This window comes from Corylus avellana, chromosome ca1 (genome assembly GCF_901000735.1).
Source record: "Corylus avellana chromosome ca1, CavTom2PMs-1.0".
Classification (NCBI taxonomy): Eukaryota; Viridiplantae; Streptophyta; class Magnoliopsida; order Fagales; family Betulaceae; genus Corylus; species Corylus avellana.
Genome location: NC_081541.1, coordinates 7869156 through 8009252, shown reverse-complemented (window position 1 = coordinate 8009252; position 140097 = coordinate 7869156). Strand labels below are relative to the sequence as shown.

The 140097-nt window shown below is 35.9% G+C and overlaps 13 protein-coding genes across 20 annotated transcripts; 6 read left to right on the top strand and 7 right to left on the bottom strand.

The window, feature by feature from the left end:
- The first annotated feature begins 4119 nt into the window (after positions 1-4119).
- LOC132168678 (uncharacterized) lies at positions 4120-15871 on the top strand. The gene is made up of 11 exons (XM_059579693.1): positions 4120-4554; positions 5313-5407; positions 6159-6216; positions 8582-8776; positions 8970-9046; positions 11054-11136; positions 12817-12868; positions 13494-13562; positions 14136-14222; positions 14309-14370; positions 15360-15871. Exons 1-11 carry the CDS (start codon positions 4437-4439, stop codon positions 15592-15594), a joined length of 1131 nt encoding a protein of 376 aa, XP_059435676.1. The 5' UTR covers positions 4120-4436; the 3' UTR covers positions 15595-15871.
- Positions 15872-19754: 3883 nt separating this feature from the next.
- Positions 19755-37217, bottom strand: LOC132167526 (uncharacterized protein At3g49140). Of its 2 annotated transcripts, XM_059578530.1 has the most exons (12): positions 37015-37217; positions 36207-36300; positions 34821-35046; positions 34456-34558; positions 34290-34354; positions 33513-33617; positions 33307-33405; positions 26194-26347; positions 24112-24221; positions 23715-23864; positions 22768-22863; positions 19755-20895 (listed from the first exon to the last, which is right to left on the bottom strand). In XM_059578530.1, the coding sequence occupies exons 1-12, from the start codon at positions 37046-37048 to the stop codon at positions 20782-20784; spliced, it is 1350 nt and encodes a 449-aa protein (XP_059434513.1). In that variant the 5' UTR covers positions 37049-37217; the 3' UTR covers positions 19755-20781. The 2 variants fall into 2 exon arrangements, 1 of the variants encoding a protein (XP_059434513.1); XR_009438688.1 differs by lacking the exon at positions 19755-20895 and having other exon boundaries at positions 22774-22863; positions 24080-24221.
- A 1136-nt stretch (positions 37218-38353) lies between these two features.
- Positions 38354-40470, top strand: LOC132167527 (protein WHAT'S THIS FACTOR 9, mitochondrial). Its single transcript, XM_059578531.1, has one exon. The coding sequence runs from the start codon at positions 39084-39086 to the stop codon at positions 40368-40370; it is 1287 nt and encodes a 428-aa protein (XP_059434514.1). The 5' UTR covers positions 38354-39083; the 3' UTR covers positions 40371-40470.
- Positions 40471-41125: 655 nt separating this feature from the next.
- Positions 41126-53706, top strand: LOC132167525 (uncharacterized). 5 transcript variants are annotated; one of them, XM_059578529.1, is made up of 10 exons: positions 41126-41521; positions 43308-43519; positions 44425-44706; positions 45788-45910; positions 47091-47241; positions 47972-48069; positions 49963-49999; positions 50097-50245; positions 52771-53010; positions 53406-53706. In XM_059578529.1, exons 1-8 carry the CDS (start codon positions 41176-41178, stop codon positions 50213-50215), a joined length of 1368 nt encoding a protein of 455 aa, XP_059434512.1. In that variant the 5' UTR covers positions 41126-41175; the 3' UTR covers positions 50216-50245; positions 52771-53010; positions 53406-53706. The 5 variants fall into 5 exon arrangements, with proteins under 5 accessions (XP_059434512.1, XP_059434510.1, XP_059434507.1 ...); XM_059578527.1 differs by having other exon boundaries at positions 47849-48069; positions 52771-52880; XM_059578524.1 differs by having other exon boundaries at positions 47849-48069.
- Positions 53707-54286: 580 nt separating this feature from the next.
- Positions 54287-62904, bottom strand: LOC132177374 (clathrin interactor EPSIN 2-like). Its single transcript, XM_059589662.1, has 14 exons — positions 62719-62904; positions 61767-61898; positions 61493-61544; positions 61108-61187; positions 60906-60984; positions 60586-60669; positions 60301-60446; positions 59227-59571; positions 58689-58730; positions 58475-58570; positions 58234-58388; positions 56743-56918; positions 55349-56255; positions 54287-55192 (listed from the first exon to the last, which is right to left on the bottom strand). The coding sequence occupies exons 2-14, from the start codon at positions 61799-61801 to the stop codon at positions 54768-54770; spliced, it is 2622 nt and encodes an 873-aa protein (XP_059445645.1). The 5' UTR covers positions 61802-61898; positions 62719-62904; the 3' UTR covers positions 54287-54767.
- A 2417-nt stretch (positions 62905-65321) lies between these two features.
- Positions 65322-72109, bottom strand: LOC132167609 (mitochondrial import inner membrane translocase subunit PAM16 like 2). The gene is made up of 4 exons (XM_059578619.1): positions 71943-72109; positions 70758-70845; positions 65797-65930; positions 65322-65694 (listed from the first exon to the last, which is right to left on the bottom strand). The coding sequence occupies exons 1-4, from the start codon at positions 71943-71945 to the stop codon at positions 65572-65574; spliced, it is 348 nt and encodes a 115-aa protein (XP_059434602.1). The 5' UTR covers positions 71946-72109; the 3' UTR covers positions 65322-65571.
- A 2449-nt stretch (positions 72110-74558) lies between these two features.
- LOC132188860 (extensin-3-like) lies at positions 74559-78104 on the bottom strand. The gene is made up of 3 exons (XM_059603426.1): positions 76579-78104; positions 75100-76123; positions 74559-75011 (listed from the first exon to the last, which is right to left on the bottom strand). Exons 1-2 carry the CDS (start codon positions 77960-77962, stop codon positions 75135-75137), a joined length of 2373 nt encoding a protein of 790 aa, XP_059459409.1. The 5' UTR covers positions 77963-78104; the 3' UTR covers positions 74559-75011; positions 75100-75134.
- Positions 78105-94345: 16241 nt separating this feature from the next.
- LOC132191763 (vesicle transport protein GOT1) lies at positions 94346-98868 on the top strand. Its single transcript, XM_059606857.1, has 7 exons — positions 94346-94510; positions 96178-96263; positions 97047-97138; positions 97227-97307; positions 97494-97591; positions 97680-97755; positions 98526-98868. Exons 2-7 carry the CDS (start codon positions 96236-96238, stop codon positions 98547-98549), a joined length of 399 nt encoding a protein of 132 aa, XP_059462840.1. The 5' UTR covers positions 94346-94510; positions 96178-96235; the 3' UTR covers positions 98550-98868.
- Positions 98869-100419: 1551 nt separating this feature from the next.
- Positions 100420-110071, bottom strand: LOC132183582 (vacuolar-sorting protein BRO1). The gene is made up of 8 exons (XM_059596914.1): positions 109320-110071; positions 108013-108963; positions 107023-107112; positions 103873-103941; positions 102634-102774; positions 102410-102458; positions 101459-101562; positions 100420-101194 (listed from the first exon to the last, which is right to left on the bottom strand). The coding sequence occupies exons 1-8, from the start codon at positions 109995-109997 to the stop codon at positions 100670-100672; spliced, it is 2607 nt and encodes an 868-aa protein (XP_059452897.1). The 5' UTR covers positions 109998-110071; the 3' UTR covers positions 100420-100669.
- Positions 110072-112184: 2113 nt separating this feature from the next.
- Positions 112185-114225, top strand: LOC132166537 (protein EIN6 ENHANCER). 2 transcript variants are annotated; one of them, XM_059577379.1, is made up of 4 exons: positions 112185-112260; positions 112533-112719; positions 113087-113154; positions 113883-114225. In XM_059577379.1, the coding sequence occupies exons 2-4, from the start codon at positions 112545-112547 to the stop codon at positions 114012-114014; spliced, it is 375 nt and encodes a 124-aa protein (XP_059433362.1). In that variant the 5' UTR covers positions 112185-112260; positions 112533-112544; the 3' UTR covers positions 114015-114225. The 2 variants fall into 2 exon arrangements, with proteins under 2 accessions (XP_059433362.1, XP_059433353.1); XM_059577370.1 differs by lacking the exon at positions 112185-112260 and adding an exon at positions 112267-112408.
- Positions 114226-116951: 2726 nt separating this feature from the next.
- LOC132167642 (uncharacterized) lies at positions 116952-120108 on the top strand. 2 transcript variants are annotated; one of them, XM_059578652.1, is made up of 3 exons: positions 116952-117066; positions 117584-117670; positions 118647-120108. In XM_059578652.1, exon 3 carries the CDS (start codon positions 118672-118674, stop codon positions 119737-119739), a length of 1068 nt encoding a protein of 355 aa, XP_059434635.1. In that variant the 5' UTR covers positions 116952-117066; positions 117584-117670; positions 118647-118671; the 3' UTR covers positions 119740-120108. The 2 variants fall into 2 exon arrangements, with proteins under 2 accessions (XP_059434635.1, XP_059434634.1); XM_059578651.1 differs by having other exon boundaries at positions 118613-120108.
- A 1464-nt stretch (positions 120109-121572) lies between these two features.
- On the bottom strand, positions 121573-129127 carry LOC132168228 (fruit protein pKIWI502). The gene is made up of 6 exons (XM_059579351.1): positions 128166-129127; positions 125919-126018; positions 125723-125818; positions 125555-125635; positions 121873-121943; positions 121573-121698 (listed from the first exon to the last, which is right to left on the bottom strand). Exons 1-5 carry the CDS (start codon positions 128729-128731, stop codon positions 121881-121883), a joined length of 906 nt encoding a protein of 301 aa, XP_059435334.1. The 5' UTR covers positions 128732-129127; the 3' UTR covers positions 121573-121698; positions 121873-121880.
- A 676-nt stretch (positions 129128-129803) lies between these two features.
- Positions 129804-133683, bottom strand: LOC132190986 (ATP synthase subunit beta, mitochondrial). Its single transcript, XM_059606011.1, has 9 exons — positions 133138-133683; positions 132238-132313; positions 132038-132126; positions 131793-131910; positions 131603-131706; positions 131332-131490; positions 131001-131225; positions 130593-130904; positions 129804-130216 (listed from the first exon to the last, which is right to left on the bottom strand). The coding sequence occupies exons 1-9, from the start codon at positions 133618-133620 to the stop codon at positions 130103-130105; spliced, it is 1680 nt and encodes a 559-aa protein (XP_059461994.1). The 5' UTR covers positions 133621-133683; the 3' UTR covers positions 129804-130102.
- Between the last annotated feature and the right edge of the window lie 6414 nt (positions 133684-140097).

The following is a 140097-nucleotide window of genomic DNA, read 5'->3' as shown; positions in this document are numbered from 1 at the left end:
TGGACATGTCAAAAAAAGAAAAAAAAAAAAAAAAAGAGTTTAAGTTGTAATTGTATCACACTTTGAATAAAAATAAGAGAATACATTAACTCAACTAAAATAGACTATAAGCACCTTAGAGTCCCGAAAAAAATTCAAAAAAATAAAAATCACTTGAAAATGCAATTTTTGACAATCGCAATATATATATATATATATATAAAACGAGAATAGGGTAGGTTGAGATGTGACATAAGTCTTCGATGACCAAAAACGATGAACTTATTATATACTACTATGTCCAAAAGTTATGATTTGATATTTCACAGTTTCACTGCCTCTAAAAGTTGGCCACTCGGAAAAGATTAAATCATAACTTTTGGACATAGTAGTATATAATAAGAAGTGGCTTCTTTGTTTGCTTTTATCGAATCATTATGTTCCCAACAATTCTTTATTAGTTAAATTTGAAAATAAATCTGAGTGAACAAGAATGGTCTATTTTCCATGTAACATAGTGTTACATCATTTATAATTTTAAACAACATTGTAACATATATAACATTAAATATCTATAAAATTCCATTTCAAGTTTCAACTGATCTTCATATCATATGCAATGCACCCTATCGAGTTTTTGTGACATTATGTGATTTTAAATTTAGGATAGGGTTTTTGGTGTAATCAAATACAAACAAAAGTTATTTTCACAATCTCAACCAAACGAATAAAATAATTTTTTTTAAAAGAATATATATATATAAGGAAATCTCATTCATTCATTAATTCTTAAAAATTAGAGATTACAGATTATCAGAACACAACGACACGCAAAAAATAAGTATACTCCTCTATCCAAATTTTCTCATTAGATGTGTATAGCGTTGCCTTTGTCAAACTATGTGCCGCCATATTTGCTTCTCTTATTGTGTGCTCCACCCTCAAAGTCGAGAAACTATGCAAGACAATCTTTGCATTCTCAGTCAAATTACCATATTTTTGCCACAGTAAATCAACCATATGAATGACTTTCCTATATCTCTGCCAAATAGCGCAGCCTTTTATGCCGCATAAACTTTCGCCATGGTCGAGTCAATGATATACCAAACACAGTTACTATAAAAAGAAATAAAATGAGTTCTTATTTTTTTTTATTTTTATTTTTTATATATATATATTTTTTTATTATTTTATAAAGAAAAAGGCTGATAAACGACGTTTGTGGATGTCGTAGAAGGTATAATAATTTCAAATATAAATGGTACAAGAAAGAGAAATATGCTTCTGACTCCAATACATCTTTTCATTCTAAATTGGCATCTTTGGAAAAAATATATACCAGTTCTACGTTTCATGATAGCTGCTTAGACTTTGCAAGTTCCCCTCTTGTGGACTTTCCCCCACCATATCATAAGTAATAAGATAAGGCAATATAACTTTTTAGGTTTAACTTCACTTTAAATCTTTAAATTATTATGCGATTTGATAAGCCTTTCAAATTTTAAAAATTTTCAATTTGAAAACCCATTAACTTTCAATTATATTCAATTTAAACATGTTACAGTGCTGTTATGGAAAATACTGTAATATAGGCTAAGTAAGAGAAGAATGAAAGAATATTGAAAGAGAATAAATTGAAAGATGAGAAGAAGTGAGAATCTTTATTGAACAAATGAGTAACTTTGAGGGTTACTCAACTTTCTAAGCATATGCTAAACTTTAAGTTCACAATGAACAATTGTCTATCAAGATACCGATTACATTCTCATTCAGGCTATTTATACAGGGCCAGCTCAATGGCTAGGCCATTGAGGCGGTCGCCTAGGGCTCCCAGTTAATAAGGCCCAAAATTTTTTTTAATAAGGCTCAAAAAAAATTTTAATAAGGCGTAAAAATTTTTAAAATTTTATTTTAACTTAAGGCCCAATTTTTTTATTATTATTTTTTTTTTTTAAATAAGAGCCAAAATTTTTTTCCCATAAAAATTTAAGGCCTCTAAAATATGACCCCAATATAATAAAGCCCATTTTAAAATATGACCAATTAACCCAAAAAAATAAATATGCCACATCAATTTTTTTGGGCAACTAGTTAAAAGTTAAACTTAAAAGTTATGAAACCACAATGAGAATGAAAATAATAATAATATTATTATAATAAATATTTAAATATTAAAAAAAAATAAGGTCCAACTTCAAAATTTCGCCTAAGGCTCCCAAATACATTGAGCCGGCCCTGTATTTATACATCCTCCCCCAATTAACACTTTAACTAACTCTCAACTAACTAAACTGTATTATAACCTTCTAAACTAACTAAACTGTATTATAATCTTTTAAACTAACTAAACTGTATTATAATCTTCTCAACTAACTAAACTATATTATAACAGTACCTATTACAGATTCCCTACATCAGATTTAGCCATTAACTTCTAACGGCAATACCTAAATCAAAATATCTCTGATTTTTGTTTTTTGTTTTTAAATCAAAAAAGAAAAGGAAAAAAATGATAAATTTTTAATTTTATAAAAAAGTCAGGGGTATAAACATTATTGTCTCACTTTTAATGTTTAAAATCTGATAGAAGAGTTCAAATTGACTACAATTGAAAGTTTATATTTTATTTTAAATTTTGGCAAAACTTAAATATCATATTCTTAAAATTTAAAACCCAAATGACTAAATTCAAATTAGATAAAAATTTAATGACTAAATATATTTTTTTCCTTTTTTTTTAAATTTTTTTATTCTATTGCTGGGTAAGTGGTAAAGTGGTGGCTGGTCATTGTGGTCAATCCTCAACAACCAACTCAGCACACAAAAGAAGCTTTCTGTCCTTTTTTCCCTTTTCTTGGAATTTGTAGTACGTAGCTTTTGCCTTATCTTCTATGCCCACTAAAATACCAAGGCAAAGACAAAGCGAATCAAGGGTATAAAATAATTAATTTAACAAGCTTTTGCTCCAGTCAAGTGTGCTTGTCTTCCTGTCTATGAACATAGCACACACACACATATATATATATATATATATATATATATATATATATATATATATATTAACTTTTCATGAATAATTTTAGCAATAATAAATGCAGAGTTGGAACCAGAAATCATGGTGTGGAGGGCAAAACTAAAAACACCCTTTAAGAGGGTACAAAACCAATATTAAAAGGTTCATATAATAAAAAGTATAAAATTTAGAAGCAATTTTTAAAATTTGGAAGGGCTATAAACCCGGAGGGTGTGAGTAGTTCCGCCCCTGAATAAATGGCATATTCAAAGAATGTCAAATATCATGCCAGGAAAGAGTGTTATTTAGGCATTATAACTTTTAATATAATTTCTCATTTTTATAAATTGAAGTAATAGTATCACGTTAACCATTTAACAATAAATTTGTTGAGTGATTGACCAAATAGTCTACCATGTTAATTTATAAGCTGATGTGACACTTATTATGTTGACGAACACCATTAACACGTTAATTTATAAAAAAAATATAATAAAAGTTGTAATACTCAAATATATTTTATTTTTTTTTAAAAAGAAAGAAAATAATAAATGATAAAAGACCAAAACAAAAAAAAAATTCACCGGAATATAGGTTCCCATATAAGATCTAGATCCACTGAAATTCTTAGAGAAATTTTAGATCTAAGCCGTCAATTTTTTATCCAAGGGTTATTATTCTGCCACGTCTCCCACTACTAATAAAATAATAAATATATTGGATGAAAAATGGACTGCCTGAATCAAAAATTTTAAAAACAAATATTCTTAGAGAATTTAAGTAAATCATGATCCTCCTTCCCATATGGGGCATTTTTTTTTTTTTTTACAAATAAAAGATCAATCATTAAATTTACGAACCCACAACCTCACACAAATTCAATAATTGATTATGCTATTCATTAAAAAAATAATTATATCATTTGTCGTTCCTATATACTCATATAAGATGACGTGGTTCAATTTTATTGGGCCCCTCCAAAAGAACTATTTATTGGCTCAATTTTCCGGCACAAAAATATTAATTATATATTCTGATTGTTTTCGTTTTCATTTATTTTATTTTATTGGGATGAATAGTTGTCATTGTTTATGTCATCCCAGAAAGTGAAAGAAGCCAAAAAGAAAATGTTTTGCGTAATTTTTGCCGTCACTCTCCAAATTTCAACAAACGCAAACACTCACATGTAGAATTTGGGAAACTCGTTGAGCCGTGTGTATTTCACAATGCTTGTTTCAGACTCAAACGCTAGCAGAGCTCAAAACTCAAAAGTGGGTGTCTGATATTTAAGCATTTAAGGCCTTCTGAAGCCCCGTAGACACTCTGAAATGGAGCGTCTGCTAATGGGTTCCTGAATTTTTTTGTTATTCTAAATTGGGTGTTTGACAAATATTTCTTCTTGGGCTGCTTTGGAATTATGCTTTGTGTGGAGGAGTAGAAGAAAATGTTGAGCTTCAAGGAGTTTTGGACCAAGAAGACGTTGATAGGTCTTGGCTTGGGACAGTTCCTCTCACTTTTGATCACTTCTACTGGCTTCACATCTTCCGAACTCGCCAAAAGAGGTATGGTTGCCTTCATGTATGTTGCATCTTAACTGGAAATTATATATACATATTTTTGATTGCACTGGATGATTGTGCCATAATGATTGGCCCTGCAAAGAGTAATCTCATCAATAATTTATTTGAATTTAAGTCTATTTCTCGATTAATTTTGTAATCGTTTCCAAACATTTTGCATATGCATTTGTTCTTAGATGTTTCAATTATGGTAAATGTTACTGCTTCTTTGATATATCCGATGGGGAATGAAGATTTTTGTTGAACTTGTCGACTTTTTCCAGATTTTAATCAAGGGAAGCCAATATTCCTGTCTCTGTGTTTATGTATTGTGTTATATTCACATGTAACGATATTTTTCTCAGCCAAATTTATGGAGTTTTAAGAATTTGTTTATCATCAATCAGCTCTTGCTTGGTTGGTTTGAGTGTGGTAAGGTTGAGTTCAAGGTGTTCTGTTTAAGTTTCTTATGTACATGCCTTTTCTTTTCACCCCACCAATAAAAGAAAAGAACAGATAAAAAGAAAGGAAGATTTTTTTTTTTTTTTTTTTTTTTTTTTTTAATTTAATTTAATTTTTTTTTTTTTTTTATGGGTCATGTTTCTGATGTATAAGGTCGGATAAAATATTGTTTACTTTGATTTTGTTTATGGAATTTATTCGTAGTCATTCATAGTTTTGGCTGTTTGACACTTCATTTCTTCTTTTTTTTTTTTTTGACACTTCATTTCTTCTTAATAATAATTTGTCATGTTCTGTAGGAATTAATGCTTCAACTTCACAGTCTTTTCTAAACTATGTGCTCCTGGCGATTGTCTATGGAAGCATTGTGCTTTACCGGAAGAAAGCACTTAAGGTTATCCTCTATGTTTTTATTTTTTATTTGCTTTCATTTTTATTGAGTATCTTCTGAAACACCTATATTCAAATGGTTTTTTTAATTATTATATATGAAGTTTACTCAGTAGACTGATGGGTAATAAGGAAGCACTATTCTCATAGGATGAGTGCAGCCATGAAGAGATGCCAAGATCGCTTAGTAAACAGAGCAAGATGTTAACCATTGGAAATGGTTACATCTTTAAGTCTTGAAGCTGCTCCTAAGGGATAGTATGTAACCTCGAATTTTTTGATGGTTTGGACGTGAACCAGAGATCAGTGGCTCCGACGGCTCAAAAGAACATTTACTCATCAGAGATTAAAGTTTTTTGCATGTGTAGCGAGCCAAGCTGTGGCCTTGGCCTTAGAGAGCATATTTTTGTTGATAAGCAGATAAAACCCCTCTTGGTGATGATTTCCTAGATGAATGTGAAAACTACGCATATCAAGCGTTTTCAAGCACTAAGGAAATACAGAGTCATGATTAGTTTTAATAATTTTTATGGTGGATGAGTAGAAGGAATCCTGCTTAACTGTCCTTGGAGGTGATGAGGGGATGAAATGGATTAAGAAGAGCAGTATCAGTACCCATGAGATGTGTAAGGTGAAGATGAGGAGAAAGGGCCCAATACTTCAATAGTTACTGCTTTCATGGTTGTCATTACTTTTTTTTCTTATGTCAAATATTTAAAGGCTAGCTACTTTATCTTCTTTTAAACTTCGTGCAGGCAAAATGGTATTACTACATACCTCTTGGATTGGTAGATGTGGAAGGCAATTTTCTTGGTGAGAATATCTATCTTGTTCTCTATGTCATGTGTGTTTAGTTTGACGCTCTGTATGCATGTTTCATTTGTTTATTACTGTTTATTTTTTATGTGTAGACTTAAAATTATGATATTTTTCCATCTGGAGGATTGTATCTGTAACACTGAGCAACTGTTTTTATCTGACTAACATCAATAAATATAATGGCATCAATTCTCTAAAGCTCGTTATGTTCTTTTTGGTTGATATTTTGAATAGCAAGAGGACTCATTCTTTCTTTAAATTCAAACTTACTGCACATTTCTCTAAGTTATAGAGTGGAATATGATTTAGAAACTTGTGTCAGAAAGTGCATAATAGTTTGACTAGAAGCACGCACTCAAAGAGATAGCTGCACACTGATTTCTGTATTAAGAATCTCCACCCTGGTGCAAACACTACAATGCAATCCAAGCATCTTGTGGACAAACACTTGCATGCACGCACACTTGCATGGACATCAGTCTTTGCCTGGGAGGCTTGGTTACCAAGTTCTTCATGTTTTTCTTTTTCTTGGCTTCCTGCCTTTATTACCATGCTTGTATACATCTATCATAAGTGTGTTTCTTTGTTTTTTAAGGCTAAGGTGAGTAATTATATAAACAAAAACCAACTGTACCAGAGTACTGGGGCACTCTATAAAAAATTATATAAATAATACAGGCTGAATTGAAACATACTCATGGCAAAAGTAGTTAGCCTAGAAATCATTCTAATGATTCTGTTGCAATCTTGATGATTCATCTGTATTTGCATTCCTTTTACACTTTATAAGTCAATCCAGAGTAAGATCTCTACCAAGAGACAATTTTCTCACAAATGGACTTATTTGTGTTATGTCTAGTGAACATGTTCATACTTTTTAGCTTGTACCTGTGGGGTGCAGTCCAAGATCCAATGACTCCGAAAGCAGAACCTTAATTTAAAATTTACATTTGGAAGTACTTACGATAATGTTTGATTGAGGTGAACAAGAATGCTGACAGCCGATGAGAATTCAAACTATAGGCAGACTTTTATATGAAGATGACAATCCAACTGGAATGGAGTGATGCTCAAAAAGTTTTTGGTGTGCACTAAAGGCGCACTGTCAGGAACAGTGGTGGAGCTAGGATTTAAATTTGGGAGGAAAGAAAGAGTGGGGTTGAAACAGAATGTAAAAAAGAAAATTAAAATAAGATATATCAAGGCATCGACAAACCACAAAACTAGTTCAATTTGATTTTGAATCAATTTTGATAAGTAAATTAACTTAATTTTTAGTGGTTTTAAAAATACATGCAATTTATCATATACATAGTTTTTAACACACATGTACATATAAGAATACAAATACAAATGAATAAGCAAAAATGTGTATGAGACTATGTTATATTTCGGGTTCAATTTTGATACACAAAGTGGAGATTGACTTAAGATTGGCTGCCATTAATATGGTAGAATAAAGAATGGATTTTCATGTAATGTAAAAAGTGATGCAAAGAAGAAAATCCTACTTTTTTTGTTCAATCTCTGATGTTGGTTTTGGTGGTTACTAGTAGCAGTGAAAGGACTTTGGAGGAGATGAAGTCCCTTTTCTTTTTTTCCAAAAATTTGTATCTTTGGAGCTTCCTTTGTCAACTAGTTATAGTGATTTCCTTGTCCTTTTTGCTGATTCTAGCTAGGTGCTTCCTCTTGTATACTTCCTGTGTTTTAAAAGCGTATTTACGCTTTCAATGATAATTATCGATTACTTAAAAAGAAGAAGAAAGAATTGGTGAATAGAGACAAAGAGAGAACAATTACAATAATGAAAGTCTTATGATAGGAGAATTAAATTACTAAAAAATTGCAAGGGAGAAAATGAAAATTCAAAACCTAGCTCTTTTTTGAGAGTATATACACTTGAATTTTGAATGAAAAATTATCTATTAGTGTTTTTATGGTTTGGGAGAATTTTGACATATACTATGGTATATTTAACGTAAAATCAAGTTTAGAAAAGATTTTTGAGAATGAAAACTTTAAGATGAGATATGGTGTACTCGGTTTTACTATTAAAAAACTGTTTATGCTCAGTGTATGAGTATATCATGTATATGTTAATTTTCTTTTTCTTTTTTCTAAATATAGACCACATTATCTAATGTAATAGAACTTGCAAAATACTTGGGTCTTTAGACGGGATATAATTTCTTTTTCCACAGGTTCTTTTTAATTTGGTACTTTTTAATAGTTATCAATCCCTTTATCATTTTTTAAGTCCATTTAAGCTTTTTGTAGGGTCACTTTGAAGATGAAATTATGTTTCTTGAAATGATTTCATTTTTAAGTGCAACTGATCTACTCTCCATTTGATGTGCAGTGGTGAAGGCCTATCAATACACATCTTTGACAAGTATCATGCTTCTAGATTGTTGGTCAATCCCGTCTGTCATGTTTCTTACTTGGATTTTCTTGAAAACGAAATATAGATTCAGAAGGATAGTTGGTGTAGTTGTTTGTGTCGCTGGCCTTATCATTGTTGTTTTTTCAGATGTTCATGCTGGTGACCGAGCAGGTAACCAACTTCTGTATCATCTATTTTATCTTAGCTTTGGCCTCTATTTTTTTTTTTTTTTTATCTCGTTATGTTTAAGTCATAATTATACATGTAGACTACCAGTTTAAGTTAATGTTAATATATTTTACATCTGTCTGATACTCTGATCAAGTAGTTGGTCTGATGTCATATGCACTGTTGTGGCTTGTAGGAGGGAGCAACCCCCGTAAAGGAGATGCACTCGTTGTTGCTGGTGCTACGCTATATGCTATCAGTAATGTCAGCGAGGTAAGCTAATGAGGACCTTTTTATGGATTCAGGTATTCTTAAACAGATGCGTTTTGTTATGAAGATAATGGCGTAGCTTGTTATTTCATTTCCATAATTATATGTGAAATCTGGTGGAAATTGATAAACGTGAGAAAGTCTTTCATTTGTCCAAAGTGGTAGACAGATGTAGACTTATCACCTTCTTTTATTGAATTCCTGTGGTTTCACTCTTCTTTGTCCGTCATTTCCTCCTCTCCCATCACCATATTTATACCCTCATCATCATTAATATTAGTACTGTATCAAAACTATTTATATTATTATTATTAGTATTACTATTATTACATCATCATTATTAGTTTTATTATGATTATGATTGTTATCATTTCTTTGGTCCTAGTGCTCTACTGACTGCTTCTTTTTTTTTTTTTTTGGGAAAAATTCATTTAACTCCCTTGAACTTTCATCGCTTTTGCAATTACTCTCCTAAAGTTCAAAAACTCTCAATTTAGGCCTCGTTTTGTTCGTATAATGGGATTTATTTAGGAAAATGAATAGTTATTATTGGGAGTAAAGGAAGGTGGAATGGAATAATTACTCATATTCCTTAGTTTGGTGGCAACACATATGTTCTAATTAGAATTGAACCATAATTACTAAAAAACCCACAATTGTTTTTTCAAAACTCAAAATTTAAAACTGAAAATTGAATGTGAATATTGTCGGTGGCCGACCACCTACAGCAAAGTCAAGGGGTGGCCGCGACCACCCCCAGGAGGCTCTGAGGCTAGCCTTGGGCACCCCCAAATGCACCAGGGGTGGTGTGGCCAGCCTCGGCTTTTGCCATGGATTATCGAGCAAGATCCCACCTCCTAAGATTATCGATCTTAAGGACTTTTCCCAAAGTTGTTGCCCAAGTAAAGAAAGCAACGCGAGGTGAAGCCTACACCTTCCAAACGCTCTCCCATGGGAACAAACAAGACTCTTCATACTGTAAAAAGTTATAGTAACTCTTCACTTCAAAGTTGTGATTGCATGCTGGAGTCCACAACATGCAATCACAATCCTAGATTGCCCTAAAGAAACTCAGATTTCAATGGATATATGTGCTGGACAGGTCCAAGTATATGACACTAAGGGCTCTTTGTCACAAACTATAGAATAGAGTTATGGGAATAAGCCTTGAGAGCCGCTTCTCCGCGCCATACATCTTGTCAAAAGCAAATGCACGACCACCTCCCCAACTCTGTAAAAGACCAAGTTGGAGAAATTCCCTCAGCCATTGCTAATATTCCTCCAAAGGCCCACCTCGTATGGCTCTCGAGTTTGCTATGAACACCAGCTCCCTCTTTGGATCCCATACTTCTTGACAATCATCTGTCTCCGTAGGCCTCTTGTGTGAATCTCCAAAGCCATTTACCTAGTAAAGCTCTGTTAAACAACATGAGGTTTTACACACCCAACCTCCTCTAGGAGCTAGGGAGCAAATAATCGTCCAGTTCACTAGCTGAAACGTAGGCTCACCAATACCATCTTTAAAGAAAGTCCCTTTGAAGAGCCTCCAAAAATTGACTATTATTATTATTATTTATGGGTTTGACCTTAGCGGCCTGAACTGTTTTTTTTTTCTTCCCATTTGGAATTGCTTGAGCATGAGTGTGAAATACGAAAAGAGGAGTAAATTCCATTGTCTCATTAATGATCATCTTTTTGTGCACTATTCAAATCTCTCCCTCTCTCTCTCTCTTTCTATCTCACACACACACACACACACAGCCAACCGGCCACCCATCCCCACACAACTTATCTTTGAATCCAGTGGGAGTTTGGTTTTTTTTTTTTTTTTTTTACTGAAGATTTTATTTTATGTTTAATATGAAAAAAAAAATCATTTTGTCATTCCTAGCCAGTTTGGCTCTGCCACCTGGTTGAGACTCAAGGAGTACTATATTATAGGTGGATTTATTTTTGTAGTGGTTAATTACGATTTTTCAGAGTCATTCCTTGATTTTATTTTCAATGCAGGAGTTTCTTGTGAAGAATGCTGATAGAGTTGAACTCATGGCAATGCTGGGTCTTTTTGGTGCCATCATCAGTGCTATCCAAATGTATCCTTGATTTTAGAGCGAATATTTGACTATTATATGAGGGTTATGAGTTCTTGCTGTATTGCTGTATCGGTGTGGCTGCACAGCTACCCATCTCCTTCACTGAGGGTGGCCACACGGCCACTCTCTTTTTCTTTCCCCTTATTTTTTTTTTACACGGCCATATATATATATATTATATATATTTTTTTTTTTTTTAATTTATTTTTAATTTTTAATTTTTTTAATTTATTTTTTTAAAGTAAGGAGTTAGCTCTTGTAATACCCCAAAATGATTAGTCAATTTGGAGTCCTTGAATCATTTATAAAGCTTAGTTTCACCTAATAAGTAAGCAATGTGAGACTTAGCATTCATGAGTACTAACTTATCAAAAAAGCATTCATGAGTATCTTTCTATAAACTACTCATTTTATGTACAACTCTTCCTAATATGGGACCAGGGTGTTACAACCCCACCCCACCCCCTTAAGCCTCTGGCGTCCCCATCAGACCCACGTCATGCAACATTACTAGGTGGCTCTGGTACCATTTGTAATGACCTAGGAAAAAGCGTTAGTCATATCTGCGCTATCACCTCAAAAAGTCTAGTCAATTTAGAGCTTCCTTAAAATCTCTTATAAAGATTAGTTTTACTTTATAACTAAACATGTAGGACTTAACACTCATGACTATCTTTATAAATCACCAACTTTTTAAGTGAACTACTCATCTTCCCAATATGGGACCAGGGTGTTACAAACACCCCTTGCCCCTTAAACCCCTGACATTTATGCCAGAACCATGTCATGTAGTGCTCACATTATCACATGGTATTACAACTTGGATCTGATACCATTTGTAACAATCCATTGAAAAACGCTAGCCACATCTGTGCTATTACTCCAAAATGATTAGTCAATTTGGAGCTTTCCTAGAATCACTTATAAAGCCTAGTTTTACCTAGTAAGTAAGCAATGTGAGATTTAGCGTCCATGAGTATCTTTCTATAAACTACCAACTATTTATGGGCTATTCTTGTTTTTCCAATATGGGATTAGGGTGTTACAAACTCTCCTCCTTAAACCCTTGGCATCCTCTTCAGGGCTACGTTATGCAATGCTAACAATATGACGTGGCATTACAACTTGGCTCTAATACCATTTGTAACACCCCAGGAAAAAGCGTTAGCCACATCTGTGCTATCATCCCAAAAGAACTAGTCAATTGGAGTTTCTCTTGAATCACTTATAAAGTTCAGTTTTATGTAGGAAGTAAGCAATATGAGACTTCGCACCCATGAGTGTCTTTCTGTGAACTACTCATTTTATGTACAATTACTCTTTTCAATATGGGATCGGGCTATTACAGCTCTACATTTGTTTGGGTTTTCTTAAAATAAGCAGGATAGAAAACATTTTCTCAAATGTGAACTCCGCCAAAATATACTTCTAAAAGCACTTCTCACCTTCATGTCGCATCAAAACACCTTTTCAAACCAAGAACACAAAACCAAATACATTATCAAACATAACCATATGCTTTAGAAAAGCTTATTTCATCAGGTCAACTGAATGTTATTGCATATTAATTCCAATGCACTTGAGTTTTAGATGTAATGCAAACAAGCTATACAATCTGAAGGTGTATTTATATATATACGATTCTGTTCTACAAGGTGTGGCCCTTAATGATTTATATAGAAGCATTCTTGAGCGCAATGAGCTTAAATCCATTCACTGGTCAGCTGGAGCAGTAAGTCTCTCTCTCTCTTGCATCACATTTTAGTTAGTGAAGTAAATCCATCCTCTTAGAGAGGCATCTAATTGTCTCATATTTACTACTTTGATAAAAGTTTATGAAGAACATTACTTCAGTGGCAAGGTAGCTTTTGGAGACAAAAAGTCACAAGTTGGAATATGATAGGAAATTTTTTTCAATATTATATCTTTAAGCCGATATAAAGTTCTATGTGGCATATAAATATTGCTTCCCTCCTTTTGGTTGCCGAGGAAACTTTGGGAAAGAAGAAAAAAAAATTAATACTGCATCTCACAATTAATGCTGCACTTGGTTTTTGAAAATAAAAAAATAGACTTCGACTCAGCCTCTGATAGCTGTGATTGGTTCAGTTAAGATTGTTTCCTGTAGCATTGGCACCACATAAAAAGATCTAAGACTTGCAGTTTAATTTTGTATTCATTCAAGAGGAGGATACTTAGATTAAAAATAGATAAAAATAGTTGGGTTTTCCCAGCACCTTATGGTTATTTGATAAGGCAATAATTTTTCCTATACTTTGTTTTCAAATATAGATGCTCAATCATTATTTTTTACTATAATTTTATTTGACATGATTCTGTTCATTTTGTGGTGTCAGGCACTTCCTTTTGTTGGATATTCAGTGGCTATGTTTCTCTTTTACTCATTAGTCCCAATTTTGCTTAAGGTATGGGTTGGAAATATCCAAGACTTGTATGTTTGATTCTTTACTTGTTTCCCCTAAATGGGTAAGCATATAGCCTAACAATGTGATGAAGAGTCTAAAAGTGAAGCCTGAGGGACGAAGATTGATGAGAGCAATATAATTTCTATTACTGCCCTTATGTTGGCCTTTGTTCTCAGTTTGAGCTGTTTATCAGTGAAGGCTTTGGTCATAGTTTTGCTTTTTCTAATTTTTTTCTTGATGAATCTTGAACGCATAGAGGACACTAAAATTTTCTCTTTTTGGACAAAGAAACTTTAAAAGTTTCTATTATTTCCTTATATAAATATGTGTGGTGATATTAATATATGAACGGCTCCTGGCCTTGTCTTTAGGGGGGAATGGGGTGTGGATGGGTTTGGGGATTGGGAATATCTTAGATTCAAATTGGTTACCAAAAAGTTAAAAAAAAAAAAAAAAAGAGGAATCTTTGGTTGAAATATTGCATAGCAAAATGCTATGTTAAATATCTTGGGATCTATTATATACCTCAGAACTTTGTCTACTGAAGGGTTTTTGTTTTTTTCTCCCTGGCAGATTAATGGATCCACAATGCTTAACTTGTCTTTGTTGACCTCAGACATGTGGTCTGTCTTGATTCGCATCTTTGCTTACAATGAGAAGGTTTGTAAGCTTAATGATATCGCCAATCTTATAGTAAAAGTTCCAATCACATTTAACTGCCATCTAAAGCCAATAATCCTTTTCAGGTTGACTGGATGTACTTTGTGGCCTTTGCTGCTGTCACTGTTGGGATTGTTATTTATTCAGGGTATGTAATTTTGCGTTCTTTTTGGAATATTTTCCCATTATTGTAGGTAGGTAGGGCTTAAAAGGAAAATCCTGAACACGAATACTTGAATTTGAGTGAACTTTTGTTGACTAATATTGGTGGGTCTTAATCCATACAAAATTTGGATTGAATATAGGCCTGCTAGGCTTGTAAGCATGCTTGAGATCAGGTAACTGTATATGATGTTAACTGGCACGGTGCTAGTTGAGCTTTCTGAGAGGCTTAAGATATAATAACATCTATCCTGTTATGCTTTGACAACCTGATAGCTCACCTGTGCTGTTCTCATCTCAGCTTTACTTTTGTTGGTCTTTTAGTTACAAGTCCACTCTAACTTCAACCTATTTTGTTGTGTTGGATTTGCTGATGCAATAACAGAATCCCCCATTCACATTTTCTGAGGATACTAATTAAAAAGAAATAATCCTTGTCTACATTGCCTACATCCTTATTAAGCATGTGCAATATAGCCTATAATGCACATTATAATCTTGAATGGAGCCATCACCATAATGGATAGAAGCTGGAATTAAAATGACTAATGGTCCCTCATTTTATTTTGGGACGAATAATGTAAACTTGGTTTCCTTGAACATGTAGCACAGATGCTTAGAGGTCTTGATCAGCCTTTTGCTGGCTTTAGATCTTTCTTGCACACCCAATTACCAAAACTATGTTTTGATTATAGGGATCAGTTGAAATTTCAGGGGTGTTTCATAAATTTTGTGAACGGTATGATAGAACATAAATGACCACCTATTTTTCAGAAGATCTTTGATTAATTTCTCTTTGCAAATCTTGAAAATGGCCAATTTCTTGCTCATGGTTACCCCAAAAGAAGGAATAAGCAGTTATTGCCTGTTTGTGTTATGTGGTCTCAATCTGATTCTTGTGTGATAGTTTTCTTTTTCTTTCTGCTGGCAGACTAATATAGGCCTATATGCCCAATGTTCTGATCTTTAATGCAGGGGTCACAAAGAGCAGGATCAACGACATGCTGATGTTGCTGATGAAGATGCTGAACGAGGCAAACGTTTTGACGAGGAAGCCAGTTCAGGAAGTCGCAACCGAGGAATTGTAGCCGGAAGCTCAAAAACAGGGGAAAGCAGCAGCAAGCATGATATTGCTGCCACTAGTGGTGCATACAGGGAAGATGTTGAGAACACAAACATGGGAAAAGATGTACAAGGGAAGAAATCATGATTAAGAATCAGGGATAGTTCTCATCTCTTTCTTATTTGTGGCGGGAGCAGGAGCGGATTAAGCAGTGCTGCTTCAATCAAGGTAGAGTTTATAGATTCTATATTGGCCTTTGGTGGGATTGTCATTTGAATAATTTGAATAATAACCAATTAGGGCATTGGAAAAAAAAAAATGTAAATCAGGTGGTGCTGGTTCTCAATTTTGTTTTCTTTGTTCTTTCCCTTTCCCATCCCCCCTCCAGTTTACATTATAAATGCGTATAGTATTTAGATCATCATCATTATTTGCTTTGGACCTGTGATGGGGTATGTTCTACAACGATTTATGATAAAGATGGGGATGAGTGCTCCATGCATGCCATCTTTCTCATTTATCCGATCACTAAATGAGAAAACAGGTGAAATTTTGAAGGGGAGTGGTTGAAAGAGGAGGAGAATGTCTTTTTCTTTCTTTCTTTATTATCAGTAATGTTATTTATTAAACAATTATACGACTGTCATACAATTGAAATAATGTGGTAGTGAAAATCAGTCATTAATTATTATTTTTTAGAGTAATGCTAGATACTACAATGTTGACGTGGCACTCCAAATTAATTATTGAATCCTTTTTTTTAAAAAAAAAAAAAATTATTTTATTTTATTTAACAATGATTGATCCAAAGATTAGTTGGCAGTGTCACGTCACTCTAGTATCTAGCATTTCTATTCTTTTATAAGTGCCGATCAAATCTTGATTTTTGCAGTAATATCATCTAATTGTATATCACTTATAATAATTTACTAAATAACATTATTCTTATAAAACTAATGTGTACGACAACGTTTCTTAAAAGAAGTTGGAGGTCTCTAAGGGGTAGCTCAATTGGTTGTGGACCACGCCTAATAAAACGTAGGTTACTAGTTTGAATTTTTCATCTCCCTTCCCTTGTGTGGAAGGGTTGGAGCTTCTTCATACTATGGTCCTGGATCGTTATGTGCCCTTCCCAAAAAAAAAAAAAAAAAAAAAAAGAAAGAATCACATTATTATGACATAATGACCAGGTTGTCTTCTTCGTATGCTTCTCAATCCTGTTTCTTCTTTTTCTTCTTCCTCGTATTATTCTTCTAGATCAAATATTTAAGGATGAATTTTCATTTGCAACTCAAATGAAATAGATTCGGGAAAAGTTTGAGTTTGAAATTTTTTAGCTTTTTTAAAAAAAACTTTTTTATTAAATTCAAAGCCTTGCTATTGTTTGACTCTTTTTTTTTAAGAGAAAGGAAAAAAAGTTGAGAAACCTTGTTGCTATATATGCCCAAAGCCTTTTGAGTTGCATCAACGGTGTATAATATGTTCCTAAGAGGTAGCTCAATTGGCTGGGGATCACGCCTTATGAAGCGAAAGTTACTAGTTCGAATCCCCCTTTCCCCTCTTGTATGGACATGTAAATAAAAAAAAAAAGGGGGTGTATAATATGAAAACAAGTTTTCCAACCCTATAAATGTTGAAAGGTTATTTAACTTGTTTAACAAAGCAACTTGCACAAAAAGCAAATCAATAGTTTTCAAATTGCAAGGAAGATACTAGCCCCCCAGAAAACTAGCCAATATTTTTCAAAGCCTTGCTCTCACCAACAAAACAAAAACTTTTTGTAATGTTCAATAACTTTTAAATTACAACAGAATTTGACCCTTAACATGTTGAAGCATTTTTAAGTGTTCAAAGAAGACATATTAGCATTGAGAAAACCAACTAATTATGGTTTTGCCTATTCAATTACTGTTAAGAAATTCATAATCAAATGGGAAAATAAATAAATAAAGACAAAGCATAATAGAGAGAGAGAGAGAGAGAGAGAGACAAGATGATTCGGTTTGTGACCAACGTCTACTAGTTAAAGCCTTCATAGCTACATTTTGTTCTTATTCACTTGATACTTTTACAATACAAAATATTCTTATTTGTAGGAGTACTGGGATAGATAAGTATGGTGTACCATCAAACCTGATTACAATCAATTCAATAAAAGATAAGTATCCTACCATATCAATTGTATAAATCAATTGTTCCTTTCCCGATCAAAACAAACAGACAAGTCTTATCAAAACTTGTAGAAGTGATGCGATATACAATCGGAAAACCTTCATATATGCCCGCCCATTAAATGGGCCAAAATCCCTCTAGCCCTCAAAATTCTGAAAGAAAATATATCCTAATTATCCCTCCAAAATCCTATAAATATAGGTAGTACTTTTGTTCTTGGTTGGCATAAGTAAGAGCACATGGCAAAGACTCCAAAATCTGTTCTTCCTATTTTCATCATCTTCATCATCATTACAAGTGCGGGTGAGTAATTTTATAATTTCAAATATATTTTCTTTATTTTTTGTAAGAAGCAACGTATGTTGCATTATCTAAAACTTTTCATTAATTCTTGAGAAATGTTATAGTGCAATAAAAAGATCATTCTTTTGTTGAGATAGCAACAATACAAATTTATGCAAAAAGACGCAGGCGTTTGAGCAAAACATGGCATAAAAGATGCGCATACGAGCCACACTGTGACAACAAATGCAAAAAACTTGAGCATGCAGATTACCGAAGATGCAGCAGCCCTTCTTGGTTTCCCTTTAGTATAAAATGTTATTGCTTCTTCAAGTGTAGAATATAGGTAATTAGCTAATTCATACAAACCCATCTAATAAAGTTACATGTATTCCTTAACAAGTGAAAAGCACGACGTCACTTTATTCGATTGGTCTGTATGAATTAGCTATGATTTCTGTCCGAAAACTAGACCGGGTTGTTGGGCTGTTAACCAATTGTAATAATCTAGGCCAAAGAACAATGTAAACTTTGGACCTGGAATGGTGTTTGTCATACTGGTGTTTCATTCTTTCATGTGCAGCTACAAGGTTGTGCTTCATGGGGTGTGAGTGTAGTGGATCATCGGCCAAAGGTAACCAATCAACCCATTGTTTAGGTTTTTCTCCCGTTCTCTAGACTAAAGATATATACTGTCTTTTTATTCTTCCAAAGTATATGTGACTTTTAAAATCACCATTGGATCAAAAGATCAAAATTCATTTCAAATCCAATAGTAATTTTACAAGTTACATTATAAAAAGATGATACGTAGCATTACTTTCTTCTTCTTCTTTTTTTTTTTTTTTTTTTTTCACTACTTGTGTTTGTCCATCACTTTAGGGGTAGGATCCCTATCAGAGACAATGGTCTTGGGCATCCTATGCAATTTATAAACATTGGTCATGAATAAAGCTGCAATTTTTGAACCTGTGTAAGGATTCTTTACTGCAATAAAATTGTCCACAATGACTATAATCACACTGAAAAATCATGGAAATATCAGACCAAACCCTAGTAGGAATTGGCAAGGGTTGTAATAGCTCAGCGGGATTAAGGTTCTCTGCTTTGTTCATTTGAACAAATTTCACAATCCCTTATCTATTGTCTTATTTCCTTTTTCATCTTAGGCCAAATAAAATCTGCCCTAGCCCTCTTCAGGGTTTTATGACACCCTAATTGGCCAGCTAATGGGCTACAATGCACATACTGTAGAATTTTTCCTTTCAGCCCAGCATGTGCTCCCACAAATATTCTGCTCCTTTCGAAAAGTACCCTATTTCTGAAACTCAAATTCTTGTTCTCTAGTTTCCATGTTACACCTTCTTGTACTCAATTAAGAAATCATAACCCAATAACTTCAACACTCATTTTTGTTGAGCAGGAGTGCCCAATTTATGCTCCACAAGAAATTTTAAGTTGTTATGGTGACCTAACTAGAAAAGGGTTCCCTCGTAAATTGGGCCTCCACTGTTTCACTGCTAAAACCAATGGGGCTGCAATCTCCCCATACCCTGATAAATTTTCTATAGTAGCCAATTAATCCTAAAAAACCCCCTTAGTGACTTATGGTTCTTAGGAAAAAGCCATTTGAGCATTGAATCAATTTAGATGGATCAGCTTTAACATCCTCAAAAAGATTATGTGTCCTAAATATTCAATTTCAGGACAACCAAATTTACACTTTGATTTCTTTGCATACATTTGATGGTGTTCTAATGACTCCAAAATTGTTTTCAAACTTTAGATGCTCTTTAGGTTATGACTATATATCATCAAAGAATACAATCACAAACCTTATCAAGGCAAACAAAAAAAAAACATCACTAGTAGATGGTGCATTGGTTAAGCCAAAAGGCATAACAAGATATTCATAACGGTCCTTTGTGCATACGAAAGGCCGTTTTAAGGATGTATTCCTCTCTTATTGTCACCTAATTTAGAACCCTATAATCAATGCAAATCCTCCGCGTGCCATCTGCTTTCCTAACAAGCAAACACGGGAGAAGAAAATGGGAATTGACTTGGCCTAGTTACCACATATTCTAACAACTCCCAGACAATCTTTTCTTTTCTTTGTTTTTGATAATATGGATACCTGTAAGGTCTCACTCTTACTGGTTGTGATCCCACTTTCAAATTAATCTGATGATCATGTCTTCTTCCAGAGGGAAGTCCTTTAGCTTCTGCAAACACCCCTTCAAACCCCTTCAGCAGCTCACTGTCTGTTTATCCTCTTTAAAAGAGGAATAGTCCCCCTGACCAAGGAATTGTCAAAAAATACTCCCCCTTTTTTTTCCCATTCTATTGAATTTATGCACTTCCCTTTCATTAATTAATATACTGCCAGTACGGTTTAAACCCTTCAAAATTACTGTTTTCCCATGTAAACAAACTTCATAGTCAACTTTAAAAAGTCCCATAAGATAGGGCCAAAATACCCAAGCCACTGAATCCCTAGGACTTTATCACAACCTCCTAGAGTTAATATGAAAAATTCAAAAACTTTATTGGGACAGTGCCATCAGCTTTCAGCTTATACTGGGACTGTCAAAAAAAAAAAAAAAATTAAAAAATTAAAAAAAAAATCTTGTACAGTGACTCGTTGAATTGATGGAAGGAATTCTTTTTTCTGTTGGGGCCCGGGGGCAGAGGGAACTTAACTGTTCTTCTGTACGTCAGCTAATTAATATACAAAAGCATTAGTACAAGAAACAAAAAGAACTTGTAAGTCTTCAGGGCACATGCAACGGGTAGAAAGGAGAGAGATATGCCCCTTCTAAATAAGTTGAGCCTGAAATTATCCTCAAACTGATCCTCATGATAGTACCAACCAAAGAGTTAAAATGAATCCACATCCCGAACCGCAACCCCATGAGATCTTAATTTTTTGCGGCGAGACCGTGGGAACATGAGTTGCTGAATCTGCTTTTCAGCTGCAACTTCAGACGTTGCCTGCAAATAAAACATGAACACCAAAATTTTCAATAAAATGTACAAGTGTGCGAGAATCTAGACATCATCCATCTTTCAATGAGTTTGGGAGAGTAATATCAAGGAACTGATATCATCAGACATGCTCTGTAGATACTTCAGTGCGAAGAGAAAAACACCCAGCAAGATCAAGGATGATGACAGAGAGCACAAAAATCTTCTAAACTAAAAATATTGAGGAGGGCGTTAACAGAGAACCACTCATTGTGATTTAAGAAAATAAAGTAGTAGCTCCAAATTCGTCTTTTCGCAATCCTTGAAACTTCGGGCATCCCTTTCTCTCAAAATCCACTACATTAAACAATAGATTATATTCTACGGAGATGGAGGCTTAATGGAGATCACTTGTGAATATTCAATGTGGCAGTAAGTTGGGAGGGTGATGTTCTAATGAGTCTTTTGAGGTCAGGGTGTGGAAAAATATCAGGAGGGAATGGGGAAATTCTGTAGATTTGCCAAATTTGATGTGGGTGATGGGTCGAAGATAAGCTTTTGGTGTGGTCTATGGTGCAAAGATCAGAGCTTGAAGGCAGCCTTCCTGAAGTTGTATAGTATTCTTGATTTAAGGAGGCTTTGGTGGCAGATCACTTGCAGCTGTCTAACGACACCTTACGGTGGAACGTCACCTTCATTAGATCAGTGCATGATTGGGAGGTAGAGCTGATTACCTCATTTTTAATCTTTTGTATTCTTCCCGGTTGAGACTGGTCGGTGAGGATAAAATTAGTTGGACCCCTCCAAAAGGAGATGTTTGAGGTCCGGTCCTTTCACAATACGCTTATTTACCCCATTGGCTGTCCCTTTCCTTGGAAGTGCATTTGGAGAAGTAAGGCTCCTTCGAGAGTTATGTTTTTTGTACGGACAATAGCTTTATGGAAGATCTTAACTGTGGATAACTTGAGAAAGAGGCATGTCATTATGGTGGGTTAGTGTTGTATATATAAGAGTGGGGAAATAGTTGACCATCTTTTGCTCTGCTGTGAAGTAGCCAGGGTTTTTGTTTTCCACCTTCTTAGGATTGAGTGGGTCATGCCCTAACGGGTAGTAGTAGTAGTGTTGTTGGTGTTGTTGACTTGTTGGAGATGTCAATTTAGAAGCGTGGAAGTTGATTCCTCTATGCTTAATGTGGTGCGTTTGGAGAGAACGCAATGCTCAAAACTTCAAAGATTGTGAGAGGCCAGTGATAGAGTTAAAAACTATTGTGTTCAAAATTCTTTATGTCTAGATGGCTGTCTATAATTGTTCTCGTTTTTCTAATTTCTTAGAATTTCTTGATTTGTGTTTTTCTTTCGCTTCTTGATTTGTGTTTTTGTTGTATGCATCCCATGTACTTGGGTTGCGCCATTTTACACCTTTTTATGAGATTGAATTATTTAAAAAAAAAAGAAGCGAAAAATCTTCCTTTCCAAAAGGCCAAGAGCTCCACCACTCGTCTGGGCATAACCCACTCAACTCCAAACATATGAAAAACCAAATTCCACAACTCTCTCGTAATATCACATTGAATGAGGTGATTAGGTGTTTTCCCACTCTTTTTACACGTACAACACCAATCCATCACTATAATGTGATTCTTGCGAAGATTATCCAAAGTGAAAACTTTCCCTAAAGATGCCGTCCAAGTGAAGAAAGCCACCAAAAGTTTAGAAATGCCCTTAAAATTCATATTTTCTATAAGGTAAACCCCAAAAATTAATTTTCCTTTTCTAACATTTGTAGAAACTATTCAAAGGTCACAATCTTATTATTCTGATGGAATTCCACAGCAGTAGATTCATAACTAACATAGCTTGAAAGAGAGCGCACTCCCAAGGTGCAATTTAAATAGCTTACCCGGACTTTGAAAGGAAAACGATGTGTTTGTACTTCCGCCCCAGAGAAAACTCTAACATCCATGCCCAAACTGTCGACCCCAATCAAATGAGCTCCCTATACAAGCAGAGTAACTAATCAGTAATGCACAATTTACCTCAAATTGATTAAGAAATGTCAATTGTGGTAACATATATAATATTTAGAAACTATAAGTACATGCACGTAAACATACTATTCAAACTAAAATTGTGTTCATATATGGTGAACCAATGATTTTGCCAAGTCCATAGCTTTCAGATTGAAACCAAAGAGCCTCCACATAAGTGCTACCCTATTACGGGCCTTTTCATATTAGGCTAGCCGTATTTGGTTAATGTATTACGTTTATATTATTTTAGCATAAGGCGGCTACCCTAACTGCATTAGGGTTATGATATTATTTCAATAAGAGTCTCATAATGACTCAGCTCTAGTTTATATTTCAATAAGAGCTGCTGACTCAACCCTAACTCACTTATGTAATATGTAATGAATCATCTATTTAAAGGGGTTATGCTATGAATAAAAATATGAAAAGAATTAATCACAAACCTTATGTTTAAAAGGTCTAGGTTTCCTTGGAACCTAATTTATTTCGTAACATACCCCTACTGAAAAATCATAGCAACAAGACCAACAAGTGATGCTAGAACTAATGACTTGATGGCACGCTGCTCTAATGAAGCAAATAACAACACACTTTTGGTTCTGCACATTTTTAGATCAGCAATTGGCTGTTCTGTAAGTGTCCAAACTTAAGTGAAATATCGGTGTAAAAAAGTGTCCAAGACAAATTTTCAATAGGAAAAGGTGTGCTACAAATATACCAAATAAATTAGCCACATAGAACTTCATGTTTAGTAGATTTGAAAGCCGGAACTAAGAATATAATATCATGAAGCAATAGAGTTGTGAATCATTATTACCTCAACATCAAGGCCCTTCTTTTTGCAGAGAGCCTTGAGAGCAACATTGCAACTAATACCCTTCTCACCAAACCGCTCTACAATTGCTGGGGTAGAATGTGCAAGAACATCAGGCTCAGCATCTTGAAAATCTTGCAAGTTAATTTCAGACTGCAAATATCCGAAGGAAAAAAGAAATATTTTAATAAAAAAAGGTCTGATGGATGCCCCTCTTTCTAAACTACCTGCATGGATAATAAAAAATGCTGCATTTTTTTTTTTTTTTTGCCATCTTTATTTAAACCAGTGTTTACAATTGTCTTCATATTCATTGTTATGGAAACCCTTTTTTTCAGGTATGTCGGGACAATAATAGTCAAACTTACAAATATGACAACGTAAAGTGTAATACACATGCCTGGACACCATACACAGAGAATAGCTCTATTCTCATAACCTCCAACCTGTACAGAGTTGACCCAATGTTGCCTTGATCACTTTCGGAATTCAAGCTCAAGATTTCTCCATCTAAACATAAAACAAAGACAAGTCAACTAAAAAATGCAATAGGCATGTACACCAGTAACTCTCAATTGCAACCAAGAGAAAAATAGAACCATCGCAGTATTCACCTATTAAAGTTTTTAGAGAAATTACACTTTACTGACATGTGATGTGTGTTGAGTTCAAAGCGCCAATATGTAGTTTTAAAAGTTGCACTTTACCCATCTGAGGTCTAATTGTATTTACTATTGGTTCATGAGTTTAATGTATTCAAACTATAATGAGGTAACTATCGTGTTTTTACCATATTTCAAAGCACATGTTACACACGAATTTTAACAATTTGGGGTAAAAAATATAAAGATATAACCTCAGATGGGTAAAGTGCAATTTTTAAACCATAGATTGGCAACAAAACTCGACCCAAACCATAGGTGCATAAAATGTAATTAAACTAAAGTTTTTTGTTTTTGCCCTCTCTTTGCTTTTTTATTAGATTCCAACAGCAGACTAACTAAATTTTGCTTTGAGACACCCTAAATCAATCAAAAAGCTTATTGATTTACTTCATCCTATTTCATCAAGGTGAAAGGGAGGCTGGGAGTCACCTGGGCCTAGGATTTGTTAGTTGGTTGATTCTAGAGGTACCTCCACCCCCACCTAACTGAGTAACCGTGCCACTTTCCTTTCTCCAATCATAAAACCCCTTGTTCTCTTTCTTTGTCCTTCAACCCCAAACAGAATAAGGCCTCATTCTTCCTAATACAGCAAAAATAAATAGGGGGCTGAATTGCAAGACAGTGTGTCACACCATGTAACTAAATCTTCACTTTTCTTTATATATATGTGTGTGTGTGTGCACGGGCGTGTGTGTATAAGTAATCAAAATATCATTGAAAGTGCAAAAGGAGCAACCTAAATACAAAGGGAGTATACGGGAGATATACCTAGCTAGGAGGAGCACACAAGTCAAAGCAAAATCTTCACTTATAATTGAAGTTTCTCCCCAAAATCAATTACAAAAATAGGAGGAGGATGTTAATAAGAAATGAATTGGGAAACAGCTTATCCAATTCAGAATGTCAAAATTCAGATGGATCAAAAGACCTAGACTTGTCAACCCCAATATAGCCGAAAAAAAGCTTTTAGAACTTCTATTGGAGGGTATTGACAGGGCAGTGCAAGAACACCTTTTTTTTGCTTCCTTTAATGAATGACAAACTTTTATTGAAATAGGAACAACCACAGTACATTGGCAGTATACAGGAGAAGTCTCTAAAATGAAGAGCGAACATCTAAATTTTTAAAAGATGTAGAAGTTCAACAAACAAACAAACAAACAAACAAACAAACAAAAAAAAAAAGGAAAAAGAGAGAAAAAAGTGAAACACTTCAAATACACCTAAGAGGGACCAGGGACATGAACTTCATATGATCATATCTAAAAGATAAAATTTGTCTCTATTTCTAAAAAAAAAAAAGAAACCATAACTCCATATTGGAGAACAAACACACATGCATGCATGCATACACACAAATTACAAAGCAAGATATAGTGCACTTATTGATTCCAATAAACATAGAAATGGAGAACTTTTGCTGGTTTTAGATTTGTAATTAACAAATTTTAATGTTTATCCTTCTTAGGGATCCACCCAAATGATCACACACGCACACACAAGATGTCGTTTTACTTATAGATTCTGAATGAGCAAAGAAATCCCAAACTTATTGTGTGGCTTAATATTTATAATCACCAAATCTTTTTGATCGGTAAATTTATAATCACCAAATCTTAATGTTTATCCATCTCAAGGATTCACCCAATGTAATGATCCCATCAGTCTCAGTAACTTGATAGATGAAAAATCCAGGTAGTAGGTCTATTTTGTCAGTTTAACAAGTTAAACATCCCGGCATCTACTGTAATCTCTTATATCCTGCTATTCTCCATGGTAACTCTAATTTATTGGCAAAGGGAAGAAACACAAGATACCTTTCCACTCTGAGTTATATCCATCACTATCAACACAGTGAAACAGCGTTCTTATATATGATTCTTCATCGGCAAAAGCAGGTCTGAGGCAGCCCATAATAGAAACACCGTTTGATGGATAATCCATCATTTTACTGTGTTCCATATTAGCAGCCTACGAGAAAATATACACAAAAATCATTATCGTACGAAGGAATAAAAAAGGACAGAAAAGAAAGGGAAAACAAATGATCCACCTATCAGAATAACTCACTTAAAGTTTCATCAATTTTTAATTTTGAAGAAAGTAAAGGATAAGGATTGACTCCAAAAGGGTTACATAAGTAAATGTGTCATATGATCCTTATATCTTTTGAACTTATATAAAACATCACCCAAAAGAAGATCAATCATACTTATCAAAAATAAAATAAAAAGATCAATCATATACTTGTCATTGCTCACAAGAGTTGCCAAATGAAAGGGGATGACAGTATTCAAGTAACTTTGAGAAAAATTTGGCAATGATTCAGAGTTCAAACTTGTTATCATACATGACTTCCCTAATTTATATGCGATAGCGGCCAAAACCTAAATGGGCATCTAAATATTATCAAACAAGCCATTCCACTCCATTTTCACATAATGTCAGATGACATTACCATGTTTTAGTAACATTTAAAATTTAGCTCATTTAGGCATTGAGAATATACTGCATAAAAAGAATGGGATAAGTTAAAGGTAGAATGAAATCATCCCATTTTTATTCACATTAACTAAGGTCTTAATTCTACAAAATCAATTTGCATGCCCTATGACAAGTTCTTATTAAAGGGTAACTCCCATGCCTTTCGATTGAATGGGGGGAAAAAAAAAATTAAAAAAAAAAAAAAAAAATTGAATAGTTGCATTCCCTATGTGCTACCCTAACTTCCACTGTCACGTGAAGAAATGAGAAGCTGTTGCATAAGAGCTGAAGGGAAAGGCAGCAGGAGCATGACAGTTAATTCTGTTAGGAGGCATTGCAGCAGGTGTATAATAGAAGCTGTTATAGTAGTTGTTGGTAGTTAGTTGCAAAAGTTGTTACAGTTAGTTGTAAACAATTGTAAGCCTAATTGCCTTGACTGCTAAGCTTATATAAGGCTGGTTAAGTGCAAGAAGGGGATTATCTTTTTTGGAGAATTGTAAAAGCATTGTGAGGAGATTTGCCATCTCGAATTGGCCAAGCTTATTCAATAAGAAGAAGTAGTTCCTTTTCTCTCTTTCTCTTCCATTTTCTCTCTTATATTCAGTTTGGCAGTAACCTTTCTGTTACAAGTGGTATCAAAGCCATTTGTTTTCTTTTCATGAAAACTAGATCTATGGGGCAAGATTCTGATTTGGTGCAGTTCAGGAAGGACTTTAAGCAGTTGCAGGATGATTTTTTAGAGAGGAATGCAAGGCAGGATAGATTTGAGAAGAAGCAAGATGATCAGTTTGCTTTCATAAGTGCAAGACAAGATCGTTTTGAGAAAAAGCAAGATGACCAGTTTGCTTTCTTGAGTGAACAGTTGGCACAAGTGATGAGAGGCATTCAGGAATCGCAGAGGGCACCAGAGCAAAGAGATAAAAGTTCCTCTTTTGACACTATGGAGGCCAATTTTGGTTCAACCTCAAAAGGAAGGATTCATGCAACAAATGGTGCAGGGTTTCAGGCAGGAGATGGATTTCACACTAAGTCCATTCGGTTGGAGTTTCCTAAATTTGATGGGGAGGATCCATTGAATTGGTGTTACAAGGCTGAGCAGTTCTTTGATCACTACTCTACACCAGATTGTCAAAGGTTGAAGATTTCTTCTTTTCATATGGAAGGTACAACCTTAATTTGGTTTCAAGAATTGCATAAATCAAATTCTTTTGCTACTTGGGATGATTTTGCTAGAGCATTACAGACTAGATTTGGTATGGGGTCTTATGATGACCCTATGGAAACATTGTCAAAGTTGAAACAAGAAGGATCTTTGCAGGAATATAAGCAACAATTTGAAGTATTAGCTAATAGAGTAGCTGATTTACCTGAAGCACATAAATTGAGTTGCTTTATGGGGGGGTTAAAAGATGAAATTAGATTGGCAGTTAAGATGTTTAAACCTAAGGCTCTAGTTGATGCTTATTCTTTAGCAAAAATTCAGGAGGATTATGTGTGCAATTTCAGAAAAAGCACTAAACCACAATGGAGTCAACTCCCTTATAATAATGCTGCAAGAAGTTTTGGGGGAGAAAGTAAGAGTACTGGGTTTGTGGGAGGAAAAACTACTCTTTTTGGTCAACAGAAGAGTCTTGAGAATGCTGCAAATGGTAATAACCAGAATAAAGCTACTCTTCCTGTTTCTGGTAAAGCAATGTTACCAGTTCAAAAAATTTCTAATGCTGAGATGATGGATAGAAGGAAGAAAGGATTGTGTTATAACTGTGATGCTAAGTGGAGCCGTGGCCATGTTTGTGCTTCACCAAGACTGTTCTTGATTGAGGAGATCGAAGAGAAGGTGAACAGTTTGAAAGAGGTTGAAGAAGAACCAGATCCAGGTGAATTTTTTTTAGAAGAATTTCCTGAAATCTCTTTGCATGCCATTATTGGAAATCCTACTCCTAAGACTATGAGGATTGTAGGTATGATAAACAATCACAAGATAATAATTTTGATTGATTCTGGAAGTACACATAACTTCTTAGATCAGGAAAGGATTAAGGGAGTGGGAATTCAGCCTGTGAATAATGAATCTATCAAAGTTAAAGTAGCTAATGGTGATGAGCTTGTAAGCCCTGGTAAATGTAATAACACAAAGGTGAGGTTGCAAGGTTATACTTTTGTTGTTGACCTTTATATTTTACCTTTGGCTGGTTGTGATATGGTACTTGGCATTCAATGGTTGAGGACTTTAGGGCCTATATTGTGGGATTTTCTTAATCTCACTATGCAGTTTGTGTATGAGGAAAGAACTTGTTTGCTGGAAGGGCTGGTTGCTAATCTGAATCTGTGTGTAGAAGATGATGAATCCTTTAAACTAAGTAGAAGTGAGAACAAGGGTGTCTTGTTGCAGCTTCTTGGTGATGATAGTACCCAGATGCAAGGGGATGAAGATGGAAGGAAGCAAAACAAAGAAGTTGGTCCTATGGCTCAGTTATTGGCAGAATTTGCAGATGTTTTTGCTGATCCTAAGGAGTTGCCTCCTAAAAGATCTCATGATCATGCTATACATTTGCAGGAGGGTGCACAGCCTGTTTCAGTGAGACCATACAGGTACCCTTTTTACCAAAAGGAGGAGATAGAAAAGATTGTGAAGGAGTTGCTGCAGTCTGGAGTAATTAGATGCAGTCAGAGCCCATTCTCTTCTCCAGTTTTACTTGTAAGGAAGGCAGATGGCAGCTGGAGGATGTGCATGGATTATAGAGCCTTGAATCAAGTAACTATCAAGGACAAGTTTCCTATACCAGTTGTGGATGAGCTGTTAGATGAGTTGTGGGGAGCTCAATGGTTTTCTAAACTTGATTTAAGATCTGGTTACCATCAGATTAGGGTGGTAGAGAGGGATATTCATAAGACTGCCTTCCGCACTCATGAGGGCCATTATGAATTTTTAGTGATGCCATTCGGCCTTACTAATGCTCCATCTACCTTTCAAAGCCTTATGAATCAGGTTTTTAAACCTTTTCTTAGAAAGTTCATCTTAGTTTTTTTTGATGATATTCTGGTTTTCAGCAAAGATTTGGATACTCATAAGCAGCATTTAAGGATCACTTTGGATTTATTGAGGAAGAATCAGTTATATGCCAAAATGTCTAAGTGTAAGTTTGGTTGTAAGGAGGTGGAGTATCTTGGACATGTGATTTCTGCTTCTGGTGTTAAGGCTGATCATGAAAAGATTCAAGCTATGGTTGAGTGGCCTTTTCCTAAAACTCTTAAGTCTTTGAGAGGGTTTTTGGGACTCACGGGTTACTACAGAAAATTTATTCAAGGGTATGGATCTATTGCAGCCCCATTGACAGCTATGTTAAAGAAAAATGCTTTTGCTTGGGATGAAGCAGCTGTGGGTGCATTTAACAGTCTCAAGGCTGCCATGACAGCAGCTCCAGTCCTAGCTCTTCCTAACTTTTCCCAGCCATTTGTGATTGAGTGCGATGCTAGTGGTATTGGAATTGGAGCAGTGTTAATGCAAGCTGGTAGGCCAATAGCATTCTTGAGTAAAGCCCTCAAAGGGAAAGCTGTTCATATGTCCACTTATGAGAAGGAGTTGTTTGCCCTAGTAACAGCTATTCAAAAATGGAGACCTTATTTGGTTGGGAGGCCATTTATTGTCAAAACAGACCATCAAAGTCTGAAATTCCTATTAGAGCAGAAGGTGGGTACCCCATTTCAGCAGAAATGGATCACTAAATTGATTGGCTATGACTTTATCGTGGAGTACAAAAAGGGAGTGGATAATAGAGTAGCGGATGCTCTATCAAGAAGGGAGGATTGGGAACCTGAGTTGACCTTGTCTCTTCTATCCATACCTACTATTAGTTGGATAAATGATTTAAGGGCTGAGTATGAAACTGATGTGCAACTAAAGGCTTTAATGGAACAATGGAAGACAGGAGAGTTAGATCCAAACAAATTTTTCCTTAGGGATAAGTTGTTGTTTTATAAGAAGAGGTTATACATTGGGAGTTCTCAGGCCATAAGAGCACAAGTTTTGCATTTTGTGCATAGTGATCCGATTGCAGGCCATTCAGGGTTTGAAAAAACATTGCAAAGAGCCAAGAGGGATTTTTATTGGAAGGGGATGACTACTGATCTCAAGAAGTTTATTAGAGAGTGTGAAGTTTGTCAGCAATCTAAGTATGAGAATATGTCTCCAGCTGGCTTGTTGCAGCCTCTTCCCATTCCTAGCAAAGTGTGGACTGATGTGTCTATGGATTTTGTGGAAGGACTACCAATTTCTCAAGGGAAATCAATGATCTTGGTGGTAGTAGACAGATTGTCTAAGTATGGTCATTTTATTGCTCTTTCTCATCCCTATACAGCTATTAAAGTAGCTCAAGTGTTTGTTCAAGAGGTCATCAGATTACATGGAATGCCTACTTCCATTGTTTCAGATCGAGACCCTATTTTCACTAGTGTCTTTTGGAGAGAATTATTCAAGCTGCAGGGCACTACTTTGAAGTTTAGTACTAGTTATCATCCTCAAACTGATGGCCAAACTGAGATTGTTAATAAGTGTGTGGAGACTTATTTGAGGTGTTTTGTGCAAGAGAGGCCTAAGCAATGGTTGTCTTGGTTGCCATGGGCAGAGTATTGGTATAATACTACTTGGCATGCTTCTACTAAGATGACACCTTTTGAAGCTGTTTATGGCATTCCCTCTCCACGGTTACTCACCTACATTCCGGGGACTACAAAGTTGGATGCTGTAGATGAAGTTCTTCGATCCAGAGAGCAAATTCTGTCTTTGTTAAGGAGTAATCTGCAGCAAGCTCAACAGAGGATGAAAAGGTATGCTGATTTGAGGAGATCAGAGAGAGAATTTGAGGTAGGGCAGATGGTTTATCTAAGGCTGCAGCCCTATAGACAACAATCTGTGGTTACTAGAAGATCTTTGAAGTTATCCCCTAGGTTTTATGGTCCATTTCAGATCATTCGCAGGGTGGGGAAGGTAGCCTATGAGTTAGATCTTCCAGTGGCAGCTCGGATTCATCCAGTTTTTCATGTATCTCAGTTGAAGTTGAAGTTGGGTAACAAGAATTTTCTTATTCCTAAACTACCTCCAGTGGATGTGCATGGGGTCCCTCAGCCAGAACCCTTGAAAATTTTGGCTAGAAGGAGTAAGCAGCAAGGTCGTCGTGCAATTACTGAAATTCTGGTTCAGTGGGTTGGCCAAACTGTTGATGATGCTTCTTGGGAGGACTTGTTTGCTTTACAGCATGCTTATCCGCACCTTGTGGGCAAGGTGCTTTAGAGAGGAAGGCTATGTCACGTGAAGAAATGAGAAGCTGTTGCATAAGAGCTGAAGGGAAAGGCAGCAGGAGCATGACAGTTAATTCTGTTAGGAGGCATTGCAGCAGGTGTATAATAGAAGCTGTTATAGTAGTTGTTGGTAGTTAGTTGCAAAAGTTGTTACAGTTAGTTGTAAACAATTGTAAGCCTAATTGCCTTGACTGCTAAGCTTATATAAGGCTGGTTAAGTGCAAGAAGGGGATTATCTTTTTTGGAGAATTGTAAAAGCATTGTGAGGAGATTTGCCATCTCGAATTGGCCAAGCTTATTCAATAAGAAGAAGTAGTTCCTTTTCTCTCTTTCTCTTCCATTTTCTCTCTTTCTCTTCCATTTTCTCTCTTATATTCAGTTTGGCAGTAACCTTTCTGTTACATCCACCATATATATACGCCACATAATCTTTCTCATCTGCCAACGCATGTCAACAAACCTATTGCACTAATGGAGGACTTAGGAGTTCTATAAGCTGTAATTTGTACCTTATAAGCTCATTAATAAATTTAATTTACAATAACATCATCACCATTTGTCTTTTCATTTGATTATGTTGGTCAGAAATACTTCTGAATGAAAGAAAAAACTACATCTACATATATTGTTATTGGATATTAAAAAAAAATCATTTAACCACATCATAGTACAGAATAGTATCAGAAAAATGTCATGAGATCTCATTGTTAATTCTGTTGCTTCCTATTCGGAGCATCATTATGTATGAAGGTCACTACTTGCAAGCAAAATTAAATGAATTCTGATAGATCTATGCAACTACATTTAAACTTCTGTAACTTAAGAACTATTTATTTAGTAAATAACAAGTCCTAAACAAAATGAGTTATGCTAGTGGATGCAACTGCTCACTATTGAGACTGAGCATTACTTTTCTTTTCTTTTCTTTTTCTTGGCCAAGAGATCAAGATTACTTTATATATATATATTAGAAAGTGCAAAGGGGCGCAACCCTAGTATACAGAAAGTATACAAGAGAAACACCCTATTAGGGTGAAAAGGAAGAACAAAAGCCCAAAATATATGTACGAGCAAGGTGTAGTCATTCAGTAAGAGACGGACATAAAGATAATTTCAACTTAATAGTTATCAACCCAAGCAGTGTTTACCTTTGTCAAGCATTTAGCAAAATAAATAGGGTGAAGCAAGGTAGAAGAATCTGGCATTTCCCAGCCCACTGAAATATCAGACAGTTCAGAATCCAAAACCTATTGAAACCAAAAGTGGCAAACGATATAGTAACTCCAAAGAATCACAAACACATAAAGAAGTTTATCAAATATATTACAGAAACCAAGCATAAGTGATTGCTAACCTCAAAATAATCATCTCCAAAAAGGGTTTCATCGCTAGAAATGTTGTATTCACCAGCTTTCCTTCTGTTCTCATATATTGGGATGTCCATTCCGATCAGCACATTCTGATAAATCATAATTGTAATCATATTAAAATCAACCATGCAACTTGTCCTACATAAGAGATTACAGAAAAAAGATTGATAGCCAGGACCACCATAATGATGTCAGATCTACCATGTGATGTTAAATCTACTATGGATGTCAGCTTATGAGTTTACCATCCATTTCCCTTTTGTACATGGAACCCTGGCCTTGCTATTGCAGAGTTAAACCATGGACATGTCAATACCCACCACCCAATGTATCATAATTTCAGATTGTGACATAAATATCTATTAAGATATGTACATACTTGCATGCATGCATTTTTTATTTATAAATAAATGAAATATCATTAGAAGTGAAAAAGGCGCAACTCAAGTACACAGAGAAACAAATGATCAAAACTTCGAAGACAGAGAAATGACAAGGCGAAGTTAAGGCCTTCTTCTTTAACTCCCTTTTCCATTGGATGGCTGCCTATGATTATTTCCATATTTCTAGTTTCCATGACTTTTTTATCCTTTATCTTTTTTTAGTTAGGTGTTTCTCTTGTATACATCCCTATGTACTTCGATTACTTATTAAAAAAAAAAGTGTTGTTCTCCAACTAAGAGGGCTTTCAAGCTAAAAAAATTTTCATTTCAAAAAGAGAAAATATGTATCCAAAAAGAAAAAGGCAAGAAAATTCTCACCACAGGGTTACTTGCTCCACGGTCTTCTAAGATGTTGGCATCATCACAAAGTTCAAAAAATATATCTAAATAAATAAAGGAAATCAATCAGTTTGAATCAATAATCAAATTAACATAATAATATGAATACTCAAATCAGTCTAAAAAATAAAAAACTAAAACAGACCTCCATAGTCATCGATAACATATTGAAATTCGGCCCATGAAATTTGTTCATGTGGTTCACAATGTACCGTCCCAGGAAATACCAGCAAAGCACAGCTGTTAGCCTAAGACAAAAGGAAAATTTTAACCATGCATCAGAACACCAATTGCACTGATACTACCTAAATTTGTCCACAGGTAGAAATATTAGGATTCATCATTTACATGGCTGGCCAACTTACTTTTCTAGTCATAAAACTTTTTTAAAAAAATGAAAGGCAAAGATCATGTCCCTCAGACAGCCAAAAATGTGGTCACCAATAACAACGAAAAAAAAAAAAATGAGAAAGGCAAAGATCATGTCCTTTAGTGCTTATAGGCACACACCTCGACTGTGGTCCTTGCTATTTCAGCAAAAGTAAGTTTGGTGTCCCGGATTCTTCTGGAAACTTTCACTTCTTCAAGAGGATGATAAGCTTGGTTACTCATGTAACTAGAAGAATCAGACACAGAATCTGGGTAGTCTGCAGCAACTGAAACTTTTGAAAGGCAAAGACCATGTCCCGCCGACAGCCAATGGGAAGGTGTTGATCCAAAAAATGGATTCTTGCATCTAAAACATGATGTACAAAAAGAAGTTTTTGGTAAAAAGAGCAAGGATAGATTAAATTTGAAAAATTCAGAACTAAAGGCAGTACAAAAAGTTCGTAAACAGCAATTGAGATGTATCCACCCAACAGATTCCACATTTTTGTAAATTATTTACATACACAAATATTAGATGAAAAGAATGGAAAGAGAAAAGATGTCACCGAAACATAAAAGAAATTCATGACTGCAAAAGAAAGGCATGAGCAATGAAAATTTATGCTGAGTTATAGTCAGACATTGTGTACATCATAATTTCATCATTTCATGTTCAAAAATTCAGATACACTGATGTCAAGGTGACGTTACGATAGGTATTACTAGTGTATGCTTTATGCCATGTTTGGTTGCTGGAAAACAGAAGAGAAGAAATGAAACCTTTTAAATTCTTTTCTTTTCTCTTGGAATGAATATGCATCAAACAAGATGAAAATCTAAAACTATCCTTGGCTTTTTATATCAAATGGCAAGCATTCAATTAGTCCTTTTATCCAAGGAAGATTTGCATCACTCTTAAGAAAAATAAATTAACAATAAAAAAACACTTATAACATAAAATCGTACATAGACCAAGAAAAAATTAGATGAAGAAAGGGGAAGCACAAAACTCATGGAGAAAGTGAAGAATTTTATGCCAAGTTTAGATCATGCATCCATGCGTTCATGTTAATCATAATTCCTTTCAGTTCAATTTCGAAACTTCAAATTTATATTGTCTACTTTCAAATTAAGATAGCAGTAGGTGGCGTATCTCTTGTGACATTGGATATTTTACAAATATTTGGTTGCTAGAAAAAGAGGAAAGGCGAAGAAACTTTGGAATCTTAATTTATTGTCTTCTTCTTAGAATTTAATGTGCATGAAACAAGATGAAAAGGCTTTCCTCCCTGATAAGAGGTAATAAATAATCCTCCTTAGTCCTAGATTCTAAATACCAAACAATACTTTTTTGAAAGTATGCACCTTATATGAAACATTTTCTAAGCAACCAAACAAAGTGATAATGCTATTACTATTAGAACCATAATCTAATCTGCAAGGAATGCTCCAACTGGTATCATATATAAGAAGATCGTAACGACTAGGTTAGTTCTATTAATTATTCAATTATCAACTAAAATACACCTTATGCCAGCAGGATCAGGAACTCTTCGACCATCAAAAGAAGGTACCACGCAGCTGTTTGTTATCCCATATGATGTTGAGCAACAAACCCCTTCTGTATGACATAAATGACAATGAGAAACACCATAGTCAAACAAAAAGAAGAAGAAAAAGAGTATTATGTAAACAAGAAAAAAAATTATAAAAAATAAATAAAATAAAAAAACCTGAAAAATAAAGAATGCTAAACATGAAGGCAGGTGACATAAGGTAAAAAAGGGAACAAGAAAATATCGATTTGCGTTAAAATAACTGTCTACAGAGAAATTTGAGGGAAATAAAAAAGAAAATGTGAAGTTAAATCTTATAAGTTTGTCTTGTTTTGGCTTCCATGACACGAACTCACCAATCAACTAAGCAACATAGTTTAAGTAGGCTCAGGTGAGGTGAGGATTTGGGGTTCCAAGCGTCCAAAATGATAGACCAAAAACAATCCACAATTTCAATGCATATTCCTTTCCCATCTTTTCTCAGCAACCAAAGAAAAACAACAACAAATAGCCCTTGCAGTCAAACATTTGCACGTTGGGATTTTGTCAACAGCTATCAGAAAGCTAATTAACCATTCAAAATACGCTCTTTCTCGGCATTAGGCATTGAAATATTGCAGAAAAGCAAAACGGGTTTCTTCTAAATCATGCAAATCGAACTGGGTATTCCATAAATTCGCAGTTCAGCTATTATCAATATCATGTCCAAGCATAGCAGCAGTATAATAAGACACACAAAAGAACATAGTAAAGGGCATGCCACATGTGACCGTGATTACCGAGGGGGAATGAAGAAGCCGCTGCGATCGCCATGAGAGAGACACACAAAGGGACAAACAAAGATCAAAGGGAGACTATAGGATGAGTGCTGTCGTTGTTGGTGCGCAGCAATAGCATGCAGTCAACTTCGCTCATCAGGGTCTCTCTCTCTCTCTCTCTATGCGTGTCAGATAAGAGAAGAAGGTGGGCTTCTTCTTTGGTGTCTTGCTGTGCCCAATTGTAAATGGACATAAAAAGGGACCTCAAATGTGAGATTGTAGAGCGCAGAAAGTGTCGTTACAAACCCACAGGAGAGCCTGACAAGTGACATCAATTTTGTTTCTTTCCTTTTCTTTTTTCTGTTTTTTTTTTTTTTCTCCTTTTCTTTGTCTAAAATATTTAGATTAGTTTAAATTTAAATTTCTTATCAATTTAAAATACTGTTAATCTACTTTTTTTTTTTTTGGCTATTTTAATTGTTAAATATCTCGTATTATTTTTAATGTAATTTTTCTTTGTATACCATGATCTTGGAAAAATAAAAATGGACATGTGAGTGAAGTACTACGCGTGAGATGGACAATATCTGACATCCAGTTTTTTATTTTTATTTTTTTTCACGATAAAAATCAGTTACAAAGAGACAGGTGCAATATCACAGATACAACCTGGAGGAGTAGAGTACATCCAGGTTGTATCTATAACATTCCTTGTAGCCAATCTTGCCCGAGTATGGGCTGCACCATTATATATCGGATATCCAGTTATCCACATAGCATCTTCCAGTTTTTTTTGTTTTGTTTTATATATATATATATATATATATAATCCACGTAACCTGTTCCAAAATGGACTTTTGTCGACTTGGGAACTGCTTTTCAATTTTTTTCGGGTTTTATAATCTGAATTTCGCATAAAGACAAAAATCAAATTCCAACTCATATTTTCAAAAGAGAAATGGTTGAATGCAATTCAATGTCTACATTTGGTCTATTTTTAGTAACATGATATGATATGATATGAACAATTGTATGAAAGGGAGGATTGAAATCTCCATTATTAACTATGGGCCAAATATGAGCATCATATTGCACGGTAGCATCTTTTTTCAAAATCTGAAATCTCGTTTTAGATAAAAATACAGAAAAATCATAATGAATCACTACGGGCATTTTTTGTGCGTGTTTGATGGACTTAAAAAGTTTTATTTGAAAAAAATATATTTATTTGATAAAAAAATTAAAAGAACTTTTAAGGTTAAAAAAATTTAAAAATTATTAAAAATACATTCATGACAAAAGCATAAAAATAAAATTTTTTGACCGATGATGCTAAAAGCCTCCGCCGTTCATCCCGAATGCTAATGGCCACCACCTTGGTTGTTAAACGCCATCAAGCTAAAAACACCGAAACTCAACCAGGACCCCCACATCATTCACCACCGCTGCCGCAGCCACCACCTTCACAAAACCCCAGCTCCAATCTCCATGAACCCATCATTCACTAGCCTCATCTATTGCCTCGACCCTCGTCCCTAACCATAGACCCATGATACGAGCACTACCAAACCCATCAAAACTAAACTCAAATTTCCACCACCCATGTAATCTGCTCCAAGAAACACCATAATCCATTACGCCACCCATCAGCCATCATCTACGAAGCACCACCCCCTCCACAGACTAAAGACAGAATTGAATATTCCCAACAGCCCGGGTTGCTGCACAAGTGAAGACCTATTGTGGAGGCGACTTCGGTAACTCTCTCAACTCCTCAAACATTGCCGACATTTCGTTGCCTTTGTTGTACTGTGGCTTCCTTCTGTTCCTCCAAAATCTGATTTTGGTGTTGTCATTGCTGAGAAATCCAAGCTCCAAAGTCACAGCCATCTGGCAATTCTCTGAATGAGCTTTGATTGATTTCGACCGGACACAGATAAATCCCAGGTCCCATTTTGAGCGCTTCATGTGTTTGCAATAATGATTTAACCAAATCAAACTTCTTGTTTATTGGTTTTTTGTAATATTCAAAATCCCCAGTGCATTCTTTAACAATCATCTCGTTATTCACATGTTATCACTAGAAGAGAATGGTCCAGTGGTTGTTTTTCGGTAGGGTCGGAGGGTCGGGTTTTTTCTATGGATGTCAGCGAGGGTTTAATTACCAGCAAAAGTGTGGTTTGGTGAATGTAAAGTTGAAATGGGTGAAAGACAGGGCTCTGGATGCTGCTGTAACTGGTGAGAGGGATCTCAGAGCAGCTTGGATTCTTGTTTCCATTATCTCTTCTGCTTCTCAGCAATGTGTTCCCATATACCACCTCTCTCGCCATCGTGGACAACTTGGTCTCCCCCATGATCTTAAGCTCTCCACCTTTGTTAGGAGATACCCTACTGTTTTTCACGAGTCTCATGTTTTTGACAGCGGAGGCACGCGTGTTCCCTGTTTCAGCTTGAGTACTGAAGCATTGGAACTCCACCAAGAAGAACTCAATGTGGTTGAGCAGAATCAGATGGATCTTGTCAATAGGCTGCGAAAACTGCTCATGCTCACCAGAGCCAGGACCCTTCCTTTACAAACTCTTGACCAGCTGAAATGGGACCTGGGTTTGCCGTATGATTACCATCTTTCCTTGATTCCGCAGCGGCCGGAGTTTTTCTCTTCCGTCCACCTCCCTGACAAGCGTGATGGGTTGAAGCTCGTGTCCTGGGATGATGACCTTGCCGTTTCCCAATTGCAAAAGAATGCTGCTTTACAACAGACCGAAGAAGACGTGAAAAATGGTTGCTTAGCCTTTCCGATCGGATTTACGAGGGGTTTTGGGTTGAAAAGAAAATGCATGGAATGGTTGAGAGAGTGGCAAAAGCTCCCTTACACTTCCCCGTATTCTGATGCCTTACATTTGGACCCCCGCACGGATGTCTCCGAGAAAAGGATTGTTGGAGTCTTTCACGAGCTTCTTCACCTAACCATACAAAAGAGAACTGAGCGCAAGAATGTGAGCAACCTCCGCACGCCACTGGCCCTGCCCCAGAAGTTCACTAAAGTGTTTGAGCGCCATCCCACCATTTTTTACATCTCCAAGAAGAATGACACTCAGACAGTCGTTCTTAGGGAAGCCTATGACCATCAGCAACTCCTGCAGAGACACCCCCTTGTAGAAATCAGGGAAAGATTGGCAAGCATGTTGAGAAAAGGGCTGTTGGATAGGAGCAGGGGGCTATACAGGAAAAGTGCAGGCCCTGGTCTAGAACAAGATCAATCAAATGATGTTTATGGTGATGAAGTGACTGATAATCAGCGTAGTTCTGATGAGGAATCAGACTGTAATCCATTTTCTGAATATGATTCAGATGACTCTATACACGACCGTTGTTGAGTTTTGACAGTGCCAATAATTATATTGAGATCATGTGAAGTTCCACCTTGGGTGAGCAAATATTTGTCTAGTTATTGTTTCAGACTGTTAATACAAAATATGCGAGCTATATGCATATCATCTGCTTCTTCCCTTGGATTGATTGTTTGATGAGGAAATCGTCTATAACTTGAAAGAACCATTGTTTCATAGCCTAGGGGATGGACGGTCGGATTCCTCTTGGGGTGGGGGGTGGCGGAGGTGGTGTTGGATAGGGACGGCAGCTAGGTTCCTCCCTGATTGACCAATATTTTTCTATTTGGACCAAACATTGAAAAAATAATAAAAACCTTTTATATCGAACAAACACTTTTTTATCTCACAATTATTCAATAACGCTAATATAATTGTTTTAACCTAATTTTTGTTTTAACAATGACTGATCTAAAAGTTAGTTAAGACTGTTACAATAGCATTTTTTTTCGAGCATTGTCGTTCTGACAAAAAAAAAAATCTAAATTCCTTTTAATAAATCCAAACAGTGCTAGAAATTATAAGTAAAAGAAGAAGCTAATTTGGCATTTTAAACCAATTTTAAGTGAAATTTAAACACATTTTTTATTTTAGAACTATAGCAAAATGCTGACGTGACACTTGTGACCATCATTAGTTGACAGAAAAAAAGAAAAGGAATTTTTGTTTCCCACGTGGCAGGGCTCCCACGACAATCAATGAGTCAAAAGCCTGAAGTGGGAGTTTTAGGCTGTAAACTCGTCTATCGCTTTTAGCACTGCAGCTGAAACTGAGACACGCACAGAGGGAAAGCATGAAGCCTGCAGCGATAGTTAGCGGGAGAGGTTGCGCGGTCGCTGGTCCCCAACACACCCCTTCCCTCAATATCCGATCACCACCACCACCTCCTGTTTCAAGTTTCACGTTTGGCTCACGCCTCCAAATCTCACTTCCACTCCTCAGCAATCCCATACAAAAGTCTCGCACGCGTTTCGCCATAGCTCGCGCAGCAGATAGAGACCATAGCTTCGCCGAGCCTCCGGCGAAGGCGCTTCGCCGTATTCTCGAATTGCCTGGTGTTCACCAGGGCCCTGCTTGTTTTGATGCTCTCAGTGCAAGGCTTGTGGAGAGGGCTGGATTTCAATACTGCTTCAGCAGTGGTATGTGCTTTTCTCTTTCTGTTAAATTACTTCCGAGAATATAGAAAACAAGGTGATATAATCTGAAGGATTTTCACATTGATACAAGCAGATATGGCAAGAGATCCTCTGGATTCTAACAACATATAGTTGGAGTTTGAGTGTTCTTTTTTTTCTTTTGCTTTGCCCTGTGGAAGATGGGTTTTCATCATAGCCTATTTGGATTGATTATGAATTTTGGTGATTGGTGCTTGTTGTGATATTGTGAGTGTTCTAGGTTACATGCCATTATAATTTGATTCATATTCTTACATTTAGGGAATCATAAAAAAAGGACGATCATCTTCTTCTTCACTGTGAGATTGCTTGTTCTTTATGTTATGCTATATTCAGTCGGTTTGGATTGTCGTGGGTCATGCCTAGCAATGTGGCGGGTTTGTTTGCTTGTTGGTGGTCGGGAGGTCATTCTCGGAGTGATGTTGTGTGAAAAATGGTTCATCTATGCCTCTTGTGGTGTTTATGGTTAGAAAGGAATGCGAGATGCTTCAAGGATTCTGAGAGATCCTTGGAGGAGCTCACGGCCTTCTTTTTTTACACACTTTTCACTTGGACAACAGCTTGGCTCACTCCTTTAGTGATTAGTTATCTTGATTTCCTTGTTCTTTTCTCTTCTTCTAGTTAGGCGGTACTCTTGTATACTCCATGTGTTCTAGGGTTGCGCCCCTCTGCACTTTTGATATATAAAAATTACTTATAAAATAAAAATAAAAATAAAAAAAGGACGATCCTTTTGCATTCAATAATATATGGATTTTGTATGTTTTATTGATGTATTTTTTGTCTATGTTTTATTCATTTCATGCGTATAATGTACAATGACAGATAGGTATTCTGTTTTGACCCAAAAGACTTGGATATTGGTTTGTGAAATATTGTTTGTCATTTTTTAACATCTGGCTTTAATGGTTATCTGAATTGTTTTATTGCTTTTGTTTTAAAAGAATGTGTGATGTTGATCAGGTACCCGTACAACTCCAAGATAATAAGTAATTTACTTCGATCAGAAGTACTGAGGTCATAGGTTGTGGTTGTGGGGGAGTGTTTCCCTCAATTCAATGTTTGGTACGATTATTAGGATCTGCTGCTAAGAATATGCCGAGAGAAATAAGTAATTGCCTTGGACCTAAAATTGTTTTATTGAATTGAATATTATTGTTTCTAATTTTTAAGCATTTTGTCCGTGGTTTCTTTTACTGAGGTTAGGGGTACCTTCGTTCTCAATCACTTTGCATAGTAGAATGAGAGGTTGTTTTTTAGATACCTTGAGTTTCAGTTTGCAAATCCTTGGTAGTTTGGATATTAAGTAAGAACTTCCAGCTGTAATTTAAATGCATCATTTCAACTGAAGTGATATCTTGTTGTTTGTTATGATTAAATCAATATCTGCATTGGTAGAATTTTTTCTGAGCAATGGATTTTGATATGTGTGTAGCAAAATCCATATCAATATTCTTTGTTATGATTAAATCAATATCTGCATTGGTAGAATTATGCCTGGGCAATGGATTTTGATCTGTGTACCAAAATCCATTTCAATATCCCTGAATCTGCCACTTCAGATACCATCCCAACATTGGGGAAGAGTGTCAATTTACAGCATTTGGATGTATCTTCTTCTATTTTCTTTCATGTTGACAATTACATAACTAATTTTTATTAAATTTCATTTTTAGTTAGGAGATTTGAGCATTCTTGATAACATTCACAAAATATATGAAGAGAAATGAGTATTCTGTGCTTCCATTAGGCTTTTCAATATCGGCTGCTAGATTGGGATTGCCAGATACGGGGTTTATATCCTATGGAGAAATGGTAGATCAAGGGCAACAAATTACCCAAGCTGTCTCGATTCCGGTCATAGGGGATGGTGATAATGGATATGGGAATGCAATGAATGTCAAGAGAACTGTTAAGGGATATATTAGAGCAGGTTTCGCTGGGATCATTCTCGAAGATCAGGTTCATATCATCATAGTATTTAACATTCATTATTTGTTGTGTTGTACTCTTTCTTCCGGTCTCTTTCTTTACATTAACTTTTATATTTAATTTCCTGATTACAATATGGATAGATCATTTGCATCTGGGAGATTAATGCAGCATTGTTATGATATTTTTCTAAACTCCTTTTGAGTGTGCCTAGTTTATTTGGGGTTCATGTGTTCGTGGAAGGTGCTGGCATGGGTTTTGAAATTGGGATTATAGAAATCAATGATCCTTCATGTCCTAGGATCTAAAATTTTGGGCTTAAAAGTGTCTGCTGCCAAGTATGGGAATGTGGACTATTTCTACTTATCAAGAAATTAAAGCAGAATTGAAGTGAACAAACTTTATTTCTGGTGCGTGTGAAAGCTCTCATCAAATGAAGTATAAAAATTTTAGCAAGGATTATTGATGTAATGAGAATAATAATTCTTTCTCCACATAGAGGAAAACAATCTTATTGTTTTTGCATGAAAACTATATCTTGTGAGTCATGGGAGTTCTTGAGGATTGTTGAGGGTCTTATACGGAACCCTTATGAGAACTGTGAAGTTTTCTTTTTGAGGCTTGGTGTGGCTGTGAATTTGAAGGTCTGAAAAACACCAATTGATGTTTATTTCTATTGTTTTCACTGTACAATATTCATATGTAAAGGTGAAATCCTTTGGGGTGTTAGTTTTGGCCCTGCCTTTTACGCTCCTGTGGTTTGGCATTGTAAATTTAGAGTCGCATCTGGGACAGTTGCTTGTTGTCCTGTATGTTATAACTTACAGCTTGATTCTTTATGTAGCATTTTCTTTAACTTGCAACTGCTGTAGTCACCGTGCAATCTGCTCTTTTACCCCTTTAAGATATTGTTGCTTATAAACTTTCATTGCAAGGTGTCTCCGAAAGCTTGTGGTCATACACAAGGGAGGAAAGTGGTGTCCAGAGAGGAGGCAGTGATGCGGATAAAGGCAGCTGTTGATGCTCGGAAGGAGAGTGGCTCTGACATTGTTATTGTAGCACGAACTGATTCTCGTCAAGCAGTATCTTTAGATGAATCACTCTGGAGGTGTAGAGCTTTTGCTGATGTTGGAGCAGATGTTCTTTTTATTGATGCGCTAGCTTCAAAAGAAGAGATGAGGGCTTTCTGTGAAATTTCTCCCCTAGTTCCAAAAATGGTACATTATGCTTTCCTTAGCATTGTACTAAGTAATGTGTATTCATTGTTTGCTGAAGGATGTGGCTTTCTCAAATTTTTTTAAGTTATTATACGGAAACATTTAGCAGTGTTGAATCAAAATATGTCTGGGGATATATCTAGCTTCTGCTTGTAGTCTAATCTGGAACAGGGCTTTTGCTCATTGTGTATATAATTATCAGAGTTGCTAGGAATTGAGTATGATAACTTAATTTGTAACTGGTTTAAGCAAAAGGAAATGCTTGTTTTCATGCTTTTTTTTTAGATAAGTAATAACCAGTCTTACTAAAAACGTAAGGCACCCACCCCGAAGTACACCGGGAGTATACAAAAGGAATCACCTAACTAGAGAGTGAAAAACAAACAAGAAAATCATCATAACTAATTGACAATGGGGACACAAACGCTACAGTCCAAAGATACAATGCATGAAAGGGAGGGGGGGGAGGGGGGGAGATTTGTAGGGACATCGTTAATTTGGAGTAGGAACCTTTTGCCTTTTGTTGCTAATGAATTAGGTTCACTTCATGGACTTATACATTATAATGACCTCAATAACCATGGTTTGGTGACAGACTTTTAATTTGGTTAGTCTTGTGGTTGAGTGGTAATGCCAGTTATAGGTATCCCATTTGGTAACTTCTAGTTTCTAAATCTTATGAAGGGGGTGGCAGATGAAAATATGACTGGAGGAGTTGTTCATAGTAACCCCCCCTCCCCTTCCCCTCCTGGTTAAATTTAAAAATTAAATGCTAAACAGAAACATTTTTGTTGAGCCACTGTAAACTTGTTATTTAAGATTTTGCCATATGCTGTGTACACACCAACAGACATTTGAAAAAAAGAAGAAGAAGAGAGTGCATATTTGTTACACCGACGTACAAAGATTATAGTATGCCTACATTATTAAGTGATGTCCTCGTGCTTCCAGTTATTATGAATGACCAAACAAAGCTTAGTCATTAACTACGACTTTGAATTTCCTAGAATTGCAAAGCTTTACATCATCTTATTAGAAAACAATTTGTAGTGACTACTAATGTTCATTGATTCTTGCTTAGGCCAATATGCTTGAAGGAGGGGGCAAAACACCGATACTTAATCCTCTTGAGCTTGAGGATCTTGGATATAAGCTTGTGGCCTATCCACTTTCCTTGATTGGGGCATCCATTCGAGCAATGCAGGTTTATCTATAACTATTTTTTTTTTCTTTTCCTGGTTAATGATCTTGGATTGCCTAAAGTCGTATCAATATGAAATGGTTAAAATTATTTGTAATTTATGTTTCTTCGTGTTTGAGCTGATATTAGACATGATAAATCATGGTTAACTGCTCAAAGGAAAGAAGGCACATTATGTGATTCTTGTGACATTAGTATATCTTTGATGATATCTATTTCACCATAAATGTTGATATTAAAATCTTATATGCTCCCCAAGATGTGTAATCCCAACAACAAATCTGGGTCTAACACACCTAGGGCCTACAAACTCTAAAAAGCCCATCCTCCAACAGAAACAACTACCAGCTCCATGTAACATAACTAAATATACAAATCGAACAGCCCAATACAAATCATTTACAGCTCATCAAAGCAAAGTTAGCTGCTAGCCATAAAACTCAACTTGAGGAGGTGCCAAGCACAAATTGTAAGTTTCATGGTAGGAATTATTTTAGAAAAAATGCTGTGAGTTGCCAAGCAGAAATGTTAAATCTCATTTTCAATGTGATAACATGACACAATGTGATAACATGACATGAGTACTCGAAATGATGCAGCACAGAACTTCTCAAAATAACATATCAGGAGCTATGTAATACACGCCATTATCTATAACAAATATCCAATCTAAATTTAAAACAAGAAATCCATTCCAAAGCCAAACGACAAGATGCCACATAGGCTAATGCACCACATAGATGCTGGCTGTAATCAACAATGTCAAACAAATGCTATCTTCACAAAAAACATATAATAACCAGTGACACATATCTATAATCATCGATCTTAGACAGTTCAGATATCATGAGCACAAGGGTAAAATCACCAAGCAGTCACAGATTTAATATAAGAAAGTTCCATAGTATATTTCTAGGTAGTTTCTTAAAACTTTCCATATCCAAATGGTACTTCCTCCCTTTATTGCAAGGTGGAGGGTAAGGTCGTGAGTTCAAGTCCCTCCGGGTGCATGTGTAATTTACCAATAAAAAAAAGAAGATATTTTGAGAGACCACAGTTACTGTTTGCACTTTCCTTGTTGCTATTGCTGCTTAAATATGGGTGGATTTTACTGGCAAATATCTTAATTCTTTATCTGCCTTTCCGCATTTGGCTGTATCAAACTTTTATGACTCAATTGCAGGATTCACTGATTGCCATTAGAGGAGGGCGTATCCCTCCTCCCGGAAGCATGCCGTCATTTGAAGAAATTAAGGAAATCTTAGGTTTCAACACTTACTATGAAGAAGAGAAGCGCTATGCTACCAGTGTCAATCAGCTGTCATCGCAGAGAGGTGAGAGAGAGATCTCTGAGCCTACTAGGGATGCAATCTAGATATTCTGATTTCACCAATCTCTGAATATAGATTATAATCCTCTAATCTTCATTGTACTATTAACTGGAAATTTGACAGCCCCCCACCCCAACTCTCAACTCTTCTCTTTTTCATATAGAGTTTATTAGTAATTTGTGAATGTGGTCGAGTTAATGCGGGATGTAGAACCAGTTTTATAAAGCCTAAGGGACTCTCCCTCCTAGGCGCTCTCTCTTTATACTTCCCGTGTATGTGGGTTGCGCCCCTCTGCGCTCTTTTTATATATCATCATTACTTATCAAAAAAAAGAGTCATAAAGCTATTTTAGAAAAAGACATGATTTCAGAACTTTAAAGATTATGCTACAACCCCCACCGCCCTGGCTAATAACTCACGCACAAATTATGCTGCGTTCTTCATTGATACCAGATCTAGTTTATAATGATATGAATAATGGTCATGGCATAGACTAGCAAATTTTGTTTTTACCAATGAGCATAAGTAGAGTTTTAACTGAAAGTGATTTAAATATAGATTGTCCATTTCCATCTTCCTAATTCTTATGACTAAAAAAGATATTTAACAGTGAGCAGTAGCAGATACTCTATAGAACAGAGGGCTCAAGATGAAACAGAGCAGAGAGGTCGACGTACTCAGGATCCCATTGTCGAAGTGATAACTCCTGATGTGTACAATAACTATGGTGCAGATAGCTCAAGGGATCCTTTTTCACAGATCTGGTCTCGGACATTGAGAATCAAAATTACTGGAAGAGATGGATTTGAGAGGCTTGATGTTAGGATCCCTGTAAGTCATTTGTCCTCTTTGGACACCGATAACATAATACTGTCTTTCTAATGTTATTTTCGATTCTCCTTCTTTCTTCTTCTTTTTTTTTTTTTTGTTTTTTTTTGTTTTTTGATAAGTATTTTAGAATCTGCCTTCATAGAGCTCTGATGGTAAAATTTCATTTCCATCCATCAGTGGATCTGATTACTTATGGTTGTATGGTGTTCTTTAAATTTGATGGTTTTGATCACTAGGTGATGCAAGGAGTGTGTAGAAAAACTTAAAAATTTGTAGAAGAAAGATAAAAGATCTTGAATCCGTTGATTTGTGCACAAATACCGGAAACACAACCATTCTTTAAACCTGTTCATTCACTCAGAATACCAAATAAAGGCATCAGCAATTAGTTGATTCAAAAGAATACCCAAAAGTTGGAAGAAGAGAAATCTCTCTCCAGAAATTTTATTCTTCAAAAATAAAGCCACAAGTTGCCTTTAGATAGGCTACAAGTCCTAATCCTATTATTACTAGAAATCCGAATGGAATTAGAAAAGGACTCCTAGTCCTTAATGGACAAGGAATCATAATTATTACAAATAAAGACTCATTCCTAATGGACAATGATTCATAAAAATAAAGACTTTAAAACTCCTAATGTAGCACCCCGGCTTTCGAAGTAAGTCGTAAGTGGATTATCTAAATTCTCACGACACTACTACATGTAAGTAGCTTTTACAATGGAATTTTTTCCTTTTTTAATATGATAGTTCAACTAAGTTAGAACTTAAATGGAACCCACTTGGAAGTACCAATTCTTTCACTTGAATTTCATTTCACTCGTAGCCTAGTTCGAACGGTCTAATTCTCAGTTCAAACTGAGAACATAAAATTAGACATCAAATATATTTGATCCAACTTAAGACCAATATTTACACCAAAGTATTCTTAGCCATCCTAAGAAATTCCCGGGGTGTTACATAAAAAGTTCTCTATGAATCTTTTTGATCTGAGCAGCCATTTGGATTGAATTTAAGGGGAGTTGACCATGTATAGCCTTGTGCCTTGTTTTTGTGAATCCAAAAATCATTGCAAACAGCAGAAAGGAGTGAGACTCATCAAGATTTATATCTGTAAATAAGTTTAAGGTTTAGAATGGTCATTATCCAAGTCGAGATGCCAAATTCTGCAAATCGAAGAGCAGCTAGCAGCCTGGGGATTCCCTCCATATAAACCTGTAGAAATGGCATATGAGGAATAGATGCTCGTGGGATTCAATATCTGCTGGAAGAGAGGGTAAGTAAGGTCCTCTTCCTGAATCTGGATATACTTTCCCAAATTTGTATTGACAACCAGAATTCTCCATGTATCCCTTCAAATGACAAGCTTTAACCTATCATGAATTTTTGCCTTCCATTGAACTTTCCAAGCTTTCAATTTGAGGGGGTCATTCTGGTTAATATATTCTGATGAATGAGATGGAGGCCAATTTGACCGAGAAGATTCCTTTTTTATCTGGAATCCACAATAGGGAATCTACTAACCCTTCTTGAGAGAGGTAAAAGAGAATAGTATCTGCAAGTTCTTGATCAAAGAGAAATCAGCTCCACGTTCTTGGTCTGTTTGGTTTGCTTCTGTGGTTGTATTAGGCTGGCACACGATAGGTGTTGAAGAAAGAGTGCCACATATAGTGGGGTGTGGGTTTGGTTATCGGTATATGAATTTATTGGATTTCTTCTCCTACATGTTTAAACTTTTGAGTTGAATTCTCTAAACAAAATTGATGGGGGTGCTGGTTAAGTATAGGGTACATTAATCTTTTGCATCACTAATGATATGCCACATCTTTCGATTTTTCTAGAATTGACACACTTTTTATGTTTCTTTGTTTCTCTCTCTCAAAATGTTACACAGGCGGGATTCTTGGATGGAATCACAAATATAGTTCCAGGTATTGTATGTGTTTTGCAAACTTGTTTTAAACGGTTGTCTGCTCAGACAAGTCCTTGAATGGATAAATGAGAAGATCTGCACATTTTTGTTTACAGCTTTGGGAGGTGTAAATATCAAAGAATTGTTGGATGATGCAGCATACGAAGTAGGAGGGAAGCTGTTATTGGATTTTAACGACACAATGGGTGACAGGATTCAAGTCTTTCTTGAGTAGCTTTTCCACTGTTCTTTCAGAGCTCCCATGGTAAAGTTTTCTTAATCATAAATAAAGCTCCTTTGCAATTCCTGAAAGAGGTTTATATAGTATATCTTGTGGATTGCTGTCTAGAGCCCAGTATCCATTCTGAAAGTTGATCTATTTTGTGTATGAGAAGGCTAGGCTTAGTGTTTAGATTGTTGATGCATGTGGAATTAGAAACATTAACAATTAGAACCAAAAGTGGGAAGACTCAAGTGTAGGGACATTCCAAGGCCACATGGAAAGTTATCCTCGCATTACTAATGTGGAGCATTAAGAGAAAAACAAATCAGCACTTTTTTGAGAATTGCGAGTCCAACATGCTAGGACTAAAATCCTCCTTTTTGATATCTTTTTTAGATGGGGTTGTAGCTTATGTTCCTAACTTTTCTTCCTCTACTCTTGTGGATCTTCTTCACTTTAAGATTTTCGACACCAATAGGGTGGTTGCTTCTCTTGTAAATTTTTAATGTACGAGGGCTTTGTCTCTTCTTCTAATAAATTATCATTCATTAAAAAAAATGTATTAACACCAAAAAAAAAAAAAAAAAAAAGGGACCATATTGTGAAAGATTGAGGTCTGCATTAAGAGAACTGTGGTTGCAATGCATCTATGATCTAATCTATTTTCACAAGAAAATTACTACCGAGTTTAATAATAATTCTTTAGCAGTGATTATAAAATAGGATGCACAGTATAATGAAAAATAACTATGTAATCCTCATTGCATATAGACGACATATCTAGAAAAAAGGGAAAAAAGAGACATGAAATAAGTAGGCAAATTAGTCAAGGTGCTCTTAATCAAGGTAATCCTACCACCTTTAGACAAGTACAATTGCTTACAACCAACCAAATGACGCTCTATCTTTTCAATAATGTTATCCCAATAGATTTGGCCTTAAAAGAAGCTCCCAGCAAATTTAGTTTTACGTGGGTGATGCCGGGTAGGATGAAGGAATGTTTGGGAAGTTGGAGAGGACAAAGGGTTAATCGTATAGTTCTGCAAATTTGGAGAATGGCTCCTTTGTGTGTAATGTGGTACTTATGGAAAGAAAGGAATGCATGGAGTTTTGAGGACCGTGAACTTGGACTCATAGAGTTGAAGAAAAGGGTGCTCCAAACACTTTTCTCTTGGAGAGTATTGTGGCATTCACCGCAAGTTTCAACGCTTACAGAATTTTTAGATTTTTGTGTTTTATTTTCAGCTTAAAAGTTTGTATATGTGGGCTCTATTGCATACTTTATGTATACATGGGTTGCGCCCCTTGCGCTTTTTATAAATTGATATTATCTATAAAAAAAAAAGAAGAAGCTCCCAGCGGTAGACCTAGTTACTTTATTGGCAAATAAGAAGCCATGTATGTAACACTCCAGCTCCACATTGGAAAGATGAATAATCCACATAGAGTGGGTAGATTATTAAGGCACTAATGGGTTGTAAGTCCCATATTGGTTCCTTATTAGGTGAGTTTGGGCTTTAGCTTGCAGTGACTATTTTTATAAACCACCCACTCAATGTGGGACTTAGAACCCATGACTATCTTTATAAATAACTCACTCTATGTGGGCTTCTTCTCATCTTCCCAATATGGGATCGGGGTGTTACAAACTCCCCTTCTTAAATTCCTAATGTCATCGTTAGGGTCACGTCATGCAGTGCTCCAGTACCACATGACCTGACGTTACTAGGTGGCTTTGATACCATTTGTAACGATTCAGGGAAAAGCGCTAGCCACATTTGCGCTATTACTTCAAAAAAATTAGTCAATTTGGAGCTTCCCTATAATTCATTATAAAGCCCAGTTTCACCTAGTAACTAGGCAATGTGAGACTTAGCACCCATGACTATCTTTATAAACCACCCATTCTATGTAGGCTTCTTCTCATCTTGCCAAACCTTCTACATTATCGACATTGCCTATTGGGACCAATTTTGATTTAGCCAAATTAATCTTCAAACTCGGGACAACTTCGAAACATAAAAACAAGCATCATAGATAACGAATCTAATCTGGGTCTGCGCCCCCGACCCCAACCCACCCTTATTCGGCTAGCAGAAAATCAAGGTTTCATAAGCAAATAGAAGATGAGAGATGTTAGATCTACCAACAATCATAGGTCCCACAAAAAAACCTAATAAAAAGACTCATTCACTGCAACAAAGATCATTTGACCTTAAGCCTCCATAACAATGACGAACAACAAAGGAGAGAAAAAGAGCGCTAGGGTTAACATAAAGGGGTGCAACCTAAGTACATTGAAAATATACAAGAGAGACACCAATCAAGAAAAATTAAATAAAAGATCAAGAAAATCATGAACACCGAAAATATAAAAACTATTATAGGCAGCCATCTAGTGGTAGCTAGGGTTTTTTGTAAAGGCTATGATATGATAAGCTGCATCATGATTTATGATGGCTATTTGGGATTTTTCCCTTTTTTTCTTTCTTTTTTTTTTCCTTTTTATGTGGCGGTGATCCTAAGCCATAATTTTTTTTTAATGTTTTCTTGTCATCCTATGGCAGAAAATTGGAGAATCATAATCAGGAGGTTTTAAGTGTAGCCTACGAGCTGTTGGATATGTAAAAGCATGGCCAAGGCCCTCTATGTTCGTTAAAGCTCAAGCCCCGTCCATGTGAATTCCTGATCTTTTGCCACATCAATCGCATTTAGCAGTCACTTGTAATCCTTTCTGGATTTTGGCTTATTTTACAGTAGTATCTGAACACTCATCTACTTACATACATCGAAAAATTAAAGAATGGGTAAGTATTTCACATTATTACATTGGTGGAACCCGTCACTTGTCCCTTTTCTTTTTTTTTTCATTCTTTTCACCTGCTATGACTCTTTTGTCTTTCTTTCCTTTGTAATTTTTGCCAAGTAATTTGAAGGAAGCTAGTAGATGTGATCCATCAAGTATAATCCCATTCTCATCTCAAAAGTAGTCTTAACTTCCAGAATAGTTCAAGTACTTTATGGACCATCATCTTTACTTTCCACGCCCCCCACGCACCATCAACTCGGTATCCCTAATAATGATGATTGTGATTCAGATAGAAGTGCCTCACTAGTTTGAAAATGCTGAAATAGTGTACTATCATGTTATGTGTGTTTTATATGTTTTGGTGACGGATAGGCTTTGTTTGTGTTTTATCAGTTGGTTTGTGTCCAAATGGCATGTAGTGAAGCTTCAAGTGGGCAAAAGGTAGAAAGCAATGGTGATAAGCTTGATGCAATAAAGGCTAAAGCATGCATGATATGCATCTCCGACAAGGTGATGGGCCTTTGGTTTGTCACTTGCACTACATTTTTCTATCTTCCAGATTGGCCTATCGAGCACACCTACCCCGCAGCCGCAGGCCCACCATTGGCTCACTTCAAGTCGACTTCCAACTTTTTGTTGTTCTTTCCTTTTTTATCTCACTTATAAATAAATAAAAGCTTGAGACTAACTTGTGCTTAGCTTAACTTGGAAATAATTTGAAGGTCCAAAGCATTGTTTAAAAAATAATAATAATTACAAAAAAAGAATGAATAACTTCTAATTTAAAAGAAAAAATAAAAAGAAAAGATGATTGATATGGAGGACGTAAGAATAATTAGAAAAAAAGAATTTGAAACTCCTTCATATCAAGGCCAACCAAGCTTCTTGGCTAGCATATTGGCAAACGAAGTTACTAAATATTTTCCCTTGGCTTATTTATTAATCAAACCAAACTAAGCTTTTGTCAAGTCCAATTTCAAGTTGTTTACAATTACTTGATTTGTTTGAAAGTTTCTTTAATTATTATTTTTATTATAAGGAAATTATGTCAGAAAATAAAGCAAACTGAAGATAATTACATCTCCTTAACAAAGACATGTGCGCACACAGATAGAATGTATAAGCCTTAATTTAAAAGTTTTCACATTGCCCTGCAGTAGAATGGATGAAGTAGGTGCAGAATTTATGCATCTACAGTCTACTACATGCAGAAGGTAATAGGCAACCATAATACGTTGATCACCCGAATTGCAAAATCAATTGATTCCAAGAAGAGTCTGAAGAATTGAATATGTAGAAAATTGAATCATTATATTTATTGTTCGGTACATAGCCAAACATGCCTGACAAATGATAATAATAATAATAAAAAAAAAAATTTTAAAAGGAAGAAAAAACAAAAGAAAATAAGAAAATCTAAGGGGCAAAAGAAAGAAAAAGAAGCTATAACCTGAGAAAGGTTATACTCGCTGGTAAAACAATATCACAACAGCTGAAGGCAGCAACCCTACACAACTCTCCTGACCCAAAAGGAATGATAGGATAAGAAAGAGAGAATGAATAAACATACATAACATTCGGCCATTTTCAGAAAATTACAACTAAAAATACAGAACTGTATACCAATATTGGACCAGAGTGCATTGCAGGAGGATTTAATAGCAACACCGGATTTGCTATGTAAATCTTTTTCACCTTATAACAAAACACGTATGAACTACTTTTCTCACTTGAAATGAGGGAGTTCGCTCAATCTCATCGGTAGCCGCCGCCATAAGGCTGCTGAGGCACATACCCACCAGTGCCCAGCATGGGGTTATAACCACCAGATATGTTCGATCCAGGAGCTAATCCAGTTGGAGATTGCATCTGGACTCCTTGCCCCATGCCCATATTCATCCCCATTCCCATACCCATGGGTTGATTCATAACTCCATAACCTGCCATTCCCATGCCTGCACCAGGCCCACCAACCATACCCATACCAGAACCCATCATAGGGTTTAGTGGAGGCCTGAGGGCGCCTGCACCAGCTCGGCCTATCCCAGAACCAGATCCCATAGCTTTACCCATGTTGACAGTAGATGTAACAGGAGTTGTGGCAGGTTTTTCCATCCTCCTTTCCTTCCGATTAATGGCATCAAAATCAATTCCAATATCCGCCAATGGATTTATTTTAGCTGAATATGAAGAAAAAAAAAATTAATGTCAAAACTCTCATATATAGTAAAAAATTCAATTATCAACTCGTAAGCAAAGCTCTATCCAATGCAATAATAATAATGATGGTATTGGTGACGGTGACGATGATAATATTAGGAGCATAAAACACTCACGTCCAGATATATTTAAATTGACTAGCCCTCGGCTTAGTGTATCAGCCCAAACAGTTGACTTGGTCTCAAACTTGTCCTTGGCTGGTTGAGGAACTATTGAAAGTGATCCTGTTGAAAATGGAAGATTTTGCTGCGAAGTCACGGGGGCATTTAATCCTGCTTGAGGAAGTAAATTACCAAGGTGATCATTGTTATGTAAAACAGCAGGTCCAGTGGGAGTTTGATGAGCAATATGTGTAGCTACTGGAGCTGCAGCACCTTGTGCTGGAAGAAAGTTCCCACTGCTAAACTGCATGGCTGGTCCAGTTGGCGCAGATCCTCCCTGTTGTGGAAAAACGTTTCCACCATTAAGCTGTGAAGTTGGTCCAGGTGGAGTGTGTGGAGTCATCTGTGAAGTGGGGAGAGACGTAAATCCTGCCTGTGGGAGTAAGCTCCCACTGTTGAGCTGAGCAGGAGCTCCAGCTTGAATCTGAGGTGCTATAGTTCCTGCCTGTGGGTGGAAAGTGCCATAAATATTAGCAGTTGGCTGTGTGGGTTGGCCAGTTGGGGCTACAAAACCTGGCTGTGATGTAAAAGCAGGTGAAGGTCCAGAAGGTGGGAGAATGTCAGCCAGAATATCAGTATTCTGCTGTGGAGTTGACAGCTCTTGAGGAAAATACTGTGAGTTTGTTGGAGGTTGAATACTGGAGACACTCGGTCCAGAGTAAGTAAGGCCAGAAAATGTGTCCCCAAAGTCGAAGTTTGAGACTGTATCAGCCTTTGGGGCACCCAGTTGGGGCAGTTCGGCAGTCTGGTTCACGTTTGGCTGGAAAGAATTTGTGGAAGCAGAATTCTGCTGTTGGGTCAGGACACTGTCAGCAGAAGGAACAGCTTTAAAAGGAGAATCACCAAATGGATCTTCAAAACCCTGCATCAAGGATAAATGCTTTCAATCCATAATTTTCACATATAACAAAAAATTTTGGAAAAGAAGAAGGGGGGAGAGGTAAACTATTCCGTTCAGAGAACCAATGGGACAACATGTAATCAGTATGCTATTACTCTTTAGTAATATACATTCCACACAATAGGTCTACCTCAGGATGCGGTCGGAATAGCTAGCAAAAGAAAATAGGGACACTTCATCTGCCACTGAAAGGGCTAAACCAGATTAGCACATCATATTTCCATAGCATCATAAATGGGACTCTTAAATACATTAAGGGTGAAGGAGAAAGGCTCCTAAACCATTTTTAACTTCAGCTTGTCAATTAATCAACAAAAAAAAAAAAAAGCATTCCATTTGTAAAATTCATCATGTAGGCTCCTAAACCATTTTTAACTTCAGATTGTCAATTAATCAACAAAAGAAAATTAGCATTCCATTTGTAAAATTCAACACATGATGCTTTTACCTGATTCACAACATTAGCTGCTGACGGTGCTGCCCCAAAAGTGGGTGCTGGAGCAGAGATTGTGTGGCCATCAGCCTCGGAGGTTGTGGTCACAGATGTAGTCGGTACGATGGCTAATGAATCTGATAGTGAACCAAGTAAATCCATCTCAGCATTGTTCGAGGTAGCTTGAGCAGCTGAAAAAAGGAACCAAGTATAATAAGTGTCCAACTATGTTGCTGGTACTGCAAAAGCCACCAAAATAAATTTATGGCTTTAGCTCCTCAGAGACGATGATTATTGAGAATTGTATCAAAATCCAAACCGCCACCTCCCACAGTACAGATCATATAGAGATATGTCATTCTTCTTTCCTTTTCCTTTTTCTTGGGGGTGGGGGGATGTTTAACCCTTTGTTTCACTTAAATGATTGCAGCGCAGACTTCACCATAAACGGTTTAGCTCTCATGAAAGTAGAGAAAGAGTTGTTCTTGGTAAAAACATTATGAATAAAAACATATGATGATTGTACGATTCAGCAAAGAGAAAAGCAACATACCATGAAATCAGTTCTATTCTCATGCATAGTCAACATAAAACAATCCCTATCCCGTCAAAAAAAGAAAACTCAGTAGATTTAAACAATGCTCAAAGCCACGTTGCAACTTGAAGAGCTAAGTTAAGATTGCACCAACTCAACCAATACAACACATGTCAAGGAGGAGCACCCCCAAGTATTTTGTCTCAAGCAATGTAGTCACCTAGCTGTGAAGCAAAAGACTCTAGTTATTGCGAAAGGAGGTGCCACTTAGCCCAAAGGCCATTGGCAATATAGCACATTCTTTTCTTTGCCATAATACTTATGGCATTCTAGCACTAACAGAGACACTGATGAAACCATGTGCATGTCAGTATTTAATTACTTTACAAACCATCACATCAACCAAAATGAATCCACATTGGAACCAAGCACCCATGTCAGCGTTGTTGCATGGCCTGCCAAAAACCACAGGCATTTATTTACCTAAACACTCAGTCCCATTGCAGCTGCAGGAATTGTTTTCCTTCTTTTTTTTTTTCTTTCTATTTTGGTCCATTGGAGAGCCGTTGGGCCTATGTCCTGCAGCAATTCTTTGCAAATTTCAAGTAAACTTCCCTAAGCCCTATGACCCAGCACTGTCAAAACCAAAAACACTCCAAATGCTAAATGTAGGAACAATTAAACTTGATTTAAAACACATGCAAAAGGAAATCATGAGGTGACATTTATAAATCCTCAACCCCAATCACAACAGTCCAACAATATAATTGGACAAATTTGAACCATAATTTAAAAAGAGTATGTGCAACGCAGATTTCAAATATATATTAACATTTCTTCAAGTCTGTCCAACACGTTAGACAAACTCTTCATAGTAACGGGTTTATGGGGTGCATTCAATAACATATCAGTGCGAGAGTACAGGGAGCTGGTTAAAATGAAAATAAAGACATTCATATGGCTCGCTGTACCTGAAAGTGGGCCACGAGGATCAAATTCATCAAAAGCCTCAACTTTCTGGTTTTGGGGAGATGCCAAAGTACCATGAGCAACGGTTGCTTGGCTTGGAATATTGCTTACAGGTGATGAATCTCTAGGAGCAGATGCTGCTGACATTTCTCCATCCCTTTCAAGAAGACATCAGAATACCTCAACTAATGAATTATAGTAAGGAAAAATAAATTGTGCACGATAATGGTGCAAAATCTATACCTTTCACTGTGAACAGGGCTTCGGGAATCACTCACAGCTTCTTCATAACTTGGAGGAGCACCAATATTCTGTTCAGAAAATTTCCGATCAAGCCGCCTGCCAAAGGGTTTTACATTTGTCATGCAATAAATTGTGCTTGGTTGGACTCTTGACAATGTTGACCTTAAAACCCACTAACACAAACAATCTGACCATGCATCCAAAAATAACTTACCTTCCCTCCAGAGACTGGTCATCAGCTTTGGCACCACTGCCTCTGTAGGGTTAAAAATGGCAAAAGTTAAGTAAATTTTTAAGGTCAAGAATCCCATGAAAGCATTATCTGCATGCTTACATTGTAAAAGGAAAACATACTCAAAAATTTGTAAGCAGGCAATGCACTAGAGTAGTTCCATCCAATACAAGCCAATAAATATACTAGATCCAGGATAGTTCCATTCAAATGCATTGAAGTGGGGAAGTTTCACATTGGCTTCATTGGATAGTCCTTTTATTCCAAGTAGGCTTTTATCAGATCACACTTAACTTCTATTGTACTTCATCTGACACAGGGAGACCCCTACTTAAAACAAAATCAAGTAGCATTTTTTTAAGCCAAAATTGCTTCTTAAATACTCAAATGAAAGCTAAACCAACCAAAGAAACAAGTAAATACTGCAAAATGAGAAGGCAACAACAAAATGGAACCATGAAAAGCAACATGGTTCTTTATTACACTAGCAACATAAATAGCCCTACCGATAGACACATACCGTGATGAATATTGACCATCATCATCAAAAGCACGGTCTCTGTCTCTATCAAAGCTCCTACTTCTTGAGCCATCCTGGAAATCATCAACGCTTCGACTTCTTCCACGGTAATCATCATCCTTATAACCATCTCTGCTATAGCGTTCTTCATAACGATCTCCATCACGACTATTTGAGTCCCCATATCTGCCATACCGGTCATCATCCCTGTAGCCTGTTTCTCTCTCTCTCCCATAACCATAACCATTCCTATCCTCATCCCTGCTTCCATAACGATCATCATCATATTTGTCACCATATGAACCAGGCTTATACATTCCACCAGTTGATGAGGCACTACGGAACCTGTTGAGCCATAATTTAACAGTTGGAGAATCATATCAATGATGATCTCCCATTAAGGAAAAAGTTCTATAACATACTGGATTATATATATGCTTTTCCACGAGCTTAAATCTAGAAAGAAAGTCAAGGTAGACTATAGGAAATAGCTATGTCCAGGAGTGGTGAGGGGGGGCGGGGGGGGACTTATGTTTATTCATGAGATGAATACATAAGAAATGTCACAAAAGTTATCACAACTTTTTGCAGTGGAACTTGAAACATAGCCAGTTAACTGTTCAAGAGAAAAATGAGAATCCACTCAAAATTCAAGTGCATAATGATAAATAAAAATAGACAGATCCTCTGATGTGTTACATGACAAAGAAACACCACATAAAATATGGACTCTTTATAAGACAAAAAAAAAAAGAAGGAAAGCTTGAAAAAAGGCACTTCATATAAAGACATTTGAGATATTTACTCGCCTGATAATGAAAAATTAAGGAACTTTACCTTTCTTTTCAGAATGGAGTAATTTCAACATAAAAATGGAAACTAAAGATGTGGGTCAAGAGTCTAAAACGGTAAGAAGTTGAAAGATAATAACAATAATACTAAAAAACATATGTAACTCCAGTCCGTGACATCATGATAGCAGGTGACTACTTTTATGAACTGACAAGGTGAACAGTAAAACAGCCAATATAAGAATAAAGTATTTTAGCCAACTCTTTTTGAGAATAGACTTACTTGTCCCTGTTAGCAGCAGCCTTCTGTCTTACTTCAATTATCCTTTCTTTATCATTCACTAGGACAACAAGACTCTGAGATTTCTTCCTGACATTGCTTCCCTGGTCCCTTCCACCGGAATCAATATATAGGAAATCGGACAATGTCTGCACCATGGGAAAGATAAACTTATCATTAACACAACAATATAGTGCTACTCATTTGAAGATGAAAAAAAAAAAGTTGACTAACAAAAAATCAAAACTATGGATCAGTCAAAAAAAACAATGGGGAGCCAGAAATTACTTGTATTTGATAAGAATGTTCCCTGATATCATCTATGACACGCTCTGACCCATGGGCTACTAGGTATTCCAGAACAGTTAAAGCCTGAAGCTCAACACAATAATCATTTCAGTTATACCATCACAACAGTGTTGAACTGAAAAACAGTAGATGCTGAACATACAGCACAATATATATATATATAAGAATCCAAGGGGCATCATGAAATTCATAAATACATGGGAAAGATATAGACAAGGGACAGTATGCCATGTAAGTTGGAAAAAACCAAATATTTAGCATCTGCAAGTTACTAAAGCAAATCCATAAAAACTGCAAACCTTATAGACGTGGCGCCAGTTCTTGCCAGTATCATTAATCCGCTTCCAAATTACTGACATGATCATCTGGTACTCATGACTGCATGGATATTAAAGCAAATTACTTCACTTTATAAGGAGGGAGAAAGAGAAAGAGAGAGAGACCTACTTTGGAACAAAATAAGCAATGTGAAGCATCCATAAAAGAATGGTTAAAGCTTACTAGTTTCTGGTTGCCTGTGCAATATCTGCAAGAAGTGATCCATGAGGACCCCAGGGCTCATTGCTAGTAGAATCAAGAACCTAAAATGCAGAACAGAAGTTTTATTTCACTGAGCTTGAACGTTAAGTAACATGGTATTGCATTTCACCGACCAGATTATGGGCATTAGCCAAGTACAAAATTATGATGATCACCAGGACAGAACTAAGAACTTTCAATAATACACAACCAACTGAATTAGGACAGAACATAGGGAATTATGGTTCTATCTCAGCACCATTGACCCTAGATGTCGATGGTGGAAGAATCAATCAATTTTTTTGAATGCTCAAATAAGCAAAATACTAATACTAATACTATTAATAATAAAGAACGAAGTATTTACCTTCTGTTCTATTCCAGGAACTTTTAGAACTTTCTTGTTCACCTCTCTCTTACTGTAAGAAAAGCAATAAAGAATAGAACCTTTAAGGAAAATGTGGTGACATAATGATAGAGAAACAATATGGTAACGCATGAATAAAAATGACAAAACTGATTCTGCAGTTCAACAGAAAGCATCTAAAGAATAATTGTTCTCACGAATGTCACCAATAGTTATCAAGAAAACAGAACACTCAAATGCAAATGAGGCTACTATAGTAAGCACCAAGACTTACATGTCCCTAACAGTTTGATCAAAGACCTTCTTCATCGTAGCTGGTGTTCAAAATAAACCGTGCTCTATGGCGGCGGCGGCGCAAGTTGCGCGGTCCACTTCAAATGAAGCCCTTGTCAAATATTCTCCAGCACTGTTTCAAGGAAAGATTAAGTGACTAAATTTGCACGACAATAAAGAGGCTCAACACTTGAAAATACAAACAAGACACTTGCGTATCTTCGAAATCTGTCTCTTCAAAGAACAAACTCACACAGCTCTAAGCAATCACAGTTACTAGCTAAACAAAAAAACAACCGGAATATCTAAGGTCTCCAAAGAAAGATGAATTTATGCAACCAAAAATAAAACAAACGTATTCAAGCCCACCCACATGAAATTGACTTGTAACTAAATATGAAACTCAGGGCAAGAATGGCCGACTTTGACTTCCAATCAAGAATCAGTAATCCAACTAACAATCCGTGGAAATTAAGCCATCATCATTGAACAGCAATAAAAACAAAAACACAAACCAAAGTAGAAATCAACAACGAAAAGACCCAATTGAAAGGTGGTTAGGATTTGAGTATCACCAAGATTTTATGATAAAACAAAGTTAAAATGAGCGTGCTTTCGTGTGCACAATGAAATAAACGCAGAATTGGTGAGTGAACAAGGATCCATCGCAAACCAGTACATGAAAATGAAGCATACGCCACCTACAAAACATCATAAAATCTCCTAGATTCTTTTACTGATCCAAAATTACAAACAAAATCAATACCCAGATTCCAAAACAATCGGTATATGTATAGAAAGAACAAGAAAGTACAGGAAGAAGGACAAGCATGAGCTGAATCCACATTGAAATTTGCATAAATGAAAAGAGAAGGAACAGATCCGAATCGCAAAAATAAAAAGAAAATAAAAGGAACCCAGATCGGAACACGGGGAGACGAGATCGAACGAACCTGATCCTCCAATGGAAGGCAATTGCGGGGCAAAGAAATGGATCTGACAGCCAGAGAGAAAGAGGAGGAGAGGAAAGGAAAGAGGAGCGGAAATTGCGATAGGCTCCTGAAATCTTTGAATTGTATTTTGGGTGTTTGTTGAAATAATAAGACCGCGTTTAGAGAGACAGAGGGGGGGTGAGGAGAAAGACAGCGCAGCTTACACGCAGAGAATTGAGGGGCTGGCTTTTTTTATTTTTTTATTTTTTTATTATTACTATTATAATCTTATTATTTTAATTAATTTAATGACTTTTTCTTTCTGTATAATGCTTTTTCTACTTGTCGGACGGTAGGGGGGGAGCTGGGAATGGTTGGATTTGGTAAAGTATCAACCCCATCACCAAAAGCTACCCACTAAAACACACCATCCTTTTTATTATTATTATTTTTGCACACACAACATTCACTGTAATTTGTAAGCTTACAAAGCATTTTGGGTACGTTTGTTAATGGTTAAAGTTAAAAAAATAATTAAAAAAATATTAAAGTGATTAAAAAAGTTTCTTGTGTTTTGAATTGTATTTTTTATTGATTTTAAGAAAATAAATATTATTTAATATATTGTTATACGACTCAGCTATTGATTTTTTTTCATAAACTTTTCTAGATTCAAATACTGATGTTCATTGCCACATCTTCTTAGTTGGGGCCGTGATTCACAGCACGCCAGGCTAATTTTTCTTTTTTCTTTTATTTTTTAATATTAAAAAAAATTGCCGGCACGTTGTGTTTAGCTTCACCCTCTTAGTTGTATGACAACGTATAGTGTTACTCTTTTTGTTTATGAAAACAGAAAAATGTTTTTTGCTGAGCTGAGAGGACAATTCATTCCTTGGCCTTGTTTCTTTTAATTTATGGGTCTTGATTTTTCATTTGCATGACTTTCTCAATTGTCTTTGGCTTTGTAAAAGGAAATTATCAAAATTTTACTTTCTCAATTGTCTTTTTAGTGGGTTTACAATTGTAAAATGCTTGATATAAATGTCGGCAATACATGAGATGTGAGTCATAAAAGAAAAGGGAGTGTATGTTTCACAAAAAAAAAAAAAAAATTGCCCAATCATAGATACTATAGCGGATTTTTAATTTTATTTTTTGGGTTTCTTCGATTTTGTGAAATATACGTGAAGATAGGGTTTGATTTGATACAATATTTGGGAAGTTTGTCCATCAATTTGTAATATGTTAACCCACGAGGATAATTAAGTTTCATTTGGATGGGAGCTTAATAAGGGTTTTTCTAAACCTTATGTTTCAAAAGTGCTTTTCATTTGTTTTAAAAAATGGCCAAGAATTACGGTAGGACAGTTTATGAATGATCTAAAAAGAGAGTAATCAACCTTAAATTGGAGGGCTTAGAAAAAAAATAAACCTTAAATTGGAGGAACCGAGTGTCAAGTAAAGCAACATATAGCTTAGAGGAAAAAATTGGGCATTTATTTTTAGAACATTTTTATATGAAGATACAAGAAGTTTTCTACAAGTGTTTTATGTTTTGTGTTTGAAGAATATTTTTGAAAATGAAAATTGAAAAGGCATCTGAAAACTATTTATTTTAAGTTTTTAAACAACAGAAAAAAAAAAAAAAAGAACAAAAAAAGAACAAAAAAAAGAAAAGCTAAATCCACTTATCTAATAAGATTGTCACAAGTTTGTGAACAACATACAAAGTCATTAGAGATTTTAAAAAATTAAAAAAAAAAAAAATTGATATTTTGTAAACTATTATACTACTGTCATACAATCAACACTTGTAAAAGATTTTTTTTTTTTAAAAGAAAAAAATATTAATTTTTACTGTCACATCATCATAATTGTATGACAGTTGTATAGTAATCTATTAAATAGTATTACTCTTTAGAAAATAGATGAGATCCACTAGATTTAGAACATAGGAATTTAAAAATGAAAAATAAATTTGGTCTCTCATTCATACCTTCAACCACTTGTGTCCCTCTCGGTTAACTAGAAAACAAAGACATCTCATCTGGACTTGGTCTTGATATATGTTGATGGAGGATAAAAGTTTAATCTATGTCAAGGACTTTGAATATCACTAGTATTTATTCTTTTTAAAAAGAAAAGAGTAAAGGCAACATAGACTAAATCATGGTAAAGGAGTCTACTGTCACTGTGTATCATGATAACAACCTGCATGAGAGCAAGCAATAAATTATACTGTCATGGAGACTTTTGGCAATTGAAAAAGAGTTTCATAATGATGAAAAAGATACTAAAGCAGCTAGGAAAAAAGCCTCCTTGTATTAATCTTTAGTGAAACATAAAAAGCACTCAAAAAAGAAAAGAAAAAGCACAAGCACAGTGGAAAGAGAGAGGATGTGCTCAACTTTGATGATTTTTTTTTTTTTTTTTTTTTTGGTTTACAAGATTTTCTTGGATGATTTTTTTTTTTTTTTTCCTGAGCTAATAAGGCAATTTTCTTTAGAGGAAATTACAAAATTTAAAGCTCAGTCATGCCATCACCTAAAATGAAACCTACAAACTCCAAAGAGAAAAATAGTTTTTTTTTTTTTTTTTTGGTTGGGGTTGGGAAAAGTAGATGAACAAGTCCAATTTTGTCAAATACATTGAGAATGGTCCTTTGGATAGTTCGGGCAAACATCATTATTGGGGCCACGTTGGAACAACCAGGCTGACCTGACGCACAAGCATTTTGAACTATAAGAAGACGAAATAGACAACGTCATGTATACAATTTCTCTCATTCAGGCCCTTCCATAAGACAAAAATATTAATTACACAATAAAGGAGAAAAGATACACTATATGCAAAGAGACAACCACTGAGTTTTCAACTAGGGCCCTGTCCTTTGTCTCGATGGGCAGCCTCTAAACATTCCTTGGCCCTGTGAACTTTCGACTGAACATAAAAGCTCCCATTCTTGGCATTCCTTTCAAACAATGTGTCATATTTCTGGATCATTTAAAAGGATCTTTAAGAATCTATGTCCACAAATGCCCAGAAAAAAAAAAAAAGAAAAAAAGAAAGAAAGATAAATATACAAGAAATACTGACCTTCATAATCTCCTCCCAAGCGGTTTGTTCGGAGACGCCAAGAATCTGCCTGGCTTCTTGCTCTGTCATTCCTTTGCTTGCTCTACGGACAGTGTTTTGTAATGTTTCTTGGGCGACACCAGATTTTGAGGCATCTGTAGAATACCGCATACAACTAATTCAGGGCATGTATAAACATCTTAAATCATTACAATAAATTATTTGGTGGTTGTGCAGGCATCACAAAAGTTGCTCAATCTTTTGAGAACCTTATAGATGGCTAAATCTTATGGATTTTGCTGAAGTTTGAGTCTTGTAAAGAACCAAGCTTCGTTGGGTTCAAAGACCACTCCAGCATAGCTCACATTCAGATGCTTGTCTAAATTCTTCCTGAATATATTGTTCTAATGGAGTCTGATCAAATTCTTCACCATTAGAATGATCAGCACTTTGATAAGAGCACTCTTTGGAAGATTTTTCAAATCTTGCTGCAAAATCTTTGGTCACTAGGATCTTTTCCTGAGTCTCACTTTTGGACATTTACCTTTTTTAAAATAATAATAATAATAATAATAATAACAACTGAACAATGGAGTATATAGGAAAAATCAGCTATATGAAACCTATATCACCCCTTCCACTCTAATTAAGGATTACATCTTCACTAGAACTATAAGCCATCACGTCTCTTTAAATAAATTTGACACTTTTTTTAATTGCTAAAACAATACACAACCTTTATTCATCTTCCCCTTGTCCTTGGGGAATTTTCAATTTTAACTCTTTTTTCACAGCCTCAAAACACAATTGTTTGTTCCCAAAAACAAGAACACGTCCTTCTTCATCTCCCTCTTCTGCAACTGGCACTTTCAACTTGAACCAGATCATCCAAAGGTGCATTTTCAGAGAAGACTGCAATTTAATAATTTTACTAGCAGGTTTTCTAACGCCACGCTGTGACTAATTACAGACAAGAAAAAAAGTGATTGCTGCAATCTGGTGGTTGGTGGAAAGGTAGACCTCCTGAGCTTTGTCATTAGAGGAAGATGAAGAAGTATGCAGTTGACCTTTCTTAATTCTCAAAGATGGCTAGATTTACTCCCCTTGCCTTGGCCCACTCCAGGCGCATGAAATAAATAAAAAACCAGACAAATAGAGGACAAACAAATACTATCTATGAAAATAATTCGTTAAAAACATATATGACTGCCAGATTTAGTCCCCGGAACTAAACTTCTGCAATTCTGAGATCAAGTTGTTCAGAATATATATAACTATGGTATCAGTAAAGATTCCCTTCCACTGCCTCTTGTGCATACCTAGCAGCCTATACCGTAAAGAACCACTATCTTATAATGACAGATAAAAACAGATAGTAAGTGGCAAAACTGTGAAAGCATGCGAAGTATGAAAGACATAAGAAAACCTCAAAGTTTAAAAACAGCTCTCTTTGAATTATTAATCTTATATAACATGAAGTGTTGGTAAAGGAAATGGCTACAACAGATTCTACCCCATAAGCTAACACATTTCACACTTCAAATTTCACCTTTCAGCACGAAGTTAATAAGCATTGACGATAATATGTGATTGATTGAAATTAAATATGACAGTTGATGAAACCCTTTTTTTTGGGCATAGAATAAGGAATAAAAGTTTTATTAGAAAGAGGAAAGACCTTATGCATACAGGATGTGTATATAAAACAGATGACGAAACATACATTGGAAAATCTAATACTAGCCCCTGCTAAGCCATGAAAAGACAGACAGAGAACCAACTAAGGTTCTTCAGAAATATACAGGAAAGAAATAGGAAACTGATGGTGGGAAGAAATAATGAATTGCAATGGAAAGTAGTCATTTTTCATGCGGTAAGAGTATGTGTATAACTGCATATGGTAATCTATTGCACACGCCCCTCATTAGCCATTTACAGGGCATTCTCAAAAGCTATTATTGGAAGTTTTTCTCAAAATAGGCCGCTTTTAGGAATTTTTATGAGGTAAATGTTTTTGTTATCAAAAACACTGACAAACTAACAACTGAAAAAAGTAAAATTCATTCTCATTCCCATTGTGAAAGCAGTTTTTTTAAATTTGTTTCATGAGAAGCAAATCAAAGACACCATAAGATTCAATGAAATGGCCATGTGACATGATTTCTTCTAAGACTCCTATTGGCATAATGGAAAATTATCCCTAATGGGAAGACAATTTAGGTATAAAAATTTATACTGTCCTAATTATCCAAGTATCTCAAATTTCATACTAAAATATTCGTGGAAATAAACCGAGAATTCAAAACAATGGCAGCTTTACTATGCACACAGCTACTTCATGAACATATCAAACGTTTAAATAATAATTATAATCTAATACTTCTTGGATACTCTTAAATTATCAAATACACCTAAAAAATTGGGATATTATCTTTGACTGTAAACAGGAATGTAGTCGTAGATTTGACATAGGAAAGAGATATAACACAATATTACTTCTATAATAGACAAATATAATTCAAGAACCATACGGAATTGGAGCCATGACCATATCCTCCACCCCTTGTTGCAAGGGGGGAGATGCCATTTGGTCCAAAACAACTAACAATTACATTGAGTCTGACAAGGTTGGCGTAATAACTGAAAAATATTTAAAAACTAGTACAAAGTTTACAATATTTTAAACATATATATTTATGACTTTTTTTTTTGCAAGTACATTCCATTATATAAAAAAGAAAATGGGTTACAATGGACCAAAAAAATCTAAGAGGGGTGGGCTTCCCAACAACAAGCCCAAACATAAGAAACAGTGCCAAAACGGTAAACTTAAAACAGGAAATGAGTCCATAAATGATCTCAAAGGGACCATAAACGACCCAGTCCTTTACATCTTGGGCAAAAGCCAAGAAAAGGGCCACATAAAGCGGTATAGCACCAAAACAGAGGACGAATAGGGGCATAACCCTCGCAAGACCCTTTAACCCTACCTAAACCTCTAAAAAGGGGGACATAGGCAGAGGCATGACCTTCGAAAAACCCTTCAACCCTATTCTAATCTCTGTTAGGTAACAACAACAACCATTGGAAGGTGATTGAGGAGGGAAAGGCACTGCTGAAATCAGGGCATAATTTGTCATCAAGGAGTTACAAACTCCGGATGCAAAAGTCTCCACCAACATATAAAACCGAATGATACAGGGAGACAAACCAACAAACAGCAACAATAAATGCAAAAATACAAAATAATAACAGAAATACAAGCTTCACACCAATAATTTATTAATTACTATGTCACAGTCAACCTTTAAAAGAGTTTGTCCTCTCTCACATTATATTTTGGAAATTATATCCTTTTATCATAAAATTATTTTCCTAATTCTTTTTATGGATGACAACTATAATGACCCAAAGAAAACACTAGCCACATCTGCGCTCACTCTAAAAGGACTTTTCAAGTTGTAATTGGAGGCTCCTTAGAATTGTTTATAAAGCTCAATCTCACCAAGTAACGAACCAATATTAGACTTGGCACTCATGAACACCTTTATAATCCACCCACTCAATGTGAGCAATTCATCTTCACAATGGGAAGAATCCCCACGGTTTATGTCACAATCTCCCCCGCTTAAATCCCTGACGTCCTTGTCAAGGCCCATGCCATGCAATGCCTCTTAATAGATTACTTTGATACCATTACAACCCAGAGAAAACGACAATCACATATGCCCTATCACTTAGTCAAGTTGTAATTAGAGCTCCTTAGAATCACTTATAAAGCTCAATATCACATAGTAAAGAATCAATGTAAAACTTAGCATCCATGAACATTTTTATAATCTACCCACTCAATGTAGGCAATTCATCTTCACAATGATGAACTAACTTTCTAGGATGTCACAATAGCTATGAGTAGATTCCTCACGGTTGATAATCTTAGAAGGCAGAGTTTCACTATTGTAAATTGGTGTTGCCTATGTAAAAAGAATGGGAAGACTGTAAATCACCTTCTCATTCATTGTGAGTACACTAAATATCTTTGGCACTTGGTGCTCAGCTTATTCAGAGTTTCGTGGGCTATGCTTAACAATATCTTAGAAATGCTTCATTGTTGGAACATCGAAGGATGGAGACATCCCAAAGAGGCCATCTAAAAAGTTACCCCTGCTTGCTTAATGTGGAGTATTTGGTGAGAAAGAAATCAACATCTATTTAAGGATTGTGAGTCCAATTTGCTTTCTTTAGAATCCTCTTTTTTGAGATCTCTTTTGGATTGGGTTGTAGTCTCTGTTGATTACTTATCAAAAAAAAACTTCTCCTGATCAAATCTTGTAGAGCTAATTAATTTTTTAGATTGTAGAACTATAACATGATGGTCACTGTATACTTTTCGGGTACGAGGGCTTTGGCACCGTTTGGCAAACCCCACACCCCCCTTCCCCTCCCCTTATTTTCACTTCTCATAAAAAAAATCATCTTTTCAAAACTACTTTTTTTCACTTTTCTCTCACATAGGTCAACTTATTTCACTTTTATATCACTTCTTATTACTACTCAAACAAAAAACTCACAATAAAAAGGTTTACCAAACACACACTTTGCCCTTTTCTTTCAATAAAATTATTATTTATAAAAAAATAATTAAAACAAAAAACTAGACCAAGCACAAATAAAATTATAAACGGAGCTTTCACTTTCTCTAAAAATGTTACAAGTGACAATCAATAAATAAAAGAGATTGCACCATCGGGCTGTCTCCATTACCAAATAGTATTATTATTAGACCTTTAAAGTTTAAACCCCCTAATCATGGACAAAATATGATCACATGAGCCACAACTTCAAATATAAGAATTGACTCTAGCAGCAACTTATCACATATAACAATAAAGATAGAAATAATAACAATTAGAAAAAGAAACAAAAAATAAAAAAGGAAACCATGAGATAGATACAATGCTAAGCATTAAGTTCCTACTTACTTGCAAGTGCTTGGCGGTAAGCCTGAACGAAAGCCCTTGCTAACACACCAGAGCCCATCACAATTAAGTTAGCAAGAATCTTTGCAGCCTGTGCAAAATAGATACATAAATAAATTAACAAGTCAATGTAATAGAAAAGTCAATGATCAAGGCTTTGTAAGCAAGAAAAATGATTGTAGATCCTAAACATTAATTTTCTCTCTCTCTCTCTCTCTCTCTCTCTCTCTCACACACACACACACATTTATGCACAAAATGTTTAAGCTTACAAATTTCCCATTCCCTAACTCTTATGATACCTTTGTTAAGAGCCACTTTTTTCGATCCCATAGGTATCATACCAAATCCCATCAATACAATCGCTTTTCCAGAAATACATGAATGATTGATTATGAGACCGTGTAAATGGAACTTATTCTTAAATGAATGAAGAGTAGGTTCCGAACCCAGATGAAGTTCTAACCATCTGTCAAAGAAAAAAGAGGACCGAAACATGCCACTGAAGAGGCTCTACTGAGACAAAGATGGACTGTCAAGAACGTACATGGACCTCGAGCTTGAGGACTAATTTATCCGATAAAAAGACCCACTTGTCATATAACTATTGTATTAAAAGATATATCACTAAACTCTCTGAGGAAGAGGCGAAACATAATCAACTTGAATTCAGGACAGCTATTCGAACTAGATATGACCCCAAAACAACAGGGGTCAACGTCAGCCAATGAGACAATGGGGGATACGCTTCATCGTTGAGAGGGAGTTACCGTATTATTAGTATAGCGTTTATCTTTTTAACCATAGGTATTCTTTCATCTAAGCTAACGATATGAATATAGTAACATTTACAGACATCGCAGCAATAATCAAGGCCTTTAACACACCAAGAGCCAATAGCAAATCTAAAATCTCCGATAGTAACATGTAATGTACTAAGCTACAACGATGTTTGGTTCTTGAGAAATAAAGCCCTAAAACCTAAAGATCCGATTAATTATGATTCCTCGGAAAACAAAGATCCTTAGCTTAGCTTAACGAAACATTCCTTTTTTTTAAATAAATTTTAAAAAAAAATACAACGCTTCCTGCCAGTTTATTCTCCGTTGCTGGGTTTTCTCAGCAACCAAACAGAAAAAAACGGTAAAAGATGGAATCAGAAGAAGAGAGGAGATGAGAGGAACATACCATAGCTGAAACGAATAGAATCGATATCTCCTATGAGCTGCGGTTAGGGTTCCCGAAATGTTCGCGATGAGAGTTTTGGAGGAGGAGAGATTTTCGTAGGGGTTTTAGAGAGGGAAAGAAACGGAAACTCCTTGCTGGAAATGCTAAACAGGTCGAGCTGGGGCTAGAAGGATCCAACGTGATGGTTGGACGCGTGTGTTGTAAGAGCAAAGTAGCAATACGACGGCGCTTCATAGTTCCTTTTAATTGAAATGGGTTTGGGCCTTGAGAAAGCACATAAGGACCATCAGGATTGATAGAACAGAGCCTATGACCCGTCAAATATAATTATGTGAGGCCCAAAGTTGTCCAAGCCATTCAAAAGGTGTCAAAAGTGCAGCTGGACTGGCATCCAACGCAAGCCATTGTTTGTTTTAGAAAACATTGAAGACAACCTAATTTTTGAAAAATACTAGATCTACAATTTATTTATACTTCTTTTATAATTTGCTTGCACATCCCTCTCCCATCTTAATGGGACGATAGAGGGTATCCATCGGTTTTTATTTTTTAATTTTTTTTTTCTCTTTTAATAAAGGTTAATAGGTACTGTCACATCAACTCAGTGAAATTGAAGTTATAAAAGCTACTCATTTTAGCATAACAGCTATAGCTGCTTTAACTCAAACCAGCTATGGTTGCTTAACCATCCCGCCATTCTTGCCTTGAGGAATAGGGTAAGGGATGCCCTAATCTTTTCTCTCCCTTCCCCTCCCTTACACGTAGGTACCTATGTATTAATTGGCGAGCTACTATATCTTAACCCTTGTCTTAACCTTTAGCTCTCCTAATTCGACCAGGTCACCATGAGTAGGACTTTTAAATGTTGATGTGACTTCAATCTCACCATAGCACATAAAAAAATAAATAAAATAAAAAATGTTGTTGACTAGTCATAGGTCTTGATTTTTTTTTTTTTTTTTTTCACTCATCTAATGATCACATCTCACAGTTTAGCACCCTTTATTCGATTCCTAATCTCCAGTGGAAAACAACAAACACAAGTTGCACTAAATAATATGAAATTTATTTGAGAAAAAATGGTTTTCATCGGTGCTAGTCCAATGATTATACATTTATATTCCTTTGGCACCTTCTCTCTTTGTTGCTTTTTCTGTCGTACGTACAAAAGGAACAACATATTATGAAAGTGATAAATATATATATATATATATATAGAATTTCACCAATACATTTATTTATTAATTTCCTCCATTGATGAGTTGAAAAGGTCGGAGCCCCATTTGGACGGCATATGGACCAAAATCCGAATTGATTTTTGAAAATCACATACAAGAAAGAAAATATAGAACAGGACAACGATGTTCTAACTATCTCATAAATTTTAAGGTGCACGTGGAGAGTGGTGGAGTAGTAACAGACCAATTCCACATACAACTGCTATACACATGAAGAATATTTGCACCCGCAGATGCAGATGGGCAGAAGCACCAAGATTTCAACATTGCGGGGCCGTCAACTTTAGACTTTTTCATGACCTTGTAATGCATGGCGATGATGATGATGGCGACTTTCCAGCTGTGGCTCACCTGCTACAGAAGAATTATGGATATATATATAACCCCAGAGCAGGTTCATTCATTTTCCATCCCAAAAGTCTCACTCGTATTAAAATCCGACATGTTTATGGTGATTGTGGGCAACAAGGGCCACCGTGTACGAAACCAATGTGCAAATTTACAATCAACAATTATGAGCATTAACTATTGTCTGAAACTTATTCAATACAATTATCACATGATCAAATTGTTAGTAATATGTCGTTAAGAGGTAGCTTAATCGGTTAGGTCCACACTTAATGAAGTGGAGGTTACTAATTCAAATCTTTCTTTCCTCTCTTGTGCGGACATGTCAAAAAAAAAAAAAAAAATTGTTAGTAATATAGACAATAATATAAGAAATTCACGTGTTTTGATTTGTTATCGGTAAATTAATCTAGAATTAGTTTGCAATAATTTATTATTTGAATGGTTAATAATTTGGAGAGATAAATGTTATATTGATAAGGGAATAGGAAAGCCATCCATCCCACTAGCTAGCCTAGAAGTAGCTGCAACCTACTTTGCCTATGGATAAAGATGAAAGCTAAGAGACCAATTATGAATAAAGCTTCAGCATATTTTTCACACACTTTTTGCGATTATGTTCTTTTATGGATTATATATATTGAATTTCGTACACTTTTACTTTTCTTGCTTTTTCTCATGAGACGTGGAGATACGCTTCAACATCCACTCATTATCCACTCAGCTACAACATTCCAAAGATGTCACCCCAGCAGAATTGTCTTTTCTTTAGGGCACTTACCCTTTCCACAGAAGGCAGTAACCCTTAAGAGGTGGAGTGATTGATTGCTGAATGCTGCCGATATATATATGTGTTGGATGGAAATCGGGAATATATATGTTGGATGGAAATCGGGAAGGAAAAGAACAATTTAAGCACGTATAACAGAGTGAAAGAAGCTGGGTTGGAAGCTTCTGTGAAGACTTAGGAGTCAACAGTAGTGGGAGGGTTGCATGCGTCATTTTAACGTAGGAAGGAAAAAGAAAGAGATAATATTGTAACAGAAATATCTTAATTTATTGAGGATAATCTGATTGCACAAAGCACAAGGAATTCCAACGAACAAATAAGCACAATAAATAGAAACCCAATCATCCCCCCGGCAGTACTCTATACAATTCATAAATGACTAGATGAAACCCCCCTAAGATATTACCGAGTGGAAACTTTTAAAATATAAAATCAAAATCAAACGTGGCAGGCTGCTGGCATATCCAAATCCGAGTCATCATATAATTTAATTTTTCGAACCCCCCTTCCTAATCCGGTTTTCATCGTATAATCCTTTGAGGCCACTCCCATTTGAATAGAATAAGATTGTAATGTGCAACAAGGCCACCAGAGAAGTAGAAGCGATCTTATTGAATGAACTTGGATTGGATGCTTGATTCATGTATCTTTCCCTAATTGAGCCTTCCTTTATTGCATTCTTTAAACTAAAACCTGCATGTGAAAATCAAGAGTATATATGAGATTACTTACAATAAATTGAACTTGTAAACATAAATTTTAGTGGAAATATTGAACTTACATGATTGGTGTTGGAACGTGGTGAGCTTATGGAGCCTAGTAGTGAGTTGGAGGTGGAGGTGATGCGTAAATGTAGACAGGTGGTGGAGGAGATTTCTCGGGTGGAGGTGGGGACTTGTACTCATATGGTGGTGGAGACTTCTCAGGTGGTGGCGGGGACTTGTACTCATATGGTGGTGGAGAAGACTTCTCCGGTGGTGGGGGAGACTTGTACTCATATGGTGGTGGAGGGGAATGCACCGGCGGTGGTGGGGACTTGTACTCATATGAAGGAGATTTCTCCGGTGGTGGTGGAGACTTGTACTCATATGGTGGAGGAGACTTCTCAGGTGGTGGTGGGGACTTGTACTCATATGGTGGTGGAGGGGAGTGCACTGGTGGTGGGGGAGACTTGTAGACGTAAGGTGGTGGGGGAGGAGACTTGTAAATGTAAGGTGGTTCGTGGACAGGTGGTGGTGGAGATTTGTAGATGTAAGGTGGTGGGGGAGGAGACTTGTAAATGTAAGGCGGCTCGTGAACCGGTGGTGGTGGAGACTTGTAAACATAAGGTGGTGGGGGAGGAGACTTGTAAATATAAGGTGGCTCGTGAACCGGTGGTGGTGGAGACTTGTAGACGTAAGGGGGTGGAGGAGGAGACTTGTAAATATATGGTGGTTCATGAACCGGTGGTGGAGGAGACTTGTAAACATAAGGAGGTGGTTTGTATATGGGCTTGGGCTTCTCGCACTCCTTGTAAGGTTTCTTTGGAGCATAGGCAAATGGCTTGGCTGACAGCACAACCTCGTACTTGTCCTCAGACTTGACCTTGAGCTTTGCACCCTTCTTGCCCCAATGCAGGTCAGTGGGGATGTTGCAGGGCGAATCTTTGGGTGGCGCGTGGAGCTTGGCCTTGCAGGCCTTTACTCCTCCGTACTTCTCGTAGGCAAAGCCTTCAACTGTGATGCTAAACTTGCCGTTGATCTTGGTGGTGCCATAGGCCTTGATCTCCTTCTCGCCTGCTTTGCAAGTCACCTCCACTACGGCACCTGCTCCATCAAGTAATAAGACAATTCAACGCCAATCATGTTAGCATCGGTCGCTTTCCAACGTTAACTAAACATATGACATATCCAATCACCTACTACAATAACTAATTATTGTGTTTGCAACAAGGTTTAATAAAAACATGTGGGTTTGGAGCCTTATTTACACAATGTTCAAAAAGACTATATTACCCTCCTTTCACAATGGTTGGAGGTCTACATGCAGTAAGGGCAATCGTGGGATGTAGTACACATCACCAACAATATGAACATATCTTGATCTTTATCTTCGTATTTTCAAAAATTGGTGCTGTCGCATTTGAAAGATCATGCTAATGCCATAGAAAGATTTCACCAAGCTTTTTCTTCTTCTTTAAAAATAAAAAATAAAAAATAAAAAAAATAATAATGAATAATGAATAGGGAGGGCGATGAAAAAAAAGTGACAAGTAGTGTACCTTTGAGATGCTTCTTGTCGTGTGACTTGATAGGATAGTCCCAGTCATAGCATCTGTAGCAATAGACTTTTCCAACGACCTTGACTATCAATGGGTGGTGATGAACAGGTGGAGGTGGAGAGATGTAATGGTAAGGAGGAAGTTCTTTGGGTGGTGGTGGTGGAGATTTGTAGTAGTATGGTGGAGGAGAGTGTACAGGTGGTGGGGGAGATTTGTAGTAGTATGGTGGTGGAGAGTGTACAGGTGGTGGAGGAGATTTGTAGTAGTAAGGTGGTAGAGGGTGTACAGGTGGTGGAGGGGATTTGTAGTAGTATGGTGGAGACTTGGCCGGAGGTGGAGGGGATTTGTACTCATAAGGTGGTGGAGAGTGAACAGGTGGTGGTGGGGACTTGTATTCATATGGTGGTAGGGAATGCACCGGTGGTGGGGGAGACTTGTACTCATATGGTGGTGGAGGAGATTTCTCCGGTGGTGGTGGGGACTTGTACTCATATGGTGGTGGTGGAGAGTGAACTGGTGGTGGGGGAGACTTGTATTCATATGGTGGTAGGGAATGCACCGGTGGTGGGGGAGACTTGTACTCATATGGTGGTGGAGGAGATTTCTCCGGTGGTGGTGGAGATTTGTACTCATATGGTGGTAGAGAATGCACCGGAGGTGGGGGAGACTTGTACTCATATGGTGGTGGAGGAGACTTCTCCGGTGGTGGTGGAGACTTGTACTCATATGGAGGTGGAGGAGATTTCTCCGGTGGTGGTGGGGACTTGTACTCATATGGTGGTGGTGGAGAGTGAACAGGTGGTGGAGGAGACTTGTATTCATATGGTGGTAGGGAATGCACCGGTGGTGGGGGAGACTTGTACTCATATGGTGGTGGAGGAGATTTCTCCGGTGGTGGTGGAGATTTGTACTCATATGGTGGTAGAGAATGCACCGGAGGTGGGGGAGACTTGTACTCATATGGTGGTGGAGGAGACTTCTCCGGTGGTGGTGGAGACTTGTACTCATATGGAGGTGGAGGAGATTTCTCCGGTGGTGGTGGGGACTTGTACTCGTATGGTGGTGGTGGAGAGTGAACCGGTGGTGGGGGAGACTTGTACTCATATGAAGGAGACTTCTCCGGTGGTGGTGGAGACTTGTACTCATATGGAGGTGGATGAGATTTCTCCGGTGGTGGTGGAGACTTGTACTCATATGGTGGTGGGGGAGAGTGAACCGGCGGTGGAGGTGACGTGTACTCATACGGTGGTGGTGGTGGAGAAGAATAAGGGTAAGCATCTCCAGAGACAGAACCTACACTGCTTGCAACAAGAAGCAAGCCCAAAGCAATGAACATTTGAGGCCAAAGACGACCCCCAAAGGGGTCGAGCCCTGCAATCGTCATGGGTTGTCGGAAACCCCCACTGCCCTCCGCCAATGTGTCAGAGCCTCACAGACTTTTTCTCTGGAAAAGTAGTGGAGCGCCTGAGAGATGCTTCTACCCGGGCCCGAGAGGGGGTGTGGGTTTTTTGATGACCAAAGGCATGCAGGAAATTGTATTTATAATAAAAGCGAGTTTGTTGAGGGAGAGCTGTCAGAAGGGACCTATTCAAAAATTATTTCTTTTTATTTTGATTAATTCAACGAATGGAGTTGTCTACTTGTCTTGCTGGCCTTCAATTTTAAACACCATTTTCATTTTTCAACGCTCGAGGCAGCCCCGGTTGGCCGAGGCCCAGTCGCCCCAACTACGTGTCTTTTTTACATATTCAAGTTATATATATATTCCAAAAAAAAATATTGTTACTTCTAAGCATTGTTAAGCTATTTTCTACGGTAACCATAGAAAGTCTTTGAGTTTCTGTACACTACTGGCACCCACTACCTTTCGATCTAATCAACAAGAAGAAACATGCCATAATTTCCAGTCCGAAAGCTTGAAAAGTAAAAGAATGCTGATGATTTCCCAAGGATCTTAACCAGTTGGTGTGTTCTGGATCCTTCTCTTTTTTTCTTTTTTCTTTTTTTGAAATATTATCATGAGCTCTATCTTAATTGGACTTTATGGTTACTTCAAAAAAAATTTAAAAAAAAAAAAAAGACTTTAGGAATTTGGGTACAAGATATTTTCAAGTGAAATTGAGAGGGACTAGAGACCATTTCATAGGAGATGTGTTTGATGTCATCTTTTTTGTCATCTTTTTTAAAAATCTAACATGAAATTTGTGAGACACGTTTTAGGGTTTTACAAATTCAATGATGAATATAATTATATAAGAGATGGACAAAAGATAGGTAAGAGAATAAACTTAAGTGTTTCTCATTTCATTGTTCATATTAAACTTTACGGCATTTAACGATATACATAACACCACATCATTTAAAAATGTTATATAACTTAAGAACAGAGACAACAATGTTAAAAGCTGTAAAATCTAATATATACCATAAAATTGTTTCTGATCCTATTCATTCCCACAAACCAAGGTAAAAACATCTAAGATTCCTTATACATGCAATAATGTATCCACATATCTACATTAATTCTTTTTTTTTTAATTATTAATATTAAAATTGGGCAACACTTGGATCTAGATTTGGCTTCATTTTATCATTTAGTTTGGTAGACTATTTGAAAACTAGGGGCTCGAATAAGCAGTACTCCTGATTGGACTGGCGGCTCTGTATTTGTTCACCAAATTGTTCATAAAAAAAAAGGAGTAGATCAGTAGAGAATACTCTCCTAATCATGGAGCCCTTTTCCCACTATTTTCACAATAAACATGTTTATGGCCCTGAGGATAAACCAAACTCTCTACATATTCTGCTGCAAGTGCATGTGATCTCTCAATTATTAGTCATGTGATCCCAATCAAGTGGCATTGCAGCCTTTGTGGGATTTTGAGCTGCATTCAAGAGCAAGAAAAAAAAAAAAAAAAGAATAAGTATTTTGGGGGTGAATTTGATTTCTTGCAAGAAATAATAAACTCAAGCTTCCTTTTGAACATGCAAATTCAGGTCCACAGGAATCCTAGACTTGAAATTTTCCCTGGACCACCCATCACTCAGAATTGCTCCCCTTTGTCGTAAACAGTGTGGATCATAGCCTATTTCCACAGGATGCTAAAGCTCCCCACCATTTCTTTGTCTTTCTTTCTCTTTTATTTATATTTCAACGTCTATTTGTGTGTGCATGATGTCGTGTCTTTGAAGTGACACGGGTACAAAATTTCCTGGATGTAACAGAAAATCATGTAATCAGATATATACTTCACCAGATGAAATTGTATATTCACATTTAAAATAGTTAAGTAGTTAAAATCAATATTATAATACTATTTGTTACACCAAGAAAAAGCAATTATATATAATTAACTAATCTTTTTAAATAAGACTTGCACATGGGAGAGTAACACCCACTCTTTAATCATTCATTTTCATTTTCATTTTCATTTTCCACCGACATCTCTTCCTAGTTTGTATATAGAGTACAAAACTTCCTGTACTTTTCTTCTTCTTCCTCTTCTTATTTTTTTCTTTGGGCATCAATAAAATAATGAAGAAAAGAGCACCATTTTCTGGCATCCGATGTTGCCTTTTTTACTTTCTAATATTTACCCTAATACATTAAGAAAAATGTTAAAGGCTCAACTATTTTTCCTAATAAATGTTCAGTTTTACTTTTTTTTTGTAATTTATAAAAAAATGACATTATTATGAAAAAAAAATACTATTTTTCATTTTTTTTAAATACCCAAAAAAAGACCAAAAATAAATATTATTGCTTTTTTTTAAAAAAAAAAATTACAAAAGAAAACTAAAATTAAACATTTATTGGACAAAATAATTGAGTTTCTATCGTCTTCTAAAATAATCCATGATAGGGATGAAATCCGGCAGCCTTTGGTCAAAAGAATTTCATTAGGGTAAAAGATGTTTGCCAGCAAGCATAAAGTATTTTCTACCTAAGCCCCTCTCTCTCTCTCTCTCTGTCTCTATCTCAGTCAATGCCGTGTGATGACAAACCTTCAAAGGAAGGCCTAGTTAGAACTTTAAAGAAAGTGTGAGTGGTTGGGGTTGAGGAAATGTACACAGTCTCATCTTTTGATTTGTTTGAATAGTTTATTTTACTATTGTGATCACTGCTCAAGAAGCTAAAGAAGATATGGAATCATACATGCATATGATAGGCAAATGGGGACTAAAAACTATGACATTTTCAGTGGCTACTAAGGGTGAAGTCATCAAAGGGGGGCCAACCTATATATCTATATCTTATTTCTCAAAAAAAATCTAAGTTTAGGTGAAGGTTACCTAAACCTACAACCATTATTTGGCCTTTTGCTTTCCCCCCTTCTTTCCCCAATCTATATATAAACCATGTGATAGGTATTTATAAGGATAACTTACAGGCTTTAATTTTCTTGTCAAACTCCATAATTTCATTACAAAAAATGTTTATATATACATAGTTAACATTGTACTTAAGTTGAGTAGTGATTTTTGACACACCGGCGTGCTTGAACAGTAAGCATGCCGGTGTTAAAATATTATTTTATTTTTATTTTTTTACTGTTTAAATATTATTTTAATAATATTTTATAGTATTTTAACACCGATTCAAGTATGTCGGTGTGCCAAAAATCACTACTTACTTAAATTATACGAGACACTTAAAATCGTAACATACCATCAAATATTGTACTTCAGTTATAGGTCGCCCATTCTATGACTCAACTACAAAGTTGCAACTCATTCGATCCCATACTCGACATGAAAAATGACTCTGATACTAAATGATGCAAATTACATTAATAGAATCCACAATTGAAAACTGATTTATAAGAAAATGACGCCCAAAAGTTTATATATATATATATCTAATTAAGATTACACTTGAGCCATGTAAATCACTTTACTTTGAAACATCTCTTATTCCGTACTTCAACCTTTTGTTTTTTGTCAATTATATATCTTTTTTTATAGATATCTATATGGGACCTAGTTAGGTCAAAATCCTGAAACTACACAAAGAACAGACATATCCAATAATTGTTCTACTAAGAGTACTTTTGTCCATAAATTACGAAATTTATATGAAGTGGCAGAAAGTTTATTGCTAAATTTTCTTTTCTTTTCTTTTTTTCCTTCTTTTAAAATAATTATCATTTTCTATTTACAAATATTTTCCATATTATATCATTTAATATCTAGAAAACTCCATATGCTTTTGTATGAACAGAGGATGCAATTAAGATATTTATTCAAGACTAAATCTTACTTAATTATAGAAATTCAAAAAACAAAAAATACATTATCTTTACATTATCATCTACATTATTTATATATATATGAGGTTCCCGAAATAAATTTATTTTCGTTGATCTTTTCAATTATATATATATATTTGTTTTGAAAAGTTCAACTCCTTTCTCTCTTTAGATAATTTATTTTAGCTAGGATGTTCTCTATATTTTTCATTGTAAAATTCTGATTTGTCCAAACCATATATATATATATATATATTGATATATTCTTCTTTTTATTTATTTTGGATGAATTAATTGATATATTCTCAAATTTTCCAATAATTATTTGCTCAACGACTCACCGACTTCATGATCTAACTGGTCCATCTGTTCTCACATGGATGACAACATTATTCGCAGTTTGCTTAGGGAGGGTTCAGTAATGGGCAGCCTGGGTTGAGATTCTGCATGCATTAATAAACATTTCTTTATGATCCAAACCAAGAGATATTTTTATTAATTAGCTGTATATATTTTTTTTATTATTATTCCTTTTAATAACGGGTTCATATGCTTCATTCCTTGTTTAATTAATTGGAAAAATATGAAGCGTGCAAAGATGCACACAATTTTTATTTATAAACTGTGATTAATTATATATGAGAATACAGTGTTGCTTTGCTCATATAAGTAGTAATTAAATGGCGCCATGAACCGTTCAAGACGTGGACTTTTTTATTTTTCAATTTTAGGGTGATCAGATTGCAGATATTGACCTCACTAACTATTTGGTCCACTAGATCCCACTTGAAAGTAAACTAGAGCAAATGCTTAGACGCGGTCGTTTTAAACTTGATGCACATGCAGTCTCTTTTATATATGAGATCCACGTACAGCTTGAGTATCCTGGGGTATATTAAAAAAAAAAAATCAAACAAAATCATAATATATTAATAATAATGCATGTGCAATGGATACCCAGCCTCGTTTCTCATATGCATTTGGTAAGAGTGACAATTTGTGTTTGTGTATTGGATACGGGTTATGTTGAGGTATATGAGTACAAGTAAATGTGGCAATTCGTGTTCGCGTGTCGGGTTCGAGACATGTCTATAAGATCATATAGGTCAATCACAACCTAACTCATTTAATTAAACGAATCAAACCATCAGCTCAAACTCTCTAATTTTGTATTGGGTTCGTGATCGGGTTTTCGTGTCATGTCAAAAATTATCTATTATTATGTTGCATGTCGGGTACGGATCGTATCGAAGCATGAGCATAAGATTATATAGGTCAACTCTAATCCGACCCATTTAATTAAACGGGTCAGACTCATAAACCCTAATCCTTTAATTTTGAGTTGGGTTTGTGTCGTGTTTGCGGATCGTGTTATAAATCATCAACCCTAGCTAGGTATAAGACTATATAGGTCAACTCTAATCGACTAATTTAATTAAATTGGTCAGATTCCTCAATCATAACTCGTTAATTATGTATCAAGTTTGAATGTCGTGTAAAAAATTGTTAATCCTAATATATAACTGGTAGATGCAATAAAATAAAATATTAACCATAGAATAACTCATCTCCATTTCGAGACGATTCTTGTCGTGTGAAAACCACATACACAATACACCATTAAATTTATAAAATTTGATATCAACTTTGAAAATAGAGAAAATCTTATTTTGATTCACACATTAATGTTGCCACATTTATTGTATAAATTATGTATATTTTACTCCGAAAAACTAATACAAAATAGCCATATACTAGAACTAAAAGTTGCTCGAACGAGCTGGTTTAACAAGAAAGATTATGCCTTTTGGAGATCGCACTAGCCAATGGCTATTTTCTTCTGTTGACTCCATATTAATTGCCCTGCCGACAATATCATACTAATCGATCTAACTCTATTAATTAATTGTTTTGTATGCATGTGGATTAATTCTTCTTCTTCTTTTATTTTTAAATTTAAACAATTAATAAATGAATTAGTGTTTTTTTATTGTGATTATTTATTTGCATGCAGTGTTTTTTAATTTGTGATTAAAAAAAAAAAATGAATAGCTTTTTACTGGTTAGAGTTTGACCTATCAATTTTTTAATAAAAACTACCGTTCAAGTACAAGAGTATTGATTAATTTATGATGGATTGTACTTACGAGGTAATCTACTTAATTATCTTTCCTAATTTTAAATTCTTCTCTCAGGGACTGCGCGCCAACATATTGTTTTACATGCTTCATAGCAGAACACAAACAAAAGCACAAAACACAAGGTAGATGAACAAAAGAAAAAAGAAAAAATATATGATTTAAAAAAGAAACAAATAAATAAAGATAAGATAAAAAAGAAGAAGAACAAGGCATAGCAGGTATGCTTTGATTGAATCAAGAGCCCTCGGAGAAACATAAAGATCCATTAGTCTTATCTCGTGGAGCGAGGTTGACTTTTTTTACGTATCTCAAAATTCCAATTGTTCATGTAATGAATGGCTATAAATATGACACGTCATCAATACCTAAAAGAAAAGGAATGAGTAATTCTACTTTATACTCGTTATCAACAAATACCCGCAAGTACGTTACTTTTTAAATTACCGTTGAATTAAAATTTAATAAAAATTTATCTTGCATTTAAAGATAGTTTTAAAAATTACTTATGAGTATAAAAAAATTGTGTAAAGAAATAAGAGTAAATGTAGCCTTATTCAAAAAGATTTAGACAGTTGGCAACCCCAAATAATTTTTAGGACTTGACTATCCGGGTAATGTTATACGTCACCTACATCCTTCCAACGTCTATTTAGCATAGTGCTCCGAACCAAAAAATTAATTTTCATTCACTAAATATTATGAAAGATCATGCCACATAGGCTTTAAGAGAATTGAGGATGATGTATAGTATTACTCCGACTATCCTCTAAATAGTCAGATGACAATGGTCAATCACCCCATTAGGGGCGGTCAGGCCTTCCCAAAGTAGTCGATAAAATTGTCGGCCATTTCCAAACGGAGGGCTAACCGAGCACCCACAAAATAGCTAATTGGTTAGCTCAACTTCCCTTCCTTACCCCAAAAAAATAAAATAATCTATGGAGATGACCAATCACCCCAAACACGGTTGGTGGTCAACTATTTCCACTAGTTGCTTTGAAGTGGCTAATTAACTCAAAATATGCTTGAAATTGTTCGACCACCTTTAAAATAGCTAGCGATGATGGTTTACCACCCAAAAAACAATAGTTATATTATTATGTAGATATTATTGCAGGCCATGAGAATGCCCTTTCACCTTGCTGACATTGACATGAATGTGAAATTTAAAATCTTATATTTGAATATCAGTAATTATTTAAAAACAAATTGGGTAAATGTCTTAGTAATTGTGGTATAGTTAATATTTATATAGATATTACTGCAGGCCATGAGAATGCCCTTTCAACTTGCCGACAGTAAAAAATAAATAAAAAATAAAAATAAAAATAAAAAATTGCCGACAGTGAAATGAATGTGAAATTTAAAATTTTATATTTGAATATGAGTAATTATTTTTTTAAAAAAAAAGGGTAATTAAACATCTTTCAAGTTGCCGATATTATATTAATATGAAAGTGAAAGTTAAAATTTTATATTTAAATAGAAAGTAGTAGTATTCAAGATTTGAAAACATTAAAATCATGCTTCATTATCAAGTTTTACACTGAAAATCACCCTAAAAAAAAAAAAAGAAAAAAAAAAAGACAATGATGGTTACACTCCAACAAATGGTTACCTAAAATTTGACAAAAAAAACGTTGATAATTAATAACTTGATCATTGTGCGAAAATCAAACCAAGTTTTTTTAACTTTCCTATCATTTTCTCTTTTATGATGATTGACTAATATTGCTATTAAAAGACTTAACTTCTATCGATTTTCAACACAACCCACAAGCTTGTTCCCATTCATTCAGATTAGCTACACAAATGACATTTGGTCATTGTTGGAGGACCGGCACCGAAAAAAAGAAAAATAACAATTTGCCTTTGATTCTCTCTTGTATGAGTATCTTGTAAGTCATAGAGACAGTTTGTTCTTGATTTTATATGTACTTTATTTAAATATTGTCGGTACGGTTTTTCTCGTTCTAGAACATCCCAAAAGAGGAAGAAAAGTAAGCAAACGAGTTTGTCGGTGTGAGCTGATGGTGGATGACTCAAATGTTAAAATGTTGGAAAAACTTTACAAAAATTCTCAAGAACTTTTAGGCGTTTTGACATTACTTTCTCAATGTTCAAAAACTCTTAATTTAGGGTATCAAACTTTTAATTTTTTGCAATGTTTCCCTCCCATTAGACTTTTCTGTTAAATATTGTCAAAAATTTTAAAATACCCCTATTTTTTTATTTTTTTTAAAAAAAGAAAATAAAAAATTACGAAGATTCGATCGTTGGCCATAATTTAACTAAATTTGCAAAAATACACTCTTGAATTGCAAATTAAAAAAAAAAAAAAAAAGTGCTTTGTAAATTTTGACAAGATTTAATAGAATATTCTAAGGCATTGCAAAAAATTGAAAGTTCGATACTTTAAATTAATAGTTTTTTAACATTATGAGGGTAATTTCAAAACGTGTGGAAGTTCAAGTGGGTTTTGTGAAGTTTTCTCTAAAATGTTCAAAGAATAGTTTGAAACAAAAATAGAACCGAGTTTTGGAGAGAGACCAAAAGTCGCTTTTACCGAGTTGTGGATCATCTACTGCTCACCGTCGATTCCTACACGATAATCATTTTTAGGGCGGTTCATCACATGTTTATTCACATTATAGTGTGCCCTATGCTTGAGGTCTAGGGTTTGTGAATTGGTTATGAACGTGGCTCAGGTGGCATGAAAATGGCCGAGTGGCGTGGGAGAGAATCTTGTGTTTTAACTATTCGGTGAACTCGGATTAGTGGGCCAATGTTTCGGTTATGTGAACTTGGTGCTTTGGTTATGTGGGCTTTTTGGCCCATAAGCCCAACAAATATTATGGAATAAATATATTTTAGTTGTTATAAGAATATATATGTGCAAATTTTGAATATGAAAAATGATAAATTAAGAAGTTTCAAATTATATAAATGTTAAAACCAATAGTGTTTTTCACCTCCTTTACTACTAGTCCTTTCTTTTTCTCGTTCCATAATGAGTCACCTGCATCGTTAGGCCCCATGTCCGGCAATGAGTCACCTGCATCTTTAGGCCCCATGTCCGGCAATGAGTCACCTGCATCTTTAGGCCCCATGTCCGGCGATGCTTAGGCTAACGACAAACAAGGCGACAAACATTTAATGAGTAAACCAACTATTCTGGCAGCCGATCAAACTTACATCAACATTCAAATGTACATCATCTCATTGTCACACGTTGGGTCGGGTATCGTTTCGGTCAGTATTGCTAAGGACATTTTTGCCTACTGAAACATGAAAGTTGATTAAGTCAGTTAATTAACAGACTTCATACTGATAAATAATATTCTCGATTTTTCGGTTAATCCGTTGGTCGGTTACAAGTTTTTTTGTTAAACTGAACCAATGTTGAAATAGTATTTTTATTCCGACTTCTAACCGTTGGAAGTTGGTTGCTGGTGACAGTTCAGTGGCGGTAAACGATTAATTTACCCAACCCTAGTCATATGGTTTCGTCTTTTGGAAAACATTTGGAGTAGTACAGTTTTTGCTACAATTCTTTACAAACTAATATGATGGGTCACATAATACTGTAGTAAAAGTTGCAGTAATCTAAACATTTTCTAATCTAAATGTTTAGCGATTTTCATGATAAGTGTCAAATTAACTCGCACATTAATTTGTAAAGAACTTATCCTTGTTTAAAAGTGAATTCAACTCAAATCTAGATTATAAATTCAAAAAATCCACGCAGTCTGAATGGAATGCAAATTTCATTAAAAATAAATAAAAAATGTAAAAACTTTGCATCTCTTCGCATAACCAAACATATAAATTTGAACTAAAAACAAAACAAAAACAGATCGGCTTCGAAACAAGGCCGGTGGTGGTGTGGTACCTCTAACAGTAACGCTCTTGTCCTTATATTCAAACGACCAATTCATAATGCTGAAAAACAAATTTGCAAACACATGGTTTAACGTTACACTCAAAACAATTCGACCATACTTTTTCTATATATATATATATATATATATATATATTAAACGAGAACATATTATATAGTATGATAAAGACGTGACCAGCCTGTCCCAAACAACTTGTACCAATAGATTAATGGGTGGTCATTTTGTCCAACTTTGACTAGTCTTTTTCTTTTTTCATTGGATCAAAATAAAGTCGAATAGAAACTTCCCGGAAAGCCATTGCTTCTGTTGAGTTTCCGCACCGGCAGCCCACGTGATATTCTTTTTGAACAGATCCGGCGGCCCTGTTGATGATGTAAATATATGCTGTAATTGAGTTGTACTTTTACGAATTATCAAAGGCGTCCCTTCTCCTTCATTACTTATCATATTATAAAATATAATATATGAATTTTATTTAATTATGTATATAATAATGTATTAATGGAGCGTCTGATTAAATCAGCGCAAGGAAGGAACAATCGGTCTGGATATTCCTTCTACTCCAGAGCCATACCTAACAACGGGTCCCTCTGGACCCTCTCCAATTTCAATCACATAAAATTTTATTATCCTCTTGTTTCAATCATTAATGTACAGATAACCTAATGTCCATCCAACACGTTCTTTTATGTTATCCGTTGGCTTTGGCCACCATCTTTTTTTGTTTCTTCCCTATCACTATCAATCTATTAATCTCTCCAGAAATAGGGCCCCTTTCATTTTGGTGCATTTAACATGAGTGATGTGAGGCTCAGCCTTTCAAAATTATTAGTCTTTTTTTATAAAAATACCCTTTAAAATGTTGTTTTTGTCTCTTAATAAGTTTTTGTTTCATTTTTGCCCCCATTTTGCTGATATTTTAATGTCATGTCTATTTTTCATCATTTTTTTCTAATTATACCATTAAACTTTAAAAAGTGTCAATTCAGTATATGTATCCATCTTTCAATTTTACTTTTCGTTATGATTTTTCATTAAATCATAGACTATGAGGGGCAAAATTTTCAAAATACCCATCCTTTTTTTAGTAAAAAATTGCAAGCATTTAGGCGTTGGTCCGTATTTAAGGAAATTTGCAAATATACCCACACTTGAATCTTTGAAAAAAAAAATATGGGTATTTTGAGAATTTTGACAAGATTTAAAGGGTATTATTAACTTATTACAAATTATATAGGAATCAATCTACAAGGAATTATTGTACAGTCTCCATCCTGGACGTTTCTAAATAAATTATATGAATTAGTTGTTGCTGTTAGGTTGCCAATTGCTTGACGCAAGTAAAGATTGCAATCTAATGAAATTGGAACCACATTAAGGGGTCATGTGGCCCCATTGTTTTCCTTTTTAATTAAAAAATAAATTATTAAATTGAATTTATGTGCATTTTTTATTTAAAAATTAGATTTGGTCTTATCCAAATGAAGCTTAACCTTTTATAGGCTCTAAAGCTATCAATTGGACACTCAATTATAAGGGTAAACAAACAGTTATGGTTAGTAGTTATTAGCTAAAACTACTTAAGTGATTAGTAAAATTAACTAAAAAAACTACGTGGTTTCATATGTATATATATCATATGTATAGACGGTTAACCGTTTTTTATAATCGCTTTTAAAAGCGAATAGACGATTAGCGGTCGGTGATTAATGGCCGTCGTAGTTGTCGTTGTGGGTTTCTTTTCCTATATTGACTACATAAACACTTTCCTCTCCTAAAATGTCAACAACTTAATTATAGAAGGGAAGTGCACATGGGAAGATTCTTCTTGTTCTTGGCTCCACAGCCTAACAATTTCTTTCTTCTCATCATAATTCAAAGCTAGAAAGTGAGTGAAAGCAGATTTTAATTGATGCCCTTTTTTTCTTTTTTTGTATTTAATGTTTCAATCTTTTACGTTCAACTTGAATGCCTCTATCCTTGGCTGCCTTTTCATCTGCATGTAGCCCTCGCCCTTTCTACTTTATTATCTGCGCGTGCTATTATTGCCCTTTTATTACATATGGTCCATGGATGTTGATGTATCACTCTCCTGGCCTTCATTTGGAGGAATATGCTGATTAACAATGATAACCCTTTACTATTAAAGTTAAATCACCACCCCTCCTCCGACCGGCTTCCTCGTGCCAGAGCAGCTATTTTGTGAAGTGGTCGTTTTTACTTTGTAGTTGTTTTTATTTTTATTTTTTAATGTTTTGTTGCACTTTCTATTTTTTGCGGGTTGCTGTCTCCCGGTTCTTATGTGGTTTGATTTAGTGGTAGAGACTTTTCTAGTTGGTGCTCATTCTTCATCAACGACTCCATTCCGAATTTTGGCAGTACATTTCCCGCAACAACCATTTCACAATAGTTGTTGCCTTTACCAGTTGAGGCTCTTCATTGAGTCATTTTGCAATTTATTACCACATTGTGTAGTTATTGAAAAGGCCCGGCTCATTTATGGTTCTTTTGGAATCATAAATGAAACCATGCATTGCCTATTGTTTATTTTATTTGTCAAATCATCGTGGATGGATCTTATTGATATTTTGATGGAGCTGTCGAACTTAAAGAACTGTATGTGGTTCTTAAGGTTCATACATTTTTTGTGTGATTTCCAATGAGCAAGTATTATCGTGGTCATGTCCAAGTAGCTATTTTTTTCTTTTTCAATTTTTATTAAATTAAAAAATATATATTATTGAGTATAATATTAATTATACTACTTCCGTACAACTAATAATAACGCGGCAAATTCAACAACTAGTTCCAACACAACACGCCACCATCCAAACTAAAAAGGATTCAACGATTTGAATATGGAGTTTGGCGTAACTGAAACTCTGTCCTTTAACTTGGTTTCTTACGTTTCCAATTGTTTTTCTCTTATTCGTCCTTTACCTAATTACTAACTCTCAAAAAATCAACTACTTACACGTTGACTCGCTCTGTCCCATACCTTTCCTTTATATATATATATATATGAGTCGTAATATATATATATATAAGATTAAGCAAAAAAATGAAAATGATAATGAAAGTTATGGTTGGATAATTGTTGGGGTCAAAGATTTTGTTAAGCTTGATTAGTTTTGAAAATATTCAATTATTCGTCTTGCAATATGGCCAAGACAATAAGAAATCTAATACAATTTAGTTGTTATGGATATGTAATTTTCATAGCTAATTTATCCTTCAACAATTTTTAAAATTATGTGACATTAAAAAAAAAAAAAAAAAAAAAATTCTTTGTCATTGCCTACAAAATGTATTAATAATATATAGTCATGATACTCTTTCCAAGTTTTTTTCTAATTTCACTCAGATTTTATTTATTTATGGGGTAATTTTACTTATTCCCAATGTTTAAAGTATCTTACTTTGCTATATCGAACTTTGATTTTCTTTGATTTTCTTCATTTCATTAGGATTTTTTTGAAAATGTGTGAAATTGCTAAAATACTTTTACTGAAATTACTCATTCTACCGTTTAATTTAACTGCAATAGAAATGGAGAAAATGGAAGGAAATCAAAGTTCGATATACTAAAGTGAGAGACTTTGAATATTAAAGAAGTGCTTGCAAAAGGCACGTAACATCATGAGAGTAAGTAAAATTACCCATATTTTTGCTTACTTTATAGTAATTATAATTGGGTCTTGGGAAAAGAATGACAATAAACCAACCATGTCCATGTGGTAGATGGGCCGAAATCAGAGTCAAATTAAAGTGGGGCTGGCCTTGGGTTCAGCAACCTAGATGCCTATATATCAATAATGTAGCCAATCACATAATGGGTCAGAATTTAAGGGCCATATTGACTATGGTGTCAACCTAGTGAACAATAATTTTGGTCCTAGACTAAAAGAACAAAGTTTTTTATTTCAATTTTTTTTTTTTTTTTTTGTAATTCTGTTCTTAAACAGATATATGTTTTTTGAGCATATGATTATAATAACTCTCACACATATATATATATATATATATATGACAAAATGTCATTTTAGTAAACTGAATTGAAAAATAAAATTTCGAAAAAATCCCTTGTTCCTTTAAAAGAAAACCAAAGAAAAGAAAGGATAGAGTTTTCCTCCTAGAGTAATGCTAAAGTCCTCTTAGAATCTTCCTAAAGTCATCACAAATGTGATGTGGCTTTTAAAATTACTGTTGAAATTTGATATGTGATTTACTAACTTTTGATCTATTGGTGATTTTAAAAGCCACATCAAAGTTGGAATGACTCTAGGAAGACTTATAGCATTATTCTTCCTTCTAATTGGGTTGGAGAAACTTTCTTTAACCTAGCTTATAAAAATGACATGTGTCCTTTTTTTTTTAATAACATATGAGATACACATGAATCATTAATATTATTTAGGGTTAAATACTTCAGACCCCCCTTGGGGTTTCATAGCTTTATTTTTTCTCCCTGAGGTTTTATTTTTATCATAGGAGGTCCCTGTGGTTTTGATAATAGACCAAGTTAGTCCTTCGTCAGTTGACCGTTAGTTGACTTAACGGAATTCCACGTGGACCAATCAAATGTTGACACGTGGTACATACTTAATTTTTTTTTTTTTTAATTTTTTAAAAAAAATTCTAAAAAAACAAAAAAGATTGGGGGTGGCCGAGCCACCCCCTGGGCACCAAGGGGGTGGATCGGCCACCCCCTTGGGTCGGCCACCCCCAGTGGGTACCAAGGGGGTGTTTCGGCCACCCCCTTGGCCCAGGGGGTGGCTTGGCCACCCCCAATCTTTTTTATTTTTTGTTTTTTTTTTTTAGAAAATAAATTTTTTTTTAATTAAAAAAAAAATTAAGTAGATGCCACGTGTCAACATTTGATTGGTCCACGTGAAATTTCGTTAAGTCAACTAACGGTCAACCGACGGAGGACTAACTTGGTCTATTATCAAAACCACATGGACCTCCTGTGATAAAAATGAAACCCCAGGGGGAAAAAAAATAAAGTTGTGAAACCCTAGGGACTAATTTAATATTTAACCCTATTATTTATTCCAACTTTGTCATTGCCTTAAAAAAACATGTTTAAAGGGATACATGTTTATTTTTATAGACCGAGTTGGAAGAAGTTCCTCATACCTAGTTTAGAAGAAAACTCTGTCCGAAAAGAAAAGGAACATAGCTTATCCCCTCAAATTATCATGCTTTTTTTAATATCTTCACTAAACTTTCAAAAATTTGCAATTTGAGATTTTATGGGAAACTTCACTTTGACTCCCTAAATTTTCACTCGATTTTACAAACAGCCCATGAACTTTCAAATCTCTCATTTTAGACTCCTGAACTTTCAATTACTCTCAATGTGGACCCCTCCATTAGATTTTAAACGTTACATGATATTTATACCCCTGACTTTTGTATAAAATTCCAACTTTCAAAATGTTTTTTTTTTTAAAAAAAAAAAAAAAATTTAAAAAAATGAAAATCAAGGATATTTTGGTTTTTTTTTTTTTATTATTATTATTTTTTTTTTAACTGCTAAAATTGACAGAATGGTTATAATTGAGAGTAATTGAAAGTATGGGGTGGCTGAAACCACCCCATTTTTGGCCAAGGGGGTGGCTGGAGCCATCCCGATTTTTATTTTTATTTTGTTAATATTATGCTCAAAACGAAGTCATTTTAGATTGGGTAGTGATGTAGTTTTCAAGCCCGAAACCACCCCATTTACGGCCGGTATGGGGTGGCCGAAACCACCCTAGCCTCTTGGGGGTGGTCCGGCCACCCCCAAAAACACCCGATCCCTTTTTATTTTTTATTTTTTTTGGCCATGGGGGTGGTTCAACTACCCCCAGATCGGCCAAGGGGTGGCAGCCACCCCTTGGCCAAAATGGGGTGGTCAGCCACCCCGATTTCGTTTTTTTTTTTTTTATTTTTTATTTTTAATATTTTGCTTTTCTTAAAAAAAATAAAAATAAAAATAAAAATGCCGAAAACGACGTCGTTTTGGGTTGGGTAGATGTTATAGTTTTAAGACACAAAATGGTATAGTTTTAGGATAAGGGTAAAATGGGCATAAAAAGTCAAACTATTTGACTTTAACGTTAAAATGGTTAAAAGTGAGAGCAAACCAAAGTTTAGGGGGCTTAAGTGAGAGTTTTGGAAATATAGGGAGTATTTATCAAATCAGCTGAAACTTCAAGGGAGCTTAGTGAAGTTTCTCCTTAATATTTGTTAGGATTTTCTCTTATATCTGAAGACCAAAATACTTATTTATGAAATAAAAAAGCGAAAAACTAAACTAAAAAAGTGGAAAGCATGGAAAATTACAGGTCGACTCATGAAAAATTAATTATATGAGATTTTAGAAAAATTTATTGGTGGCAACCATTTTATTTCAAGCGAAATTAATTTCAGAGTTACCAAAACTCTGTTTGGACATTGTTCTGGATATTCGTATACGCGAGGGATAGTTGTCCTCATATCCAAACAAGCCCCGCCCTTGATCTCCACGTGTTTTCTCTCCGTCTCTACCATTCACTCTGTCTTCACTCTCCTCTTCACCACCACCGGAAACCGCCACAACCTCACCGGAAAAGCAAGGATTTCCTCACTAGGTTCGGCTACTTCAACAAATAAGGTAACATAGTCTTTTTTTAGATTCAGTCATTATCATATAATTTGAGGATTATATCTGAATTTGATAGTTATATTGATCTTTAAGTGCTGTTCAATGGCTGATTTTTTTGTGTGGTCATATTCTATTGCTCGAGTAGAGCTCGAGCCACCATAAATTTCTGTCGAGCCTACTGGGTCCCAGTGCGCCGCTAGCTAGGGCTAGAAGGGCTGTGTTTACTTATCTATTATCATCCTTCGGAATTTGAGAATCGATAGATTTTCTAGGGTTGTGCAGATTATGTCGGGAGAAGTTTTTTCCATTGAGGATCTACGGTTTGATCCAGTGCTTGAACTATTATTTGAGATTTTATCAAAATGTGTTGTAGTTTGAACTCTGCTCAACCTATCATTGGAGGATGACTTATTGTTAAATGGGATCCTTTTAATGAAATTTAGATAATGAAATACGCAATTGGTAGAAATACTCATTACAATAAATAAAGTACAATCAGATCGATGCCTTTTCAGGAAGAGAAGGGATACAATTTTCGCCAAATACAGTTTTTTGCAATCTTCAGATAGAGGATTATTGTTTTGTAGTTAACTCTGCCCAACCCCGATATCAAAAGTTTCAAATCTGTTTAACCGAAAACAATTTGAGGAATGTGTCATTTGCTATGATACTTTTTAACAAATTATTAATATCTTAAATTTACAAAGTGGCATTTATGATGCCCATTCCCTGAATAGTAATTAAAGAAAAAAGTTCATAGAGGAGAGTACAACCTCATGGTTGCATTACGAGGGAAACAAAACAAACATATCCAACATGACCAACCATTGGGGTTTTTCTAAGGTTAGGGAAGCTGATGAAGTAAGTTTGTGAAAGCATGTTACAAAAGAGTGGGAAACTTTCTCAAAATATATCAGGTTTTAGCATTGGGGATGGCAACCACATTTGATTTTGACATGATGTATGGTGAAAAGAAACACCTTTAAAGACTTTATTCCTTGAACTCTTTGAATTGCAGTTGACAAACAAACAACTTTAGCAGCATAATAGCATCAAGTCAATGGTTCTTTAGGGTTATACAAGACTGGGAATCTGTTCACAACTTTTTTGAAATGCACTTGAATGGGATGGAAACTGTTGTGACAGAATGAGTTCTGTTGAAGATCCAGGAAAAAATGGTGTAATATATATATATATATTTTGGGGGGGTGGGTGGGTTGGTGGTCTAGGGCTTGTTAATTCTTGATGATCCATCTGGGAAAACAATTCCAGCAAAGGAGGCTCTTTTTTTGTAAGGATAGTTGCACAGAGTCGGTGAGAGTTTAATTTTTTTTCCTTAATTTCCTTAATTGAATAATTTTTTTTTATATATATATATATATATAAAATAAAAAATAAAAAATAAAAAAATAAAAAAATTCCTTCAAGATTTTACAATTTTGATCTCAAAATTGAATTTTTTTTTTTTTTTTTTTTATTTTTTTCAAATTTTATGATAGGGGTATTAACTCGAAAAATTGATAGTTTAACAAGGCTTCAGTTTGATGTTACACCAAACCTGGAGATTGTCTTAAATAACAGTAGATTTTTCTCTCTTCTATTTTTTGTATTACAAACTTTAAACACACTCATAGTCATTCTTGTGTTAATTTCTTACATGCTTCCATTTGTTGCAGTTCATTGGAAGGTGTGTCCTGTTTGCTTCCATCACGGAGTATATCTGCAATTGTCAAGATGGTCTATGAAATAAATGAGCAAAAAAGTGAGCAGTATCCCATGCATAAATGTTTTTAAACATATGCATGCATGCAAAATTCTTGGTTCAGTTTCCAGTCAGTGTTTGCTATCCAACATTCTTACTAATGCTTAAGTTTTCTTGCATATTGATTTACCGTGGTGCTGATGGCCTGTTGGAGAATTGATGTTGAATGTAATAGTGAATATTTTCAAAGCCGACATGAGGTTCACTAATAGATTTCCCAATAAATCCTATATAATAAAAGTACTAATTATAGGGGTATTTTCAGATTTAGGATTTAATTATTTAATTTAGCATTAAATAATACTTATTCTGTTCTCTGAAGTTTACTAACTGGCCATATTTTTATTCACATGGCTAGTTTCTTATTCTTGTAACACGAGCATGCTTTATACCTTTGTCCTAGCATTGCACTCTTTCTCCTGACTTTGCTTGTGCTTGTCTCCAAAATTTGTGCATCAATTGGGACAATCACATCATCTGTAGGCATAGCTATGAATGAACTGATTATTTCATGAGTGATATCTTTGAATTCAAGGAGCGTGTATTCTTAGTGTCACTGTTATATTTGACTGCTTTACAACATGTGCTGAGTTTCAAGTGTGAGAATGGCTTTGGTTTTTGAAACTAATTTCCTAGTACTTCTGTGGTAAACACGCCTGAAGGACTAGTTGCATGCTGAATCAACCTCGCTTACCAGTTTGTCTTCTGTTGCTATTAATGTCATTTTGTGATGTAAATTCATATTTCACGTGTAACCTTGGGAAATTTGGCTCAAACTTGCAGAGATTGGACTAGGTCTCATTGGTTTTGGCTTCGCTTTCTCATTTCTTGGTGTAATTCTATTTTTTGACAGGGGTTTACTTGCTCTTGGGAATGTAAGGCTTATTTATAACTCAAACTTTTTTGGCTTGGTTTGTTCCCTAAGGGCATGATTTTGAATCCTTTTTGTTATTATCTAATCAGATATTTTGTTTGACCGGGGTAGCCCTTTTACTTGGTTGGCACTCTACATGGAATCTCTTCACTAACAAAGCAAACTACAAGGTATGACGAAAGGAAATCTTGTTCTAAATCTATTGAAAGCATCCTTACCAACCTTCGAGATTTTTACTTCTCGATGTTTAGCATAAAAGGGAAAGTACTGCCTGTTTTTTGAATCGTATTATGTACAAATATATGATCTAACTTGATTGTAGATCTTATTACTGACCTTTTTCTTTTCTTCTGCAGGGTTCAGCTTCTTTTCTTTTAGGACTATTTTTCCTGTTTGTTCGGTGGCCAATAGTTGGTATAATCTTGGAAATATATGGTTGTGTTGTTCTCTTTGGGTTAGTTTCTTCTCTCTACCCTAAGTTCCAAACTGAGTTATTTTACCTGTGCAGCTCTTAAATATATCTTCCATTAATGTACATGCAGCGGTTTTTGGCCATCTGTCAAGGCGTTTGTCTATCAGATTCCAGTTCTAGGTTGGATTATACAGTATCCTTTCCTGGTAAGTCTGGTTAGTTTATACTGTTTCAGTTTTCAAGACTGTCTCTGTGTTACTTTTTTTTTTTTCATTGGTTATCAGCCCCCCCCCCCCAAAACACACACACACACACGTGTGCATGTATATTGTTCACTATTTACAGCATGAACAGCACATATATCCAAAGTCCTCATGTGTGTGGATACATGCATGCAAAAATTTATATTAGGACGGAATGGTGTTTTACTTGTAGGATGGTTTATTTTTTAGCACTGCGTTTATCTTGTTTGCTTCTATGGAAATTCCTTCATGGAAAAGGATGTATATTAGGAGAGTGGTTACAAAATAAAAATGGTCCAATGATTTATTTTGTCTGAAATTATTTGGAAAATGTCAGCTAAATAGTAGTTTTCCCCAGTTTTCTGATGATCTAAACAACAAATCATGAAATTCTCTGAGAGATCCTTAGACTACCGATTACTATCTAATAAAGAGTTTTCATTCCCAACAATCTCACAAAGGTCTTGAGTAAGAAAATAAGCTCCCATAATTTCCTTTATTCTCGGATGCCTTTCTTGTGAAAACAAAAAGTTCCTTATGGAAAAATCATCTTTGAAATTGATATAGTTGTTTCCAGCATCCATAATTTTTGCCTGACATGATTGAACATACACATAAGTGTCCTGAACGTTCTTCATATTCAGAAGAGACTATTTTGCTTTTTATATTTATTTAATGCTGCAGACTTGTTATATTAGATACAAGTACTTATGCTATCTTCTAATGACTAGCAGCTTCTTGATCGCCTGAGGAGCTGAAACTCATGCCGGTTCTGACGTTTCCAGTCGAAGTATTCCAATTTTCAGTTAACTATCTGAAGATGATTATCGACGGCTGAGAGGTTTTTGTCAATTCAAGAATCAATCATCGAATTAGCATAAAAGGTGAAACTACTGGGTAGGATGTGAACCACCATAGTCGAGAGCAGCTAGATACCATTTTTCTGTTATTTGTTCTAGAACTAACAATACCCGTGAGAGAGGACAAGTGATTCTGTCGTTTCTTCTAAGCAGTACATTCATGTTCCTCTGTTTCGCAATTTAGTGTAAAATAATGATAAATTGCATACATGGTATATGTCGGTCGGTCGTTTCAATTCTCGAGTGGTGCTCATCAACTGATGAGGTCTGTCTCAGTCTTGCGACACTAACAACAACACACTTGACCAATGAAAGGTTATTAATTATTTCATTAAAAAAACTAACTAATTAATTAATAAAAAAGGAATAATATATAATTTTACCATACCATTTATGGAACTATCCCAAGAAATTATAAAGGAGAAGCAACGGAATGGAAGCCCAATTTATCTTTGCTAATGATAACTGTTTTTTTATTTTTTATTTTTTTAAGACATGTCCACACAAGGGAAGGGAGAAGATAAATTTGAACTAGTGACTTCACTTCATGAGGTGTGGTTCACAGCCGATTGAACTATTCATTGGAGACTGATAATTGTTTATTTTAGTATGTAAATTTATAAACAATTAAACGGTCCCCAATCTTCAGAAAAATCTACCATATATTGGAAGAAAATGATATTTGAGATATCCATGGAACCCAGAAATTTTAAATGCTAAACAATGAACTAAAAAAAAAAGGCAAAAGGACGAAGAAAATTCAAACTTAAGTGAGAGAAGAAATGGCAAAGAAGAAAGAGGAGGAATATCAGAGCATCAGGATTCATGAGAATGAATCATACTTGCAATGGCTTCTATTTTGTTATACTAAGCGTTCTCCTAGAGTAATTGCATGACCAGGTGTCACCCTTGGATGGGGCATGCTCTAGCTGTGTCGTGCAGTGAGGTGATGGGACAAAGGGAGGATTCACTACCCATGCAACTCAATCTGCCAAGGACATGGACTTCTTCCTTTTTGCTAGAGCACAATAACTAATGGCTATGTGGCTGGTACTTTGAATATGAATGATTCTTTTCTTTGCACATATGAAAAATGATTTTTTTTTTTTTTTTTTTAGTTCTTTTTATTATAAACTAACGTGATAGTCTATAGTTGGTTAAAAGATTTAAGAGTGAATAACAAGTCAATTACTAACTAATTAAATTGACAAATCAGATTTATTGTTTAATCATTTCACTGATTTGTAAAAGCTTTATAGTAAAAGTTATAATACTTCTAACACGATTCTCGCACATATACTGGTCCGCAGAATCACAATGGGCAGTGTAATATTGGTTCATGGACCATATTATAGCGTTTGAGTGAGGTCGGGCATATAGACTTTGGTTTTTACATTAGGCCACTTTATATTGCAGGGATTAGTCCGTGAAGCAAAAAAGTGGATTCTTCCAATTTGCCCGTTTATTACACCTCGCCCTAGGAATTGAAAGGCATTTGATCAAAAGGAATGAACAATTCAGCATTGAGACCACGGAGAAACTGAACAAAGTTTTCCTCCTAATATGTGTCCTTAGAACATGTGATTATCATTTATTGCTCTCTTCATGAAACAAAAATCACTGATTGGAACCTCTCATTTACCCTCTTTTTGAGGCCAAACTCGCCCATCCAAAAATATGCTAAACAACAAACACCGCAAAGAAACATATTTAACAGCAAAAATGGCTCTGCATTTATCTAGTAAATAGAAGATTTGTGTATCATACATATCAAATTATTAGTATCATTTAATAAATCTCAACATTCTTTAGTCGCTATACATAGAAAAATCCTTGTATATACGAAGCACATTATGCAGACCAACAGAGGGATTATCAAGATGAATAAGCTATTCGATCATGAACGAGATTTATCTAAATTCAATCCAGTAAACCCACGATGGAACAAAGCAACGGGTAACACATATCACAAGCAATCAAATTTTACAGCCAAAGAGGATAAGATGATACACAGTACACTATTGTTGCTTATAGTAACCACCACTTTGGTGAGGAGGATATGGACCTGGAACGGTATAAGGGGGGCGAGGAAGAGATCCAGGTTGTTGTGCGTGGGCATTGTAGTATGGGCCTCGCCACCCCGGATAAGCAGGTTGGCCATACTCGTGGCTAGCAGGTTGCTGCTGTTGGGCCTGAGGAGGTGGATATGGAGCAGCTGAAGTAGCTGGAACATGGTAAGGAGACGGGAACGACTGTGGGGAGCTATACGAGGGAGGAGGATGAGCGTAGCCTGCCATTGGTGGCTGATCACGTGGCTGGTAATAAGGTGTTTGTGAACGAGGATCTGCTTGCTGCTGTGAATTGGATCTCTGAGTCTGATGTCCTCCTGGAGGGTAGTTGCTGTTGTATGCACCTGTGTTTTTACCATCCTGGAAATTGAGGCCCGCCATTTGTCTTTGCACATCTTCCATCATTTCCCGACACTGGATGTTTCTAGTCATGACAAAATCACTGCACTGCTGCTTTACATTTGTGATTGCATCCTGGTGAAAAAAGACTGGCTCATGTATCAAAAATATTTGTGATGCAGACCTAATAAATAACTAGCCATTTTTAGCAAAGTTCACAGATACAATGATGTGAAAATCACATGCACACACATGTCGAGAGATCTATGCGCAGTAATGGTATTAAAGTGCATAGACAGCTACAAAAGAGGGGCAGGAATGTGTATACTTGAACATAACTTCTACTAAAATAAATTCTAACACCATACAGTCTAAAGCAACATCTGCGCAATTTTTTACCTGAAGAGTAACATAGAACTTCAATCCCTCATTGATGTTATCCTTGATCTCCCGAAACTTAGCTATGGCAGCTTGAATCTGCTTATAACATTTCTCGCGAGATGCTGGAAAATATATAGAGGGAAAAAATCAAAACAAAACATATTGAAAAGAAAAGAATATACTCCATTTGAATTGAAAAACGCAGAGCCTGTAAGCATATCACCAAAGTATGTTAGCATCAACAAAGCAAGGAATTATACTACTTTGTTTCAAAGGAAAGTAAAGAACTTATTAAAGCAAAAATATTACCATTTAAAAAGAGACGGATAATAGGGGAAAAGTATGAGAAAAGAATCTGATTATGCGATGTCATTTGACTACCAGAATGTGACTTTTAGAGAAACATGAATAGAATAGAATCTGATTATGTATATTATCAGAAACAGGTGGACAGAAGAAACATGGATCCTCACTCCTAAAATTATTCATAACCCTAGGCATGCACCCATGGGTTCATCCAACAGAGTTGAGAAACAGGTACAACTATACACCATTTTATAGATCTGGTACAGGTTTCACAGTTTCAGGGGATATGAACTAAATCACGGTCACATCAACTAGGATCCCATGTGTTGATGAGGTTATCACTTCGAATCCATGATCAGATTAGATTTTCAATACCCAACTCTCAAATGTATGCTTTGATATGACACTCTTAAGTCAATTGCAGTAGCAAACAGAAGCTGACATGCCGGCACATCATTGTGTAGATGAAAAACTATGTGCCATTCAAAACTGTTAAGTCTCTAAAAGAATAACATGTATGGATATTTTTCCCACATTTGATAATATGCATCAATGATAGCAAATCGAATGCATTAAAGAAATTTAAATGACAAACAAATAAAGTATAATTTTTTTTTTTTTGATAAGTAAATAAAGTACAAATTCTTATAACCCCCAACCAACCTTTATAGTCCTCAAGATTAAAGATGGCCGAAAACTCATCATTTTGAGCCTGTAAAAAGGATAAATAATCAGATTTATACATGACACATTCTCCAGACCACGCAAATTCTGTTAAATCACAGGCCTTGCTCACAGTAAAACATCACATTTGGAAAAAAAAAAAAAAAAAACCTGATTTTCAGAGAAAATAAAAAGAACGACTGCAGTTAAATAAAAAATTAGACCTGGATTTGCAACAACAATTGTTCTTGTGCCTCCATATTTTGGGCAATTTCTTCACTAATGTGATCATACTTTGATATCTCCTTCCTGAAAAGATCCTCATAGGAGCCAGTTGATGTCATCAGCTTTGGTAGTATATCATCCTGAAGCCATACATAGAACATAAGCACAGCCAAGTATATCATAATATATCACAGCAAGACTAACAATTACTGGAAGCACAGAATGAACAAACATTGATCATGATACAATTTTCTAACCACCACAATGGCAAGCCCGATATGTAGAAAGCAAACAACCAACTGATTGATTTTTACATGCAGAGCCCCAAAACTATAATAACGCTTGCACCAGATACGCTTTTTCTGGTACGTATGCACCAGACTACTAGCTCAAACAGAAAATTCCAAAAGGGAAGATAAGTGCACAATCAGGATAATCATATCTGGCAAACTAGAAGTGGGAGTCAGGATAACCATATTAGTTGGTAAATTTAGTTCATGAGCTGAGTAGAAGTTTCGAACCTTAGTTCCGTGGTTATTTTTATGAATATTAATAATGTAAATAGACCAATGCCGCAACTAATGCTCAAAACTCACTTTTATCATCTTGTTGAAAATAATCACTATAATAATGACTAGAGATAATTGAAAGCGATGTCAGCAGTAAGTCTTATGGTTAAGAAATGAGAAAATTAAACGACGAAGCTCATGTTTAGCTCATCAGCCAAATGAGAAACAGATAAATAAATAAATAAATAAGCAAGTATTTACAAAAACAAAATGTAGAACCAAGAATCCTCATTTATGATATGTTGAATAAAAAAAAAAAGTTAAACAAGGTAACATATCAGTCCAAGAATTCCACATATCGTTCTAGGTTTAATTGCCATTTTTTTTTAATTGGTAAGTTTAACATGCACTCATTAAATCTTGAACCCATGACCTCATCTTCCTCTCTGCTTAATAGGAACAGGGAGTACCATTTGCTAGAGCTCACTGGCACTTTAGTTTGGGTTGCCATCAAAACTATACACAGTATTCCATGAAGCAGAAAGCATACAGGAGAAACAATATTTCAAGAGGGGGAATTCAATGTGGCCTCAAAAAATAAATAAATAAGCATTCGACATGCCCACTAAACGATCGTGTGCACACAATGAACAAACCAAACAAGGCATAACTTTTGCACACTTCCTATGCACTGGGGTGCACAAGAATATGATTTATAATAATGCACACCTTCCTTTTCATCTCTTTAAGCATGTCTTCAAGACCAGCCCGCTGTGCACCAAGAGTTTCCAATTGCCTCTGTTTATTGAACATGCAAAGTTATAACGAGTAGCCAAACACAAAAGTAGTACATAACTATACAAACCTTAAAACACCTTGAGATAAGGTTTATACAAAAGCAAGATACCTTAAGAATGGACAGATCTTTTTTCTTGGACACTTTGCCTTAGTCTTTAAATGCAAGAAAAGATGCTTTGTACTACAGGTTATACAAAATTTTCAAATTCTCAATGTTTTATATCAGTTTGATTAATTTGCTTGTTACCACCTCTCAATATACCTTGTAAGTTTTTAGCGTAAACCCCCGGGGTCTAGGTTTTAAGGATCAGTTGATAGAGGAAGCAGATAAGTCAAGTTCTGTAAACTAACCAGGAGTGTTGTGTAAATTGGATTTGGAGAAGGCCTATGATCATGTTAATTGGGAATTTTTGTTATATTTGTTGAAAAGATGCAGCTTTGGGGAGAGATGGCGAGATTAGATAGAGCATTGCATATCTACGGTGCGGTTTTCGATTCTCATTAATGGTTCTCCATTTGGCTTCTTTAGTAGCTAGAGTGGATTAAGACAGGAAACCCACCGTCTCCTTTAGTGTTTGTGGTTGTTAAAGATGCATTAAGTTGGGACAGAGTCTGTTACTGTGGACAACGGATTCCTATCAGGATTTCTGGTGGGATCGGGGAATAATGAGGAGATGATAGTGTCGCATTTATTATTTGCAGATGATACTTTGATCTTTTGTGACGCTAATTGTGAACAAATTTTTCACCTGTTTATGTTTTGAAGTGGTGTTGGTGCTGAAGATAAATTTATCCAAATCAGAGATAGTTCATGTAGGCAACGTGGGTGATGTATAGGGTTTGACTAGTATTCTTGGGTGTAGAGTGGCTTCTTTGCCGATGAAGTATTTGGGTCTTCCTTTGGGAACCTCTTATAAGGCTTCTACTATTTGGAATGGCATTATTGAGACGATGGAACATCGTTTGGCAAGCTAAAAGAGGCTTTATCAATCAATCTAAAAGTGGCTTTATCAATCAATCTAAGGGAGGTAGGTTGACTTTGATAAAAAAAACACTCTTTCTAATTTACCGACATATTATTTGTCTCTCTTCCCTACTCCAGTAGGAGTGGCTAATAGACTTGAAATTTTTTTGAGGGATTTTCTATGGAGTGGAATTGGTGATGAGTTGAAGTTCCATTTAGCAAAGTGGTAGAAAATTTGTACACTGACAATTGGGGGTAAAAAATATAATTTAATTTAACTGAGCCCTCCTAGGTAAGTGGTTGTGGCAGCATACTATGGATAGGGAAGCTTTGCGGAGATCGGAGGTGGATACTAAGAATGATAGTTTGAGGGGAGCTTGGTGTTCTTAGGAGGTTGTGGACCCTGGGAGTTTGAAAATGTAAAAGGAGGGGGTGGGAAGTTTTTTCTAATTTGTTAGGTATGAGGTGGGAGATGGATCTAAGGTGCCGTTTTAGTATGATTTATGGTGTGGGGAACAGACCTTGAAGATTTCTTATCTTGAATTATTTAGTATTGTAAGTTGTAAGGATGTGTAGGTGGCGGATCATATGCAGTTCTGGAATGAAAATATTCAATGGAATATTTTCTTTACAAGACCAATGCATGATTGGGAGGTAGAAGTGGTCTCTTCTTTCTCTAAGTAGTATTCTCAAAGAGTAAGGTAAGGAGGTGAGGATAGAATTTGCTAGATCCCTTCCAAAAGGGAAATTTTTTACTTTTGGTAACTTAACAAAGTTTTTGAAGTGAAGTCTCGCTATCATGTGTTGTCCATTCCGATAAGTTCCATTTTCCTTGAAAGAGTATTTGAAAAGTTAAGGCTTCCTTCAAGAGTGGTGTTCTTTGAGTGGAGGGCGACTTTAGGGAAAATATTTGACTTTTGATAACTTAAGAAAGAGAAATGTTATTGTGGTAGATTGATGTTGTATGTGCAAGAAAAATTGAGGAATATATTGATCACCTCCTTCTTCATTGTGAGATTGCAAGAAAATTATGGAGTTCACTTTTCCATTTGTTTGGTGTTGTTTGGGTTATGCCTCGAAGGGTGAGAGAGATGTTTGAGTTGAAGAGGACAAATGGGAAACCGTAATGCTTTAGAGACGTTGAGGTTGGCTCCTTTGTGTTTAACGTGGTGTATTTGGAGAGTGCATAATGCAAGGAGCATTGAAGGTAGTGAGACTGCAATGTTAAGAGTTGAAAAAGATGTTGTTCCAAACCCTCTACACACGGATAGTAGCGTTTAATAGCTTGCTCGTTTCTAATTTTTTAGATTTTGTTCATCACTTTCTCTACATTAGGAGTTTCTCTTGCATAATTCTTGTGTACTAGGGTTGTACCCCTTTGCACTATTAATGAAATTGGATTACTTATAAAAACAAAAAATTTATAAAAAAAAACCCATTTTTCGTGCCACATGCATGTAGACACTTTCTTTCTTTTTTTTTAATCTTTCTACAAATACTTAAGAGTTCATGGCAAAGCTATCATTCCACAATTCCAAGCATTGAAATTTAAATTCCAATCCTAGAATAATGGTGCCAAAAGTACAGTTGAACCACAAAATAAATGTAATAAGCCTTCCTAATCCATAACATCCAAACAAGAAGCCAATTGTTTAGTATGACAAATATATTCAATATTAGCATTATATAACTTCATAATAAGTATTTCAAATATTTTTAAATCAGATATATTCAATATAAATATCATGATAACTATGATGTAAGTTATGTGAAACAACCAGTATGATATGACTAGATTGTTATAATCTTCTTTAAAGCTTCAAACCAATCTCTAAGCAAATGAGAGCATGAAAAGATACATTCCTTACAAGATGCACAGAAAATCACTTGCAGTCCTCTATATTCAGTCTAGTAGGCATTAGAATCTTATGTTCGTTCATTACAAAGTTAAGCATGTAGAAAGAGAATGGGAAAGATGAATAATGTAAAAAGGGAGAAGAGAAAGAGGGAGGGGGGGACCGGCGATACACAGAATCATAATCACAAGCATTATAGATTGAGAAAACATTTAGGAAATAAAAAATTGGCGCGGAAATAAAAGAAGAAAAGGGTTTTACCAAGCTCTGCTTCAGGACACCCACAATCGCATCTTCATTGGCATCCAGAGACATTATTGGCCTTGCTAAAGATGGGAGGACGGATTCAATCTGATAAAGGAAAGTGCCCGAATGGGATTTACAAACAAATTGAACCATAGAGAGGACATAACTAATAAAAATATGCTAAGGAAAACAACACTGGCCAATCCATGGTGCAAAAAACAGAACCCATCTGCCATATCTAAACAACAAATCAAATACAGGGTGAAAACTGAAGTAAAATATCTAAATCAAATAACTAGCGAGTATTTTGTGAAATCTTTTTTTTTTTTTTTTTTTTTTTTTGATAGTTAAAAAAATGGGAGTATTTTGTGAAATCTTATCAAGACCACCCAGAAAAAACATGAGAAGCGGGCAATACATAAGGCTTTTATGACTAGTGTGAGAAAAGGTGAAAGAAACTTTACACATGTTAGTTTCACAAAACATTAACAAAAGAAAAAAGAAATAAATTCCAGGAAATCTGTTTTCTACCCATTTCTTTGATACCAGCTTCTCAGAAACTTAAAAAAATGAAGTCCTGTATAGTAGGAAAATGGCATCCAGAATTTTATTCCAGAGCACCTATTTTTCCTGAAAAGATGAAAACTTGTAAGGATACAAATTAATTTTGGAGATATTTTAGAAAGCAATTTTTTTGGCTCTTTCCATTTCTAACTTCCTAGAAAATTATGCAAGTCCTACACAAATTGAAAATTGAAAAACCAAATACTTAAGAAAAAATTGTTTTAAGGGAAAAAAGCTGCTAAGCACCACACATTTCGTACCAAAAAACTATGGAAAAGGAAAAAACGTCGAAACAAGAAATTCCTTTAAACATCTGGTTACCAGCATTTTCCGTATAGTCTATTTCCTATATTGCATGATGGATGCATCACTTGAGACTTATGATATAAGACAGAAGATAACTAATAAACATAAACAATGCAAACAGTTGAACAAACATACCGGACGGCGATCAAGGATTGACATGAATGCTGAATGTTCCCTCACTGAACGCTCAATCCGGCCATCACTGTCTGCAGCTTGCTTCAAGTTAGCTGCAAATCTATTCAACCTATCCTGTAAGTTCTTTGTTAGAGTGCTGGACTGAGGTCTAGTCCACCGTGTTCCAAATTGGCTTCTAAATTGAGCGTCTTCTCTTGCCTCTTTCTGCAAGAGCTCCTCTATCTGGATCAGCATCTCCTGGTTCACCCTCCTCAAATCCATAAGTTGCTGTAACTCTGCTTCCAATCCAGCTGGGGCCCCACTTATCTGTACCGCCTCCACATCTTCTTTAAGACCTGTTGGGAGAGTAAAATTCCCTTCTAAGGCAAGAATAGATTCCGGTAGGTCCATCTCCTTGAGCCTTACTCGGGTCAACTCACTGGCTTGTTGCAATTTTTCAGCTTGCGTTCTGATAATGTCATCCACCATCTCCGTGTACCTGGAAAGAGCCTTGGCACTGCTGTCTGGAACAAGGCTTGCAAACATCTTCTCCTTGCTCGCATCCAATACCTCATTCATTGCCATCGGCTTAACCATTGAGAATGCTGGAAGAGGTGGTAAGGAACTCGGGGAAGGAACCCTCATGAGGTAAACTCTATCATTCTCCTTCATGGCCCTCTCTAGGTTCCGGTTAAGATTGGCCTCTAACTTGTTAATTGCATCTAGAAGTTGCGCTGCAGCACCCTTTGAGGATTTCTTTACCTCGGTTAAAGCACTAACCCCACTCCTCAACCGTGCAATTTCCTCTGCAATCTCTTCTTTCTCATGCAGCTCTAAACCGTACCTATAGGAAGCTTCAGCATAAAACAGAGCCGCCTTTAGTTGCACATGGGATATCCAGGCCTTGTCGAAATGCTGGTTCAGAGGTGCAACATTCAGGGCCGCCAAAGCTTCTTCATAGTACATCCCAACCTGTAATTACATCCATATCTCAAAGCAACTTAGAACAAACACTCTATCAATCACAGAGCAAACCCCACATACCAATTGTGGGTTACAAAAATATACCAGAATCCCAAATAATATCTCGTTAAAACCAACTAAAATTGACTATTTTCACAAAGTTAGCAGCACATATTCACTTGTGCAATATTTACCAGTTCCCCACTTCTTAAAACAGCAAATTCACAATTTCATCTTCTCCTTTTTTTTTTTTTTTCTAAGCTACAATTTCATCTATTTGATTAAACTTGATCACTCTTATCAGTGATGAAAGCAAAGCACAAACTCATTCATTGGTTACCAGAGAAACTTGTACACAAACAGACCTGCCTGGAGATCTTGGCGCAGACCCCCGGGGTGCTCCCTTTGGCGATGGTGTTCTCGAAGACGCACTCCTGCGCCTGCGCCAGCATGAGCCGCTCGAGCATCCCGGCGCACTCCACGGAGATGTCCACGGTCGTCGAGCTCCCAATCGACGCCTTGGTCGCCGCGTTATCTCTCAAGAACGCAAACGCCCCCGCCGCCCCAATAAACGCGTGCGAAGCCAGCCTCCGCCCTTCGACCGTGGCCCGGTCGTACGAGAGCCCGATCTGGCTGTACACGGCGCCCAGATTGAAGAGCACGGCGGCCTTCTCGAGGTGAATGTTCTGCTGGGAGGCCTTCTGCTTGTGCTTGAAGGCGTCATGCCAGGTGAAAGTGACGGTGTTGATGTGGTCCTTGTCCGGGGAGATTGGGAAGCGGGTCTCCACGAGGCAGAGCGCCTTGAAGTAGCTCTGGAGGAGGTCGCGTCGGGCGGTGGGGGTGGGGTCGGATTGGCGCTCGACGTCGGAGCGGAGCTGCTTGAGGGTTTGGAGGTCGTCGTCGAGGTTCTGGGCCTCGCGCTCCGAGTAGTTGAAGGCGATAAAGTTGCGGAGCGGGCGAAATAGGTCGACGGAGGTGGTCTTCTTCTCCAGGATCGCGAGCATTATGTTGGTGGTCGACGACGACGGTGCCGAGCCGGCCATGGCGGTCGAAATGGGTTGGAATTGGAATTTTGGGTTGAAGAATGGAAATGTGATCGGTTAGTCAATATATGAGACTGGCATGTGTGCTCTCAGTTCCTCGCGTTTTTCTTATTGGAGAAGTTAACTGATTAATCAGGCCGGGTCGAAACAAGTCAATGGGTGTGGATGGCCCGGCCCAATATACAGAATAGTATCATATTATTAGCCTAGTCGAGTTGAACCGAGTAATGAATGTTCAAGTTCTATTAATTTAATTTCTTTCAAACAATAGTTGAGTTTTAACTTATTATTGAGTTAGATAATCTGTTTAAGTTCTATTTATTTATTTTCGAATGAGTTCAGATTTGTTCACAAACTACAATTAACTTATTCATTTTATATATAAAGTAAATGTCGTGATTTTTTTTCTTCTGTAAATTCATACTTATTATTGGTTATTTAATTATTGTTACAAATTATTATTTGAGTAATCAGATAAATTAAATATAATCTTAAACGATCTAATCGTGTTTATAAAATATGTATCTTATAATATGTATATACATTCATTACAAACATAAACACACATCTACATAACTTTCATATACACGCAAACATACATATATTTATGTCAAAACATACAATTATAATAATTCAAATTGTACCTATTACATCAATTTTTATCTTTTTAAATTATTAATGTGTTCTCGTTACAAAGATAAAATAAATATTATAAAATAATAAAAATAAAGCTATTCAAGATTATAAGAGTTCGGTTCCTTTAATTAATGAGCATGAATTTTTGTTCAAACTCAATTTATTTAATAAACAAACCATTCCTAAGCTGAGCTTATCCTAACTAGATCCCCGTATGTTCCTAAGTGGCTTTATTCATTTGTTGACCTAGCTATATATCATTTTTTTTTTTTTTTGTTTTGTTTAACAATAGGTGGTTGATAATACCACATAAGCAAAGTGAGATAAAAAAATGTAAAAATTATAGCATTTTCCGCATTACATTATTCAACCTCACTTTTTTGGTTTAGTAATGCTATAAACTAGGGCTGCTCAAATGGTGCGGTTATAATCACCTCGCTAATCGCTAACCGTTAACTACTAACGCCTTTGGTAGGCGGTTATTAAAAATCGCTAACCACTTAGGGCGGTTGCGGTTAGCGGTTTTAGGAGGTAGGGCCGCCTTCATATATATATATATATATATATATATATTTTTTTTTTTCATTTGTATTTGGATTAATAGATTAGGACTATTTATGAATATGTATGTAAAATATATAATGTGATATGTGATGTTTTGGGCTAAGCCTTATTCAAATACATTGGCTGGCCTAAAAAAAGCATGTGTGCATTTTATTTTATTTTTTTGGGAACTTTTTGGCCTTAAACCCTTAAAATAAGTCCAAAAAATAGGCAAATTTAAGGTCCAAAACACTTAAAAAGCTCATATATATATATATATAAATGGTTATAAAACTGCCGATTATTGGATTAAATAACTATTAACCGCCGGTAAAATAAGCGTTAACCGCCTAGACGGTTGCAGTTATAAACTACACTTTTATCCTACAACTATTTCATTATATTAGTATAGACTATAGTAGTGCCAAATAACTTTTGGATCAGCCTTTGTTAAAATAAATTAATTGATAATATCACGTTAGCATAGTGAAATAATTTATAGAATTACTTTATTTTTAATATATAATTTTATTTTTTTTAAATTAGACTTAATAGTTTTTTTACAACCTTTTACCACGTGTGAATTTGTGATTGGAAATTGATAAAAAAAAAATAAAAAATAAAATAAAATAGAAAGTTAAAGGACACCACCCATCAAATCATTAAAAAGAAATAAAAAGTTTATATGAAAAATATTTAATATTATTTATAGATGATTCTTTATAAACCCCTTATATTAATCATTAATCATTAATCATTGGGATGAATAATATCATAGCTCATTCTTCTCTTTTAAATTTTTTTTGTCAGAGCTTGTTTGATTAGTTTTTAGCCCACCCAAAAGAATTCAAATACTCCTACTGGCTACTCTGACTTCTTTATTTTACTTTTTAATCCTGTATTCTTTATTTTAGAATGAAAATCGAATTACTATTCTTTATTTTACTACTTCATAATAACATTATAAACCAAGTTAGCTCCCAGGCCCAGGCCCAATTATCGTAGGATTTGGGAAAGCCTTGCCCTAGCCGAAGCCCAAAAGCAAGCCTACCACCTCTCTCCGATCCCGCCTTCTCCGATTCAGGTACGAGATTTCGATCCTCGCCACCCATTTCTCGATAATTTTTGTTGCATAAAATTCCTGTGAAATGCTTCGTATCAAGTGGGGATCTCCCGTCTTCCTGTCTCACTTCCTCACTTCCCGTTTTCCCCTAATGGTTAGGGTTTCTTAGGTGTGTCTACTTTGCACAAACAAATGTTACAGAATAATTTTGCTATTCTTTCAAATAATAAACTTTGCTTATTCTATTTTCATATGGAAATTTATTTGTGTGGTTCGGTTTGGTTTATATGCAGAAGAAGAGGAAGATGGAGCCGGAAGTGGTGAACGCAGAGCTTGTGTTGCCAACTCACCTCAGTTTCAAGCGAATTCAAATGTACGAGAAGTACCCGAAAGGCCAATCCAGAGGCAGGCACTGGAAACATCTCAAGCAGATCCTTCAGGCCGAGAATTACCAGAATTACCCTCCTGATGAACCCAATTGTAAGTACTTAGAACCCCTTTTATCAACTTTCTTCTATGTACAGATACAAACTCATATTATTAACTACCATAAAGAATTTTGAGAATATTGTGAAGTGGAAGTAAAAAATGTATCGAGTGTGGATTGTAACTGCTAAACTGATTGACTGAAAGTAAATGGGAAGCCTGTGATGGGTTAAATGATGCATGAGTTTCTTATCAGAGAAGAGATGGAAAGAGTATGGGATTCGTTAATTTGTTTAGCAGATTGAACAAAAATGAAGGTAGGACAAAAAAAATTTAGCTTTGTAGATTCACACATTGCATGAAGATTTCCTCCTAGTTGTCACTTATGAGCTTTGACCCCTTGTTGTCACCTATTCTTCAGATGTTAATATTGAGACACCACCTTCTATGCATCCATGCAAGAAAATCTGCGATATAACAGGAAATGAGGTATGTGGCTCTCTTGATAAGATGTGTTGATTTATAGGTGTCTTATTTATTTAGATCCCACTGTTTAAGGGTTTACTCATCTATATGGTTGATTGGATCCGGCTGTTAATTTTTTTTCTTTTTCTACCGAACTCAGTTCCATTCTATTAGCTCTCGCTAATTTTAATCAATGATTAGAGTAGAACCTCTTGCCCCTCCTCACCCATTTTGTTTTAGGTCTTTCTTTAAAGCTAGAAATCGTAGGACTAGGGATTATTGTTCTTCCACATTCTGATTTTCCCTAAGCTGGTACTCTACATTTTAGGTTGCTGAGTTAACTTGGATCAGTTAGAAATTAAGCTCTTACCCCTCCGGCCCTTTATATGTTGTTTGTTAATCTACAGGCAATAACAATTATAGCACCTGTGTTGCCTATAGACTTTATTCGGATGCATTGACAGTAGGAACATATTAATAGCAATGAGTAATACTAGGGACCATCTTTTTATCCTCCAAAAATTGATGTGGCTTTTAGAATCATCATTAGATCAAAATGCAATAGTGATCCATCTTAAATTCAATGGTGATTAAAAGTCACATCGACTTTGGGAAAATAAAAAGATGGTCCCTAACATTACTCAATAGCAATTGCCAATGTTGAAATCCATCAGTTCCTGAATTTCATTTTTCACTTTGGTATATCACCTTCTTTGTTCTGTGCAGTAAGTAATTACTCGTGTATTATGCAGGCACCTTACTTTGATCCCAGGACCAATCTCCGTTATGCAAATGCTGAGGTTTTTAAGCTCGTAAGGTCACTTCCTAATGAGTATGTGCAAAGGTATCTGGCTCTGAGAAACGCAGCAGTAGTTCTCAAGTAACTTGGACTATTCAGTAGACAGTCATGTTTTTCCATTTTTTTTCTTTCCATCCAAAATTAATATTGTGGAATATAGAGGATGTGTTCAGAAATTATATTGTTGTAGGATACCCCTGATCTGCTTGCTGAAATTTGTATGGAAGGACAAAAGAATGGAATCTATTATTTGGTTAGATTATAAACTATCTGGGTAATTGATTTTTGTTTTGATAGTTTGCTTCTCCAGCTCAATAGAAAAAGTTTCTTCATGCACATCTCCTGTCTATGTTGTGATGTGCACATTGTGTATTACAATTTGTGTTTCCATTTTCAGCTTGTTCTTATCGACCTATGTTATAATTCCTTTGCAGCTTGAAAAGAAATAATTGATCAAAATTAATAGATTATAAGCTGTATTGTAATCATTTGTTTCGCCGCCGTAATTTTTCCTGTTGTATTAGTAGGGTTCTTGTTACCAACAAAAGAAATAAGTTTAACCATTATAAGAAGAAACCATCTTTAAACAAATATTGTTGAAATGATATATACTACATTAATATCCGTTATTATCTTACTATGTTAACATGGTCCACCCTTAGGTAAGCTATCATTAAAAGAAATAATAAAAAAAAAAATCTAATGATGGATTGACAATATCACATCAGCATAGTAAGATAAGATAATAACGGAATAAGGATGGAGAATATAATATTACTCTTACTAAAAAATAATATCTTATAAAAAAAAATATCGTCACAAATAACTGTCTTTGCAAACTACAAAACTAATTGAATCCGTAACCAATCATATATTTAAATAATTTTTATAATATGCCAAGTGAACTATATCATTAATCAAATCCATAGCTAAAACATACATTTTTAAGTTCTTAACAATCTTGGACGCATGATTTCATGTAAAAGTCGGCGAAGCATCATGGATTTAAAAGGAGACCGAGTTTGGTTTGTTCTTCGTGCATGTTTATTTTTGTTTTAGGGTATGTGGTTGAGAAGCTCACATTTTTTTTTTTTTTTTGGGGTATTTTGATCCATTATAACTCATTCCCAATTTGATTAAAAAATGGTAAAGTCTGCTTAATCTCCTCAACCTACCACCACATTGACAATCTCCCCCTTAAACTATCAATTACAATAATGTCTCTCCTAAACTATCAAAAATTGACAATATGTCTCATAATGTTAGCAAAATGACAAAATTACCCTTATTAAAATAAAGATAAAAAATACTAAATTTATGAAAAATAAATAAAGAAAAAGCAAATTATTATTTTTTTAAAAAAAAACATAAGGGGTGCTGGACCACCCCTAGGTAACTGGGGATGGTCCGACCACCCACTAGGGGGTGGATCGGCCACCCCCGAGCCAGTTTCCCGGGGTGGCCGAGTCACCCCCAAGATGTTTCTAAGGGTGGCTTGGCCACCCCCTAGCCATTTTCGGGGTGGCAAGATGTTTTTTGGGGTGGCCGAGTCACCCCCTAACAGTTTTTGGGGTGGCCAAGCTACCTACAAGCTGTTTACGGGGGGTGGCTCAACCACCCCTATTAGAGTCAGTGGTGGCCGATCCACCCTCCAGGGGTGGCTTGGCCACCCCTGGCACTTGGGGGTGGCTCTATTGCCCCTTGCCACCCATTGTTTTTTTTTTTTTTTTTTTTCAATTGTTTAAATTATATATATAGTTTTTCAATTTTTTTTAAAATTAAAATTTTTCTTAAAAAAAAATTATTATTATTTTTTAAATTTATAGAATATTTTTGTCTTATTGAAATTTTTATAAGAGTAATTTTGTTATTTTGCTAGCATTGGGTGCATATTGTCAATTTTTGGTAATTTGAAGGGGGAGGGGGACGGATCCTCAAATGAAATGGAGAGGAACAGTTTAGGCAAAATGACGGGACATAATTGTCTTTCTCTTAAAAGATGAGAGTAATTTTGTCTCAATTTTTACACATTTTTCACTAAATGACTCATATCCATTTCCATTTGAAATGGAGAGGAATAGAGGATACTTTGAGGGGTAATTGTCGCAATTGATAGTTTGAGGATGATTATCAATGTGGTTAGGGGTAAAAATTTAGAATTGCTAACCGCTTTTGAAAGCAGTTATTAAAAACCCCTAAGCGGTTAGCGGTTATTGAGTTTTTGAAACCGCTAACTTTTATATATATATATATATATATATATATATATTTATTTGTATATTTCATATAATATATATAGTTTTATTATATATATTTATTTGTATGTTGTGTATAAGACTACAAGTGAAGTAATGATCTACAAAAATTGCTGTAATTTTATTTGTATTATATGTTGTATAGATTCGTAGAAAGTGATCAATAATGATTTTGGTATATAGCAATTTTTAATGCTAAAATGACCATGAAAAGGAAAAGAAAAATTGTTTAAAGTGAGCCCCAAAACCGGCAAAAAAAAAAAAAAAACCGGTTAGTAAAAAAACGGTTATTCGGATGTGGTTAACTGCTAACCAAGCGGTTAACCACTTAGGCGGTTGCAGATAGCGATTTTAGCCACTAACCGCTAATTGTAACCGTCATTTCACCCCAAAATATGGTGATAATTTTAGAAAGTTAAGTGAATTTTATCATTAAAAAAAAGATATGCGACATCTTCGTGAGTTCTCCCCCACCTTATTTTAATCACTCCTCATTTATTTATTTTTCCAGAAAAGAAATGCTTGTTTGATTTATTTTTAGCCCACACAAAAGAATTAAAATGCTCCTATTCTTTTTTTCTTTTTCGTTTTTTATTTTTTTATTTGTTATTATTTATTTTACAATGAAAAGCGGATTACGTCATATAACATTATCAGCCAAGTCGGCTCCCAGGCCCAATCAGCGTGCACCGACCTTTTACCGAAAAAAAAAAGACAAGAGTTGGCGTACGAAGTTCGGCTATATATACACCAAATCACGAGATAGAAGAAATTTCTTGAGGGAAGAGTAGGATTTGGGAAAATCGAGCCCTAGCTGAAGCCCGAAAGCAAGCCGGCTACCTCTCTCCGATCTCCTCTGTCTTCGCTTATTCTCCGATTCAGGTACGAGATTTCGGTTCTAGGCACGCCTTTCTCTGTAATTTGTGTGTTTTTTTAATTAATAGTGTCTCCGGAATTTGTTGATCTGAAGGTCTAGGTTTTGCTTTGTTAAATTGGCGGTTTGGTTGTGGGGGGCTCCTGATGTGTTGTTGGAGGAACACAACGTCAAAAAGAAAGATATAAATAAAGATGTATTAGGTCTCGTTTCACTTGATGCTTGGTTCCTTAAAGGGAAAAAGGAAAAGAACGAATATATATATATATATATATATATATTCTTTTCTATATTGGGGGCTGAAAGAAACAGAATATCTGGACTGGAAAAACTACTATATTTCTCAGATTGAGCTTTGTTGGGTTCTTTTTTATTTTTTCCTATTTGTTTTCTCGGCATCCAAACAGGGTATCGATTTTTCTGTATTTGTTGGGGTTTTGATGATTAGAGTTTTTGTTGTACTTCAGATTATGATTGTAGTCGTGTTGCCTGACCTATACTGTCTTTATTTTTTTCCTTTTACAGATTTGTGTTGTTTAGTTTGGAATAAGGCTTCTAGTTTTGGACTTCCAAGTTGATCTTCGTTTTGGGTAGTGCTCTTCTGCACATAAGGTAAAGAAAGCCGAACCATATTTGTTTGCTTTTGGTCCTTTTTTGTTAATTAGGATTGTTCTTTTTTGTTTGATATTTTCGTTGGATATATGCACAGTACATTTTGGACAGAAACCGGTGTATATTATGCTTTTGAGTTTATGGTAAATCATGGGGGGCACGGAGTGGCATATTTTTTTCAATTCATTTTAATCTATATTTTAAAAGGATATAATAATTTGAAGTTACACTCGAGAATTGTTGGACTGTTCTATGTGATTGAATCTTTGTATAGGACTTGGTATTTTTCAAGAATTTAGAAATGAAATACTCAGTATGTGAGTGCAAGAGATGGAAATACTAATGATGGTGGATGTAAGAAGGCTAGAGGTATTTAGCTTTTGTTGATTTTGTAATGTGGGCATGAAATAATTTTTCTGGGCATGTTATATTTTGGAAAAATTGAAAATGATGTTGAATGAATTCTAGCATTCATTCACAAAAATCTTGTTTTTGGATTCTTGGTTTCTAAAATCTTTAGGAATGCATTCATTACCTTTTTGAAAGTTTATGAGACTGAGTTACATTGGGAGATTAATTGGATAATGAGGCAATGTATAGCATTACTCATTTTTTATAAGTAATTCAATCTTATTAGAAAGCATAGAGGGCGTAACTTAAGTACACAGGAGGTATACAATTGAGACACCCAACTAAGAAGAACACAAATCCAGAAACTCTAGGGAAATTAGAAAAAAGAGGACTATTGTGAGCAGGGATATGAACATAATAACTTTTAACTCGACCATTGATGTATTACATTACATATTAGTTGAATATATTATTTGTATAATTGATTAAGAAGAATATTAAAGTGTTTTTATTTGTTACATGCATGTGTTATTTTATAAAGCCTATGATTTGATGATGGAGGAACTAACATTGTTTTTTCTCTTCTTTGAGATGTACTTCTGGTCATCATCATACCAACATGCAGGTTTTGAGCTGGTTTTTATTTCTGAATGGACGCCAAGAGGTTCATCCAATTGGTCGAAGAGAAAAAGAAGAGAGCTTTGGAGAAGAAAGAAGCCCCTTTGAAATGGGAGCAGAAGCTGGAAGCCGCTGCCAAGGCAAAGGCTGATGCCGAAGCTAAAGAGAGGAAGCTGAAGGCTGCAAAGCATAAAAGAAGATCCATGTCCGATTCTGATAGTGACAGCAGTGATGGGGGAAGAAAGTCAAATAAAAAAACCCACAAGAGGCACAGGAAGCATGCCCACTCTGACTCAGGTGGTGACAATGAAAAGAAGAAGGAGAAGAAATCCAAGCGAAAGCCGAAGAGACAATCCTCTAGCTCAAATGATGATAGCCTTGACGAATATGGGTGTGGCTCTGATGAAGATTGGAAGAGAAAGAAACGAAACCACCGTAGGCATAGGCATCATGAATCAAGATCTGATTCTGATGATGATGGTTCTTCAAGTGACGATGATGGTGAGGCAATCAAAAGGAGAAGCCATACAAAGCGCCATAAACACCACAGGCATTCGGAAACTAATACTTCAAATGACGATAGCGACAATGAATATGAGAGTGGCTCTGATGAAGATAGGAAGAGAAAGAAGCCAAACCACAGAAGGCACAGGCATCCTGATTTGAGATCAGATTCTAGTGCTGATGGTTTAAGTGATGATGATCGGGAGGCAATCAAGAGGAGAGGCCATGCAAAGCGACACAAGCACCATAGGAGATTGGAATCTAACGTTTCAGATTCTTCTGGTGAGAAGGATGATGGCATTAGTAGAAGGAGAAGTCATCATGCAAAGCACCACAAACGTCATCGCCTGCCTGAGTGTGGTGCTTCAGATTCTTCAAGTGACGAGGAAAATGGTGACTTCGGGAGAAGAAACCATGCAAAGCACCATAAACGTCATAGACGATCACATAGTGTGGACTCGAAGAAATCTGATTCAAGTGGCCACAGAAGGAGTGAATCTATCGGAAAGTTGTCAGATGACAACCATGAACAAGCGGGTAGACAAGCAAAGGCACAAGATTTGTGGCCACCACCACCACAAACATCGGTGCCATAACTCAGACGATGTATAAAATCATTCGCCCCAAGCAGAACCTAATGGAAAGTATAAAGAGGATTCGGGCAAGATTGAGAACGATAATGCTGCTCATGATGGCGACAAATAGGGAGATTTCTGCTAACGGGGTTGATCAATTAACCACATTATTATCATTTGCCATTTTCCTTGCTTTGCTTTGTGTTTCATTTGGCAGATTTATCGGTATTTTAATGCAGACAGCAGCAAACTGCGTGTTATTTGTGCTGAAATTCCCGTTTTTGAACTTGATTAGTAATTCAAGATCCCTAACCTATTTCTAAACCAATCTGTTGCTGTTTGATCTTCGTGTTTTATAAAATTGTCTCTCTTTGGTCTGTTGACATGATACCTGATGTTGAGTTTTAGCAGCTTCGAAGTTGATTGGGCACGATCTCCGCTGACTTGACTAATTGCACCGTCCTTCATATGGTCTGGTTACTGGTCCTCTTGAGTTCGGTGACCCCCATCTCTAGCTTCTATGGTGCCGTCCGCGGTAGTTCGTCGTCTGATCTTCTCCCTTTATTTGAGATTTTCTAAAGGTATTATGATCGCTTTGTGCGTGTGTTAAGTGAGATTTTGCAACAAAATTGGGTGGGCATCATAATAAGAGTGAGTGCTCACTCTTATTATTATGGGGAGAACCGCATCTATTCAAAGGAAATGTTTCGGCCAGCAGGAGAGGCATCTGACTTTTTTACTTTCTTTCCTACTGACTGAATCACTTGAAGCATCTGACTTTCTTACTTTCTTTCCTACTAACTGAATCACTTAAATCAGTTGAAAGAGGTTTCTACAGGAAGAGTTGCGACTCAGCGTTGGGGGGGGGGAGACTGGTACTTCTTGTCCTACAATAAGTGGGTTAGGGTTAATGTTTATCGCGAACATCGTATGACTCCTTTATCCTACTCCTTTTAGGGCTCTATTTGAGGATTTATAATTCTTTTTGGCATCGTCTTTGTACTCTTTAGATGTGTGAATTTGGCATTTTTCAACTAGTGATCTCAGTGACCAGCCCAATCACTTTGGCGATTGGCTTCTTTTATCAGCCAAGTTTTAGTGAGTAGTGAGTACTAAAGAATTATGCTGATGAATAATGAACTTACACTTTTATTAGGGAAGGCTATGATATACATTAAATTAAATTGAAACCCAGTAATTGAAATTCTCTAATAAATAAAAAAAAGCTTGGAATGTGCTTGAAATTAGCAAATGCAAACTTTGAAAATAAGAACATGGAATTTTGATTTCTTTTGTCCTTTGAGATTCGGGTAGACCCTTTTATAGACCTTCAGACCACAGTTCGGATACTTGAATTATTGTCCTTCACGCGAGATGTTTTACTTTTGTCTGTCAGAATAAATTGTTTCTTTGATTATTATTGTTCACGCTTAAAAAGAGTCATATTGCATGAATTTTATTATCCTTTTTTTTTTTGTTAATATATTAATTTGTTCATCAGCATATTGTTTATGATAAATTCCATTATTTGGTAACGTTATATTAAGAAATGAACAAAGTTGGATTGAAAAAATTTCTTCAAACTCAGTCTATTATTAAACTGACATGTGTCTAAAATACCTATGAGAATTAATAATCCATCTAAGAATTACATTTATTTTAGACACATGTCAATTTAATAGACTAAGTTTGAAGAAATTCCTTCAACCCAATTTAGAGAGAAACTTTGCACTAATTTGGGATTTAATCTTGGCACATAAAATATTAAAGGAAACGCATTTGATAACCAATTTAAATCAATTGGCAATGCAGCATGGTCCACGCGACAACAGGGGCAAAGACATAATAGCAGTGGGGCTTAAACACAAAGATAGATTAGGTCGAACCTCTTCCCAATGTTCACCATCTCATTCTCAAGTTGTCCTTTCTTCAGGTCAGCTCAAGTTCATTGCGTGGGACATGCCTCCCCAATATAGATTGCTACAAAGTACAAGCCACACAATGGAAGAACATCAGGATCTCTATAGCCCACACATGCTCAAAAACCCCAAGATTGGTTTTATTTTTCGATGCCAAGCCGAGATAATATTCATCGGAGGGGCCAAATAAATCACTAGCTGTTGCTCAATAATAATACAACAGTATGAATTCCACCTGGTTTGTCAGAAGTTCTTTAGTATCTTCTCACTTGACACCCCATCTGCTACAAGAATTGAGGTGATTTCCTGAGAAAAAAAAAAAGCAGACATTAGTAGTGTTACTGTTAAACATTGAAGTTTGATGACGATGATGATGACATGATGACTGTTGTCAGATCAAAGGATGATGATGATATGATGGCATCATTGAGCGTATTATGTCTCTCTTTCATATGCCACTACAAGTACAAAACAAGTATATCATTATTTGCAAATAGACACGGATCAAGAAGAACAAGTGAATAACATAAGGGCCATAAGCAATGAAAATAAAGTAGAAGACTTGTTATAAGAACGGATCCTGGATAGTGTCAAATCCAAACAGCAGAAAGATTTCCAAATGTAATTATTGAAATAAGCCACCTACAACGTAAGTTTAAGGGAAACTACACCCATCATCTTCAAACAGAACCTTTTTTTTTTTTTTTTTATAAGTAATGTTTATATATCAAAAGCGCAGAGGGGCGCAACCCTAGTACACAGGGGGTATACAAGGGAAACGACTAGCTAGAAGAAAAAAGAACAAAAAAATCAAGATAGCTAATAACTATAGGAGCAAGCCAAGCCGCTGTCCAAGTATAAAGAGTATGGAAAAAGAAGGCCATGAGCTCCTACAATGACCTCTCAGAATCCTCAAAGCATCTCTCGTTCATTTCTAACCAAAGGCACCACATAATGCATAGAGGGACCATTTTCCACACAACAGCACTCCTAGATCGACCTCCCGTCCACCAACAAGCAAGCTGGCCTGCCACCTTGCTAGACATTACCCAAGACAACCCAAAACGACTGAAGATGGCCTGCCATAAGGAACGAGCAATCTCACAATGAAGGAAAAGATGATCAATAGTCTCCCCATCAACATCTATTGATCACGATGATATTCCTTTTTCTGAGATTATCAATTGTGAGAATCTTCCCTAACACCGCCGTCCAAGTAAAGAAAGCCACTCTCGAAGGAGCCTTGGTGCCCCATATACTCTTCTAAGAAAAAGGACTTGCTTCTTTGCTTACCAAGACGTTGTAGAATGATTTAACATCGAACTTCCCTTTTCTCGAAGGGATCCACCAAATTTTGTCAAACAGAACCTTATTTTAACACTATATTACTAACATAGTTGTCACATTTAGCAGCTTAGACAATAATTATCTAAACCCTTTTGAGAACACAACACCCATACAGTAGGAAAGCAAGTTCAGTTTATAAATTGTGATGTGTACAACTGGTTAACTCTATCTAATCCATTTCAAGATTTTACCCATATGGTAACCTGTGGTGTGTATTACTGGTTAACTATCATCTAATCCATTTCAAGATTTTTACCCATATAGTCGAAGTAATCCCCCTTCCCATAGCAATCTGCTAATATGTTGCAACTCGCCATACAAATTATTTGGATACACCAAGTACAGGACTCCATAAGTGTGCAACACTCAGTAGAATTCTAGGGTCACCTTTCTATAGCCAGATCTTTTTGAGTAAAAACACCCGCCATACAATTTTTGTCATTGGCTTAGAGAGACCCTAGAAATACAACCCATGTTATATTTTTCAGAGCATCTCAATCGCAGCAGCTGTTGGCCTCAAAAGATTTCTAGGTCTTAATGACATGAAACCTGATGTTCAATAATCCAACCACCATATATTTCGTGCATTTTGGCTATTTACTCCTTATAAGAATACCCATAGATTTTGGACATTAAGCACCTTAACTATATCCCTGGTTTATAATATCAGTATTGATGATTATGTCTAGGGCCCATAAAGATATCTATCATGAAGGTTGCTATATTAATATCAATAAAGGCTATAAGATTCTCAAAATTAGTGCCGCCCAAGCAGAGTATCACACACACAAAAGCACACAAGGCTTCTAAGCCTTCTATAAATGTTTTATTTATTTATTTATGAATAATAAGAATTTTATTGAAAAAAGAGCAAAACCCTTGTACACGAAGAGTATACAAGAGAGTTGAGACCCTAACTGCTACTACAGTCTAGAAAACAAATCAGATCTACCAGATTCCCGGAGGGAAAGTTAGGAACATATACAATAGCCCAATAAAGGCTTCTATAAATGTTAAAGGAGACATAAACTTCCATTTTTGGATTTTCCCTTCATTGAAATGAAATGCATGCATAACATCCTACAAACACCATATCAAAAAATAAAAAATAAAAAACATCCTACAAACACAAATCCACTAAAAAACGTCCTACAAACACCACTATAGTCGTATTTCTTGATTTCATGGACAACATATTCTACAACCAAACTATCGAAGTCATCGATACAAGAAGGTACAAGGTTTGAAGTCATTGATGAAGCCCCAAAGGGCTGTTAACTACATCAGTATGGCAGATGAGGCTCTGAACAGTTAATTTTAATTCAACCTAGTCTAAAATCAGCATTCTGTTCTCATATGTAGTATTTTGAACCAACAACGAATCCCCACTCTGCCCCATCAAAAGGTAGAGGGGGTCCACAGCCAAGACATACCAGAACCGCAAAAATATTCCTATCTACCTAGCTACCTAGAACCAAGATTAGCCAAGAGTAAGTACAACAAAGCTAGCTCCTTTTCTAACCCCAACCTCGCATGGAGCCACCTCTGTAGGGGTGGCCACGAAAGCCACCCTCGGTTGGGGTGGCCGTGGTAGACAACCCCTACAACATTTTTGTTTATATATATATATATATTAAAAATGATATTTTAACATGTGGCATGCGACATAACACAATTGTTTATGGGGACATAAAAGAAGTTTTGGATGGAAGAAGTGAAATGAGATACAAGAAAAACCCAGGGAGTAAATTGAAATCGTGCGAAAACTCAAGGAGTTATAATGAAATTTCCCTTTTTTTTATTGTAATCCCTGTTATCCCTAGGATTTCAACTCTAAACTGTAAAAATAATTATCACAAAAAGTAGATGACACATTGTCAAATTCAAACATTCCATATGAGATTCTTTGTAAACTGGAGAAACAAATCATGGTAATACTATGCTGTAAATTTATAGCAATAACATTTTTCTGGGCTTTTCTTATTAAATGTATTTTTTTATCCCACTATTCGTAGCAGAAGGTGTAAGTCATTCATCAACGTTAAGTGATTAATAAGAACAACTGAAAGAGGTCATAAATGTATTATGATAGTCGCGAACCTGATAGTCATAAAAAATCATGGTAATATTATGTTGTAAATTTAGAGCAATAACATTTTTCTGGGCTTTTCTTATTAAATGTATTTTTTTATCCCACTATTTTTTAGCCGAAGGTGTAAGTCATTCATCAACGTCAAGTGATTAATAGAACAACTGAAAGAGGTCATAAATCTATTCTGATAGTCGTGATCCTGATAGTTCTATACTATGGAACTACCGAAAAAGCAGATGTCGACAAATATGAAGGTCAAAACTAATATGTGAAAGCCCACATTGTGACAATGCAATTAACCATAAGAATCTTGTTTTCCTTGTGAGAGAAGGTGAAGATAATATAGAAAATTGAAGAATTACGAACTTCTTCTTTTGGAAGGTTTCATGTATTTTGAGGCAACCCTAAAAGGGTTATTATCTATTTTGAGATGAAGAAAGTAACAAATAAAAGAATTTGAACTAGAAGAGTGGCAAACCTCAGTCATCTGTTTCTGCCCACAGAGCACAGCACAAGCAGACTTGGGGCTGTAAATTTGCTTCGCTCTAGTGAAAGCAGCCTGAAAAAGCAATCATGCAGGGAATTATTGGGTTGACTCTTGGTGACAAACAAGACCAAAGCTCAATTGCTCACGAGCTCACTCTACCTGTACATAGCCACTTGCACCCGTCCAACTGTCATCTGGTTGGGATAATACAGGTACAATCTTAACACCAGAAGATTCCCAATCTTTAAATCTCTCCTACAAGAGGAAGAAGCACAAGTTTTAAAATCAGCTTCCATAGGTGGACTAGCTTAGCTGATTCTACAAAATACATTTGTGATAGTAATAATAAGCACACCTGATAAGCCATTCGCTTAAGGTTTCTAGCCCCATAATAAAGCTTCACATCAGATCTCTTAGAAGCGCCAAATCCTGACTCAATGAGAGATCGGATTGGACTGAATATGAGAAAATCAAGAGAAATTAGTAAATGACAAGGAAGTGGACATGCACAAATCCACAAACATTGGCATATAAGGGGATCAAGGAACAGTACATTAAGTTGCTAGCTGAATGATCCTTTCATGCGCTATTACATTAATGAACATATAGAATACAAACACTTAACCATTATAGACTAGAAACAAAGATTTACTTTTGAGATATCTAGTCAAATTATTAGCTATGGACTGGAGATTGGCAAAATGCAAAAAAATTACAATCAAATGGACAATATACATTTAAGAGAATACCAAACATCTGATCAAACTCTGAACCTTCATGTTAAAAGGTAAATCATTGATAGTATCAGCAAATTAATTAAAGAAGCTATATTTAGTTTGCATTCCGCATTATAGATAATGAGGCTCATGCAATAAGGTAAAAACTGGAATCCTTTGCCAAAGGCACGCTACTTTGCTAAAGAGAAGGTGACACAAAGGACTTCTGCTCTTCAACTGGAAAATTCAAATTCAAGTTTGTTTAGTGATAATCATTGAAAAAGCTTATTCAGAGTAATTAAACAGGTTTTAGATACCGAATATGATCTTTCACGAAATTAAATCCATGGATTTTTTTATATAAGTAAAAAAAAAAAATTCCATAATACTTTCCACAAGACAACAGCAGTCTTCAGAAGTCACATTTTCTCAAACTCAAACGGTTCTGGTGCAAAGCATAGGGAAAAAGGTATACCCTCATAACTACCCATGCTGTATTCGATAGTACTATCTAAACCAATTTCCATATCACTTGAAGAAAAAGCATAAAATCTCAAAAATAAGGAGCAGTTGAACAAGCGGATATGGCAAATATTCTAGTTCAGATTGGCTACAAGAACATGTTCTAAACATCTAAACATTACGAGAAGAGTAGGACCTGGAAAATTGAGATATCATGCTTGTGCATGAAAGCTTCCAAATCTACACTTAGATATCATCAACACTAAACCACCTCAAGGTCTACGTAGGAGTTATTCTACCAATCTACACTTAGTCATCATACACAGTGAATACTGGCTCAAGAGGTTACCCATTGTACCTTGTACCCTTAATTATTATACACTCTAAAGTTACATCAACGAAAATAAGATAGAAACATCCTGAATTTTAACAGAAAACATGATCTACAAGATATTCCAGAACCCTTAACAGGCACCTAAATGCATTTTAATAACAAGGGATGATTACTAGTTTGGACAAGCAGAACTACTGCCTAGATAGTACAATTAGATTTTATTTTTTTATAAGTCGATGCAATTTATTAAAAGCCCAAAATGGCGTAGCCCAAATACAATTAGAAAATTTTACCACATAAAGCACCAAATATCAAGGCCTTATTTAGAATTTACAATGAAAACAATAAAGGGAAAAGCTGAATCAATGATTTTTTTCCTTCAAGCACAAATTGCACAATCCAAGTATCTAATTTCTCACTTAGACGTCTTCTGCAACATTTAAACCATAAAGAAAGTTCCCAATTCAACTGTTTTTGGATCTCATCAATCAAATTGAAACAATAGTTTGACTAAACCTCCCAATACGAAGTGAACTTGGTCAACATTCATCCCATATCAAACGAACTCAGAGATATTGCCAAGACACTTACCGTAATAAAAAAACAGTCAAGAAACTATGTTCCACTAGATCTCTCAGAAATGCATAATCACAATTCACAAACCGAGCTTTTAAGTCTGTAACTTTTTATTTGGAGAAAACACGCTTTAACCCCAGCGGTTAGGCCATAAAACACAAAAGCTTCCTAAAGTTTAGTCTGCAGGAGGTAATATAAATTGTTTCCCCTTTTATTTGTTTTGACAAATTTAGACACCCAGAAGCCAAAATCACACTCTATCTCACAAAGTAAACTAATCAGGGCTATGTAGCTCTACTGGATGAATTTTCCATTTTTTTCGGAGATTACATTCAAATATCACAACCATTTTACGCATACGAGTTGAAAATTCTCATTCCTTTCGGTGAGCAAAGCTAACATAACAGAAAATTATAAAACGAAAAGGACCGTTTTATAAGTCCTTTCGAGTTCTAACTTTTTTCCCAGCAACCGAACAGAAAATAAAGAGAAAATTAAAATTCAGAAACCTGACCTAATTCCCGATCCGGTGGCGAAAATCAGAACCGTAGGATAAGCCTCGGGCGGTTCGATGAGGTCGACATCGAACCCTCGCCCCATAACCTGACTGAGCTCAACCACATCGCCTTTCTTCAAGCCACAGAGTAGCTCGGCGGTGGAGCCGGCCACGCTCTTCACTAGGAACTCGAACGCACCGCGCGCCGCCGCGAACGAGGGCGGGGACGCGATGGCCAGGAAGGAAGGCTTGTCGACGTCGGGTACTCGGAGCTGGAGGTACTGCCCGGCGCACGTGTGGGACGCGACGAGGTCGGCCGCGTCGGAGACGTCGATGGTCACGTGGAAGAGGGACTCGGCGGCGGGCTCGATCTCGGAGAGCGGCGCTTGGGTCCAGATTGTTGTGTCCTGACGTACAGCCGCGGCAGCGACGGTGGCGAATCGGCGGCGGTGGTGTTGGTGGAGCTTTAGCTGGCGGGGGTTGAGTCGGCGTAGGATAGACATGGGAGGGAGGGGCTGGCTAAAGTACGCATGGGGAAGAGAGGGCGCTAGAGAGTGGCGCGTTGGAGAGAGAGCAACGGACATGGCTTTTGGTGGTCAGTTGTAGAGGGAGTATATAAGCTTTGGTCTTCGTGGCGGGGACTAGGGAGAGCAGGCCCTAAGGTAGGTGTGCCGGGTGGTGATGAGGTGGCGTGTGATACAATGCGCAGGGAGTGCGTATTAGCGGCAGAGGCGCGAGGGTGTCCACGTGTCGTGAGTCTAGTTGATCCTGGAAATCTGGAGGATAAGTAACTAGAAAGATTCATAGCCGTAGAATGCTTGGAAATCACTCAAATTGCAGTAACATTTGTTCCGGTTGAGTGAGGATCCTCTGCAATTTGGACAGCTCGAGTTGTCGGAATCCTTCATTTCGGGCAGCCCTTCTCTCGAAGTGCTCCAATTGTAGAAGATCTCAGCTCGTGCATTTTTGAACACTAGAGGAGATTTTGGATTTCTTTGTCTGTTGAAGAGCAAAGGTTGATCAAGTAACTCATGTTCCATGAAATTTTCCCTTAACTGCAGAAGTTAAAATGGACCGGTCAGCGAATACTGTTTGGCCATGGTTTCGCAGATTCGTCCTTCAAAAACTTACCTACTGGTAGTCAAAGTCAATACTTAAATTTCTGAAGGGTGGAGCGCCGACCCGACGAATCTTGCTATCTCGAAGACACGAAATCTAGTTCTCCACATCTTCTCATGAGGAATATTTAACTTCAAAGAAAAAAAGGCATTATTCTTTTTACAATGAAGCTACAATTATTGCGCATTTTTATCATTTGAGTTGCAAAAATGACTTTGTAGAGGGAACATGATCCACTCCAAACCAAAATAGATACTCTCCGAACCAAAATGGACTATAAAAGATCTGGATCCCATTGTAGAGACAGTGCCATACGATAAAGAATGGTTACATAAAATCGAGCAAACGGGTTAATTAAGTTGCTGCCCCTGCAATTCAGCCTAGGATCAGTACCAATGCTCAATATATTGATCATGTCGCATTGCCAATTAGCCAAGTCAATGCTACAAACTTCATGTCAAAATTTGGCGGACAAGTAAGAAATTTCAAATTTTCGATGCAAGTCCAGGAGGCCACGGTCAGCATTGGCGTCTATAGTAATTCCACATGAAACAAGGATTTAACATTAACACGTTTCAATGTTGTGAAAACACAAAGGTAAAAATATACATGTCTGCTTTCTTTTCCCTTATTAAACAAGAAGCAAAAAAAGGGGCAGGCCATCCGCTCCATTTCTCTTTCACACTCTGCAATATGATTAAAACAGAAATGGAAAATCCTGATACATTCGTTCTCAAAAAATGAAATATCCTGTTGTTGGCATCCGCCAACACCACCTAAATTATTGGTTTTCGCAATTATCAAGAGAAGGTAAAACAAGAGAGACGGGGGTACAACTAGGCTGCAGACTCCTTGGCAAACTTCTCTGCCTTGGCAATGACCTCCTCAATCCCTCCAACCATGTAAAACGACTGTTCTGAAAGGTCATCGTATTTTCCATCCAACACTCCCTGTCAACCATAAAACAACAAAAACTCCGATGAGTGAATAGCACGGTCAGTGTTACCTCCTGATTACGAAATATAGTGTGCCATGTGAATGCCCCCACATGTAGGACTGATATTTGTTTAATTAAAAAATTAAATAAAAGATTGATAGATCATTTTATGAACAATTGCTTCGCTCCATAACTAAAATCCTTCCAACACATTCAAATCCTAAAAGCTCAATTGGCATAAACATTAATATATATAAACCCTACTTAGATGGATAGTCAAGACATGATGAACTTTCCTGAACTTCATAATCAACCATGCAAACTATAAATGGAGCTATAAGAGGATTATTCTCCATCATTTGAAGCAAGAAAGAGGATGAGGGAAGTACCTGGAAGCTGGTAACGCCCTCTTTCAAATCCACATACTTGCCAGGAGCACCAGTGAACACTTCAGCAACATGGAAAGGCTGGCTCAAGAACTTCTGAATTTTACGTGCACGGGCAACAGTTAGCTTGTCATCTTCACTAAGCTCATCCATTCCCAAAATAGCAATGATATCTTGCAGATTCTTGTAGTTCTGAAGAACCTTCTGTACCCCACGAGCGGTATTGTAGTGTTCCTCACCCAAAATGTGAGGAGAGAGCATACGAGATGTAGAATCTAAAGGATCAACAGCAGGATAGATACCAAGCTCGGAGATCTATTCACATTAGAGAAACAAAGAGGTGCTTAGACAATATCATGGGCAATAAGGATTCCATAAGAACTTTTACTAATTCATGAAACATGGACAAACCTGTCGGGACAACACAGTTGTGGCATCCAAGTGAGCAAAGGTTGTAGCAGGAGCTGGATCTGTCAAGTCATCAGCAGGCACATAGATAGCTTGGACAGAAGTAATGGAACCTTTCTTGGTGGTTGTAATACGCTCTTGAAGGCCTCCAAGATCCGTAGCCAAAGTTGGCTGGTAACCGACAGCAGATGGAATACGCCCAAGCAAAGCAGACACCTCAGAGTTAGCCTGCAGGATGGACCAGAAAGAAAAAAGAGGATGGCATTAGCAAGATGAATTGCATGATGCAAAGTTAATTCTTAGAGTGGGAAGGTTCCTTGACAAGTAAGCTTACTTGGGTAAAACGGAAAATGTTGTCAATGAAAAGAAGCACGTCCTGCCCCTCGGCATCACGGAAATGTTCAGCCACAGTCAGACCAGTAAGACCAACACGAGCACGAGCACCAGGGGGCTCATTCATTTGACCATAGACAAGAGCACATTTGCTCTCAGCCTGAAGATGGAAATAATGCAGTTCAAGTATAAGAATAAAAAATAAAATTCAAAGAATAATGTTTGCGGGACCAAGAAACAATTTTAAGAAACGTGAAATGCATGATATTAACCTGTTTATCACCAAGCTTAATGACACCACTCTCCATCATTTCCCTGTACAAGTCATTGCCCTCTCGAGTGCGTTCTCCAACACCAGCAAACACAGAGAAACCACCTATCAAAGAGTACAGGTGAAGTCAATTTAAAAAGTATAATCAATTAACAAACAGTGCCTGAGATGTGTAATTGAGTAAAACCAACCATGAGCTTTGGCAACATTGTTTATAAGTTCCATGATGAGCACCGTTTTTCCTACACCAGCACCTCCAAACAGCCCAATCTTACCACCTCTTTGGTATGGTGCAAGAAGATCAACAACCTGAAGATAAAAAATAACGTAAGAAAAAATTGAAACTGTTATTGCATCACTGTTGTCACACACTTGATCCAACTTTAAATTTACACAAGAATCCAGGTTTTAGAATAGAAGTGGGGAGAGAAAATACCTTAATTCCAGTAACAAGGATTTGTTGTTCAGTTGCCTGCTCAACAAATGCTGGAGCTTCTCTATGAATGGGCAAAAAGTGATCGGTTTCTGTTGAAGTAATCCCAATGAAATTGTCAGAAAATTTACATCAAATGGGTAACAAACAACAACCAGCAACTGATGAACTATTCGACATTGGAATATTTATATATTTCTTACTGAGTTCGCCCCTCTCGTCGATAGGCTCTCCAATAACATTCATGATACGGCCAAGAGTAGCTCTACCAACAGGAACCTAAAAGGCATATGATGAACAAATCAGGCAATGGAAATAAAAAAGTTATCTAAGTGACAAAAATAACTTGATAAATAGACAAACAAACGAAACGTGGATAGCCACAAAACAGACTACCAAATTTTGCACAAAAACAAATCAGAACACGGATACTACATAAAATCAGAACACCCATAAAAAGGTAACATCGTACAATTCCTGTTCCAAACCAATGTAAATATCCTTATGTAAGCTCCGTAAAGTGACTGCGAACTGGTGGAATTCCAGTGGCTAACACTCATGATAATAGCAGAATATTAATACGCAACACGCGAGAGCATAGTTTGAAATCTAAGTAAAAAAAATGTTAACTGTAAAAAGCAATCAGCATCACCATTGCTTGAATACCACTTACAAATTAATGCACCATATAAAACCCTTGATCCATATCAAAAGAACAACACCGACACCCATTTCCCATTATAACACTGACAAAAGAATCCTCGTTTTGGTTGTTGATAAAACAGATGAGAAAACCAATTTTAACTGTTTATGTTTTCTGTTTCAAGAGAACAAAATGTTAGTTTCGGAATCCTTGGCCTAACGGTTTTCAATTTGGGAAGTCGATCGAAAACATAAGTTTTGCTTTCCCACATTTTCTCAGCACAAAAGGAAAAACAACACCAAGATCTACGAGACATAGCAAGATCTGTTGCTACAGATCAGAAAATCAACCAAAGGTCAGCTCATTTCCATGTATATAAGCGCCAAAATCCCTAACATTTCTCACTAAATCTCTTCAAATAGAAGCATTAGCTCAAGGAAGCTAAAGAAACGAAACTCACGGTGATAGGAGAACCGGTGTTGAGCACGCGCTGCCCTCTGACCAACCCTTCGGTCCCATCCATAGCGATGGTGCGGACAGTGTTCCCCCCCAAGTGCTGCGCCACCTCCAGCACTAGCCGGATCGAGTTGTCCAGCACCTCAAGCGCCGTCAGGATCGGCGGAAGCCCTTCCTGGAACCTCACGTCCACCACGGCACCAATCACCTGGCACACCTGTCCGATCGAACCCGCTCCGGTGAACTCGTCGGTGATCTTCCCGCTCTTCCCAGCTCCCGTTGGCGAAGACGAAGGGGCCGGCGGGGAGGCCGCCGCAGCCGAAGTCGCGTACTGGGCCACGCGCGTCAGGAGGTAGCCGTACGGTGACGCGCGGCTTGTGGGCGACGGGGAAGCGAGCCTAGGGCAAGGGCTTGAGATCGACGATCTGGAAGAAGATCGCCGCGCCGACGATCGGATCAGCGAGGATAAGAGTTTTCGAGAAGCCATTGTGTTCGAGCTTCAGAGAGAGAGAGAGAGAGAAATGCTAGGGTTTGTGGACTCTGGCTGTGCGACTATATGTACAGCTATGTGGCTAAAATGGGAATATTGGGGTTTTTTTTTTTACTTTTTTTTTTTTTTCCTCGTGTCATTTCCTTCTTTTTATCGTTTGATATTGCCATTTGCCAATGTGGGGGGAACCTGCGCCAGGTCCGGCGTGTGCTTCTCAAATCTGAGACTGGAGTTGAAACGATGTCGTTTAAGGTTGTTAAATTTGCTTGTGACCCCCTCGGCAAAATAATAGAATGGTAAATGATAAATGATCATTCTGGACAAAAAGACCTTTATACCCTCTTACGTTCACTCCACTAAAGTAGGTAAAACATGAACGATTAGTCAAACGCCAAATCATAAAAGGCCCTAAAGCCTTTGTCCATGGAAAATGAAAAATATTGGGGAAAATAAAATGGAATTCTCATATTTGACCTTTTTTTTTTTTTTAATCTAAAAAGTCTTTAAATTCATAAATTTGAAAATAGTTAGTAGTGACAAATAATTCTCTCGTGAGATCTAAGGCTGTGTTTTATATTGTGATTTTATAATTACAAAGTGTAATTTTAAATTAAATTGTAGAAAATAAATTTTTTGAAATTACATTTTTTAAAATTTATTATTTAAAAATGATTTAAAAACATTAAAAAAAATGTGATTTTGTCAAATTATTAACTGTACTTTTAAAAATTACGTTTTTAAATCGCACATCTTAAAATTACTATTTTTAAATTTTACTTTTTAAAATCACAAATCCAAATAAACCCTTAACTAAAAGCATGTTTTACATAAATTAACAAAAATATTAGGATGGTTTAATGTAAAACACAATACAAATAATTTCTTTGTCGGATATTAATACCTTTCTATGCATATAATGTCACATGATAAATAAAAAATTTGTAAAATTTGTAGGGATAACTGCAAAATTGGTCTTTATGGTTAGCATAAATTACAAATCACTCTCTATGGTATAAAAAATAATTTATAGGTTCCTGTAGTTGGCCTAAATTACAAATCATTAATTGCAGCATAAAAAAAAATTTATAGGTCCTATGGATGCGAAAATAATAGTTTACTCCTTAAAATAAATTTTCGTTAAGCAACTTAATAAAATTTGTTACTTTGTCATGTCATATCCAATAAAAACATGACATGTGTTATTATTAATTTTTTATTTTAAAAAATGACAACTGGGATTTTTTACATCATTTTAGGACGCAAACTAAAATTACACATCAGCCCTCACTTTATGTCATACTGCAATAATAGATTGACCTAATCTCTTTTATTTCCAAAATTTTATTCCGTGCGTATAACGTGGAGTGAAGGTTGATGTGTAATCTTAGCTAGCATCATAAAATGATGTAGAAAATCATAGTTGTCATTTTTAAAAGTCATAAATTAATAATAATGCATGTCATTGCGTTTTTATTAGGAATGGCGTGGCAAACTTACTTAACCGAAATTGATTTCAAAGAGTAAACGATTATTTTGGCCTACCTTTAAGACCTATAAATTATTTTTTATATTATATGTAGTTATTTGTAATTTAGACCAACTATAGAGACCAATTTTACATTTATCATAAATTTTTAAGAGTGAATGTGATCCTAAGGGAAAACTTGTGATTATATCTTTAATTCTTGGTGGAGATTGGTAATTTTTATTATCTCCGTTGAAATAATGTAGAGAGCGGAAGAAAGAGAGAGAGAGAAAAAAGAGAGAGCGGAAGCATATGTAAGGACTACATTGTATTGAGTCTATATTAATTATTATATGATGATTACATAGGCCTCTATATATAGAGAGGTTAATAGTGATAGGCAAGAAACCCTAAACTAATTAAGGTAGGGAATAAATCATAATAGGAAAGACAATAAACCTAAAGAATAATATATAAAATATTCTAACACCCTCCTTGAAATATTTTGGAATCTTGAGTTTGAAGTTTGAAACAATGATGATGGCGGTGGCGGAGGTCGGGATCGAGCCGTAGATGGTGGAGACTGTCGAAGGAGATAGACGCTGGCGGGCGGCCAGCGACGGCGGCAGGTGGCTAGTGAATGCAGATTCAAGGACGATAATAGGCCAAGGTTGACAATGAGCCAAACTTTAAAAGGGGCCGATAACGGCCCAGGGTTGACAATGAGTCAAAAATAAAAGAAAAATGAGCCCACTTGGGCAGTTATTAGATCGGCGCACCGAACTTGACCGACACCTGACGCGTGTGATGTGGTCCACTTGGACAGTTTCTTCTTCTTCTTCTTCTTCTTTTTTTTTTTTTGGCAGAGGTTCTAATCTGTTGTAGGCGAGTGTATGGGAGGGTTTGTAGGACTTTAAGGCCGCAATCCAGTGTGGCGTACACATGTGAAGCTGTGGGCACAGATCTAGTGTGATGCGTGCGTAGGTGGACGCGTGGGCTAAAGGCTGAAGCGGAGTGATCTAGTGTTGTAGAAGCTGCCAGAATCTGGAGATGGCCAGCATGTGTAGGTGTATGGCGAGGTTGACTGGACGGCGCAGAAGCGATGTGGGCCGGTGGTGGCAGGGATGACGTCCGGTTGAGCAGCTGGAGAAGCTGGTTGTTGTTGTGGGTGACGGCAGTGGACAGAGATTGAACGGAGTGGTTGGCTACAATGGCCAGATCTGGCCGGAGCCATAGCGGCTCAATTGAGGATTGCGGCGATGGTTGCGAGGAGGAGGCCGGTGCTTGGAGTCATATGACGGCAACGGCGATGACTCCAAGCACCGGCGAGGATTGGATAAAACTAGAGCCGTGGCGGCTCGCCTGAAGCTGGTGTTGGCTGTTAGGAACAAGACGGAGGCGATGTTGAGCGACCATCAAGGAGGAGTTGTGGTGCCTGAGAAGGACGTGGATCTGGCTGGAACAACACGATTGTAGTGGCCGTGGCTGCTCCTGGAGTGGCTGGCCAGTAACAATGGAAGGAGACCATTTTAAACTCAAGGTTCCAGAATATTCCACCTTGAGTTTGAGGAATATTCCACCTTGAGTTTGAGGGGGATGTTAGAATATATGGATAATTATGCTGATATTGAAATATTTTCTATTTATGATTTGATTGTAATCATATATTGAAATTGTAATCAAATCAAGGGGATTTGATTACCAAACTTGTATTTAGACATTACCCTATAAATATGAACATTGTATTGTAGATAAATGAAGTTAATGAGCACAATGTAGCTCTTAGGGGTATTCTAAGTGGTGGACGTAGTGAACTACCCGTAAGTTCTTTGTGTTCATTCTCTCTCTTGCTTCCGCTCAATATTCTTACATCATCATTATTTCAACAATCACTATCACCAAATTAAGTGCTTGTTTTTTTAAAAACGAACAATAACATTTTTTTCCTTGATTATTTGGATACTTTTTTTCTTATAATTATCCATTAACTTTACCAAGTTCTTTCCACTAAGTGACATAATTACAACAATATAATCATTACTAGATATATAAAACTTAATTTTAATCATAAAATTATTTATTATTTATTAGGAAAATCATATATAAAATCCTTAGGTCGATGTGCTTTTTTTAAAAACCCCTTAAATATTTTTTTTTTGAAATTTAGTTCTTGCGCCACTCTAAATTACTAGAAAACTCTCTACCGTCAATTTTTGTTAACTACCATTAGTCTACTCAAAACTTCCCGTTTCATTTGATTAAAATATTAATTTTTATTAATTTAATTTAAAATAAAAATAAAAAAAATTGAAGGGTGGCGGTGGTCGTGCCACCCACCAGCCCCCCCAACCTAAAAGGGTGGTAAGCCACCCCTGGTGGTTGCCCACCCACAGGGTGGCTTGCCACCTGATGGTTTGGGGTGGCCCAAAGCCACTAGCCACCCCTTGGGTGGAAAGGGGTGGCTCGCGGCCACCCCAAACCACCCTTGGGGTGGCTTACGGCCACCCCTTAGGGGTTGGGGGGTGGCTAGGGGTGGCACGGCCACCCCCTGGCCACCCTTCAATTTTTTTTTTTTTTTTAAAAAAAAATTAATTGTTTAAAATTAAATTAATAAAAAATTAATATTTTAATAAGATGAAACAGAGAGTTTTGAGTGGACTAACGACAGTTAACAAAAATTGACGGTAGGGAGTTTCTAGTAGTTTCCAGTTATCCAGGAACTAAATTTTTTTTAAAAAATATCCCGAAATTTTTTTAAAAAAACGCGATGACCTAAGGATTTTGTATATGATTTCCCTATTTATTATTATGTGTTGGAGTTTATTTATACTTATTTTGGCTGGATGCCTTTTTCCACTTGTCAAAATGCCTTTTTCTTTTTATCTTTTTGGTTTATTTTAAGCCGTCACAATTATGCTTGGCATCCCAATCACAATTATACTTCTTTTTCTTTTTATTCTTCTTCTTCTTGGTTGGTTAAATCAGAGGGAAAAAAAATTGATTCCAACCAGTTGACTAACTATTGTTTTAACTGTAGAGACTTAGATATTGTTTTTTGGTTAAAAAATACTTTCACTAAAATCTAGATTGTAGAGAAATGGATTTGAAATCCTTCGAGCTTTGATTGAGGAAACGAGAAGTAAAAAATCAAATTTTGTACATGACTTCTTAAGTTTTACCTCATATTCAACAATCTTCAGTCAACTTATTATCAAATTAATTAACAGCATGCTGTGTTAAATAAATTAATAGCACATGACTCGTGTGTATAATACATCATGCGATAATTATATGGTCTAGGTAGAAAATTTATCATAAATTACAAATTCAGTTTAAATAAGCAAGATGAAATATAAATCATATTTTTAAAAAAGGAAAGAAAAAATGGGAAACAACTTGGAGAAGCATGGGTGGCTATTCACCTCTCTATAAGGGGAAACCTCCACTCACCACCCCAATCCCACACCAAACGAGGGGTGTTGATTATCCCTATTTGAGGGTTGATTATTCTTCACTAGATTCGGGAGGTCTCCCCATAACGAATACTTCTCATAGCATTATTACGAGACTCCCTAAATTTTATCGTTTTCTTAAATAGAGTAAAGAGCCCCAAAAATTCACCTTCAGCAAATTCTCATTCCCTTCCCTAAACCAATGAGAAGCTACAGTTTTACATAAGGATTTAGTAAAGTTAGGGAAGAGAGGACTTTTGAATCCAAACCTATCATACTCGAAATCGAAGCACTTTTAACTTCCTTTTCCGTCCCTGCTTTTATGGTGAGTGGTTGTTGCCCCTTGTTTAGTGAGAGGTAGCTACTCCTCATTGATGAGAGCGGTTTCCCCATTTTTCCTTATTTTGTTAATTTTAATTTTAATTTTATGTTTATTTTCATTTTAAGGCAAAATTATAATTTACTATAGGTTTACCTAGGGTTGGGTATCGGTCGGTTCGGACCGGTTAATGGGCTTATTGGTCGGTTAACCAAATCCTAACCGATTACCGACCGATAAGAAGTATTAACCGAAAATTATCGGTCATATCGGTAATCGGTTAACCGGTCGGTTAACCAGTCAGTTAAATTGGTTTGGGCTTTTGTGGGCTTTTTATTGGGCTTTTACTGGTTACTAATTGGGCAAAAAATTAATTGTTTTGAAGGTCCAAATACGTTTTGTTGAGCTAAAGCCTAAAATAGCTTATTAAAAATTAGTTATTTTAGAGTATATTTTTGGCTAAAATAGCAAATTGAAACTTATTTTATTTTATTTTTATTTTTATTATTTTATTTTTATATTGATCCACTACAATAATAAATATAAAATTCTAAAAAATTAAAAATTAAAATAGCTTATCGGTCATATCGGTTTTTTGATAAAAAATTTTTAACCGACTGATTACCAACCGATAAGCTTATCGGTATAAAATTTTTAACCGATTACTGACCGATAACTATCGGTTACAGTTAATATCGGTTCGGCTAAAGTTGGTAATTGGTCGGTAATCGGTAACCGGTTAATTTGCCCACCCCTAAGTTTACTACCCTGATTGTACAATAAGTGCACAAAGTGTCAAACACAAGCCACATGTCATCGATTTTTATAGTTTGATGCGGCATGCCGTTAATTAATTGGACGATGTATTGATTGATGAGTCTCTTTAAAACCGAGGTAAAACTTAATAATTTACTTGTTGAAATTGAAAACCTAATGAATAAATTAAAATCACATGCAAAAAACTTAATTACTAAATTTTTTTTATCCCTAATAAAAAAGATAGAATGGAAGAGACTACCTCCATTAGGATTTTTTTTTTTTTTTTTGTAAAATCATAAGGGAGGAAGTAAAAATATCATTTTTATAAAATGAAAAATATATATAAAAGTAAAAAAAAGAAAAGAAAAAGAAAGATTAAAACTATACATTATTATAACTTTATAAAATGTAGTTAGTGTAGTTTCCAAAACAAATTTGTGCTTTTAAAAACTCCCGCCAAACGGCAAACCCCATTCCCT

Bases quoted from the DNA above. Each gene is read 5' to 3' on its own strand.
- LOC132183582 (XM_059596914.1), bottom strand. From the start codon at position 109,997: ATGGCCGGCTCGGCACCGTCGTCGTCGACCACCAACATAATGCTCGCG. The intron at 102,775-103,872 runs GTGTGCATTATT...GTATGGCTTCAG, and splicing joins TTAAAGAGATGAAAAGGAAG to GATGATATACTACCAAAGCT. The intron at 101,563-102,409 runs GTTGGTTGGGGG...TATATTTTCCAG, and splicing joins TAATCTTGAGGACTATAAAG to CATCTCGCGAGAAATGTTAT.
- LOC132177374 (XM_059589662.1), bottom strand. From the start codon at position 61,801: ATGAAGAAGGTCTTTGATCAAACTGTTAGGGACAT. The intron at 61,188-61,492 runs GTAAATACTTCG...TCTGCATTTTAG, and splicing joins TTCCTGGAATAGAACAGAAG to GTTCTTGATTCTACTAGCAA. The intron at 58,389-58,474 runs GTATAGATTTTG...TCTTCTTGAAAG, and splicing joins AGCCCTGTTCACAGTGAAAG to GGATGGAGAAATGTCAGCAG.
- LOC132168678 (XM_059579693.1), top strand. From the start codon at position 4,437: ATGTTGAGCTTCAAGGAGTTTTGGACCAAGAAGACGTTGATAGGTCTT. The intron at 8,777-8,969 runs GTAACCAACTTC...TGTGGCTTGTAG, and splicing joins TCATGCTGGTGACCGAGCAG to GAGGGAGCAACCCCCGTAAA. The intron at 11,137-12,816 runs GTATCCTTGATT...TGATTTATATAG, and splicing joins ATCATCAGTGCTATCCAAAT to AAGCATTCTTGAGCGCAATG.
- LOC132190986 (XM_059606011.1), bottom strand. From the start codon at position 133,620: ATGGCTTCTCGAAAACTCTTATCCTCGCTGATCCGATCGTCGGCGCGG. The intron at 132,314-133,137 runs GTGAGTTTCGTT...TATGCCTTTTAG, and splicing joins ACACCGGTTCTCCTATCACC to GTTCCTGTTGGTAGAGCTAC. The intron at 131,911-132,037 runs GTATTTTCTCTC...TTTTATCTTCAG, and splicing joins TCCTTGTTACTGGAATTAAG to GTTGTTGATCTTCTTGCACC.
- LOC132168228 (XM_059579351.1), bottom strand. From the start codon at position 128,731: ATGTCCGTTGCTCTCTCTCCAACGCGCCACTCTCTAGCGCCCTCTCTT. The intron at 125,819-125,918 runs GTGTGCTTATTA...TTCCTCTTGTAG, and splicing joins TTAAGCGAATGGCTTATCAG to GAGAGATTTAAAGATTGGGA. The intron at 121,944-125,554 runs GTTTGCCACTCT...TTTTTTTCTCAG, and splicing joins GGCAGAAACAGATGACTGAG to GAAATCACCTCAATTCTTGT.
- LOC132166537 (XM_059577379.1), top strand. From the start codon at position 112,545: ATGGAGCCGGAAGTGGTGAACGCAGAGCTTGTGTTGCCAACTCACCTC. The intron at 112,720-113,086 runs GTAAGTACTTAG...CCTATTCTTCAG, and splicing joins CCCTCCTGATGAACCCAATT to ATGTTAATATTGAGACACCA. The intron at 113,155-113,882 runs GTATGTGGCTCT...TGTATTATGCAG, and splicing joins GCGATATAACAGGAAATGAG to GCACCTTACTTTGATCCCAG.
- LOC132191763 (XM_059606857.1), top strand. From the start codon at position 96,236: ATGGTCTATGAAATAAATGAGCAAAAAA. The intron at 97,592-97,679 runs GTTAGTTTCTTC...ATGTACATGCAG, and splicing joins GGTTGTGTTGTTCTCTTTGG to CGGTTTTTGGCCATCTGTCA. The intron at 97,756-98,525 runs GTAAGTCTGGTT...AATGACTAGCAG, and splicing joins TTATACAGTATCCTTTCCTG to CTTCTTGATCGCCTGAGGAG.
- LOC132167527 (XM_059578531.1), top strand. From the start codon at position 39,084: ATGGTCCAGTGGTTGTTTTTCGGTAGGGTCGGAGGGTCGGGTTTTTTC.
- LOC132188860 (XM_059603426.1), bottom strand. From the start codon at position 77,962: ATGACGATTGCAGGGCTCGACCCCTTTGGGGGTCGTCTTTGGCCTCAA. The intron at 76,124-76,578 runs GTACACTACTTG...TTGATGGAGCAG, and splicing joins CGACAAGAAGCATCTCAAAG to GTGCCGTAGTGGAGGTGACT.
- LOC132167609 (XM_059578619.1), bottom strand. The intron at 65,931-70,757 runs GTAAGTAGGAAC...GGTATTCTACAG, and splicing joins TTACCGCCAAGCACTTGCAA to ATGCCTCAAAATCTGGTGTC. The intron at 65,695-65,796 runs GTCAGTATTTCT...TAAATGATCCAG, and splicing joins CTTGGGAGGAGATTATGAAG to AAATATGACACATTGTTTGA.
- LOC132167525 (XM_059578528.1), top strand. From the start codon at position 41,176: ATGAAGCCTGCAGCGATAGTTAGCGGGAGAGGTTGCGCGGTCGCTGGT. The intron at 45,911-47,090 runs GTTTATCTATAA...ACTCAATTGCAG, and splicing joins CATCCATTCGAGCAATGCAG to GATTCACTGATTGCCATTAG. The intron at 50,000-50,096 runs GTATTGTATGTG...TTTTGTTTACAG, and splicing joins AATCACAAATATAGTTCCAG to CTTTGGGAGGTGTAAATATC.
- LOC132167526 (XM_059578530.1), bottom strand. From the start codon at position 37,048: ATGGCGATCGCAGCGGCTTCTTCATTCCCCCTCG. The intron at 34,355-34,455 runs GTCTGTTTTAGT...TTATTTATTTAG, and splicing joins TGTTATCGATGACTATGGAG to ATATATTTTTTGAACTTTGT. The intron at 20,896-22,767 runs GTAAGCTATTTA...TTTTATTTGCAG, and splicing joins GTTTTCCTTTCAAAGTCCGG to GCAACGTCTGAAGTTGCAGC.
- LOC132167642 (XM_059578652.1), top strand. From the start codon at position 118,672: ATGGACGCCAAGAGGTTCATCCAATTGGTCGAAGAGAAAAAGAAGAGA.